Below are 144179 nucleotides of genomic sequence, written 5' to 3'. Positions count from 1 at the left end.
GGCAGGCCCAGGGAGCCATCTCACCCTATACCTGGACTCTCGCAGCATCCAGGAGTTGCATTTCAGAAGGGGTGAAAAAAGGATGAAATGCAAAAGGATAATTCTTTGGTACAGTTTTCAGCCCCCAACAAGCCCTTATATAATATTGCCAAACATTTCTAGAGATACCATTATTTGATACTGATATGTGAACAGCTAGAAAGAGGCCAGAAAGAGATGGCATCTGTCAGGGTATGATTTTTTCCCATCAGATGAGGGTTTCTCATTACTGAGATGTATTATTGTGAAAAAGGATATAATAATCTGCAGAAAATGGGAGAGGAAGGATCCGTAAGAGTGTTGATATACGGGAAACCTGTTAGCTTTTTGGATGATCACCTAAAATAAAAGGGAATAAGAAGAAATACTGTCTTAATTCTTAATTATACACTGCCTTACAAGACAGTTTTCTGCAGAATCACTGTAGCCCTTATATAATTCATCTCTACTCACAGTCACATTCATTGATAAATAATTTAAGGCCATGTTAAATGGCTTTCGTGTCAAGTATTCAACCTATACTTCCCTTGAATGAAGTAAGAACACTTCAAATTTTCAATGTAACGCTAAAAAAAGAAAAAAAGCTTAAAGTTGTGTTTTTGTTGGTTTGTGTTTTTTTGTTGTTGTTGTTGTTTTTGTGATTTTGTTTGTTTGTGGGTTTTTTTTCTTTGGAGGGGAGGTGGAAGGGGGTGGTAGATGTAATACTTGAGGAAAAAGAGTATGTGGAAAATTTTAAGAAAACAGATATTACTTTGCCTGCTCCCTCTCATTCCTCTTTCCCCAGTCCCTATCCTACTAGATTTATTTAGACCTACTGTTAATAAATAAATGTAGACATATAGAAATAATAATATAAAAACAAATTTAATTATCATCTCTTCAAAGGGTAGTTAAATAAGGCAATGCTAGTCAAACTTAGTAGCAACTAATAAAACATGAACAGTGCTTATGTAATTAGATTAAAAGATCAGTTAAAATCTTTATGAATTATTTAATGTATTGATTTATCTATAAGTAAAGATGAATATTTATGTCTTGGCAGAATGTATATTTAATTTCAATCTCTTTGGCACATAACACAGTTATGATATCCAAAGAAAAGACAATATGTTCTGAAATAGGTAAGGATTAAGGACCAGAGTTAATAAAGGCTTTGGTTACTTAAATAAATTTTGATGGGTTTTAAGCATGTGCATCCTAAATTATGAGGTAAGAGAGGTAAAAGGGGTGTCCTCCATCAGAAGGGAAGACTTGTTGAGAATATAGCCAGAGAACTACCATATGCGATATACATCTCATCTAAACCTTGTGACACTGGTCTTCTAAGTATATGAAGGTTTCTTATTAAGCAAATGGACAAGTTAATAGCAGTCAGACTTGCAAGTTGACCTGTATCTTTAGGTTATTTTTTCTGAAAGGTTAAAATAATATTTTAACAGCCATTTATAGACTCTTTTGGAAAATTTTCACCGCTGAGAATCTGCACATAAATTTAATTACTCATCAAGTACTCAGTATTTTCTTTACTTGCTTGTTCTACTTAAAAAACAGAATCTGGTACTACAATGATACTTTGATTACAGGAAATCAAGAGTGGCTAGAGTGGAACAGGCTGGCCATAGTCTTCCTATTAGAATTTTCATATCTGTTTTGCTTCATATATCCATATATGCAAATATATATGCAGGTATAAGATGATTAACATATATTCATTTTGTATATTTAAAAAATTGTGATCTAAATCTTGAAAGCTGTTTGTGCAGTAGACTTAGATTTAAAATTTGACAGGGTGTCCAAGGACATGAGGTTGGGAAGACAAATGCTGTAAAGATTCTTCTGAGGATTCATATCTGGTATGACTTATAGGGTGAGAGACTTTAAGCTGTTTCATTTCCTTTCCTAAGGTTAAAAGTGACATTGTTAGATTTAGCTTGTCTCAGAGGTGAACAAAATATATAAGAAGATCTCTTGCCATTACTAATGACTGGTGGTTGAAAGAGCAAGACCAGTTCAGTCAAGCCCTTCATGAAGTTATGACAGGGGGTTATAGACATTTGAAATTTCTTCACTAAAAGACCAATAAATAAACCTGCCTGTTTCAGATGATCCACCTTTGAGGCTATGGTTAGTTTCTCATATTAAAAGCCTGTTATTCTGAAAAGACCATATTTGGCAAGCTCTTGGATATTTTTTTCAGATTCAAATTAGAGAGTGCAAATGATTGCTGGAGTTTTCTATCAGTTCCTGCTGCCCGTGGTATAATGACCTTTCTGATACCAGGGAACCAGTGGCAAATGTCTAATTTTTTTTTTTTTTTTTTTTTTTTTTTTTTTTTGAAAAAGGAAAAAAAAATCCGAATATCTGTTTCAGAGATTTTATTCAGACAAACTATTTGTTTCTAAATTTCCCAAAAGTTACAATCATAGGAATGTTTAGTTCTCATAAGCCATCCTTCTGTAAGGCTCCGTCAAGATTTTTCTTGGCCCTTAATAAGGATTCTGTATCCTAAAGATCACAACAGAAAAAACTGTTGGCCAAGAATTTAATACATTAGTGTTGTTGCTAAACATAACATCAGGTATCTGTAGCTTTGTTGGTAATTATATCAGATGATCCTTTTAATCTATTCTATGAATTTCCAGTTAAATCCTTGATTATTATTAATTACATATGGGACTAACCTTTTTTTGTAAACACTAAATTAAATGCCTTGGAAAAATTCCACTATACTGTACCAGTTTACTATTCAGATCCATAATCCCATCAAAGAGGAAAGAATGACGCTATCTATTAATACCTTCTTTGAACCCAAGTTGATGGGCAGTGCTTACACTCATAATCTCGAATCTCTAATGATATTTACCTGTGAACAAAGATCAGCTTGACCATTCTATCATTCCTAGTTATTCTTTTAAAATATTCAAAGATTGGTTAACTCTATAGCTCTGGAATAGAGATCTTTTGCCATTTTCTTCATGATATTTGTCTGTTCCTTTCTCTGGCACCGTTGGTTAAAAAATATTTTCTTCTTTATGATAGTGGCTCATATCTGCTCTTATAGTGGTGGGCAACATTTGTATTCCTCTGAATACATGCTATTCATGCAAAGTCGTTCACTCACCATGTCTGTGGATCCATTTTTTTCAGCCTTGGAGCATTAGATGTAGTTTTGGCTTCTTACTCACATAACAGATTATATTTGTGCATGAAGGATTTTTTTCTTAAAACAATCTTTGCCGAATGCCTTATTAATCTTTTTCTCCAAAATGTCCCCAAAATGTTCTTTCTGCATTAGTCCAGGAATACTGAAAAACAGCAAGGTAGCTAGAGTACTTCACAGGATAAGAAGTGTTCTACCAAACGTCACATGCACTTCTTAACCTATCAATAAAAAATTTCATACTAGTCACAGACTTCCTCCTGATTACTGACACTTGTTATGGTCATTCAACAACAAATAGTTCAAAATACAATGTTCTGGTGTTCTACCAGTTACAGGGGGATAGTTATTAGGCTTGTTTTATTATAATGGTTGCAACAGTACAAAAATCTAAACCCATTTCACCCTGAACATCTAAGGACCATTGGCAATAAGCCAAGGAAGAAACTACAGAGGAGAACTGTTATCAGAAACTAATGGCAATTCATGTTCCATTTCTCCTGTGCACCTCAGGATAATGCGCTATGTCTCATAGGACAGGTATTTAGAAGAGGTTCTTGTGAAATCTGCCAGTGATTTTGGTGCTGGGACAGAAGATGAATTTTTTATCAATTTGTTGTTTTGATAATCTAGTTTACAGTCTTTACAAAGGTTGATCCCTGTTTCCAATTTAGGTTTAAATATGAAACATTACTCAAAGGCATCCCAGCTGCTCATTGAGTACGAAATGACTGGGAAGGGAGATAAACCATGCTTTCTGCTGAGATTTGAACAGCCATGGTCAAGAGTGCTTAGCAGGTAGCTTGTCTTCAAAGAAAAAGCACCAGGTTTTATCTCCAGCGTAGCTGTTGTCTTCACAAGGTAGCTGGGCTGCCTTCAAGGTTTGCTCTCACCTAACAGGCTAAATTGGATGTTTTAAAGTTAAACAAAAACCTTCCCTGCACTTGGGGTTTTTGGAATGCTGCTGGGCAAGATGGTAGAGTGAAAAACTCACAGAGGACAGTGAGGAAAGTACTGTAGAGTGTTTAGGGCTGATTTTGATTAATATAGATACACAGTCATAAAACAAAAAATAACAGCATCAAACTACTGACAACAGTCATTAACATGCTCATTTAAGTCTTACTGTAACTTATTTAGGGAACCAGAGTAGTAGGAGCCACAGTATCGCTTTTCAATAATGAACTACTTTAGGATTGTTTTATGCTCTTGTAAAAGTGAATGTCTGTAAATGACAATCTAGGATGACAGACAGAAGAAGTGAGCATTAGCATGCTAACTCACATCTTGTTGCTTATAAATTGGTGGTGTTAAATTAATCTCAGTCAATAATGGCAGACAAAAACGTAAGCAGGCATAATAAAATTCCTAAATGTAAAAATCAGAGGTGATGACACCCTAATGAATATGAAGCCACATATCTGTTTGGTGTGAGTCTGCACATTTCTGGTCATTCACATGTAGCAAAGATGAAGGTTCGGTTTTTGCCAAACACATTCTAAACTCTATTAAAACCACTCTGAAGAAATTTATTCTGTATGAGTGCTAATAATTCATGTTTTCTGAAGGCCCAAAGACATATATGCCAAGAACCCAAAAGTATTTTATACTATTTTCATCCAAACTGAAAACTGTGGCAGTTACATTACAGTTACATACAGACATCTGCACCCACTTACACATACATAAGTAAAGCCACTTAATTTTTTCAAATAGTCGTGTCAGATGTAGTTTGGCATTTAGTGAAATAACAGGTCAGTGTCATTTTTAGTGATGCAATATTGCTTCACTCGGTTTGTTTACAGACATTCATTTTAATTTGTCTGTCTGAGTTATGCCAAGCATAATATTTTTCACCATCTGTATATAGTCCTCTATACATACTCATGATATTATTTCTATCACCATAAATAGCAGTTGTGATCACACTTAATAACTCAAAGTATAGTTGGCTATGACCATGACTGTTTTTATAGTTACTCTCCATGTTTATGTTACAAGTATTATGTCAATTTAAAATTTATCATATGCATTTGTTCACTAAGGCAATTGACTTTTTTGTGGGTATGTAGCTTTATTACATGTCTAATGGTGCTTATATAGTGAGCCTCAAAATACCAAATATATCAGGAAAACCAGATTTGTCCTCAGATGTACAGTGGATGTGTTCACCATGAGCCTGTCTCACCTTGTTTCTATTTCATTCTGAACAACAAGTGAAAAAAAAATCAATAGCACCCTACAGATTCTGCGCATTTGAAGAAATACAGCAGCAAATAGGAGGCAGAAAAGAGAGAGCTCCACTGTGTATCAAAATTTAAGGATCAAATGCATTCTAAATAATATTTAGTACTAGTTACCCTGAAACTTTCCAAAGAATTATTAGGAGCTTTTCTGTATTTTTTCTGTGAGGATTTATTAAAGGAGCAATCCTAGTGCTGTGTGAACGTTACAAAGATACAGCTGCCTCTGCTCTCCTTTTCCTACCCCTAAAGCTGGAAGATTTAGGGAAATCTCCCAGAGTAACTGCAGCTCTTTTCAATTCTTTATTTAAGGTGTTGCATTATTCAGAGAAAGAGTGTGGATTTTCCACAGCAGTGGAGATCCAATAAGCATTTTTTTTACTTTTTAAGATGTCTTTACAGTCAGAAACACTTGCTCTTCTGTCTGCATAACTGTTCCTCTTTGCAGTCATTCTGGTGAGTTTGAGAGGATTCAGTAGGATTAAAAAAAAATATTCCTTTTATTTGTTTCTGGCCTCGAGCACTCTCCTTGCCTTCTGTTCAGAGCTGAGTTTCAAATTTGAGGATTTCAGCAGAACAGAATAAAAGAACAGGGAGGTCTGAAACATGAGGAGATGTCGTTGGAGAGGAAAATAGCTCTGAAGTCATGTGAGTACTGCCAAATTTAGTGTACTGTGCTCTGTTCTTCAGGTACATGGTTGAATCAGTAAATAATATGCTTATTCTGGTTATTTTGCTTGTAAAAAGGTGACTGGACACATAAAATAACCACAGCTGACAAATTAATTATTGATTACAGTGTAGTCTTCAACTAAATGCAAAATTAAACATTTATTCTGGTCAATAAATGATGTGACAGTTGTGGCTATTCCCTGCGTCAAGTTGATTTCCATATATCTGTAAAAAGGGCAAGAAGGAGGACCCGGGTAACTATAGACAGGTCAGCCTCACCTCCATTCATGAAAAGGTGATGGAACAACTTATTCTTGGTGCCATCTCAAGGCATATCAAGGATAAGAGGGTCATTAGGGGCAGTCAACATGGCTTCACCAAGGGGAAGCCATGCACAGCCAAACTCATAGCCTTTTACGAGGACATAACCAGGTGGATAGATGGTGGCAAACCATTGGATGTAGTCTATCTTGATTTCAGTAAAGCACTTGACACAGTCTTCCACAGCATCCTCACTGCTAAGCTGAGGAAGTGTGGTCTGGATGATCTGGTAGTGATGTGGACTGTGAACTGGCTGAAGGAAGGAAGCCAGAGAGTTGTGGTCAATGGGGCAGAGTCTAGTTGGAGGCCTGTATCTAGTGGAGTCCCTCAAGGGTCAATACGGGGACCAGTGCCATTCAATATATTAATCAATTACTTGGATGAGGGAATAGAGTGAACTGTCAGCAAGTTTGCTGATGACACCAAGCTATGAGGAGTGGCTGACACACCAGAAGGCTGTGCCGCCATCCAGCGAAGCCTGGACCAGCTGGAGAGTTGGGCAGGGAAAAATTTAATGAAATATAACAAGAGAAAGTGTAGAGTATTACATCTGGGCAAGAACAACCCCGGGTTCCAATATAAGTTGGGGAACGACTTGTTGGAGAGCAGTGTAGGGGAAAGAGACCTGGAGGTCCTGGTGGACAGCAGGATGACCATGAGCCAGCACTGTGCCCTTGTGGCCAAGAAGACCAATGGCATCCTTGTGTGTATTAGAAGGGCTGTGGTTAGTAGGTTGAGAGAGGTTCTCCTGTCCCTCTACTCTGCTTTGGTGAGACTGCATCTGGAATACTGTGTCCAGTTGTGGACCGCTCAGTTCAAGAAGGGCAGCAAACTGCTGGAGAGGGTCCAGCGCAGGGCAACAAAGATGATGGAGTGGAGCATCTCCTTTATGAGGGAAGGCTGAGGGAGCTGGGTCTCTTTAACTTGGAGAAGAGGAGACAGAGGGCTGACCTCATCAATATTGATAAATATGTAAAGGGTGAGTGTCAGGAGGATGGAGCCAGGCTCTTCTCAGTGACAATGAATGATAGGACAAGGGGCAATGAGTACAAACTGGAACACCGGAGGTTTCACTTAAATTTGAGAAAAAACTTCTTCACAGTGAGGGTGACAGAACACTGGAATAGGCTGCCCAGGGGGGTTGTGGAGTCTCCTTCTCTGGAGACATTCAAAACCCAGCTGGACACATTCCTGCGTAATCTCATCTAGGTGTTCCTGCTCCAGCGGGGGGATTAGACTAGATGATCTTTTGAGGTTCCTTCCAATTCCTAACATTCTGTGATTCTGTGATTAGGTTGCCTGACTGCAGACCTGTGGAGAGACACATTGGTGCCTTGGACAGGAGAACAATTTGCCTGACTTGCTGCCCCTCCTTGCCTTCACCAGTGTATCACCCTGAACCCCTGTGAGGGGGAGATTTGGTCTCCCCCTGGCCCCTGCATTGCCCCCGGGGCAGCCTCCTGCTGCTGGGCTACCCCCGGGTCTGGGAGGAGGACAGGGGGGCAGTCAGGGCTGGGACATCCAGCGTTACCTCTCTGTAAGGGGTGAGAGAACATCCTTCCAACAGCATGGACATGGCTTTTGGAGGCATCTCCTCATTGCCATCTCCTGCCTGCAGGGAAGCTGACTTTCTTTAGAGAGCATATGTGGTGGGCTGGAGAAAGAGCTGGTTTTGAGTTGTTATTGCTGCTGTCAGCTTCCCCATTTAATTCCCTTCCTCAGAAGAAAAGTTATCATTTTTGATTCATGTTTCTTATGGCTCTCTTTGAGTGTTTCACTCATTGTACCTTTCCATTTCATCAAGGGAGTGTTAAGAGGCATTACTCTTACCTGGAGATAATAGAAGGAGAGGAGAGGTAAGGAAATTACACTTGTTTTCCTCAAGAAACCAAATAAAATGAGGGAACCTTCTTTTCTTGCTCAGTGCCACAGTCAAGCACACAGCCTGTGAATTTGCAGTTGAAAATTGTGTTTGCACTGTCTACTTAAGGTATGAAGTCCAAAAGAAGAAAGCTTTGCAAAAATGGCTTTGACTCAGGCTTAAGTTGCAAAGCAAAAGCTGGTTTGAAAAGTGTATCTTTTGTACAGTGTGTGGCATACCTGCATTGCTTCAATGGGAAAAAAAAAAACTTTTCTGATGAACAGTCAACTGGTTTGAATTCTATTATGAAGATAATGTATAAAGTTGTAAGTGTTTTGCACTTGCCTACAGGAATGAAATACGTCTGATTTATGTGTCTGGAGAAGGATGGGGGAAGGGGGAGGGGAAAGGAAAGAGAAAGCAACTGTCTGATCTTTCTCTACCATGACAGCATATCATTCTGAGAAGAGAAGTAACTGTTTGAGGTTAATTTAGATCACATCAATCTGTATTACTTGACCTTTTCAGAATAAACGGAACCAAAAAGTGACTACACACAAAAGTCAATCTTAAAGCCAATTACACTAATAGCATCTGATGTGTAAATGGGTGTTTATTATTAAAAAAAAAAAATAAATAAAATAAAAATCACTGCAATAAAGCTGAGGGGCATTTAAAGACAGGAGATGTCTAATTGTGGCATATCCAGTAATGAAATCCCAGTCAGCTTAGTAGCTGATTAAGGTTAATTTGAATCACATCAATGTGGATTAACTTGGCCTTTGCAGAATGAACAACACCTTTGTGCCAACATGATCAATTAGTCCCCTTAACTTCATACGTCTGCTTGGAAAGGTTAGATTTATTAGTTATCAGGATAACCACTTGGAGATTAAAATCTCAGGTTTCTGTGCTTTTTTTTTCAGCTTGCCCTAAGGAAGAAAAAAATATAAGAAAATCTGAAACTTTTTGTATCTCAGTGCCATTTGGTATTTTATCTAATAAGCTTGAAAAGCCATGTTTATCCTAACATTAGATAAAAGGCTGGAGCCTGCACATGTAGTAAAATTGCATTAACTATGTCTAGAAAGAACTGTCCATGGTACACTTTTGTACCACTGCTGCAGTCATCTGATCCCAAAGGCATTGCTGCTACAAACTCTTTTTTACAAAGAGAAAGGGCACGAGAAACAAGCATACCAGGTCAAATCTGTGCTTCACTTTTACCCTTCTCTCTTTCCCACCATCCAATACATGGGGGTGTTAAAATTAGTGTGGGCTCTGTTCACAAATGAATGGTGGTAAAGACCCCAGAATGGCCTCAGTGACAACCCTGAAGGCCATCCTGTCATCAGCTGCAAGCATCGCTGTCCTGATGTGTCCTACAAGAAGTTGGAAGGCCAAATTGTTTCAGATCTCTCTCCATTGATTTGCTATCTGCAGAAAGACTGTTGCCTCTTACTGTATTTTACAAAATTCACCAGAAAAGGACAACAAATATTGTATGGGTGACTTTTACAGCTCAGAGTGTGGGACAAGGTGTTATTTTCTCTACCTTCTGTGTATATATATAGATATATACCCCTTTTTGACCTGCTAATGATAAATATTCAAAGGATCCTGAGATCACAGTTACATAAGCTCACTGATGCTCTTATACCCTATATAGTAATTAAAGACTATATATATTCAACTGACTCCAAGAAGGGTCAATAGTCACAGTGCTGATTTTGCTAAATATACTTGAGAACTGACAGCATACAGTGGATTGAAGTTCCTGAAAGAGTACTGTGTCTCAGGTTTGTAAAAGACACAGAAACTGTCACAGTTTACTCATGCAGGCCAGTAGTCTTTGTAAAGTGTGCAACTTATTTTTAAATAGAAAAAACAAGCTTATTATGACAAAAGGAACAGAGAAAATAAACATTTTGTGGGCCCTTTAAAACCATATACTTTGGAAAACTTATCTTTTTAGACACTGATGAGTAAACCTGCTGATTGGAAGTAGCTGGGGGCTGAGGGTTGAGATACAAACATGAAAAATCACACACTCCATCTTAAAGCTCAGAAAAATAGGATATCAAGTAGAACGCGATACTGTAAGCTGCCTGATGTAGCTGGGGGTCAGCTTGCATAGGGGAAGGTGCCTTTGAAAGGAAGACATATACTCTGGTCATCTATTGTGTATTCCTTGCACAGTGGAAGGAATGGGATGGTTAACTCAACAGGAGGTGGCACTTGTCTTCCTATTTATAATCACGTGAACCATTGTCTCTTCCATTCTCCCATCCGTTTTCAATCACGGAGTAATACTCTTGTGATTAAAACCATTGCTTACTTGGAAATAGAAAGGTAATGATTGGTATTATTTTTTTCTGATTTGTTGTGGATGTCATTTCTTCTATTTCAAAATTATGCTCATTATTGCAGTTGTATCTAGAAGACCAGTATGAAGTTGGAATTCTGATCTGCTGGATAGATGGGCACATTTAGTCCAAGGAGATTGTTCACTGGTCTGTGGATGTTTGCTCTTCACCCTCTCTCCCTTCCCAGCCATCTCTTATGCTTCTCTCAGCTGGAAGTCAGGCAAAGAGCCGGTGCTGCCTGTGCCACCAGCTAGCCTTCTACCAGCTGCAAGTACTTTGCTGATTACCAGTTGGTCATGGAATAGAGTGCTGGGACTGTCAGCAACTAAGCATCAGTGGTGGCAGCATTCCCCATGCATGGACAGTCAATGTGGCCTTTGCAGAATACTCTGCAATGCTCTTATCTGTCCAGAGCTGTCAGTCCATGCTGTATCTGGAGCAACTCAAACTGGAGAGGTGACTCATTAACTTAGTGGCACTTCTAGAAAAGAATGTATACTGATCTGCATCCAAGAGTGGTATATTTCTTGAAAATGGATATAATGGAAGTTAGAAAAATACACAGAGCTGCCTTAAAGCATGCATTATCAGTGACTTCACACAGACTCTGCACACAAAGGCTGGTATATTATTCACTCATACTTGACACTATTTGAAAGAGCCACACTAAGCAAATGGCTCTTTTCAAGTCCACCAAAAAGACAAAGTGAAAGAACAAAAGCCAGACAATGAGAAGAAAGCAAAAGTTGCTCAGGACTGAACTCACATAAACAAAGGCAAAACCCCCTGCATTTCAAGGAAGTTAGTTGTAAATTGATTTCAAACAGGTAATCAAAATATTTTGTCTTTTTAATAGCTTACTATTTTTATAGATTTGTTTGTATGTAATACATGTCATACATAGTCTGACGTGGTTACATAAAGTCACTCATATTTCAAGGATGTATTCCTTATGTCAATGTTATGATATTATCAAAAGAAAATTGCAAATTTTGTGATGGCTTTCACAATGGGCTTTGACCCCTCTTCCTCTTTTTTATCATTTTTTCTCTGTGAGCAATCTAAGCTGGCTTTCAACAGGGACCTCTTATGACCTAAAGCTGATCCGGAAACATTAACAAAAGAGAGATTAGTGTGGAACAACTCTGAGACCTCTGATTCTTTCTTTCTGTGCTACCCTGCTTAGGCTGTATTATCAAATGAAGCAAGCAATGGCTGATAAGTAAAATACCCTGAAGTCTTTTTAACTCTCTTGCATATCAGCTTACTATTGAGAAAAAAAACACAACAACAACAAAGCCAAACCCAAACCAAGAAAAGAAAATCCTACAATTTGTTTTCATGACACGCTCAGGTCTTACAAAGCTTTATATTTAAAACTGGGTTTTTTAATGTTACTTTGTTTTATGAATGAAAGTTTTCAGAATTTCTAGAATAGTAAAGCTAATATTCAAAATGGTAGAGTGAAAATACCATGGTTGAACACGTGCAGTCATTGTGAGTTGATAAAAGTTAGACCAGGCTGCTTCAATCTGGTACCAAAGCTTAGGCAGAGAATAGCAGCACAGTGATGGGTTCCCATGGCAACCCCCATCTCCTGCCCCATTCCACATGCGCTCTGCTCTGCTTAGCTCTGTCTGAGCACAGGGATGGATGATCAGCTCCTTCGTTCAGATGGGTGTGTACAAAATAACAGGATTTGTCACAAAGATGGGGAGAACGTACGAGAGGCATAAAATGACAAGGATAAAAATTGGAGCCGCCTGATAAGGCTGCATAGATGCTCTTGCACCCAACACCCCTCTTGAATATTGTCTTGGGAGTCATGCACCCTCCAGCTGCTGCCACTCTCCTGCCCCTGCTCCCCTACATTGTCTCCAAAGCAGCTTCTGAGCATTTTGGGCTGTATGTCATCTGTTGCTTCCTTGGGCTTTTGCCATGTCTTTCCAGTGTGGTAGGGTTGCCTTTGACTTGTATCTAGTGGATAAATGTGTTGGACCAGCAAGCAGTTTTTTGTTCAGAAATTTGCACAGTGCGTAAAGCAACGTAGCCTTAACCCACGATCGGGGATGAAGAACCCCAGTGCTGCAATGTGGCAAAGATAGGCTCCTCCTCTTCTCTATAGCAAAGCCTTCTTTGGGAACTTTGAGTTACAGTTTTCCTCCTCTGCTATTCTTGCTTATTAAAATAAGGTATTTCCAACCCTGTTGTTATCATGGTTGAAGCAGTGAATATATGTATTATATTTCATATGTTTGTATGTTTATATATTGCTGAGGTGGTGTAAGAAAAAGATATTTTATTAGTGATATGAAATATTGCCTCAGGGCAATAGATTTTTCACTCTTTATTTTAACAAAGTAAATAGCATAGGCTGCTGCTCCTCACCAAATCTTTCTCCATATGAGTTTATAATCCTCAGCTGGCATTTTCCCTTAGATTTTTCTCCACAACCAGTGGAGAAAAACCTAACAGCCAGCATTATCACACAATTTGGGCAACATTACTTATGACACTTCGTGGTAGTGTTTTTCAGTCATTCTGAACTCCCCATGACCCACATATATCTCTTTCCCCTTCATTGGTTGAATCAAGAATTATACTATGTTGATGAACTCTGGGAAAAGTGAAACACATATCTGCATTTGCTTCTAAGTCTCAGAGTTGTCTGAATACAGAAGCAGCCCGTGGCAATTTATACCCTGCTGAAATACAGTTATCTTAACTGATATATGGGGATTACCATAATATTTCCTATTAAGTCTATGTGATTTTCCTCCTATTTCCATAGATTAAAAATAGTAATACATTATCACCAGTGACATTGCAGGCACTGACTTTAGCTATAAAAATAAAAATCTAGCTGTATACATAAATAATGTAAAGATACATGATGCTGATCAACGAATTCAGTCTTAGTGGTCCAAGGTTATGCTGAACATACTAACTTTTCAGAAATTTATTTAAAGATGCTTCCAGTTGAAAATACCCCAACCAGCTCTTCCAAATTCAGAAGTTCACCAGACATTAATAGTTCTAAGACAGCGAACAACACCATGAATCAAAACACAGACAGCAAATATTATACAGTGTCCCTCTAGCTTTTTAATTCACGCAGAGTGACAAATACACTGCATTAGGCTGGTACTCAATCACTGTTCATTTTCCACTATTCCTCACCACACAGCAAAATTCATTAGGTGATAAATTTGTTACCATTCTTCTGGGCTGGTAGCTGGATACTTCTTTCTACAGTACAAAAACAGCATCAGAGACATAATTTAACTTAATTACAGTGTTTTCCTACATACAAAGCTGTGATTCTTTTTCTTTGTCAATTGTCAGCTCCTAATTGTTTGTTCCTGGAGCTACACTACATTTTCACTTCTGCTCTTGTCTTGGATTCCCTTTACTTGTGCTAGTAAAACCATCTCATCCCACCTCTTCAGTTTGCTACTTGTTTTATAGAAGGATGAATATTATTGGCAACTTATATAATGTCTGAATTTTTGTCAAATTATATAAATCCTTCCGTGCGTAAATCTGTTCTGTCACTCCACCCTCAGAATACAAAACTGTCAAAATTCAGAAAAAAAAAAAGTGTGTGTTTTTTTCTGCCTGAAGTGGTGCATTCTTTTTCATATACTTCTGCAGTCATACATTGACCCTATTTCACTAAGTGAGTGAACATTAGCACAAGGAAGGAGTTTTGCATGTTATCACAATGGTTTTCCAAAATAATTTTTTTTGTAGTATGGTGACTCTTAACTTCTAATTCTGTTATAAATAAATTATACAAAGGGACAGAGCTGTCAATATGGAGGTGACATGATAAATTATGTCTGCTCAGGTATTTAACAAAAAAGACCAGACAAAAACTCTCCAAAAAAGAAAATGGATCTGAACATCACCCACTTATTGTTGTACAAATTAAAAATAAAAAATAAAAAAAGAAAGCTCAAAATCTCTTAAAGGCTCTGATGGATTGAAACGTAGGAAAGTACCCTACACTTTCCTATTTTCCTTGAAGATTATATAGCTTTTTGTAAAGAACAAGCTGTTCCTTCATAGAATGTTTCTTGGATCCCCTGTGTATACTTTCAAAATGATCTCACCATGTCACAAGACATGTGGCATGCTATGCTGGGATATACTGTCCATGCAAGCTTTCCCAGTATATTACTTTGAAACAGCGATTCTTACTGGTAAAATAGAAACCTTCCTCTTTAGCCAAACCAGTAGATTCTATGCTAAAATGCCACTTGAACATGGTAAGCAAGAATATTCACAGAATCACAGAATGTTAGGGATTGGAAGGGACCTCAAAAGATTATCTAGATGCTCAGAAGTAAACAGCCACCTCTGGAGCTGAGATCTGGGAGGGATTGCTGAAGTTTGGTGAATAGTTTGACCTGAAACCACTGAAAATTGAATAGTGTTTTTGTATTGAGAGACTTTACCATCATATATGTATGTTGGGTAGCTTTTATTTCATTAGCTGTTACAGTATTATCTACTGCATTGTGTTACATGTTGAATGTAGTGAGTGCCAAGTACTAAACTAAAAGAAAGGAAATCCTGTTTTCTAAATGCAATTTCTGCTTCTTTAGAGCAAATTTGAGCATGAGGACTCAATCTGATAAAATAACATATTTAAAGTATAGAAGTGGACATTAAGTAACTAGAGAATCATATGACCCCAGTTTAGTGTCAGAACAGAAGAACAATAGATGGAATTCAGAATTGCTCAGACAAACATTTATTCTGCACTTATTTGCCAAAATGCTACGAATTTATCATCGTCCTACTGCATATCACTGCGTCTGCTTATGGAAAGTGTTTAAAGGTGGCAGTGAAAAGGAGCCTCATATTTGAAAAAGGTACAGGCCAATAGTACCTAAGGAATACTTTAGTGGTTGTTGAAGTTTAAACACTTCTGTCCAAATTAGTGAATAAAAAAAAATACAATGAAAGGATGTTTTCTGTAATGAAATAGACTACTAGTGTCTTGTAGCATAACCTATGTAATTGCTTTCTTTTATCTAAAATATTATACTTATTTTATCAACAGCTTAGCTACCTTGAATTTTCTAATGCTGTTGAAGGTCCCTTCCAAAGAAGATCAAGAAGTAAGGGTTCAGATTATATTACATGAAATGACACTATTTTACTCCTGATTTTCTTTTCTGATATCCACTTGCTCACTTGTTCAGTTGCCCTTTGTGTTTATTTCTAAAAAAATAGCGATGCAATCATGTACTGTTTAACGGGCACACCATACAGCTCTGTGACCCCGTTTTAAAAATGCTGCTTCAAATTATTTGAATTTCATTATTGTTTTCTTTCTTTCTGGAATAGAGCTGAGCAAAGGGTGATGGTTCCACTCCAGTTACCTTTAAACTTGCATAGAAACAAACTAGAGTCAAAGTGAAACTAAAAGAGCCGCTGAAGAGAAATTGAGGTGTGATTTGATAATGGTTTGATACTATTTACTTTGCTGCCTGTTACCAGTTTCTGGTTTGTTGCTGTTTGAGGTGTGTGGGGTTTTTTTGTATCCCTTGAAAGTGTATTTACTTCAGGTGTGGTTTTTGTTTGTTTTGTTTTGTTTTTAATTTCTTAAAACACTTACTTATACTATGAGCATATGTATACTCTCTTAACGTATGCAAGTACTATCTGATGTATGTCCACCCCTACAGTATATCTGAGTAAAACTTGAAGGTATTTAGTTAAGGAGTAGTACTAAAAGGAACAACAGATAATATGGAAACTCGTGCAGTGTCTATCAACTTTTTCTTATTAATTTCATATTGAATAAGTAGACTCCAACTCAGTTTAGCCAGCTTAATATACAGAACTCTGAATTCCAGATTCTAGCCAGCTTACTGTGGACACATAGGAGGGATGTAGTCTGGAAATAGGTTTTAACACAGTTTGGAATATACTACTTCAAAATCCTGAGGACTACTACTAGTTATCTGAAAACATGCAACATAGATTCAGTGAATGTTTTCTGTTGTAGTCTTGCCAAGTATATATAATCCTCTCTTCTCAAAATTCACAGATTCAACAGTACTGTTGCAGAAATGAATGAATAGTTTCAGTTAGGAGAAAAAAAGCTGACTCAAGGTATATTTTTTTGCCTGTACAAAGAACTGAATTATTATAAATGGAATACAAGTTGGATCTCTGTTGGGCACCCTAGCACCTGTGTTCTCCATGTTTTGGCCCAAAAATTTTGCCCTGTATCTGTACTGATGGAGAATAACCATCACAGTTTGGAAAAGTGGGCACTTCATTTTTGCCTTATGGTCAGTAATGCACAGCAGAATTTCTAGGTGCCATCATTTATCCTGAAAAATCACTCTTATTCTTCCTCATTCACTTTTTTAGAAGTGGGGTAAGTGTTCAAAGAGTAGAACACCCTACTGAGAAATCTCAGAAGTTGGCTCAACATATTTGAATAACTTTATCAGTTTAAATCTACTCCTTACACATATTTTTTTTGAGGGGGTGTGGGGGTGGTGGTGTTTGGTTGGTTGGTTTTTGTGCATGCAAAACCCAAACAGTATGTGACACTCTCGAGGCAGGTATTTTGCTGTCAACAGAACTGTATGGGTGTGTTGGATATCTGGTTGAGAGCAGGTAAAACACAAACGTGTGTGTCTAGTGCTCCATTTTACTTTTACTCAGCCTCCCTTTGGGTAAGATAATTGTCTATTGTCAGTCTTGCAACTTCTGCTCCTGTTGACAAGGATAATCATGGAGGTGTGGATGTGATTGTGTGCTTTCCCTTGAAAGCTGAGAGAAACAGCTAGCTAAGCTGGAGCCTAAGCTAAAGTCCAGCTGAGAGTGATTTGGGTTCACAACAGAGGGTGTTTGCTGGGCAACTTGTCTGAACTGTATCCTTACCCCATTACAGAAGGGATGAGATCACTGGAATGCTTTGCAGCAGAAAGAAAAGTCCAGACAATTCCTGTTATGCATTCTCTTAGCTGCTTAACTGATCACTTTTGTGGTTCAAAATCTATTTTTTTAATGTAAACCAGTTTTGTCAGGTCCACGACCAAAAAGTATGTTAGAGGTGTTTGTACTTCTTTGCATTGCATTTGTGTCTTAAACTTGAGGGGGGCTCCAACATTCACATCAAAGCTTCATCCATATTTTCAGAAAAAACTTTGTCAGAAATATGTTTATGAAAGATCTCTTTGAAGCTTTAAGCCTGCCTTTTTGGGTTTTGGCTGGAATTAGAAAAAAAATAGCAGGGACACAGTGCAAATAAATACAGGGGCGCAGAGCTCCCCGTTTTGTATTTATGTATTGCTACAAGAAGCTCATAAGAGCGCTTCACAACTAAACAAAATTTATAATTACTGTTTAAAGAAAAATACAATATCTTCCTCTACAGTTTGGCTACAATGGTCAGAGGGAAAGCTGGGATGAAATGCACATCAAGTTAATGGTATTTTTTATTTTTTATTATCAGTTAAAAACAGGAATCAGTTCATCAGCAGTATTTAGCTTGTGCTAGGGATATTTTTCTGTGTGTCCTTGGATTAAAAGAAGGGAACACTATAGCTGAAATCTTTTAATATGAATTTTTACAATAATGGTGTTAATAATGGATTCACCTCGGACTACTTCTGTAAGGTTTCTGGTCACAAGGATGTTTTAATTGCAGCCTAACTAGTTTGCTATAAAATTAGAAGCACATCTATTTCTCAAAGCAATTGAAAGATATGATTTCAAAGTGTCTCAGTAGTACTCTTTACGTATATAGTAAGTAATTTTGGTGTGCTTTGGAAATCAGGACCTTAAAATGTATGGCTTATACTACTTTAGTTTAATGGGCTGTCAACTGTCCAGGCAGATCCAACACAGAGTCAGACATGTCTTTAATCTTCAAAGAACATAATGAAAAAAGTGAATATATTTAGTTATTAGCTAGGAGGCACAAAACAACTGAAGAAAGAAACAGTAGTTTTTTCTGTCTTAAATTAGATAACTGAAATTTTAGCTGTCCATGTGTCTGAAACATCTGCATAGTTATTGAGGAATTTGCTGGAGTAAATGCTTATTTGTCTCTAATAAACAGTAATATAAATTCATCACTTGCTTAGTTAAAATTCTCTAAATTTTAAAAATGTATTGGTATTACTCTTTGATGGTTTGTAGCATATGAATAAGTCAAGTTTGAATTGAATAACAGTTTGAGTATCTGAGAGCAGAATGATTTGGGTTTCTTTTTTTTCACAGAGGAACCTGTCCATAAGAGTTCCATATGTACAGATCTCTTATATTTAATTATTGTCAGTTATTTTAAACAAATAGATGTCATGCTTGAAATAAGAAATTTCTGACCCTATCTTTCCTGTAAATTCATAAGCTGCTTAGTAGTCTCAGAGCCCAGATCTCTGAAGTTATTAAAAGTTATTACATTCGCAGGTGATAATGATAGCTTTTAATACATAGATATTCTCTGTCACTTGTATGTGAACATTGATATAATATCAGTGATATAGGAAATGGAGCAATCTTTACTCTTTGGTTTTCAGAAGGGAATATGGCTATGTATCACCAGTGTCACTCCTCAAGATGAGTGTTGTATTAAGTGAATTATCAAGTACACTGCGATTTTTTATCCTCCAGCACTAAAATCAGTAACAGTGGTGAGGAAAAAAGAAACAAATAAAAAACCAAAAAAATGTAGTAGTGGTGAGGAAAAAATCAGACTACTACAATCCTGACATCATCTAGAAGCAGAGTACCTGTTAACATTGAAATTATTCGGGTTACTTCTTGACCCAAACTGCTTCTTTTTTTAAAGATTCTTAAATGATTGACCTGAAGAACAGCTGCCCTGAGCAAGAGTGTTGTTGGTAATATGGATGATGGATGACTTCAGTTTTTTGGCCAAATTTCTTATCCAGACACGAATTAAATAAAATGCTTGTTTCATCTCTTCCTCCCTCCCCTATCTAGCCTATTTCTGCTATTCAAATTTGATTTAGCCTTTGCTTTAAATTATTCACTTGGAGCTAGTTTGTATGTTGTGTTATTTTTAAGATCTTAAAGTTTTATTTTTGCAAAGTTTTAGAGGAAGAGAAATGTCACAGTGTTCTATTTTAGCTGGAATTCTGTATGTTGTTTGTATAGTAAAAATATATAGATCACTACATTGAAAGTATTTTTAAACAATTAATCAAGTTTGAGTAAACTCAGATTAGACACTTGGGGGAAAGGGAGGAACGAATACATACCAGCTTGTGTCACAACCATCAGTTTTCATACTAAAAGCTGACATTTAACATCCAGTGCACTGTACCTTAGAAAATATTATAATGCTAGGAATTTTTTTTCTTTTTGCCTGACCCTCTTTAGACTAAGGGAGTAGCTATGCTTTTCATCTTACGGGAAGAAGTAATGATTTTTTTGGGGCAGTACAAGATAATATTTGGACGGTATTATAATCTTATTTTGATAATGTGATCTGGTTGTGTGGTGGTCCTTTGGAGTCATGAGTTGGTTCACATTTAGCATCTCTAAAGAGTCATTGGAAGGATGGATCAACAGTTCTGAAACAGTAATGCTGGGTATATATATCTGTGTGTGGTGTTAATATAAGGTTTTACAACAAGGATATTTCTGTGGTGGTGATATAAACATACCATGATTAGTGAACAAAAAAAATTTAACAAGTGGAACATAGGGAAAGAAGTGAAACTGAAGATCTTTCATGCTTGTGTGATTTATATATATATATATATATGTATATATATATATATATATATATTTTTTTTTTTTTTAAATGAGTACTGTGTGTGTTTGAGTAGCAGTCTTGGATTTGCAGTCAAGTTATATTCAGTTTCTGGAGAAATATTAGAAAAAAATTAAGCACTAAGAAGGTAATGTGGAGCTGCTGAGATTAAATTATGGCAAGTCAATCTTATTTCCTTCTCTGCTTGGTAATGAGCCCTGCAGACCAAAGAGAAGTTGTGAAGTTTAGAGTACTTGTGTGATATACTCCTAAGCAAATTGGGGGAACTACATCTAGGAGAGTTCAAAGCTACTTAAGAAAACTACACTTTGAGAGTATCTGTGAAATTGAAAGATACAAAGAGTGTGATTTTTATTGGTCTTCCCTAAATTTAGTTCTGTTAGATATTTTTTGTAAATGACTGGTAGAACAGAGAAATCACTAAGCTTATTGCATTACTAAATACTTCTATTGTAGGAAGAATGGCAGGTGCAGGCAGGAATAGCTTAAGTGCAGAAGTGTCCTAAAAGGAATAGTATGTGATTGACAACAAATTTAAGGTTGTTCCAGCTGAGTTTCTGCTGCATAAATGCAAGTATGTATAACTATTGAGGTAAAAGATCTGCAGGAAAGAACAGTGGGCCACAGGCTGAGCATGAGAGTCGTCTTGATAAATGTCTTTGTAAAATGTAAAGCTCCAATTGGAAGCAGTGAGCAGGATACCATCCATCTCTCAAGTAATCCTTCTTGTCTGTTCAGCGCTGGCAAGCCCTTTTACAGAACAGGACATTCAGTTTTGGGCAGCACACTTTAGCTTATTTCTGTCTATTTAAACCACTTACACTTTATCCTCCTTGCTCCTCCTCCTTTCTTTCCTTATACCTACTAGTTTGCAAAATCTAAGGGTTGTCTGAGTCTAGAAAAAGTGAGCCTCAGATGCCACAAAGTCACTGAAACACCCTCTTCCTCTTTTAAAGAAGTTTGTCCTTTGTACAAGCAGTAGGGACAGTGCATATAAGCTAGGATTCAGGAAGACTTTTTTAAAAATTAAATATATAGCAAAGCACTGCTTTAAAAGATCATTGAATGCAATTGTTCCAAATTTTTTATAAGAAAACACAGGCAATGGCTTAGAGATTTCTCATGGGTATTTCTCCATTTTGAGCTTCTATTCTTTTGGCTCTTTTTTCTATAATTTCATGATATAGAGTTTTGAGTTTTAATTTAGCTATTGTCTCTGGAAACAGTCAAAACCTGTCTGGATGTATTCCTGTGCGATCTGCTCTAGGTGAACCTGCAGGTGGGATGGACTAGACGGTCTCTAGATGTCCCTTCCAAGCCCAACCATTCTGTGATTGAAAGTCTCTGAGACAGCGCCACTGGAACTTGGCTACTGTTGAGATGCTTGCACACTCTATACAGTCATTGAAACATGGAAGCTTGTTGAAGTGTGCTAGGCCAAACAGTCTTCCTATGTACAGCTTCTGGATATGAAGCTTTTCAGCAAGTCTTTGCACAACTTTATCTACCAATTAACAGGGCAGATAGATAGCAAACAAATCATAACCCATGTACAACCTTCATTCAGTAGCTCTCTTGGTCACAGAAATTCTTTCAAAGCAAGTGGTCTGTATGTCTGTGGCCCATCATATCTAATGAAGTTTCTAATGTCTATATCCTATCTCATGTCAAGTTTCCAGACAGCTCTAACATGACTTGCAGTGTGACTGGACTTAAGGTGTAAATGTCTTAACAAATACTTAACATAATAAGACAAATGTGTTAACCAATACTGTAAATTGTGATGAAGAATTAATGTAGACAGTTGAGTCTTGCATTCATGTTTAGACAATATATGGAGAAGCAGGATTGCTAGAAATGGTGAAAATGAAGAAAACAAATGCGAGATGATGGAGACAGAGGCTTAAAACAGTAATTTTCTTTTTGGACTTATGTTTGATACATTTCTGCTTTCTTTGCTCTTGTTTTGGTATCTCTGGTTTCCCCACTAAATTAATGTGACATATCTGGATTAGGGCAAGACAGATTTTACAAGTGTTTTTAAATGTGAAGTTCAGGGCATAACAGACCAAATTCTCACTTGAAACTAGTACAACTCCATTAACATTAAAGAGACAACACTGATTTACATAAGCTATGTATCTGACCTTTTGTTCTTGTGAAACTTTAGAATTATTTACAATTTAATATCATACATAGTTTTCTTTCAAACTGATTTCATTTTAAATGTTTCTGTGATAAAGATAACTTTGCTTTCAACTGTCCAAACTAAAGCAAAGGATAACATAATCAAAATACATCAAAAATGCAGCTCGTTTATTAGGTAAATTCTGACTTATCAAGTGTCCTTGAGTTTCTGAATTGCCTCTGATCTTGCATCAAAAATTCTCCTTGTGCCTTTTCCAACACTCATTATCACTCATTAAGGGTTGAGGTTTAGAAATTGGAAGTAAACGTCAGATTTTTGAAAAGCAGCTGAATTTTCCTCTTAGAAATCATTTTCAGGCATCAGATTTGACTCAAGCTTTGAAAGAGGGCAGCTATGAATGGACATCATGGATACAGACAAGAGAGTTTCAATTACAAATACACACAAACCCAAAATCTGCTTGTGGTTTTAAACTCTGTTTTCTATGGGATCCTCTCATCCCTGGGGAAAGCAGTAGATGTGTTGTTTTGAGCACTGTCACTTAGGCTAAATCCTGTAAGCCTAAAAAACCAGGACGGTTGGGCATTTCTAGTATAATATATTTCATTGAAAGTAAAAATGTCTCTGAGTTGATATTATCTTCACTGTGTAAAATCTCAGGTCAGAAATAAAAAAATGAGCTTGGTATTGTTTTCCTTACAAGGAGACTGGGTAGTTTATTTCTTGCCTTGAGCACCTGTCACAAGTATTCAAAAAAGTTTATTTATATAGGGCCCTCTGAAAGAAATGGGATTTCCTAGGCATATGTCCATACAACTATGTATTGTGACAGCCCATGATTTCTACAAGATTTTTTTGTTGATTGGATTTTTCCAAGATGTGTTTCTGTTTGCAGTTCATGCCACTGTAGTATTGTTGAACACTAATACTGCTTGAGTAAGGAACAGGAAGTGGGGGTTGTACTGCTGATGAAAATTGCACTACATAGGTAATACTTCTGGAGCCTAAAGGGTGCACTTCTCTTAAATTGAAGACATCAGCATGGAATGATATCCTGTAACACATAAGTGATGTGAAAATAAAGTGATTTAGGAGGAATGAAAACTAAACGGATATCTCTTTACATTGAGAATGGAAAGAAAAGCTCAGAAATGTGAAGTAAGTGCTGCCTGGACCACCTGAAGACCAAAATCCACTTCAAAGAAGTCATCACTTTCTCAAGTGTCTCAGAGTAAGTAAGACTCCTAGTGGAAAAACTAATAAAAATTATGATGGAGATCTGTTGTGACATACTCAGGTTTAAATCAGATCTTGCTTTTACATGAAGGTGACTTGTGCCCCACCCTGCCCCCCTCCTCCCATAATTAAAAAGTGCAAGTTGCAGAGAATTATTCTGTCCCTATCTGTCTTCTGCTCCCACAAAGACAAATCACAGGACTTCACTGTAACATATACTGCTAATCTGCAGTCCGAACTGTTATGGTCCAGCTCACAGCCAAGCGTGCTTGGAGCAAAGAACCGTTTTTTTGGGGAAGCTGCTGGTTTAGAACTGTACTTCTCTCAGCTGAAAAGCTCCCAACGCAGCCCATCCTGTTTAAATGGCAGCTCCTCCATTGGTGCTTAGGCATTGTTAAGCTAAGCAACAAAATACTCTCTAAATAGAGAGCTCTTTGTTGTCACCTTCTGTAAGCAGAGATCAAATTATGGGTGAGCATTTGCATAACTGTGCTTCATTCCCCCACCTGGGCTGTCACTCCATGGTGCTGACTCCACGGTTTGTGCTCTCTGCTGGTTAGCTGGACTGGTGAAGAATAGCTTTACTTCTATTAACATCTATCAGTGTTTTATACGCTTGTGCCAAATAGTTTATCTTGCCTCTCATCCCTACGCTACCTCCTTCTATTGGAAACCTGGATAAAATTTTCTTATACCTGCTTCCCCTTCTTTTTTTGGCCCCCTTTTTCTTTCTCTGTCTGCAGCCTACTATTGAATTACAAAGTACCTAATTTTAATAATAACTTTTAAGAAAGCACAGAAAAAGACAACTCACCCCCCCCCCCCCAACTCTGCAACTTCTCTACAAAATAAAATATCTTTGTCACTTACCTACATCTCTTTGCACTTCTCCTAGAAACCATTTATATCAATAATATGGAACTGGGAAATTACTATTTCCAAGGCACACTGTAGCTGATCCCACTAATAAGTATTGTGATGTAAAAACAAACAAAACAACAACAACAAAAGACTAAACTTCTGGTAACATGTTAAGCACTGCAATACACTGTGTTCCAAATGATGGTGATCTTATTAATACTCTGATTCTGGTGAAAAGAGGGAAATGTGCTTTAATAGTTTTGTGGGTCCTGCTGAAGTCTTAAAATCATTATAATAATGAACAGTCATTCCTAATAGTACATATGGATGAGATAGGACAAGTTCTTTGGTGGATTTAGTCACTAATAGACAAAGCCTTCAATGAGTTGGCTCAGTAATTTCATTGCTAGGTTCTGATTTAATATGTCCCACAAGAATTTATCCTTCTTATTTCTCCTTTGAGTAGCTAGTTGCAAGTATCGACCTGCAGCAGATACTGTGAGCCCTTTGGGAACAATGCCCCATTTTTTTCCTGCTGTAGGTTCTATCTTCTGTTATAGGCATGAACATCCCTCACACTGAACGTATTTCATCTTTTCTTGTTGAGAGTTAACAGTCCCCTAATGGCCTCATGCTCAACTGAGAATTAATTCAATACCCAGTAACAAGCTACCAGCTTCCTCCAAAGTGAGTGTCCCTTTTAATTGCATGAGATACAAATGAGTAGCAACTCTGAGGTGTTTGTGGCAGAGGTGGACTCTTGTCTATCTGTGCCTGCTTTTGGTCCATTAGTTTCAAAAGCAAATTCAGTCTTAGGTAAATAGAAAAATAAAATTAAAGATTAAAAAAGTTTAGTTAGTCAACTTTTATAGCACAAACACTCTCAATTTTTAGCCTTTACTTTAAAGTTTTTAGATGCTGTAGAAATATCGGGTTTTCGCTTTTCCTGAGCATCATGTGCTCCTCTTTGCCCTAGTGGGCTGTTTTTGGCAAGATGATGCTTGTAATGAAGAGTGTCTTTAAACTGGTGAGGAGTTAGAAAGCAAGAAATGTCATCCTGAAATGGTGAAAAACCTCATTTATAATATATAAATATATATATGCTTAAAGTTAAAGAAGCTTTTTGCTTCACTGATAAAAACATCTCAATTGTAAAAGCAACATCTGCAATTTCATCTTGATCTATGATTTTAAGTGAGTGAGAAAAGTTCTGCATTTTCCTTGGGCGGGGGGGAAGAAAAAGAAGTCTTTTTTTTTTACAGGAAGTTCCAAGCTACTCCCAAGGGCTATATCTTGAATATAAATAAACATAACATTCATTTTCATTTTTTCTTATTCTTGATTGATAGATATTTCCTTCATGTTTTACATGTTAGACTTGTCTCAAATGTCATTCAAGATATTTTTCTCATTTATAACTGTTTTCTGCAGCTCCTTCAGTAATTCCAGTCTATTGCCTTTTAGCACTTATTGCCTAGTGGCACATACAACATATTCAGGTCATATGAGTTTATTTGGTACAGAGATTATTTTTGAGTGAGAAAGCTCAAGCGAGTAGCTTAATTTTAACTTGAACTGCTAGCAACAGTAGAAAATAAGCTTTTCAGTGAACTATGTTTTATTTTTTTTCTACTAAAATCTTAAATTCTAATTTAAAATGAACTCTTTGAATGGAATAATTCATCACTGCTACATGGCTAAACTTGGAAAATGTGTTTTTTACTTTTTAGCTTTCAAGTCACATAATCTTTCTTACGTAATTAATGCAGCCAACAGAAAGCATGGTAGCTTTTTATATGTAAGCTTCTTAATTAATTTACAGTGGTTAGAAACAGTGAGTTTCCATTGTTTTTTTAATTTCCTTCAGAGCATGGACACATGGAACAAAATAGCTAAATGTATCTAATTTATGGAAGCAATCCTATGGATGACATACGTGGGCTCCAGAAAAGATATAGTCTTTTGGTATGGTTGTTTGTTTGTTTGTTTGTTTTACTTTTTTCATCTGAGAAAGTCTCTCAGTGAATAGTTGATAATGTAGCTGCAGAGATGTGGTGCCGCTTGGTTTTCACTTTTAGAGGTGTTCAGAGAGATATGAATCTTGTTTGCTGTAAGAGGGTGGGGGTGAACTCTCAAATCCTGCAAAGCTACTGCTATGGCAAAATCCACCTTCCTTCAGTGAAATCTCCATCAAGAGATCTATAAAATAGGGTGACATGAACTTACAGTACGCTGTCTCCAAATGCAGGGTTCACTTCTTTACTCTTGCCCTCTCCTAATCCTAATTATTATTATTAATTTTTAAGTGGAGCTCATCAATCAATGTACTTAAGGACTCCTTTGTAATATTTCTTTTAGTTCCGTTATCTCCTCATTAAATGGTAACTATTGCTATCAGTCCTTGAAATAGCAAACAGAGATATAAATGGAAGTGGTAGCGTTCAGTGTTAAAATTGCCTAATGCTGTTCAGCACAAGGCTGTTTCAGTTGCTATTTTGCAACCAAGAAGCAACTGTTTCATTTCCAGCTGCTATGCCAGATAGGATTTCCCCTACCCTTCTTAGCCCTTCTTGTGAAATAACAGGCAGAACATCTTTCTAAAAACAAAGCTGGAATAAGTAAGCTTTCATCTGGCTGAAAACTCTGCAGGGCTCCAGCATTATTCTGGGAGCTGTGTTTTGTTGGGAGACTCGCTGCTGGGAGTTTGTGAGGGATCAGCTCAGGGGCTCTGCTCTTTTGTGAGCTTCTATTCCAATTGTTGTTGGGTTTTTCTTTTCTTTTTTAAATTGGGGAATTCACGTGTGCTCAGGTGCATTAGTGATGCAGTTGCTGAAAGTGTTGAGAAGCACACAGTCCTGAAATGGAGGTTTTGTGTTTGGCACTTTTTGGGTTTTATTTGTTTGTTTTTTTGGGGGGTGGTTGTGTTTGTTTTCAGGGTTTTTGTTGTTTTAGGGATATGTTTTCTTGGGATGTGTGGGGTGGGTTTTTTTTTAATATTGTTTTGGGGCTCCTCTCCCCCACTTTCAGCTGCAGTTTTGGGCAGCTTCTAGGAGTTTTTGACTAGACATCAGGAGTGAAAGTCAATTCAAGCAAGTTTTGGAAGTAGAGAGTTGCATAACAGGATAGTGATAGGCCAGGACTGAAGTGGGAGGACTGGCAAGGAAGATTGGGCAACAGAAAGTGGGGAAAAGGAAGAGGAGGGTACCAGAATGAGGAGTTGGAAAATTACAACTTAGGACTCAATTAAGATCACGGAGACTACAAGATCTAAGCAAAACTCTTTGTTATGCCACATAGCATAAGCTTAGTGTTGCTAATGTTAGTAGCCTTCCACTAAAATGTTTCTGCTGCCATGCCACCCACCACATCCTTTTGCAAGGCTGGTGAAAAGGGTTTTTAGCTGCTTTTAGAAAAATCAGGATTATTCTTTAATAAATGGAAGGAGTCCTACTATATCTAGATGTTTTGAATTTACGTATGTAAATATCAAGTATCATGGTAATGGATGTAATAAAAATCAAATTCAGAGTAGTTTATCTTATTCTGAACTCCAGACTAGGTTCACCAGCTGATTTGCTTCAGATTTGGTCCCTGGACTTGCCTCTTCTCCCTGATGCACCAATTATCATGTATTCATCTGCACAACTTGAGATGCCTAGTGAAATGCAAACGCTACCACAATAACAGTCTCTGTGTAATGCTGTATTGTACCAGATGAACTCCCTGCTGAGTCTGGGGCAGCTCCAGAGGTCTGTCAAACAGCTTTCTCTGGCCAATGAATAAAACAGTTCTTTAAAGACAAAGTAAAATGTTACCTGTAGCTTTGGCCCCCAAAAGCGTGGAGCAGAGTTAATCCACTGCCTTCTCTTATAATATCTGGAATAGCATGTGTAAATAACACTTGTGTATTTCTTTTCAAAGAAAATCTGAAGAAAGTGATAATCTTGGCTGCTGTGTTTGACTGTGGCTCCAGAGGCCGGGTGCTGCTCTTGGCTGGGTCCCCGGGATGTGGTACAGCCTTGAAGATGACTCTGAGATGCTTCAGAGATGCCTGTGTTAGAGGCACAGCCCATCTCATTGCTGTCTCCTGGAACTGAAATGTCATCTTATGCACTGTAAAAAATGATTTGTACTGTCTTAAACTTCCTAGAAAGGGGGTTTAATTTCTGTCTTTTGCAGCTGTCAGCAGCCACTGGAGTTACGCAGGTATAACAGTGCAGAGTCAAAACAAAATGGCAAAGGGAGCATATTATTACATAATAAATATACAAATAATGTGCTTCCATGAATTCTGTGCTTTCTCAAGGTCAGCATGACTTTGAGCAAAAGTGAAATCAGATTATGTTGCAGAAAGTCTCTAACACTTAAGCAGAACTCTTTATCTTCTGGGCAAACAGTGCTGATGCTTAAACAGTGTTTAAAAGTCAGGTGTTAGTTTTTGCCCCAGCTCAGCTCCTAGTGATTGCTATGAAATAAATTTGGGTAACAAATGCCTGCCCTGATTCATCAGGCAGGTCTTGTGAACTTGATAGTCAGCTTTTATTATTTCTATTATTTAAAACTATTGCCATAATAAAGGCAAATTTTACCTCCCTCAATAAATCAAAGCTGAAGGAGTGTGAAAATTTTGAATACCTCTGCAGAAATAATCTCTTCAAGAGAACCTAGAGTTTCTCCTTTCTTGCAATTCTTCCTTCTACAGTGTAATTCCTATTTTGATCTTTCAGGGGACTCAATGAATTTCAGATTGTACAATAAAAGGAGTAACAAAATTATGAGAAGTCTGTCTCTTTCTTTACCTCTCCTAAAATAAGACAACTTTAACTGCTGCTAAGATAAAGTCACAGATGCACTTCAACAGTGAAAAGTAAATACATTGGTTTTATCACTTTTAAAATTGTAGCATTTAATTTGTTTTTGTTTGTTTGTGGTTTTGTTTTTCCCCCAGCATCCCATCTCCTTTATTTTAGAGTCCTTTTTAAATAGAAACCCTGAAGAACTGCCAAGTTGGCTTCAGTTGTGAGTGATGACTACAGATAACTGGGTGATGATCTTGGCTGAGAGAAACTGGAAACAGTAGTCAAATCTTACGACTACCTACTGTTAGTGGCTTTTGTGATGCTTAAGCAAAAAAACCCCAGCTGTTTATTTTGAATGCAAGCAACAAATAAGAAGGAAATGTGACATAATCAAACACTTACTACAAGCCATTCTTAAGCAAGAAACCTAAAGCCATTAATACAAAAATAGAGCTCCTCTTTTAATTCTATTAATTGATAACTCAGGAATTAATACATAATAATTGTTTATATTTTATAATCACCAGATAGTTAAAATAAAAGGAATGAATGGATTCTTAGCAAATAAGTCTTCATGTAAGTCTAAATGTGTTGCGTTTCTTCTTACACTATTGACAATGTACTACTGAACTTACTAACATTACACTAATGATGAATTTTCAAACCCTTCTTATGTAGTATTGGATGTGCCTGAAAGGTTATAGCATCACTGGACAGCCAAAGGTCTGCAAGGGAGAGCACAGAAGCAGCTCTCTCTCTGCCCTCAGCCATCCCAGATGGATCTGGCAAGAGGAGGTGAGGTGGTTACTAAGAGAGTGTAAAACCATGCAGTACACTGTAAAGTTGCTACTGGTTTGGGTCATGTGTAATGTTCCTGTTGTAGGTCTTTAATGAGGATAAAGACACTAATGAATACATGATCTCTGTATATTTCCACAATGAGATCTGGCTAACAGTGGCTATACTTTTCTTCAAGAGAATTCCCTTTAAGTTACACCTGCAGTTTCAGGAAAAAGACAGAGGATGTTGTGCTACAGAGAGGTTTTGGATTCTAGGAAACCTTAAAGAAGCTCATAGCTTCTCCGGACAATACAGACCCATCCATCCCATTGTGAGGTGCTTCCAGTCAATGTGTGTGATCCCTCTCACTACTTTTTCCTCGGTTAACTCCACCACTCAAAATGTTGCATGCTCTTTTATTTAGGTTCTCTGTGGATTTCTCCTGAGCAGTGTGACTAAGCCCTGCTTGCTCAGCCTGCCCACTGTCTGCCAAAATCCCACCTGCTTGCACTTCCTACCATCTGGTGAGTTGCAAGATCTTTCCCTTGATCCTCACCCTCAGTTTGAAGCAGTGCACACACACACAAGGGTCTGTGAGCTGGAGAAAGCACGTGCACAGGTTTTTTTTTGAATCAAGAAAATACCCATGGTAAGTGGATAGCTAAGCAATCAAGTCTGCTTCTGACTCCAAGCAGCTACTATGACTAACAATTTCGAGCATATCCTGGAGCCTGTACCTTAGAAGATGGGTGCCTGTATACAAAGTAGTACTGCCTGTTCTTTCCTTCTTCCCTAACACCGATGCACTTTGGGATGAGCCTTGTTATCTGTCCCCGTGTAGCAGATCATATCTACTTACATAGCACACTTAATGGCATCTTTCACAGAGTAGTTGAGGTTGGAAGGCAACTCTGGAGGTTACTTGGTCCAATGCCCTGCTCAGATGAGGGTCAGCTAAAGCAGCTTGTTCAGAGCCATTTCCAGTTGCATTTTTGGATCTCTCTACAGATGGAGACTCTGCAACTTCCTGGGCAACCTGCTTCAGCATTTGACCACCCTCACAGTTACAAAAGAGCAAAGAAACCCAAACACTTTTAAAATTATTTTAATTACTATGTTTAAGTGGGACTTCCTAAAATTCAGATTTTGCCTCCTGCCCTGTTACTGGTCCCTGAGAAGAGCCTGTTATCTTTGCTTGTGCCATTAAGTGTTTGTTCACTGTGAAAAGGTCTCCCCAAAGCCTGCTCTTCTCCAGGCCAAATGGTCCCATCACTCTCAGTCTCTTCTCATGTGTGAGATGCTCCAAGCCTTTAATTGTCTTAGTGGCCAATCTCATTGGTTCCTCTCCAATATGTTCATGTCTCTTGTACTGGGATGTTCAGCACTGGTGCCAGCACTCCAGATGTGCCTCCACAATGCTGAGTACAGGGCAGTTCAGACAACTTTTAATTCCTCTCACTGTCCATTTACCTAGTCGATATTTTATCTCTGAGGATGTTTTAGAGGCATTTGAGCAAACTGACATGGATTAGGGCACCTGTCTGTGAATCTGGGTGACCAAGGTGTGGAAAAACACACAGTTCTGCTGCAGATTTGGTTGAAAGGTAGGGTGTGCAGTGAGGGTGGGGATGTTCTGTTTTGATTCTGGTAGTTGGACCTTAGGGAGAAATAAATCTGTGCATTTGGTCTATGAAAGATAGTAATGCCACTGAGTATTTTTTCCCTGATGTTCCATAGGAAACCAATAAAAATGGAGAATACAAAATTTTGTTTAAACCCTTTTAATAATCTAGAAAGTATAAACTGAATATCCTGTGGTTTATGACTGCATTAAATACCATTATATAGCATTACTTGCAACATAAAATGCAGCCACAAAATGCACTTTAAGTATCTCAAAAACAATAGAAGTATATGATGTGTAAGAAGGTGAATACTAATCAGCACATCACCTAAGGACCTTTTGTTTGGAATATGTAGAAATATTGAACTTTGTTAGTTTCTAGTCTTTTCATAAAACTCCATAATCTATGCTTAATTCCCACATTTAATTTCAACCTCCAAAGTGTAACTAAATTACTTTGTACTTAACTGAGCTAAATGACATATTTATCTAGGTGCCCATTTTCCCTCCCCACCTTCTTCTCCTTCTGTCCTCTTTTATTTCAAAAACAAATGCTTCTGTCTTGTTATTGTATAGAAAGGTAAACAAAACTGTATGCAACCATTCAGACCACAATTATGTTGAACTTGGGTTCTGTTACTACATACATAATTTATTTAAATAAGACTTTTTATACACTTAGATTACAAGTTCCATAAGCCATCTATTTAGAACCATCCTTAAATGTTGTTTATGCATTCTTCGCTTCTGTAACTGAGATAGCAAATAAACTCGCTCGCTAGTGCTACCCATTGCTAAATTACTCATTTGTTGGACTATACTGAGTAAGAAACATATAAATGTAATCTCAAGCAGATTAAGGGTTTCTGTGGTGTGCAGCTCAAAAATTGTTTCCCCTTTTGTATGTGTGTGAAGCAGGTGGAAGGCAAATTCTGTTTTATTTATTAAAGAATAGGCTAAAACTACCTTTGTGAGTAATTTTGTATTCAGCAAATATGCTATTAATAGGTGGGATGCAATCCAATTTAGCTATTAGAAATGAATGGCAGCTATTGGTTACTGAGGTATCTGTGTTTTTGCTGGTGTTCTGAAGCATTTCAGTGTTTCCCACTCTGTATAGACTTAATAATTGTCTTTTGCGGGGAATCTAATGTATGTGCAGTGTTTTCACTTAGTGGTACTAAGATAAAACTGTTAAAGTTTATTACACTTCCTAATTTATTTGATTACATTTGATTGCATCCTTATTTTGTATACATTCCATATTCAGTATTTTCACATACATGGAAGTGCTATGTTACATAGATCAAAAAATCATGTATTTTGTTTACTTGCAGTTTATGGTTACGTTTTATACATTCAAAATTCAGTCCTTCCATAAAATGAAAAATTTCCCAAGAAAAAAATTCTGCTTGGTTTCCTAGATTTGTGAATAAACCGAACTATATGTGACCTAAACTTCTGCATCAACAAGTCTCTGTGTGTCATGCTTGGTAGTATTCCAGGTCAAGTTTAGGGAGGAGAGCTTGAACTGAACACTCTACACACCGTGTCCTTTGCCCCCCCACCTCTGATAGCACCTGCACAGCCTCCCCTTGTGGCAAGCTTCTGCTGCAAGGGTTTGTTCCCAAGTGTCCCTGTGAAAGTGTAAGATGAAGGCTTCTTTTAGCCGTTGTTTGTGGAAATGTAGTGTAAAAACACCACTGCTGCTCTGAAGGAACTTCCCAGTACCAGAAAGCAATACTCAGTTCATTTTATACCGTTGTCTTTCTTTGTTCGTAGGCTAGCAATACTGAATGTTTTACTCTTTATCCATAAAATATATTTCCCTGACTAGGTTTCCAACATGTTTTTTTTTTTTTTCCTTAAGCATTGAGCAAAGCTTCTGATTATTTAGGTAAGCTTTTGTTTTTCTTGATACTTGTTTACTTGCCGAAGAATTTTAACATGAAATTTGTTGAAGGAAGAAAGTCATTATATTTATTGTCTTCTGTACTTAAGCCTTCCTGCATCCTATTGTGTGCTGCATGGCATTATCATAATGCACCCTGAACATCACTTTCCTCTTACATATAGAGTCTTACTTCAGCCAGATGGATTCATCATTGATACAGAAAGGTCAGACAGTTGCAGCAGACAATACATTATTTTTTTCAAGAGTATGCATTGAGGAAGTATTTACAGGTATACTGTAATTTGTTTCATTATTGGAGGCTTTAAAAGAAAAACAAAGTGCAACCTACTTTCTGTGGAAAGGCTGAAGCAATTTTTGTGTGAAATAACCTGTAAATTGTTTCTGTCTTTCTCAATGTCTTTACTCTGTAACCTGGTGGTGGTGGTTAAATATCAAGATGGTATGTTAGTATTTGTTTTAGAGAATTCTTTCAGTTATAGATATGGTCAAATACAAGTCATGGGATAACTGATTAGTGTTAAAAAACATACTAGAGAAAAATGAACTCAGTGGTTGGATTGGGGTTTTAGCTACGTGCCATGGTTATTTTTGGCATGCATGAAGATTGCCTGTGAGTCCTAAGAAACCATGGAAACAACTTTTATGTTAACACCAGAATCACTTCAATCTGCATTACTTTCCCTTGAAAATATGTTATGGTCATAAAAGACAAGTTTACTTGTACAGACAGTGAGGTATGATATTTGAAGTATCCCTTTTCATTACAGAACCAGGATGAATCTTCTGAATTTCCTAATATAAAAAAAACCAAAACAAACTAAAAAGTTAAAACTAAATAACGAAGATGTTGATATGGCTTGAATCTAATGTAAACCCAGCCTTCAGCATTTTTTATTCCATTTAAGACACCATCACATGTGACTGGTAGAATGGACAATAAATGTACTCCCTTAAGGAAGATAAAAACACAAGTTGTGCAGGAATTCAGGTGAGATTCTTCTTTCCTGGTGCAATCTGCCTCCTACCAGGAGATTGGTGACTCTCCCCATGGTTCACTCTCTGCTCTAACAATCTCACTGGTTGGAGGAGATGACCCAAATGTGTTTGGGGAATTTCCAGCACCATACTCCCCTCTGACTTGTTTCACAGGCTGAGCAAACTCAACATGGTTTTGAAATCGATGTAATGAAAGGGTTTTATTGCTTTTTTGACTGCTTTTTGGGTGCTTCATGAAATTAGCTTAATAATGAGCAACTGCATTGTTTAGTTCTTGTATTGTTCTTACTCCTCTGTGTCTCTAGGATCACTGCAACTTCTCAGAGAAACTGAGTGATTAGATTGATTGTATCCATGATGGTAGTTTCCAAAAATACTTTCTTCCTGATTGATTGATTTAATTGCAAGTGATTAGAGTTAGGATGTCCATTTAACACGTAAAAAGACAGTTTATAGCTCAATCACTTTCTAAACCACATCTTAATTAGGAAGTGACTATTTCTGTCAGCAGTGTTATTTTTAATTAAAAGCAACCTCATGTGTTTGTATTTTTTGTAAGTGTTATGAATTATGGTATGCAAGGCATAGCAAAGCAAAATGGAAAGAAATATCATTTATATGTTAGGTACTTTTTCTACCAGATTTGGATTCACAGTACTAATGTGGAATAATACAAGAAGATAAAGGAAGGGTGGGTTTTGGTGTGTGGGGGTTTTCTTTTTTTTTTTTTTTTTTGCTTTCTTTGTTTGTTTTGTGGTTTGTGTGTTTGTTTTAAACCTGCAAGAGTATGATCTTGCTCCTTATTCTTATCCAACTTTATACTTCAAGTAATAGAGCAAATTTTCTATAAGCATACTTATTTAATGGCAGTTTATGTAAGGATAAACACTTGCACCTGAAAGTAGTTACATTCAGGTTAAAAGGAAGGTGTTTAACAGACTGTAGAAGAAAGGCAGAGCAGGAACTGATATTTGGAGAAGTGGTGGTGATGAGGAGTGGAAATCTGGGCTCTGTTCCAGTGTCCTTCTCCTTCTGTCTCTATACCCACTGGCAAATTGCATGTGAGTAGCTGAGCCTGTTAGAAGTGCTCCATCCTTTTTAAGGTTGATGAGGGGAGGAAGGTAAAAGGGAAGTTATGCTGGAAAGGACTGCAGTAGAAAAGGGTACCTGAACTGGCCCTAAGGGTGAGTTTGTGATAGTGGGAATTGCTGCTGGAAATGTAATTTGGTTACTTTTACAAGAAGAAAGTAATTATTTATGGTCAAATTCAGGCTATAAAACAATAGCCACAGAGAGTTATACTAGTTCATGTTGTTAAGTTTTAGATGGAATAGTTAGAATTACACCTGATCCTACCAATTTTTGGGAGGGGAATCCATTCTCTGTTTTGAATTACAATAGTCAATATTTGGGAGAATTGCTGTGGTATCATCTTGTCAAGATTTAGGGTTTCCTTATTCAGTGGATGTCTTCAATATCATAATAGTCTCTGTATTTCAACAGGGTATTGCTTCACTATTAGCTTACAGTTCTTACTCCTTTAAAAAAAGAAGAGAAAGAGAAAAAATCTGCCCCATAACTTTTCCCTTAATTTTAAGATGACTAGCATATGTTATCTTTCCTAAGGCAAAGTAAGTGTACAAAGAAGATAAAAGTCTTCAGTTTTACATCTAGAAAAATCAGGAAAAAGAAATCCTTCCCAGTGGGGGAGCAAGGTATAAAGCTGACCTCATCTAATTTACCTTAAGGTAAAATTGAAGGCTTTTTTTGTGAGGTGGCTATCTTTCCTTCACAATATGCTCTTTGTACCTTTCCTTGATTTATCTTGCATCTTCATTATCCTGAGGTAAAAATGGCGAATTTATCTTCTACTGAAGACAACTCTTTAAGAGTCTGAATCACTAAGGCCAAGCCCAGAAGCAACTGGAGGCAATTAGGAACAGTTTCTTTAAAACTTGCACCCAACCTACACATGCTTAACTTGGGAGATCAGAGGGAAATATAGCTAGAGGACAGTGGTACTAATAGCTAGCAGATCTAACAAACCATAAAGGTGTGCACCAGAGAACTGTGGCAATATTGACTGTGTGTTCATTAAGGATGTGAGTGCCAGATGATGAAAGTGCTGCTCTGCTGGGAGACATGTTACTACTTAAAATGACAGATAAAGTTACTCTGCTTTCTTCCATTGGTTAAAAAAAAAAAAAAAAAAAAAGTGCAGAACTTGTTGCCCTGAAGTTATTCCTGGGATGAAGTTTTCACTGGTCTTCTACCATCCCTTGTGAAGAAGCTTAATGACCACTTACAGAACTTGAAATGCATCAAGAACATGAAGATTAATAAATAGTAATGTCAGTTCTTTCACTCTTGATCTCTTGAAAAATACACAAGGCTGTTAGTGTCAGTCAGTGCATCTGAAACAGAATTTGGTATCGTTACAGCAATGAGAAGGAAATCACCTCTTTGTGAGACTAATTTTTTGAGTTTTGCTCTTTCTTTTATTATGTTCTGCTTGTTTCTATTTCAGTGGGATTCTCTCTACAAAAGAGAAATCATGTTTCTTTACCCTTTAATCTTTTAACACTATTCAGTTGTGTTTTTTTTTTTTTTTTTATTTAAGTCTAGTAATTGTAGTTTAATGTCTGTGTTCTTCCATTCTGGCACACCGTACAACAAAGTGTATCAAATCAATCATTGACCAAATGATTTACAAGCAAATCCTGTGGCTTTGAAGTTTGAGTTAATTGATTTTAATGTTTTCAGTACTCTTTGTCTTTGATCTAAGTTCTTATATAGAGTAAGGAAGCAGAAGTGAGGGGACTTGGTATCAGCATTTATATACAAAGGTACCATGGAAAGTGAACAGTATTAGTGCTATCTGGAGATCTCTTCTGCTTTATTTGCAACATTTTTATAGCTGCCAAGTTTGGTGTGTAACAACCCCTGAGGGAAAAAACCTTCTGCCTGTTAGCTATCTCTCATTCTCTTTGGCTTCTTACAAAAGCAGAGAGTGCAATTCTATAGTTACATACATATTTTTTTGTACTTTCAGCCTTGAATGCCGCAAATTAATGTTCTGAACATCAACATTGTAATCCACATTGTTGTTAAGCAACACTGGAAATCTATCTACTGGCTAAGTGAATTTGTTAGTTCCCCAGCTATTTAGACAGAAGCTTCGTCTGAGCAGAAGAGTCTGGGCTCAGCAAAATCACTGCCCTTTTGCTTCCCTTCCACCTGTGATGAGAAGTGGAGCCTGCTGAAAGCTCTGGAAGGAAAGTTAGAAAGCACGAGGGTCATCTGCATCTGTTTGACACTGCTGTGAATTAGGACTTCACAGCTGTGCGTAGTCCTCAAAACGTAATTCTTTCAGTTTAATGAAGTGACTTGAAAGTTTCAGTTGAAGGTTAATGCCAACATTACTCATTCACACACAGTAACCATAACTATACCAATATTCACGTTTATGTGAAATCACTTAAGGTAATACATAATGGCATATGAAAAAATACTCAATGATATGTCCACTATACATGAACAAGCTGCTTAATATTGCATTCAGAAGGTGTTGTGTATTTTTAAAATGGCTGTTGGCAGGTTAAAATGTAGTTTAAATGCATAAATATCATTCTTTCTGCTACTGCAGTACTGAGAATTTTATTATTTTCAAAAAACAACTTTTTAAAAGCATCAGTAGCAATAAAGGAAGCTTCCTGTGATAGGTATGTATATTAAAATAACTCACAGATATTAAAATAAAAGAACCAATGGAGAAAATAATTTCACTATAACTAAATGCTGCAATCTGAATGTGCTGCCAGGCATTATGCTGAAGACCAGTTTACTGGATTAAAGTTGTGGATACACACTTGGCTGAGAATTTGGAAATTGTTTGCATATTAGGCAGAGTAGCATCTCTGGTTTCTTGAGATTACAAGGGAGAATTTCTGGTTCATAGGTAAAGATTTGACCTGTTTGTGAATGAGTGAGAGATAAACAGAAAGCCCAATGATTGAAGATATTAGATAACAAATTGTTTTTTTTTTTTCTGTAGGATTTGTTCTATTTTTTTTAAGAAATCTGTTACTGATTAACCCCTCTTTTCTAAAAAGAAATGGAAAAAGCAATCAGTTGTATGTCTTATTTAGCTAGGCAGTCAGTTTAGGAATACCAAAGTAATGAAAAGGTATGTGTTAAAGCACCACAACTCTGGACCAGGAGGAAACACAATGGCCTAGCTCAAGTCAAAGGTAACATGCAACTGCTTTTCTTCAGCAGCAGGGCATATGAACAGCCTGGAGAAGGAGTTGAATTATCTTAAAGAGGGTCATGCAGAAGTCAAAAGTCTTTAAGATCAAAAAAATCCCAGATCTTTTTACATCAGTAGCTGTTTCTGTTTATGGTAATGATTTTTTTTTTCCTGCCCCTGTTTTTTATCTTGCCTATCTACTTCTCCTGTATGTAAAACTATGCCTTCTATGAATGTTCAAAGTAGGGAGAAGCAAAAGCATAGAAGAATAAGAGCCACCACTAATAGTTGCTGTGCATACTGTGTGCTTCAGGGAGCCTCGGAGATGGTAAAAAGCAGAATTAAGATGAGGAAATCCCAACTTGCTTGCCAATGGCGTAATTAAGTGCTATTTATCCATTCTTGCAATATTTACATTGGCAGTGTTTCATTAGGGATTTATGGCCATCTGTCTTACAGATTCATTGTATACGTTGTGGATTTTGCAGTATAAAACTGCTTTGGAAGTAGAACAAATCCCTTTGCTGTGTATATCCCAACACGTGACTTTCCTGAGGATAAGCAAAGTCTCATGAACCTGCTTACAGCACTTCACAAAATAGCACCTGGGCTGATGTCGCATCAGTGTACAGTAAACGGAGCCAGTAACATGATAACACTCAAAGTGTCATTCTGGTGTGTCTATTTTAGCACTATGGACATGGCAGACAACCTTGAGCTCTTATGTACTCTGGCATTTTTAATGCTTATTTTTTCTCTTTGTTTAGCTTTGAAACATTTTTCTTACTGACCTTCTTTCAACTTAGTTCTCATTTTGAAACTTTTTTTTTTTTTTTGCAAATATGTATCTTTCTTACGTATCTTTCTTAAATCACATTAGATGTACTTGATCTCTTTTGTAACACGTTATCTCAAGTGCAAGGAAAGATACAGCAAGTGGGTACTTTCCTGCTGCCTTACTTACTGCTCAGTTTCATCTGCAGAATGACGGATGCAGAATGCCAGGAAAGAAGTGAAATTCTGCTCTGACTGCAAGTAACTTTCCTGAAATTGTAGCCCGGGCAAAGAGGGGGCATCCTGCCCAGTGAGGGTAAAACAACATTTGTGGTTCAAGTGGGAGTTTGCTGGTTTGCTACTTGAGCTTCTTGTGGAAGGGCACTGAACATGTCTCATATGACAGGAACTGTGCTTACACTAAACAGTTTTAATATCTATCTACAGGCCATAGGTTTGTTGCTGTTTGCCTGGGGCTAAATCCCCCAACAGAAGAAAATAATAGTAGCAATTAAAGCAACATGAAAACGTTATCATAAAATGTGAAGTCCAGCTAAAAATTTTCTCTTGCGTCCCTGAAAGAAGGAGAAAACTCCTTTGTTGCAGACATATAATCAAAAACAAGAGCTATCTGGACTTGTGGACTCTTGCTGGCTGCCTGCAGTGGGCTGCTCCCTCAGGATTAGGCAGAGGACACTAGTTTGAAGGGACAGCCTTTCCCCTCCCCTCCCCTCCATACCTTAAAGTGTTTAGCTATTCCTTTGCAAGCAATTTCAGCATTTAGATACTTTTCTGTTCCTGTGGGTTTTTTTGTGAGTACTTAACAGCAGATGAAAATTCTGGTGTGTTTTTTTTTTTTTTTTTTTTTTTTTTTTTTTTTTTTTTTTTTTTTTTTTTTTTTTTTTTTTTTTCTGACTACTTGTAATAATAACATATTTATCCAAGGTGATACTTGAAAAACAGAACAGATCAACAGTGTGGATTAACAGAAGTTAAACATGATAGGAATAACACTTGTATCAAAGATCTGCGTTGTGAAACCGAAAACCCATGCAAACTGAGAAAAGCTGTAAATTGGACCCATTTGTGTTGTGAAGTCCTGAATCATGCTGTCTCTGATGTACTAAAGTGACCTCATTGTGAGAATGTTGTCTGTGCTTACTTTAAAACTTAATTACAGTGTTAATTTATATCCACGTAAATGAATTTCTAACACTATCCCCAGTTCTACCTGGACTACTGTTTATTCAAAAGCCATGTGAGAGCTGAGTTTTAGCCTCTTTCCCCAATTCTTTGAAGTGCTGGGTCATTTCAGCTGAAGTGTCATCTTCTTCACTTAAATGACCAACAGAGTAAATCTACTCTGTAAATGTCTTGTACCTAAAACTTTGCCTCCCTCACCACTGTCGCCACAGCCCATGGCCCCCATGTTCTCATACATCCAAGGCCTGGAGGTGCTGAGCTGCTGTGCTGCTTCTGCAATGTTTTGCAGTGGTGGGATAGGCAGGAGTAAGATGGGGGAGGCTGGTGCGGTGGGGGCAAAAGCAGAAGATCCTCCTTATGCCACCACCTTGGTGTGCCCATGCTCCTGCTGCTTGCTTGGACAGCTGAAGGGGCGCTTGCTGCTTGTGGTGATGTGGCCAAGACTGAATTGAAGCAGAACTGCTGCTTTAGAAAAATGTCCTCGTTCACAAAATGAGGTCTGCTAGATGAAAACCTTTCATTTATTTTCTTCTTATATTTTTCTTCTTCTTACTCTATGAAAAATCCACAGCCAAGGACAAATTTCAGGGTATTCAGTTGTTATTACCCTGAATAAAATATTTTCCTTCCATATCTTGTCTCTGTGCTCAGTCTCTGCTTTCTGTAAGGAAATTTGTCGCTGTTCCTCTGCATCAGAGCGATTCTCAGTCTAATACTGAGGTTATCTTTACCTTGTTTTGGCTAACACACTAACCAGCTGGATTGTGCTGGCGTGGTCTGCGTGGGCAGTGCAGAACTTGTGCTCCACAATGCTGATTTTTCAGGCTTTGTATTTTCCTTTCAGCTTGTACCAAGCATATGTTGTTCCTCTGTACACAGGCTTCTCAAAGAATTTCTCAGCTGCCTTTCTATCATCCCTGAGTTCAAATTACAACTGTCAATTATACATGAAAGGTAGGTGAGATCAAAGTCTTCCCTTAGTCCTGCTACTTGTGCATCTCCTTTACCAGCAGAACTACAAAACCAAACTTCTCTTTCAAAATACTCTTCTTCAGTTTAAATCTGGTACATTTAATCAAAATTATCATCTAAGTGGCTTCATACTGTAGTACAGTGGATAATGAAGAACATTTATATGCTTGTAAATGCCAGAAGAATTTGAAGCATGTGAAAAAGGACATTTTTACAAAGGGTAATTTCGTGATTCCCTTCAATGTTTGACAAGGATTTTACCCGGAGCTGGAAATATTAATGAATCAGATCATTTCAGAGTAATATAGTAAAAAGGGGGAAAAGATCTTTTTTGTTTGTCTGTTTGTTTGTTTTCAAAGAAAGAGTTAATTGAAAAAAAAAAAAAGTGAAGTTTAAAAGTGAAATGTTGACCCAATTTTTATCAGTGCGAATATTACCGCATCCTCCCTTATATTATCAATATATGTTGTTGAATGTATTGTTACACATCCTCTCCTGAGGAAAATGAAAGAAGATGTTTTAAATGGAAGGCATCTAAATGTTTTTTCAAACTAGTGGTCACCACACCCCAAAATTTCAAGAATTTTAAAATATTCTTGTTAAAATATGGTAACTTAAATTAAATACACTCATCATGTGCATTTCAGCTCCAACTTTATTCTGATTAAAAATAAATATCTACTTAAAGACTTTAGGTGTTGAAATGCTCAGTGCTCTGCTTTATCCATATATCCTTTGTTTAAAAAGGTGATAAACAGTACAAATGTATCCTCTGGTTACCTTGTCTTTCCAGTGTCAGAGAAACTCAGTTTAAGTTCTTGCTAGGAAACGTCTAACATACCACTGTGCTGGCACATTTTTAAGGACTTTAACATTAGTAGTTTAATAAGTAATATGAGCTTCTTTGGTCTTCTTGCTAAAGCTGCTTTGTACAGGGATTTCTCCCATGTAGTGATTTTTGGTTCCCTATGGATTTTTGTCATTAAGCATGACAATTTACTTCATGTCAGTGAGCACTCTAATAAAGGGAACTTCTGGTGCTTTAGTCTTCTAGGTGGTTAAGCTGCTGGAGGTAGAGTCAAAAGAGAAGAAAGTTTATACAAAATACTTTGTCTTCTAAATTTAAAACTGCTCAGTTGGATGTTTGTTCTGAAGATTTTGGAAAGTACACGTACAAGAGTAATTCTCATTTATAGGGTACAACAAGGAAAAGGATCCACTTTGCTCACATCTGTAGTAGTGCTATACTGAGGTCAGGTTGTGTGTATCTGTATTAGTGCTGAACTCAGGGCATGTTGTGTGTCTGTCACCAAGTTGCAATTAATTCTGAATCATCATCATCAGTCGTTCTGTCTTTTCATAGACATCGAAATCTCTTAACAATTGCAAGTTATTTGAGGCCTAGCTCTTTTTATTCAGTATAATTTGAAGAGGCTAGCCTAATATCAACTTCTTATGTTATCTTTCAAATAAGCTGATTGATGTCAAAGTGCCTGAAAAAAAAAAGGCAACACCAACCAATGCCACCCGTATACACACACACATAGACACACACAGACACACACACACATGCAAAACCCAGGCTAATTATTTCACTGGGTGAGGTTTAACATGGTACTGGCTATAGAAATGACAGCTTTGTATGTATCCTGGTTCATTTCAGAAATGCTTTTAATCCTGTTGTTTGTGCTAATCTAGAGAAGAAAGAAGTTTTATGCAACATCATTTCAAAGGCAAGGCATATCTGTTCTTGTTTCACAGATCTGTAAAGTGTAATTGTACATCTGAGACATTTTCAAGAAGGATGTAATGTGTCTCAGCATATGTTTATTAAAAATGTACTTTCCAACTTGAATTCTAAACTAGTTAGACTAGTTAAGGAAATAGGACTATATTCTGATGTTGCCTGGGTCCGTTTCAATTCAGAGCATCTCTGCTTGCTATCCTGATGTTACTCTCTGTTTAAACCAATGTGGAGGTGGCCACAGCTTGTCTCTCAGTATTTTGGCCCAATAGGAGTGAGAAGAGTGAAATTGTGGTTCCAGTGTTTTGAAGTGTCTCCATGTGTTGGTCTTCTGGACTTTGCGAGAGAAAAGCAAACAAGCACCTGGGAGCAGTGAAATCAGGTTTTTTTTTTCCTAACATGGACCTTGGATTCAGCAGGGGGAACTGGTGGGATGCTCTGAGCAGCAGATACGCATGGCTGCTTACCTTGGCACTGAAGTCCCTTCCTTCCCGCCTTCTCACAAAGTGAAAATACAGTCACAGTGGTTTTGCCTTGCACAAAATCAACCTTGAAATCTGTAGCCACATCGCCAGTCTGATATGGATTGTAAACACTTTCTGCAGGGCTGGTGCCGTCACTAGTATGATTGTTCTCTTGATGGATACTCATATAGGAGACTGTGGAAGAGTGGATCTCTAGGTGCTCCTGGCTGCTGATGCTTTTTAGCACTAAGTTTGAGATTTTCTTATGGCATACTAATAACATCGGGGTGAAAAGCAAGAGACCAGTTCTTATTTGTATCAGGACAGCTGTTACCCAAGCTTGGAGGGTACGTATTTAAACTTTAAAGGACTGACTTGAACGTGATTTAGGTGGGCTGTAGACTTCATTTTTTGCATCTAAGGTGAGCACAATGATCATCAGGTGGTTGGTTTTCTTAGATGGCTCTTACTTTTTCATCTGTTATTTGTTTTAATTCTTTCCTCACCAAAATAAACCAAATCAGGCTTACTTTGCAGCTCAGTTGTTAGAACAGATTCTGGGATGAAGTTGGGTGAAATGTTCTGTGTTCCAGTTAAGTGTGCTAATTTTTACAGATTTTACTTACTTGGAGGTAAGACAAAATGGACATTTTCTCCCTCTTTCCCTGTTTGAACCAGAAATGTTCTTCTCATCTAAACTGGTTCATATATTCCTTCAGGCAATCCAATTTTTATGGGAAAAAAACTTTCATCAGAAAAATCCCTGACTTGCTGTGCTCCCTGTAGATCCATATCTACTGGATTTTAGTTTCTTCGCCTTTGACACATTGACACTAAAAAGACTCTAATAAGAAGCAAAAGTGAGAGCCTCATTAATCTTTCTCTACTACTCTCTGATTTGTAAACGAGCAAAGTTTGGTTATATACTTACATGGAGTAATTGATCAAAATACTATAGTTTTTCATGGTTCCAGCTGTGATTCTCTTCCTGTTAATTACTAAAAGATTATAAATGTTAATGTTAACTATTACTCAGTTGTGAAATTCTACATCTTTCTCCTCTGAATCAATCACTAGATTTTTATTATTTTGTTGTTGTTGTTGTTGTTGTTTTTTTTTCTGGGCAGCTTTCTGTTTTGACACTTAGCAGGAAAACATAATAGTAATGTTCAGTATTTTTATATTCCAATATTTTCATGTTCCAATATGGCTAGGATAAACACTTCAAACAAACAAACAAACCACAAAAAATCCTGTAAATTCTAGGAAACCTAATTGCAGAATCACTTATCGTTTACTTGACAGGGTTTAGTGTAAATGACTTTTTAGACTTAATTCCTTTAAAAGAAAAATTAGTACCATCTAAGGAATTTAATTATACTGTTGCTGTTGTGATTTCTTTTTATTTTTTAAAGAATGGTAAATTCTGAAAAGCAAAACTCACTAGTGAAAGGGCATCAAACTCATTTTCACTCGTCCTACATTTTTACAGCCCTAAAATTACATTCGGCCCTTTGAAGGCAACCGTGAGGCTGGTGTGGCCCGGAGTGATAATGAGTTTGATGCCCTCGCACTAGAGGATTTTTTTGTATGTGAGTGGGGAAAGGAGGAAGGGGAAGGTAGACCACCAATGATCCCTTAGTGACAGACTAGTGTTTAAGTATAATAACCACTATGAAAACTTAAAGCTGTTGTAGGTGGCTTCCACTTATCTCAGTCCCCTGAGCAGTCTTATGGTGGTTGACCATGTGTTTTGAAGGAGTTGGTTTATTCATATTTCACTGTTTATATTTTCTGTAATGCAGGTTCTATGAGCTGCAGTTCATCGGTTTTCATGAAGGCTTCTATAGTCTACAGCAGGTTTTGGAATAAACCCTGTGTCAGCGCTGATTGGTAAGTGCTATAGTACTAGTCTAATGGTGAATGGCTGGAGTTTTTCTTGAACTAAGTGGAAAATGATTGAATTCCAAATTGTAAAGCAAAAATTTTTTATCATTGTATTCAGCATTCCTCACCTGGTACTACTTCTCTGCACATGATGGCAAACTAATCTTAAATTCAAGATCATATAAGTCCTCCTTGGTTTTCAGGTCACAGTAACAAAATAACTGGGAAAGTCTGGATTTCCATGCATTTGTAAAGAAACAACACTTTCTGAGTAATGAAAATCTTGAATCTCACAGATAAACTGCAAATACTTGGAAGTGTGTGCTCAGGGTGGGAATTCTTTCAGGGTGACATTAACAACACGGGCACAAACTGCAGCACATTTTAAATTAACTTATTTTTATTTTTTCCCCATGCTTACAATGCATGCAAAATGCTGATATGGTTCAGAGAGCTGATCGTACAGTGCAGTGGAAGTCGGTTTAGCATTAGGTTTGTCCCAGCATACAGGATGGAGGGGATGAGGGAGTATTAACCTCTGCTTCCACAACTCTGGATTGAAGATAAAAAGGCATGGTTTAAATTAGAGTTACAGAGTGAGAGCAACCTCCCCCTGGTGCATGGAGAACAGGGTCTGACTCTTATCCGCTTCTGTGCCTTTCAGACTTGTGTGTCTGTTCCCACTGTGCTACCTTACTATCATATTGTTTGATTTGGGTGGGAGGAGATGAGATGACACCAGTCCTGCCTCATCTGGAGTGCTGGTTGCAGCAGGTAGTTAAGGCTGATGCTAAAAGCTGCTACTTGCCTGAGTGCTGGGACAACTGGGAATCTATGTAACTAAGTGAACCATTCTGATTAACGCCCACTGCACATACAAGGCAATAAGATTTGGGAACATTAACACAGAAAAACCTCCAAAAGCCAAGGGTTATAAATTTAGAAACAAGGGAAGTCATTTAAGCATGTGTTTTAATAATAAATCATGTTTGAAATGGTGTGCTGTGCAAATGAGAAACAACCAGGACATCAGCAAGACTGACTTTTTCTGTTGTAAGATTTGAACACTTTTTAAAAGACAAGTTTGAAATAGATTGTAGGGAAAGAAAAGAAATGAAAACATTGATAAAATAGTGTAGAACAACACTTAGAGAAATGTCTGTGTGAGGGGGTGGGGGGTGGTTAATCTGCTCTAAAACATCATTACTACATCTAGCTGGATATTCCTTTTTTCTTTCTTTCCACTTTTGATATCTTATTTGTGGTAACTGATTTAGTGATAGAGTAGGAAATTTACCAATACTGTATAAAAGAAATAAATGAGTCTTTACCTGTTCTTCTTTTTCATTACTTTCCCAAAAAGCTCTTTCTAACTCCTATACAAGTTGTGCCAATTTTTAGTAATAGTGTTTCTGTTGCCTCAAATTCTACAGTATTTCATCCCACACTCCTCCTAGTCAGAGTCCTTCTAGCATCTGATTGATACAACTGTGAACAAAACTTTACCATTCTCCCCTCTCATGCTGTTGTCTATATGGACCTGACGCTCTTTTTGTTGTTTTCTCTTCAAAAAGCACTACCATTGGGATATTGCTCAACTCTCCATTCCAACTAGATCAGTGAATTTTTTTTTTGTATTTTTTTTTTTTTATTCCTGTCCTTTGGTCTACCAGTAGAGTAGTCCAGAGAAATGTCAAGATGCATACAACTGCCTGATGTTGCCTCTATCCATTAAAGACTTCTGCCTATTGATTCTGTCATACTTCCTTTGCATGTTGCTTATGCTACTTCTGGCATCAACCTTCCAAACCTTTGCATGCCCAGCAGATAGTTTTCCCAGATTTAATGAGATGAGACAAATGTACTAGTGTACAAAATACTGCTCGGGACAGATTCACAGCAAAATTGTTCCCATATATGTATGTGTAGCTGACCATCAAACACCAATGAAATGTGCTAACAGGCACACAAACTGCTCCAGGAATTCATTTATCCTCTTTTATTATCACAGTACCATTTAACTGGCTTTCTAAACTGTTCTCTTGACTTGAAATGTGATCTGCACAAAATCTGAAAGGCTTAAAAGAATTGCAGAGAATGTAGAACAACAGTTAAACTAGTCTGATTTACCTCAGACATAACCAGCTGGCATGGATTTATCTGTTTTAAGGATGCACTCAGGAGCTGAATGGTACCCAGAACACAGTTTCCTAAGATGATTTTATTTTTAGTCAAGGAAGAGACAAAGGAAATACCTGCAAATCTTACATTTCAGATACTACTCCAACTCTTTTCATATTTGACATATTTCAAAATGAAGAAATTACATCAGAACCCACCAAAATATCCTTTAGAATTGGCATTCTTAAGTAAAATTCTTTGCCAACAACAGAAAAAAAATAGTCTATATTAATAATGGTTTGGAGAGAATATGATACTGTTTCAGTAGAGTTTCCCATGGCCTCCTCCTAGAGAAACTGGTGCATTACAGTCCAGGCAAGTGGTCTGTGAAGGTGGATGGGGAACTGACTGACAAACCATACCCAGATCTGGTGGTAAATGGCTGTCAAGGTTTAAGGCAAGGCAGCAAAAAAACATGTTGCCCCCTCACCTCCTGCCACCTCTTTCCTCTAGATTGGAAAGGTGATAGGAAAGATAAGGAGGAAGGAAGAGAGACTTCAAGTTGGAAGGTTTTAAAGCCTTTTACTAGTGCTACTAATATATAGAGAATATATATACAAAATGAATCTTGAATGCTCAATGTGGAGTTGGCATCACTCCAGCAGCAGTGGAGCTGGCGTGGCTCCAGCAGGCTCAGCTCAGGCCCCTGGAAGTCATGGGTGGGATTTCACAGCAAACTGGAAACTGGTTGCAGAGACTACAGGGCCTGAGGCCTATAGATCTCAGGCAGATAGGCAGGGTCCTCTCTAGATGCCAGCCATGGTCAAAAAAAACTTGATCCTCCTGATCACCCTCTTAAATAGGGGGTATGATGATTAAGGGATGGAATACTTAATTGGTCAATCGAAGTCACCTGTTCCATCCACTCCTCCTCAAACATGCACCTCTCACAACAGAACGTGGGAAAACTTATTAGTCTTTCTTGGCTACCATAGTAATAAATGTAAACACAAGCTTCTTCAGCATTCCATTGGTCTTCTTATCAGCACCGAGTACAGCATCTGAGGAAAAATATGCAGGCAAATAACTCAGAAAAGTACAGCCACCTAGAAGAACTTAGCTGAAAGAAAAATCACTAAAAGAGAACTGGTGTTGTTTTTAAAAAAAACAGGTCAATGGCTCCTTTTCAAACTGGCAACCTGTCACAAGTAGGCTCCCCAAGGGATTGATACTGGGCCAAACACTGTTTAATATCTTCATAAGTGATATGGATGATGTGATCAAGTGTATCTTGATGAAGTTTGCAGATGCCATAAAACTTAATGGGGAAGTGGGTGCTTCCAAAGGGAGAACTACCCTGTAGGATGACCTGGATAGGCTGGAAGAGTGGGCTAACAAGAACCCTGTGGAATTCAACAAGGACAAGTGTAAGGTCTTGCACCTGGGAAAACATAGTCTAGGAGTGCAGCACAGGTTGGGATGTACCTGGCTGGGGAGCAGCTCTGTGTAAAGGGACCAGGGGTTCCTGGTGGACAACAAGCTCAATACAAGTGACCAGTGTGCTGCTGTGGCAAAGAAAGCCAAAGGGATAATGGGCTGCATTGGTAAGGGCATAACCAGCAGAGACATTATCCCACTCTATTCAGTGCTTGTCAGGCTACATGTGGAATACTGCATTGAGTTTTGGTCCCTGCTGAACAAAAAAGATGTGCACAGGCTGGAGAGGGTCCCGAGAAGGGTCCAAAGATGATCACAGGACTGGGAAGCTATCCTGTGAGGAAAGGCTGAGAGAACTGAGTTTGTTCAGCCTTGGGAAAAAGAAGGCTTAAGGGAGACCTTATCACCGTGGTCCAGTATTTAAAGGGTGGCTACAAAGAAGATGGAGACTCCCTTTTGACAAGGAGTCACATGGAAAAAAGGAAGGGTATTGGGTACAAGTTACTCCTGGGGAGATTCCATTTGGACACAAGAGAGAAATTTTTCACAATGAGAACAATCAGCCATTGGAATAATGTCCTGAGGGATGTGGTAGATTTCCCAGCATCAGACACTTTGAAGATTTGGCTGATCGGGGTCCTATGCCATCTTTTCTAGATTGTGCTTTTGTCAAAAAAGTTTGGACCAGATGATCCTTGAGGTCATTTCCAACCTGGTATTCTATGATTCTGTAAATGGTCTTTCACAGTAGTTCAGGCTAGATAATCAGTCAATTATAATCAGTGACACTACATGGATTTGTACTATATGCAAACTCTTTGAAGGAAAGGGGTTGAAGTGTGTATGTGGGGCAACCTGATGCCTAGCAGTGTGTCATCTCACTTGATCACACCTTGTTCAGGGAATTGGCTGCTGTCACCTGGGACCTTTTGTTCCTGGGAAGCAGCTTGATGATGTTGTCAAATCAGTTCACCTAACAAGAAGAAATCCTCCCAGAGCATTTTACCTTTCAATGTTGCCTGCAATTATTTCAAATTGGATCTTCGCTGCAATTAAACAGACAGCTTTCATTAATTACACAGTAAGTTGTTTGCCCCTCGGGTTAGGGACAGTTGGCACTGCGTAATCAGGAAGAATAGGGTAAGTTAAATATCAAATGTGGGCTGAGACAATCTGCTCTTCAAAATGTGTCTCTTTGAACACCCATTTCCTCTTCCTGTGATGCCCTCTTGGTTCCCCACTGCTGGGTGGTTTTGAGTAGTAGGTGATAGCCAGTAGTAGTGGGTAGCCACTAAAATGACTTGCAAATAAATTAAACAGACCTGAGTTGATAGAGTGACTGTTCATGAAATGATGTAAAAACAATATTCTATGACCAAAAACTAAACTGGCAACTATCAAAGTAATTTACAACTACATATAGATGAATATGTGTGCAGACACAGACACACACAACCCTGTACATATGTATTGGCAGAAGTCAAGTTTTGTTTATGAAGAATTACCATTTATTGGCTAAAATATTTAATAAACATTCTGTTGCCAAGCTAAAAAAAACCCAAACTTGGCAAATCCACTACTACTGAATGTGAAATCTTTCTTTTCCATTCTACTTCTACATATATTTTCTGTTATGAGCTATAAGGTGCTTCTTTGCCATTTTTATGGCACTGGGTTAGTTTTTATCCACTTTTTATTCACATTTAAGTTAGTGTCTGTGTATAAAGGAATTAAAGAGGACTAATAATTGCATTATTTGTATCTGATCACAATTACAGCTAAGTAATATGCATAAAATTCAATCAAATGTGTTTCTGACAATTGCATAGGCTTTGGTGTGGGTTTTTTGTGGTTTTGTTTTGTTTGTTTGTTTGTTTTCAGTAATGTATCAGTGATATAGAACCTCCAAACTCAAACCTCGTCTTGATTTAGTCCAAAAAGTTCGTTGTATGTTTCATAACATTCCATCAGTGTCTTTTGCTTTTTGTTTTTCAATATGTATTCTTAAAGAATCTTCTCCCATGAGACAAAACTGTTGACATTTCTTAAACAGTTGCAGACTTTCCAAACCTGTTTCTTGATACTGTCAGGATAATCAGAATTGTTTAAATTATATGTACCTTTCAAAGAGCTCTGTAACTTGAGCACAGTGACAAAACTGTGCATGCTTGGAGCCGGGAGGGAGATTTATGGGGTAGCAGACATTGCACAGTATTTAAATTTCCTTAGTTATATATTCAGTGATTGCAAGCATATGGCACATGCTGCAATATTTTATTAACTCTGCAGAAATAAGACAACGTGGTGGTGTGGTTATTATTTTTTTTTTTCCTTTTTTAAAATTCTTTCATGTATCATAGTAGAAGAGACTATAATAAGATCCATGTACCAGGCACTGAAATTATTGAAGTGAATTATTTTCTGAAATGAACATTTACCAAGAAACCCATCTGAGGCATCCTTCACACTTGTATTACTATTGGTGCTTCCTTCTCTTTTATTTAGAAAGGACTGATATACTGCTGAATTTAGTACTTCTTACCTGTTTTCTGAGTAAAGCAATGATGGATTGATACCATTCCTAACAAAACAGAAAAATATGGAGTTCCTTAGTACTAGTGATAAAAATCACTTCAGCAACATTATTTTTGCCAGTTGCTTCCAAAGCAGTGTTAGCAAATTAGATCATGGAGGCTTTACTGCATCATGGAAAATATCTGGGAACTAGACACAAATACATCTTAAGATGCATTGGTGACAAACCAGGTTCTTCCAGCAACAGCCACACATTAGCTCTGTACAGATCAGAACAGTAAAGGATTGTGAATCTTAGAAAATTGAGGGACTGCAAAGCAGTAGAGAGTTAGAGAAAAATACAAATCTCAATCATTCAACAACAAAACAACCAGCAAACATAAAAACACCCCTCAAGGAATTTATAGGTACAGCTTTTTAGGAAGATATCACAAGCACAATGTTATGAAATAAAGCTTTCCAATTAAGTGATGAAAGATTGCAGAGAGAAACTATCCTTGGCAGAAAAGAAGACTAAAAACACAGTAAGAAAAATAAGGCAGTGTCTGTAATTCTTTGATCAGGAACAACTTAGTCCGGAAGCTCATGGAGCCCCTTCACTGGAGAGCTGCAGATCATTTGAATATGTTTACAGGCAACACCAAATGAATATTTAAATAAACTACACTGCCTCTGCCTTTCAAACCTACATTTCAATAATGTTATGGAAAAGTTGCCTAGAAATTTGAACACAGATCTCTTTGCATCATTGTAGATGCCACAGTCTTAATAAATCTTAATTAACAGTTCAGTAAAAGGCACAAATTTTGAATTAAGTAATCTAGAAAATAAAGGAGCTTCCTTCCCAAGATTCATGCCTGTCTCTTGAAAAGATGATTTTTGCCTAAGCTGGCTGTCCTCACCAACTTCCACTGGGCAACAGTGTCCACTGAAAAGTGATCCTCTGGGCTGGCCCACTAACCTACTTTTGAACTGGTGGTTTTAGCTAAGCAAGAAAAAAAAAACAGCCTCCAAACAAAGCCAGTCTTATAACTTAAGAAACTTTGGCTGTGGAATTTGAGTACAAGTGGGGGAAAATAGTGCCCTCAGGTACGTGACTGTGGAATGCTTACTCTCCTGGAAGATATTATTCTTCTGATACTTTTGTAAATATAAATGGTTAAAACTAAATAAAGCTGTCAACATCTGAGAATAGACAGAAGAACAGCAAAGTTACATAGCTGAAACATGTTCTATATATCAGCGTACACATTCATTTTGTAAAGATGTAGATGCTACTGGTCTTTCTAGTCTCTTATTGATGCTGTAAATATATAATGAGAAGCAGAAGGTGGGTGATACAATTATTTGTCGTCAGTGCCGCAATGGTGAGCAGATAAAAATAAAAATCATTTAAAGGTATATACTTCTTGTTCAAGGGAAGTTAAATCTGAGAACGCCAACAATGAAGGTTCATTAGAAGGCAAACAGAGGAAACAACTTATTTTACACTATATTGTTCTTGCAGATAGACATAACATAGTTGAACACTTATATAAATACAAATGTCTTGAATCCTGCCTTTTCCTATGCCATAGCCTTTAAGATCATGATCTTGGATGTTTTGTGATAGGCACAGAGCAAATAGCGTAGTATTAAGGGACAGCATAAGCCATTTTAAAAGACACAACCTATACTTTTAGGAACATGTAATTCCTGTGACTATTGGGTTTTCTTTAGCATAGATGAATGTTACAGATGCCAATAAGATTATATTATTATTATTTTTTCCTAAAGAGTACAGTTTGCTTTTGTGATAATACAGAAACAAACAAAAATAATGAAATGGTCACCTACGTAGTGGCTTAACTGGATTGAACTGCGCATCTTCTGTTTGTCATGTTTTGCTGGATCACTTGTGTGCTCAGTGCAGCTGTTGTACAGCAGTACAACATGATGAATGTTGTCTTGGAGAGTCCAAGGCACCAAGACTTCAGGGTAGATGCACACCACAGAGCAGCCTGTGTCATCATACATTGATCATTTTGAGCAAGGACCTTACTTATGCATTTTGTGGTTCCTTTCCATCATTCACGTATGGTTACCCTTCTAGTAAAGGAGAGCTGCTACATGTTCAGGATGTGTTCTGACAAGGAGCTGAGCAATGGCCAGCACACATGCTGGAGCTTGGGAGTGCTCTGCAGCATAGATATCTATCCCTACGGGCTAGACCACATGTTCTGAAGTTAATGAGAAAACGTAATTTGATTTTATGAAGTGATATTTCTCTTTTACCTATTGTAAGCTACGTGTGGAAGGAAACAAATGCCTATCAGTACGTATTCTAAATGTAAAGTTGGATCACAACACTATTAAACAAAAGACATTGATAGTCCTTTAGGTGTGTGTGCATGTAAAAGTTTGCAGGAAAAAAAAAAGCAGCAATAGTTGAAACTGCATACACAAACAAAAGGGCTAATAGGGGATTTGTGTGCTTCCAGATGGAAAAGAAGAGCTAGAGTGTGATATTTAAATACACTTTTTAAAGTGCACGTTTGAGCTTGCAAGTAGAATGGGAACAGATGTACCAATTAGATCAAGGCTATTTATCTATAAACTTAGTTGTTTCCAGATGATGGCAAGCATTAGTTGGATAACAGGGATGGGTAAAATGAGTGTCAATGTCTACCTTTTAGTTTATACTAGATTATTTCAAGAGCGTCTCTTGCAGGGACGCTAATATGAACGCTAGGATGGGGATGATGGGGGTGGCTGAGTGAGGAAGTTGCATGAGGAGCAGACCCTTGTGAAGGTCTGTCAGAGTAGCAGGAGCTCCCAGCACCTGTGTCAGCTGGTCAGTAAGTCCTGAGCATCACACACACCTCATGTCCTGCTTCTCCAGATACCCAGGATGGAGCCAGCTAGGAAATCCTGAGAAATTTCAGGAAGGAGAGTCAAGCTAGTGGCCTCCAACAGGGGGACACAGAGTGTCCCAGGCCTGCAGGTTTTGGCATTGAGCAGGGCTCAGCTCTGGTACCCTTATGCTCCCTGGCTTCTGAGGGATGGACATGAGTGGGCTGCTTTGGCATGAGCAACTGCGCACCTGGCTTCCAGCCAGGGTATGTGGGGACATGCCTCCTAGTGTACTCGGTACATGGCTGAGGATCAATGAGTGACATCAGTTTTATTTTAGAAAGAAATTCGCATCCCCTCCTAGAAAACCTTTCACTGAGAGTGAATGTTGTAACTTTGTCCTACAGTCTTTAACTTAGGGAAGTGAAATGCATTAAGTGAACTGTTTATTTTTCTTTTCTTTTTTCTGCGTGATATTTTAAAACTACATCCAGTGAGGAAAACCAAAATATTTAGTAGCTAAAAGTGTGTTGACTTTCATCAATGAGATATCAAAATGAGTTAGGGAAAACTAATTACTTGATTTTTACATTTGGAATAGCCATATGATTTTTGCAAATATTACTGTCTCTGCATTTCAGAAAAAAAAAATCAGCTTACATTTTATTCTGAGAAGGTAAGCACCTCTCTGTGCTTAACTTCCTTCTTTTTTTCTTGTTTTGATTCACTGTTTGAAATTCTGTCAAATTCTGGCACCAACAGAATCAATTAAAAATTACTGTTGGCTTCAAGACCTTACCTGAGATGTTTTTCTTTGTTTGTTGGCCAGTCACAGATATGTTCATCATTATCCAAGTAGGTATAAGAAAAATCCCTGCACAACTGAACTTAATGATGGATTTTCTCCCCGCCATCCCAGCTTCTCTTCTCTAAAGTTTTATTTTGACATATGGTATTACTTTCTGTATTGGCACTCATGCTCCTTATGCAAATGGAAATAAAGGCCTAAGCAGTGACCAGCATTTTTAAAAATTAGTGAAGAGTGTTTTGATTTTCAGCTCTTTAGTTACCCAGCATATGCTACAGCTTATTTATAAAGAGTGTTTGAAAAAGAAAGCAAAAGCTTCAGTTTGTTTGTTTGTTTGTTTGTTTCTCTCATATATCTTAGTGAAACTTTTCAGAAAGATTTTTGTTTTATTTTTGTTTTTTTTTTTTGTTTGTTGATTTGTTGTTGTTGTGTTTGTTTGTTTGTTTAAGTCTTAAGCAACTTTTTGTTCCTGTCTCTTCTGGACTTCATTACTCTGCATGGGATTAAATAAATAAAGAAAAATACCCCAGATATCAAGAAATGAATCTTTCACACACCAACACGTTTACAAATAGCTCTGCTTTCTTGTGGACTCTTGCAAACCTAGGTAACTGAACAAATTCAGGCATGGTTTACTTAAACATTCGGAGTTTGAGTTATTTGGGATGTTCTTTGCATGACCAAGTTTTTGGCCTTCTTAACTGCTTACAATGCATTGAAGGTAGTAGGAAATGTACTTGGTGCTGGACACAGTCTTTGGTTTGCAGTACTAAGCGTTACCAGAAAAAAAAGAAAAAAATCACTACCTAATAAACCTACTCTTATTTACACATTTAGCTACGTGGGAGTTTGTGATGAAACATTCGGTGTAATTGCAAAATACTAGTATTTTTTACCTGAACCCTTAAATCTTTTAATGTTGGCTAATCACTGGTTCAAAGAGGGTGAGGATATGTTTTTGCATCACTTCCCCATGGCAACCCATCTAACTAAACAGGAAGGTGATTAAAAGAGCTCTTCTCCAAAGACTCTGCTGCAAGAATCTGCCTAAAGACTTTTTAGTATTGTAATGTGATTAAAAGTACCTAAAATGACTTCCTCCTGTTTACTTTTTAATCAGTTGCCTAAATGTGATCTCATTAAAACCACATAAACTATACAAAAAAGTCACAGATGAGTTCTAGACACAGATTATAAACTCAGATATAGATTTTATTAAGACTCCAAGAGTTCTCAGGTAAGGAAAAGGATGTCTTTTAGACAAAATATAGACTTATGATCTATCTTTCTTTGTCTTCTGATTGATTCAAAGTTATTGTTACTCTATCTTTCAGGTTAAGAGATTGCATATTAAACTTGCTGACAACTGGCTATTATGCTTGCAAACATGCAAAACTTATTTGTTATTCTCTGAGTGCAATATGATATTTGCAGGTTGCCATTTTGAAGAACGTGCTCTAATCTAGAGTATAAAAAGGTAATCCCACATTTCTTGAGAATTCTCAGTTTCTTCAGGTTTTAAATTCTATTAATTTGATCATTTAGCTCTCACTATTTCAAATATTTCTCGAAGGAGTTCATCTTTGGGCATTGCTGCTGTTTTCTTTTGGGGTTTTTTGTGTTTTGGTGGTGGTGGTTTTTTTTTCTGTTACGTAACATATAGTAGCATAGTATATCTCCTACAAATTTCACTGTGAATAAGCTCAGTCTAAATTTCTTTTGCTTCTTTTGGGTCACTGAAAATTTATCAAATTAATATTTCAGTAAGTGGCTGTTTTCATCAAAGGTCTGCAGTCTTGCTGAAATTATGTTTAGGTATAGATCTTTCCTAATGCTCTAGTAAAGACTATCTGCCTAACAGTGATGTTGTGCAGTGAAAAGAAAAGTTGACAGAAAAGTTTATATTGAAAAGGCTACCCAGAGAAACACTAAACTCCGATTACTTCTGGTAATTATCCCTGCTGAGGAAATGATTACGTGCTTTCTGGTGTGTTTTTCTTGGCCTTTAAGTCCTGATTTGAGCGCAACTTGAAAGCTGTTGGCACGAGAGCTGTTTTGGAAGTCTTCCACCAAGCTGTCTGAAAACCTTCATTAAATGTTCACAAAGCTGAGTCCTCTTTATCATCCATCTGAAATATGCCATGCTAAATGTAGGTGTGACTTTCACCAGGTTTTTCTAATGTTCTGTGAATCTAATTAATAGACACTTTTTACAATATACAACTTTACAGTATACAAAACCTAGTAAAATTAAGGGAGACCAGCATGGATGAGATGGGATTATGGAAAGAAAATCTCCCTCTCCCAAGCACCATGGATATGTCTGAGAGTAGAGGGACAATTTTTCTTCTCTGTTATCAAGATACATGAATCTGTGAGATGGATTAAAACTCTGAGGTTTTAATTAAGGGCCGTAGTTTAAGCTTTGACTTCAGACTGTGGTGTGTGTCTTTTAGTCACAGGAAAAGTAATTGCAGAGAGAGAATATATCCAGTCTGTCTTCTGCATTGAAGTAGTTGTGTACCCTGTGCTGTTAGGCTTGGAACTGGGGGAAGATTGTTTCATTTTTATTTTTTTTTTTTTCCTAAATTATTGCTTTGTTACTTTCAAAGTCCTGAAAACAACTGAGACTTCAGCTTCAGCAAGTGCTCCCAAGTGTGCTGGAATAGTCTGAGAAACCAAACAAATATAAGTAGATTTGAATATGAGAAAAGAACGGGGGGTAATGATGAGAAAGTAAAATTTAAAAAAGAAACTCAAGAGAACCTCAAAAACAACTTGAAGCCACCCTTCGCAAAACATTCCCTAAAACCTGCCTTCAAAAAATAACCAAGATAACCCTATATGCCTAAATTAATATTTGCAAGAGTTTTCTACAGTTTTGCATATGGATTTAGGTACTTCCAGGTGGGCTTTAGAAATGAGTAGAATAACACCTAGATCACTCTCAGGGACCCAAGCTGATGATCGTGTTCAAAGTTTGGTCATCACAGAATGATAGCCCAATTTCTTTCAAAATTGTCTTCTGGAGTAACGGTAGCAACCTAACCCGCTTAGAACTGCAGAGTTAAAGGCCTTTGATCGGAAGGGGAGACCTGGCTTCAAACCGAGTGAGTATAAATGTTCATCTCCCAAGGGAGTACCAATAGCCACCAGTCCATAGGATAAAGAAGTGGTTTTTCCTCTCTTCCTCTACTATTGAGCAGAAGAGAATGAAAGGTTAATGTGGCCAGACGGAAAGAATTGCAAGAGTAAATATGATCATGGCTTCATAGCAGGACTGCTTATAAGACAAAGTCAGTAGCACTGATTCCTCTTTTGTGAATTTATTTTGCATTTTAGCACTAAGCAAATGTTGAACCAGTGGAATAAAATACTTCGTTATTTAAAAAAATTGTACTTGCCTCTGGTTAATCTCCAAGGGAAGATTTTTATTTTTTGGTCTGTATTTCATTCTGGTGAGATGTCAGTCATGTTTTTCCTGTTGCATGCAGGAGACTTGATTTTGCATATGGCTTACATATTCTCAGAGAGAACAATTTTTTGTTTTGCTTCAGGGTATTTTCAAATAGAATCTCTTGTTCTAACTTGTAAAAGTATATCGTGTATATATAATAGATACAGTATTTACCATGGAAATCGAGCAAAGATGTGGAGGCTTTTTCTTTGTTTGCTTTGTTTTTCAGAGAGACATATGTGTTGGCCCTGAGATTATTCTTATCCTTTACCTTACTATTTTTTCTTTTTTTATTTACTGTTTTTGAAATTAAATATTTAGTTACAAAAGATAGCTAAAAAAATACAAAAATAATTTTTCACTTGATCATGAGAAATTATTAACATATGCTAAATATATTAAATACAAAGGGAGAGGCAAAAAAAAAAAAAAGCATGAGAATTGGAGAGAGGAGAAAATTTCATTTAAGCTTTTGGAATCTCAACTGTTTGTTGGTTTGTTTGGTTTTGGTTTTTCTGTTTTGTTTTTTTTTCTACCCAGTTTTTCTCAGTTCCACAGGAGCATCCTTTTTGAAGATTGTGGTCTATTTTTGCTACCTGTCATAGGTCCCAGTTTTAACTTTTGAAATGTGATAGGCTTTGAAATTTTCAATAGCCAATTTAGTAAATTGAAAATATCAATTTAAGGAAAATAGATTGGAATGACTGCCTTCATCAATACAATTTCTCTGGCTGCTACAAGATTATATGTTATACAATTTGCTGGCAAAAAGAGGAAATTAAGAGAAACTGTCAACACAAATTGAGAGGACTTCTCCCTCCCACCCCGACTTGCCAGACTTTATTTATAGAGTTCTCCCACACTTATAACTTAATACCAAAAAGAGGTTGTGTAGTATGCAGAGTGACAAATGATTGTGGATTGCCTTGCTGTTGCTGTTGCATTTGTAAGCCAAATGCAGCAAAATCGTGCAATTTAGTACCTGAGAGTGTGCAAATGGCTAAGGATTTGGTCCACAAGCATGGCTTTCTGCTCAGTAGGAAAGCAAAGGAAACAGTTCCACAGGAATCATAGTCATCAAGTCAAACAACTTTTAAAAGTGTCGCATTCAGCATGCTCCAGTACTAATGGAGCTCCCACATTGCTAAAAAGGTAGTATTATAAAATGATGAATTATTTCCTACTGACAAGGGGGAGAAGCTTGTATTTTGAAAAAATAAGTTCTAAAGAATGTAAGATTGGATTGGTTAAAGTAAACAAACAAACAAACAAATCTCTAAAATTACAAATAGTACTTTTCTCAGCACTCCTGGGTGTGCATGTGAGATCTGCTCCTGCTGAACCTGCTGTAGTGTTTCCGTGGTTATTACTGTTCATGGGAACAGAGGTGTCATCTTTGTTTTAATGAAAGCATCTCCTGTTACCTGCAGGTGACTTTGAAGTAGCATACTACAGGATGAGTATTTACTCAGGAATTGCACTTATAATGTATGGTGCAGGCTGGGGAAAGAGCTGATGGTGTTTACTGTTTTTCTTTAATATTTTCATGTCACAGAGTGGAGACACATTTATGTCAACCTCTTCTTTCAAAATCACTTTTAACCAGGCCAGGTTTAAACCCACGTAAATCTATTAGTTTAAAAGAAGTATTTCCAAATAGTCATGAAGTACTTGTATGCAGAGGGAGTGACTGGTCTGAATCCAACATGAATCTTGAATTTTCTTCTCTCACCCTCTATTCAGGTGCTTTGCTGTGATCATTTTTCCTCATTGCCTTTTAGAAGATATACTTTCAAGCATTTCTTCAGAGAGAGCCTTTTTCTTAGTGAAACATGAAACTTTTTCTATGAAATCTTGTTTTTTAAATCTTCCTGAAAGTTTTTACTCCATCTTTTTGTTTTCCCCTAATTTGGATTTACGTTGATAAAGCTCAGGAACTAATTTTGCTTGAACACAGAGTCACAGAATCATTTTGGTTGGAAGAAACCCTCAAGATCATCGAGTCCAACCATAACCTAACTCAGGCACTAAACCATGTCCCTAAGAACCGCATCTACACATCTTCTAAACCCCTTCAGGGATGGTGACTCCACCACTTCCCTGGGCAGCCTGTTCCAATGCCTGACAATCCTTGCCATGAAGAAATTTTTCCTAATATCCAATTGAAACCTCCCCTGGTGCAACTTGAGGCTGTTTCCTCTCATCCTGTCACTTGCTACCTGTAAAAAGAGACTGACACCCTCCATGCTACAACCACCTTTCAGGTAGTTGTAGAGAGCAATAAGGTCTCCCCTCGGCCTCCTTTTCCAGGCTAAACAGCCCCAGTTCCCTCATCTACTCCTCCTCAGACTTGTGCTCCAAACTCTTCATCAGCCTTGTTGGCCTTCTCTGGACTCTCTAGCACCTCAATGTCTTTCTTGTAGTGAAGGGCCCAAAAGTGAACACCTTATAATGCCCAGACTCTCAGTTGTAAAGAAGCTGCAGTTCTCAGAAATGTGGTATCTAGGGGTTAAATATGCTGCTGCTAATGGAAGTTCCTAAAGAGCTGGTCAGATTCTCCTTGCAGTCTTGATAAGGAGGGATCTACACAAGTCAGCTGAGCTGGAGGATGCTAGTGATGAGATTGTTGAAGCCCTCTAGGAAAATCCCTCTAGCATAGGATATTTTTTTTCTTTTCTGGCTAAAGTAGTTGTATGTGTTTGCCATACAGAGGTGCAACCTTGAACTTAGTTTAAAACATCTGAGGACTACTAGAATACAATTTTGTATGATGCCAATTATTTTTGTGTGCTGTGAATAGTTATACTTCCTGAAATATATCCTGAGCATATATCTTTGTGCAATAGGAGACTGGTGATTATGGATTAAGAAAAAGACCCAAGTACAAATGTCATGTTTGGAATGTAGATTTATTAATTATTTTAAGAAGTATACTAACTGTAATAAAAACACAAACTCTTTTCTTTGTAATGGTAAGAAGTTTGTGAGGAAAAGTATAAGCTTTCTTTTTTGTTGTCTGTTGATGAAAACAAGTCTTTGTTGTTGATGTTGTGTTAGAAGTACATGTTCAATTCAAATATGTATGTAGTCAGAATAAGCTTGTAAAAATGACTATGAAAAAGCAAAAAGAGAGAACTTTGACAAAAAGCAGGTAACTCACGACAGCGTAATCCTGAAACTTGTTGCCCATCTGCTGCCTGAGTTTGGAGGCTCCTAAACTCCTGAGGCAGCCCTTTTCCTTTTAAAGTCTCTCTGGGTGTCATGTCTGCTCAAGTTGTAATCCCCCCCAGAAGATGCGTTTCCTTTTTAAGCCTCTTAAGGATTGCTGGGTCTGGAAGAGGCTCTCAGAGCCCACCCATTGCATACTGGGGAGATCAAACCCAATTCCAGTGTGCAGTGGCAGCTTTTGCTTTCTGCTAAAAAGGAGCTGTCTTGAGTAGTGGTTTTACCTTTTGTATAATACTTGAGTGGCGAGAGTGCTCATCCAGGCACTGGAGTGGGTACATAACACTTTCCTCTGCCTGGAGGGTCTAACCACTGGCTTAGAAGCTTTTCTGGGGATTTCCTTTTGCGCTTGCAATTGAAACTGTGCTTAACTCAACCCTTCCACTAGACAGAGCTCAGAGGTGCTTATTCAGATCTTGGAATTACTTTCCTAGGAGCCTGTTTCAGATATTGAGATGCTCTAAGAGCTGGATTGTAGGAGATCAAACCAAATTGCTCTGTAGTAACTGAATGATAAGATGTATTCAAATAGGCTGCCAGTGGAACATTTGGTAGGACTGTTTGTTTCTCATAGCGTGCTTGATATGCTCATTAAAAATAAGAGATCCTTCTGGACAGATCAGTTCTGTACTCCGATTGGCTCCAATTCTTTACACAAGTTATAAATAGAAGTCAAATATTTTGTAGCAGAATATGTTCATTTTGCTGTTAGCTGTATTAGAGGAAGGTTGGTTTTCTGTTTTCAGGAATTTATCTCATTCAAAAATAAAGCTGCTAGTAATGTGACTATAATTTTATTTTGGAGTAATAGATTCTAAACATATTACTTAAGTGATGAACATATACCCATTTCAAGCTTTTGATAGATTATACTCAAACAAGCCTGGCATGAATACAAAAGGACCGAGAGGTCTGAATTACTATACCCCTCCACCTGAACCCTCTAAAGGAACCCAAAGAAACTGGGGGAGACAGTTTTACAGCATTGCTGGCACTAGAACCTCACAAATAGAAACTGATGTGACACCAACTGCTAACTATATATAAAATATGCAAGGTGTTGTTACAGAACTAAGACTATTTTTTGTATGTGTCCAAGTAACTAATTAATGAAAGCTACTAATATTGCACTAGGAGAAGACAGACAAACCAACCTAACTAACTGAATCCAAACAATGCTGAACTACATCACTAAAAGCCATTATTTAACAACTTCTTTTCCTTACCCTCACTCTATTAAGTGTATATTGTAAACTAGCTAGTAGCAGCAATTCTGTATGCAAAGTTGTCTTTTTGTAGAAATACTTTCTGTGGATACTTACTTATATGTTTGTAAAATGCTGCAAAGAATGCAATAAAAATGCTAATACAGTTCCTATCTAGTACTAGAATAAATGTCTTTGAAAACAAAACCAGAAAGGTTAGAGATGTGAAATGTGTGTATTCCTCCTTGCTAGTTGGGAGGTTTTAGCAGAAATGTGGGCAGGAAGATAGGAAAAATTATTAGCCTTATGGCAGGTGAAAGAAATTAGGGGAAGGAGAGACACTTCCCTCCTGCCATACCTCCCCCCCCAACAAACAAACAAAACCCAATGACTGTGTCAGTGGCTATATAGTAGTAAAAGAGAGGGTGTTTTGCAAGTAATCTTTTGTGCATTTTGAAAATGAGTGAACTGGTATTTTTGTAGAAATAAAACAGAATGCTGAAATAGGTGGGAGCTGTAGACGTGGCTGAGGCTTCTTTGGCACAGAAACAGAAAATTTGGGTTGTTAAAGGATTTAGCTTGCTCTACAGGGTTTTACAGCCACACTGCTGTAATGTAAGTTGTGTTGGGGGACCAGAAATACGCCTGCAGAGGCAGAAGATAATATAATAACTTCTTCTTCCCTCTGTCCCTGCACACACACACACACATATGTATGTGGATAGACAAATAGATGCACACTGCATAGATACAGCACACAGAGAAAAAATTTAGCAGTCCATGCTTGCGATCCATGTTTAACATGTATGTGATATTTTTGTTTGTTTGTTTGTTTGTAGGGTTTTGTGGGTTTTGTTATTTGTTTGTTTGTTTTGTTTTTTTTCCTTAATCAACTAGATTTGAACGTGTCTATTGCTAGTGTCATTGACCCCAATAGGAGAGGTGGGGACTGGAAGCACACGTGTTTGCTTGCCCTCTTCTTTCTATCTTAGTTTTGGTGCTACCAGAGTTTTACATAGGTCTTGGCATCTGTGAGTGATGACAATCACACCTGCTTTCTCCGAAATCTTTCTGGTTCTGATACATTATGCCTCTATATAAACACTCATATACATACATATACGTATATGTATACATACAGCCAGTTACTTTCATACTGAATACCTGCAGAATCAGTGTGGGACTTGAGACTATCAGTTGTGTTTGATCCCAAGGCCCGTGACCTCCAATCCAAAGTCTGTCTTAGTGGATAAGATGGAGAACACACAGGTTTAGAACAGCCTATGACCAGTCACACTATTTAAAGGTTAACGTTATCCTTGGTGTGGTTCTGGCCGATGCCAGCTTCTGCTCTCCCAAATAACACCTAGGCACATTTGATGGCTGTTATGGCTCATGTGCTCTTCCCAGTGAGTAAAGTGTAGAGGGCATCTCTCCCAAGGGAAGGGGGGAGAAGAAGTTTTTAGGCTTCTGCGTGTGAGTCATGTTGAGACAGTGGAACTCAGGGTAAAGGAGAAGCTTTGTTGTGTTTACCAGTGTAGATGTAATGGGGGTGATGGGAAGAGCCAAAGGGGAGAAAAATAGAAAGATCCAGAGGGGGATTTGGCAGGTTGAGACATAGAGTATATAAGAATTAATTTAGTAGCAGGACTAGAAAAAGTAGCATGACTAGAAACCTGAATTTATATTTCCGGTAAGATGTTTTAAGGCAACCACTTTTAGAATAATAACCTGCCTTAACACATGGCTATGCAGATGGCTTGGCTTTACTTCTGAAAAAGGCAAATGTTTTACCTCTGCCATGAACCTCTGTATCTGCAAGAAAAAAGTAAAACGGCAAACACGTATACATATGTAATGTAGAACAGAAATAAGTGACTGTAGTAAATGAAGACCTTGAAGATTCGTAATTCCTCGTCTCTAACAAGGTTTTTGGGTCCAAGTTTCCTAAGTCTGGTTTAATATGAAGTAGCATCAAGTAACATTACAAAACAAATCCTGCTATCCTGGTGGGTTTTTTTGTTTGTTGGCTTGGTTTGTGTGTTTTGTTTTTGTTTTTTGTTTTTGTTTTTTTTTTTTTAGGTTAGTTTTGTTTTCCTCCAGTAATAACTCCAGAAAAATGGGAGACAATATTAAAAATAGATTTATGAATACTTCTGAGTGTCCTAGTTACGATATACACACGTATGTATATTCTATATTTTCATGGAAGAACAATTTTCATTGGATGCAGAACATCATAAAATCTCAACTGTTTTTCCACTCCATTTTGTATTCCCTGCTGTTTGGCACCCAATCATATGTTAGCTTGCCAAAAGGGTAGCTTGACAATTAGGTATGTTAGCACAATTATGCATTTTATAAACTATGAAAAATAAAACCCTCAGTGGTGTGATGAATAATCCTTTCTCTAAAAGCTTTTTTAAAATTATTTTTAAATAAGATCCCTATTGTAACTTCATCAGTACAATACTGCAGTGCACAAGCATTATAAAAGGAAATGGTATCTCATGCTTCAGACAATAAACCGTCCATTCTGTCCTAAAGAGGTTGTTATTCATCACCACAGTCATTCATCACCACAGTATCTGAGGACTTTCCGAGTGTGTCTAACATCTGTTGCTCTTTGCTGTCTTATTGTTTTCCCAGAGAGAAAGTGTGTGCACCCGAAGTATCTCATTTCAGATTTTAGAATTGGTCTGTGCCTCCTTGCTTATATTCTCTAACAAACACAAGCAAGTGAGGTTTATATATTTTTATTTCCTGAATAGGTGTGTTTTAATATTTGGTACGTGTTAGGACCTAACTGGTGCACACTTCAGTTTGTCACCTTGACTCTGTACAGGCGTGTGCTGCTGTTGCTGAGTGACTGCAGCCTGAACTATGACACAAAGTACTTTCTCCACTTCCTCTTCAGTTTTACTTCATTCACAGTATCACAGTATGTTTGGGATTGGAAAGGACCTCAGAAGATTATCTAGTCCAATCCCCCTGCCAGAGCAGGAATGCCTAGATGAGGTCACACAGGAACATGTCCAGGTGGGTTTTGAACGTCTCCAGGAAAGGAGACTCCACAACCCGCCCTGGGCAGCCTGTTCCAGTGCTCCATCACCCTCACTGAGAAGAAGTTTCTACTCAAATTTAAGTGGAACCTCTTGTGTTCCAGCTTGATCCCATTACCCTTTGTCCTATCATTGTTTGCCACCGAGAAGAGCCTGGCTCCATCCTCATGGCACTCACCTTTTATATACTTACAGACATTAATATGGTCCCCCATTAGACTCCTCTTCTCCAAACTAAAGAGACCCAGCTCCCTCAGACTTTCTTCATAAGACAGATGCTCCACTCCCTTAATCATCTTTGTTGCCCTACGCTGGACTCTCCAGCAGTTCCCTGTCCTTCTTGAACTGAGAGGCCCAGAACTGGACACAATACTCCAGATGTGGTCTCACCAGGGTGGAGTAGAGGGGAAGGAGGACCACTCTCGATCTACTAACCCACCCCCCTTGTAATACACCCCAGGATGCCATTGGCCTTCCTGGCCACAAGGGCACAGTGCTGGCTCATGGTCATCCTGTTGTCCACCAGGACACCCAGGTCCCTTTGCCCTACACTGCTTTCTAATAGGCCATTCCCCAGCCTATACTGGAACCTGGGGTTGTTCCTGCCCAAATGCAGGACTCTACACTTGCCCTTGTTAAATTTCATTAGGTTATCCCTGCCCAACTCTCCAGCCTGTCCAGATCCTGCTGGATGGCAGCACAGCCTTCTGGTGTGTCAGCCACTCCTCCCAGCTTAGTTTCATCAGCAAACTTGCTGATAGTACACTCAATTCCCTCGTCTAAATCGTTAATGAATATATTGAATAATACTGGCCCCAGTACCAACTCCTGAGGCACTCCACTAGATACTGGCCTCCAACTAGACTCTGCACCATTGACTACCACTCTCTGGCTTCTCTCCTTAAGCCAGTTTACAACCCACCTCACTACTCTATTGTCCAGACCACACCTCCTCAACTTAGCAACTAGGATGCTCTGGGAGACTGTGTCAAATGCTTTGCTGAAGTCAAGGTAGACCACATGCAGCACCCTGCCATCGTCCATCCACCTTGTTACATTCTCATAAAAGGCTATGAGGTTGGTCAAACATAACTTACCCTTAGTAAAGCCATGTTGACTCCCCCTAATGACCCTCTTATCCCTGATATGCCTTGAGATGGCACCAAGGACAAGCTGTTCCATTACTTTCCCAGGGATGGAGGTGAGGCTGACCGGTCTATAATTACCCGGGTCCCCCTTCTTGCCCTTTTGGAAGACTGGAGTGACATTTGCTTTCCTCCAATCCTTGGGCACCTCTCCTGTTGCCCAAGACTTGGCAAAGATGATGGAGAGCAGTCTAGCAATGACTTCAGCCAGCTCCCTCAGCACCTGCGGGTGCATCTCATCCGGACCCATGGATTTATAGATGTCCAGACTGCTTAATTGATCCCTAACCCAGTCCTCATCGACTAAAGCGAACTCCTCCATTGACCTGGCTTCATCCGAGGTCTCAGGGGTACAGGGCTCCCCAGGACAGCCTCCGGCAGAGTAGATAGAGACAAAGAAGGCATTCAGTAATTCTGCCTTCTCTGTATCTTCTGCCACCAGGGCACCCACCCCATTCATCAGTGGGCCTACATTGCCTCTGGTGTTAGTTTTATCTGCTATGTGTTTGAAAAAGTTCTTTTTGCTGTCCTTGACCCCTCTCACCAGCTGTAATTCTAAGGAGGCCTTGGCTATCCTAGCTGCCTTCCTACATCCTCTAACAGCAGCCTTATATTCCTCCCAAGTGGCCAGCCCCTGCTTCCATGACCTGTAAACTCACCTCTTCTGCTTGAGCATACCCAACAGCATTCCCATTTCTGACTTTTTTTTTCTCATTTTTATTATCATAGCTATAGTTACTTACATTGTCATAGCTTACAAATCCTCATCCTTTTTGTATTTCTCACCTTGTCTTTACAATATCTTGCTGATTTCATATAAAGAAGAGATCAGTAAGGCATTATGATGCAAAGTTTCTCCTGGACTACTTTATTGCTAGAGAACCTACTTTTGTGTTTTTGGGCTCTGGGAGATGCTTTCTTCCAGACCTGTTGCTTTCATGAGTTAAGAGTTCCCTGAATGGCTCATGAGCCATGATGAAGGATCACCTTATCAGCCCCAGAACAATGTGCTGAGCAGTTTAAGGCTGTTCTTGTGTCTTGATATCAAAAATCACTAAGGAAACAAAGTGCCATGTTGTTTGTCAGCCACAAAACTGTAACACAAGTAAGTTAGGCTAAATGTAAAATATTGCAAGCTTTATAGAAAAGGGTGTATGGAAGCAATCAAAACTGTGTACATCAAGCTGCATAGAGTTGTTTCCTCCTTTCTCAGAGGTGAAACCTGAGCTAACAGAAATCACCACACTGCAAATGCATAAAATAATCCCCTCCTTAGCCTTTAGAAATCATTTGGACTTTGTTTAATTTTATTTTCCTTTCCCTCCTCTTCCCATTTTTCCCCTGCACACAGGCTGCCCAGCAAAACTGCAGGCTTTCCATCCTTGGAGGCCTCCAAGACAAGAAGTGACTGGGCCTGGTCCTCAGCAACCTTCTCTATCCGGGCCTGACCTGAGCAGGGACTTAGGCAAAACACCCCAGGGGTCTATCTCAGACTGAACAATTCTGTGATTTCATGTACCTGGCTGCTATGTGAAATGAGATGCAGTTGTAAAAACATCAGTTCAGATCCATAATGGGCTGGACTTCTCCTCTCTTTGAGGGCCACCCTTGTATCATACACCTCTTCATTCCCAAGTTTGTTGTTAATGGTGATTTTTATAAAAGAAATATCATTCTGAAAAGCGAGATTTTTTTTAGCTGTTTTATTAATTGTTATTATTTTATATTTTATATATTAATGGAATGAGTAATACGTAGCAATTGAGGATATCATGTTTTATTTACTACATCAGAGTTATCTGTAATGTATTTTGCACAGCTATTTAGCATATTTTGGTACTTTAGTTTCCATTTTTATTCTGAATTCTAATAAGGAGCAAAGTTAAAGTCAAGAAACCTGGAACTGCATGGGTGGAATCTTTGCTCTTGTTTAGCCTGTCTTTACACACAGTCTAGTTTGGACGGCCACGCTGCCTTACATTTTGCATGCTTGTTAATAAATAATTCAATGTTCTTTTGCTTATCAATTTTTGCTCAAAAATATACCTTGCACGACTGATTCAAAGAAACAATAATTTTCTAATGTAAATGAAGTTGAATGGTTTTGTACTTAAAGTCTTTGTATTGAAGTAGACAGGTGAAATAATTTTCAGATTATGTTGATGAATATAAGTGAAGGAAAGACGACATGACTCTGAAATATAAGTTTATATACTTCATTGATTTTATGTGTCCGAGTGAACAACTAGGTGTTTCCCAACCAGGGATCTTCTCCTGCCTTCTATAAACATGATTCTGACTGAGACACTGACCATTATCAGCTGCAGCTAGGAAAGTCTGCAAATACATCTTCCATGCTGTGGTCCTGCACAAAATAGCGCACTGCAAACTTATCTAAAAATTGCTTCCTCCGTTTCCCTCCTCCTCTGTGAAACAGGGCTCAGGACTTCAAACCTGCTGCTGAGACATTGCTGCCTTTGCTGCCTCTCTGGTTTCTCTCCGGTATCTTTTTATGTGCAACACTTGTAAATAGGTTTCCAATGTGTTTAATGCGCTTTGCTTTGCTTTTGCTACTGTGAAGTTTTCCAGATGTTGCTGTGCTTGGTAACATGGGTATTTCTGGGATGACCCCTGCTAAGTGTTACTGTCTGCTAGGCTGACTTTGTTTCACCTTTCTTACCCCTTTGTCCTTCTTAGTCCCATCATCACTGAAATAATGAAGGGTATTTGAAATACTACAACCACTTTTCTGAGGATTGGATTTGATTGAATTTTTAAAAATTATTTTATGATTGTAAAGCTTCACCAGACACAGTGGTCTCAAAGGTAACAAGCAGTCTTGCATACAAGTGAAACAAACACAGCACATAATGTGTCCCTTTAAAACTGTGTAATGCTTGAAAAAAATACACATAATAATGACAGAGAGGTGAAGTGTTTTGGAACAAAACCTCAATGATGATTTACTCAAATGCAACAGCAGCTGGCTGAAAGCGTATTTATTTCCAGTGTTTGGGAATCCTTGCGTCTCCTTTTCCTGATTATTCATCCCCACAGTAGTTATTTCAGTTAGATCAGACAGCTGTGCATTTTCTGTCTTTGTTATTGGGAGCAAATTGCAATGTTTTGAGTGGAAGTAACACTGGGAAAGAGCAGTGAGTTTGTGAGGGTATAGAGGTAATAAATAACAATGTAAGTCATATGATATTTTCTCAAACCAATAATAACAGCATCTGAAACTTCAGAAACTTTCTTCAGTTATCTTACTTCACTTTTCTAAGGTAGATTAAGAGGAAAATTCCCTAAATTTACAGGACCACCTCTAAGCACTAAGATGTTGTGAAACCTTTTATTGTTGCACTAAGTGGCATCTTATCAATTGACAAGTACATCTCCAGATCCCGGCCTTTGACCTATGACAGTATTGATCATCCCACGTTACATTCCCACTCTAAGTGCTGTCTGGAGAAATTGTTATAAGCAATTTGCATTATAGGCAGGCATCTCTCAGGTTCTCAGGTTAAACAATTCTGTAGCCTTTTTATTCCTTTGGACTCTTTGGTGCTACCAGACACTCAAACAACCTTGACAACAACAAAAAATACACTTTTCCATCTGCAGCTGGAGATGATTGCACACTATCCAATTGCATTACAGTGACAAGACTGGACCACAGTGAAGCACAGTTTTATGATCTTATGTTCAATTATTAAAGTGTATAATACTGAGGGGGGGGAAAGAGAAATACCTGAAAGAGTGCCATCTGGTACAAAGCATGTTAGCACATAGCTCATAAAAATACTAGAAATACAGATCTGTTTTCGAATTCCTTTCACACAATTGTCTGAGTTGCAAGCAGAGAATACACTGGCTAAAAACCTGCAAAATGGTAGCCAGAAAATGCAGATGAAAAGAATCCACATATTATATTCCTAAACAGAATGGAGCTGCCTAGTATTGTGGTTTTTTTTTTTTTTTTAACTGTCTAACAATCATTTCTACAGCATGTTGTGTTGCAAAGGGAAACCCACCATTAATGTGGGTTATATGAGGTAGGGGAGTGATATTGGATATAATCAGGAGCAGCATGTCAATAGTTAGTTTCTCTTATGATTTCCTTGTGTGAGAGTTGGATTTAGGCTGAAAGATAGTGATGCCCAGAGCAACTGTCCCAAGAATGTTTCTTTGCCTGGGGTTTAGCAACTCAGACAAGAACATATTTTGGTTAGGGACAGTGAAAAGAAACCTCACCCTGCCAGCTCATCACAATCCCTCAGAATGAACAGACACACTCACTTCTGCAGGGGTGCAATGTGGAAAAAGCTGCCATAAAGACAGGGATAAAAACTGAAAGATATAAACAAAATGCCTTCAGGTCATCTTGTGTGTTTTTTTTAATTCTTTTTCTTTTTTAAATGTTAAATTAAAAGCAACAACTCTTCTTATTCTTCCTGTCTCTGTTTCTAGTCTGTCACATTGCCAGGAATTGTTAATGCAAGCAGACACTGTGTTGCATTGCTGTAGGTAAAAGTGACATCTATAATTTGACATGTATGGGGTTTATTTTTAATTAATTCTGTAGTTACAAAACAAACCAAAAAACACCTGCTATTTTCCTTGCAATTTTTCTGCGAATTTCATGTACACTCTCAAAATTATCATGTGTGCCTGTAAAGGACTGATGCAGAACTTTGCAGGATCTCATCTGGTGATAACTGGTTTTGTCTGTTATTCACAGAGCAGCTTGATAGGCCAGAGCGTGAGTTACGGATCTATTAATACATAGTCTGTAGGTACTGCCAACTGCTTTCATTTGCCCAAGTCATAGTTTAATGGCCTCATAAAACATGCCTGGGAGTGTCTTTGGAGTATTAATTCGCTCTTCCACTTGAGAATTTAATCTTTAGAATATAAAGTCTCCCAATACAGTTTTTATAGTGGAAGAATAAGACTAATTGGTTTAATAGATGGCAAAATGAATTGAAAGGATTTGTTGTGCTTTCTTATATTGAAGCTATTTCTGATGTATATGTTTAAACATAATTCACTGTAGTCAATGTCAATATCAACTAATGTTCCAGACCAATGCCTTTACCTGTATTGCTTCATCTCTTAAAACACACTCAGAACTTGCTACCTTGTTTCATCTGCTTTTTCTTACCCTTTCAGCTTAGCCGCTGAATGCAACACTTTTTTCACCAGTGTGGATGGTTCTTCTAAGTTTGTTTTGGACTACCAAAGTCATAACCCCCAAAATGCAGTGAAGGGTGGAACACAGATTTGTCTGTATTTATTGTAAATCTCTCTGTAGAAAACAAAATATGAAAGTGGCTCAGGTACCCAAAAGACTCTGTTAAAATCATTTGCAGCAATGTGGTACTTTATAAAATTCTCCTTTTCAGACACCATAGCGGTCACCATAAGTGAGTTTATCTACTTAGTAATTTTTCTTTTGAGTTGAACGTAGACAAAATTGGGAGCATTTAAATGATGTTTTACTTTGTTTCACAGAGGCCATACTTTTACAAAAGGAATTAACTTGAAATGCTCTTTGCTTAATCGAGACTGCTTAATTTGTTCTCATTTCACTATTCAGACTTCAGGAAGGTAGGGAAAGAAAGGGAGGATATATTAAAGAGAAAGGAAAAGGTTCTTTACAACTTAGTCTCTAGTCCCTAGCACTCTCAACTTGTTTGTTATAAATGCCTTTATAAATATGAATGACAGGTTTCTAAGGCTGCTCTTTCTCCCCCTCTTTTACACTGCTCTCAGCTATCCTTAATCCTTGGGTGGGAGATACATATCATATAAAACTACATTATGCTTGTAATAAGGACACTTCTTGGATCCAGTTGGAGATTAATGGTCCAGCACAAGGGTTAAAACAGGCTGTTAAGTGCAGTTGATTCTGTATTATGAGGAGCTGTAAAGGAGAATTTACATTTCTTTTTTAAAAAAGTGAAAAAAAGAACTTTTAAAAATACGGACTTAACTTAAAGTGCAACAAGGCAGATAGGTCAGGACACTTAGCACTTTGGACAACTGTGGACTGGGTGTGGTTTCATACTGTCACTGCATCATGGACGAGAGGAACAAATCTCTTTTTCAGCATGTGACTTCAGTGGTGGTCATAAATAGATGATGCAGATTGGGACAGGTACTCCACTGATACAAAACTCTGCTGAAATCAACAGAATTATGGCAATCTCTACCAAGTAAAAGTCTTCTACAGCATCTCCAGAAAGATGGGAGCACTGCTGTGCAGAGAAGCAAAAGCCACTGAAGTTCTGGAGTGGGGAAAATTTTGACAATTTGCTTCAATTGATCTAAGTAATAAAATTAGACTTAAAAGGGTACCTTAAATAGCAAATAAAACCTTTCCAGGATGAGATGTGTTAGATTATGGAAAAGTGTTCACAATGGCTTGCAACTCATGATGATCACTGATTTGAATGGGTTGAGAGCAGTGAATCACTGGAGAGATCATGAATTAGAAAGCTCTTATGTACCCTCAATTGCTATAAACTAGTTCTTGATTTCATGCTTTGTGCTCTTAGGTAAAATAACTCAAAATACTGCTCTAAAAGCCTTGAAGATCTCTCAAAACACAGGGACTCTAAGAGCTATGCTCACACTTTTTCTGGGGAGAAAGAGGGGTGGGTTGGAAGTGGGAATTACGTACTGAGAATCTGCTTTTACATAGGTGTTTCATTTGAAAAAATGATAAATGTTTATAATTGTGCTTTGAATACTTATACAAGCAAGTTAACAATTTCTGGATAGGTAGTATGTGTAAATGAACGCTGCTTAAGTCAATAATAAAAATTATCACTGGTTTGCATTATGTCGCTGAATGTATGCATTTTAGGGTTTTATCATAATCAACAGAATAGTTTTAGTTAATAGAGGACACAAATTAAATACATTTAGTGCCATGTTTAATACATTTGCTGATTTTGTATGTGAGATTGTATAAGTAAGCATATACACAAAGGAATTTATTACGCTTTTTAGTGCAATCTTGCCATCTTAAAAAAAAAGAAGTCAGGGTAGTATGATCTTACTGATCCAAGGTATCCTCCTATTATAATGAAGCCTTCACTGAATCAAACTTAATATCTTTGTCAAATAAGGTCACACTTCTATGTATCAGTGTCAAACTTACTAAAGATATTTTGCTTCCCAGACAGGAGGGGATTGGAAAAAGTTTTCTTTGCTGTGTGGTAGAGCTGCTTGTGTGAAAAGCTCTTGAACAGGAAGGGTGTTTGTAATCAGCAAAGAAATATTTTCCTATACAAATCCAGATACTATTTTAAAGAGGAAAGGAGTCCGGACAGAGTCCAGAAATGTCTTGTCTTGTAGCTCTCCTGAAGGGACAAAGTCTCTGGTAGATTTGCAGCTGAACATAGCAGTGCACATGAAGTCAAACCAAAGGCCCACCACATTGCATCTAACAGATACTAGTAAGGAAGACTTAGGAGAAAAAGTATTTGAACAATAAGCACAGAGGAATATTCTCCCATGAAACAGGGACACCTTCATGTTTGAAAAAAGACATCATGGCAGTCTTCTATAACTTCTGTAACTCTTGTAAGCTATTTTAGCTTGTTTTAATATCATGCCTAACTATTGTTAACCTGCTTTGTGACTTTACTGATCTTCTGTTTTCTGCATGATCTCTGAATGTGGTGAAGAGCACAGGACTAGCTTGGGATCCTGCTGGACTCCACTGATATGCCTATAAACTGCAGAAACCCACTCCATGGTCTTTATAATTTAATTGGACCCACAAAATGACCTCTCCTTGATAAAAGTATCAGCTTAATGCCCAGTGAAAACTGAAAAGAGTGATCTTTTTCCTCAAACAGGAATATCCACAGATAGTCTGATCATATTAAGGTCACAGACTTCTATCCAGAAGCCCTCATCTCCAAGCTTTCTCCTCTCAGAAAGGCCTGAAGTGCAAAAGCCTCCTGGCTCTGCAGAGGTTGTCTGGCATCTGAGGGCAGAAATGGAGGAAAGTGTACTCACATTTTCCATTGCTGCTCTGAACATCTTCACTTGGTACGTTTTGCTGCGATCCAAGTCACTATGTTGAAGTAAATTGTCTTCTCTTTCCCAGCATTTCTTCCCCTGTCCTGAGCAACGATTCTGGGCATGCTGTAAAAAATGCTGTGTTAGAGCTTTGATTTCTTCTTTCTTTTTAATATTATATTTGAAGTGTTTCACTCTCAGCCATCTAAGCAGATTATTTTTGGATCTTAGACATCAAAGCAGTTCTTTTTATCCAGATCCCACTTCCTCTATACAAGGGTGTCAAACTCATTTTCAGTGGGGGCCACATCAGCCTCGCTGTTGCCTTCAAAGGGCCAAATGCCATTTTAGGACTGTATAAATGTAACTACTGCTACTGCTCGGATCTGTAATGTCTGTCAGATAAATATTTGATGGTGGATAATTAGTTGGCACTTGAGTTCAGTGAGAACTTAATAGTTTGCGTTAAATAACTCTGCAGATTTTTTTATCTGTGTGATATTTTGTTTTATTTTATGTATAGGTACACTTAGGGAAAGATTTCTGAGGGGAAACTATTGAGCTTGTGCGATGCATGTGCCGAGCTGGCAGGCCCTTGCTGATGGCACTCCTGAATCTGGGAGCAACTCTAACTTGCTTTTTTCCTGTCTTGGAGTAATTGAAAACAGTGAAGATTAGTTCATAAGTTAGATGTAGTTTGTCAGCTCTAGCAGCCTTTTGGTAGTCTTTCACTCATGCTACATTAACAATACCCTCTGGCAGATTTGGGAATGTGCATGGGTGCACATGTATCTGCTACTTTATATAGAGAGTAAAAATGACATCTCAGAGAGAAACGGAGTGGAAATCCCATAACTAGTGTCACTTTGAAATCAACAATGATTTGCTGATGTGCAGCAGCAAACTTTCTTACCAGTATTCCTGAAAGCTCAGTCGCAATGGAGAACAGGAGATAAGGGTCACCAGCTGATGTGACATTGATAGTAGGTGGGTTTTTGCACTGGCCTCACTGCTATTTCCAAAACACTCAGTTTGTTACCTTAATTTCACATTTTCTACTTTTAAAAACAAATAAACGCCCCCCCCCCCAAAAAAAATAAAGACCCCACAGGACAACAACAAAACACAAAGACAAAAATAACAACCCTCTGTCAACAGTTTTTTTTTCTCTTACTGTAGATATCTGCTATACAGACTTGTTCCAAAAGTGCAAAATGATATGAACACATTCATATCAACCACACTCACTCCTACCACTTGTTACGGAAGAGTATGGAACACAGCCACACAGCACTTTATTGCAGCTTTTTCTTCAGGGATGAAGTATAGAGCTGGTTTACATGATTGTCAGCATATGCAGAAGGCAAGTTATTTTTCAAGCTACCTTTATTCATATTTTATTTTTTTTGCTCAAAGTTTAAAAAGGTAGAAAGAGAAAAATCTGATCTCGTCTGGATGAAATAATGAAATTAATTTAACAAAACCAAATTCCCTTTCTTTAAAACTCTGTTAAGTTTCATTCTTTTATTTAGGTAAGCTTTCTGATTATTTGTGCTGTGAATATCCCTTTTTCTATATAAACTCATCTTAAGACATAAATCTCATATTGCAAACAGAAGAAAAAAAAATGAGACAGAGAAGGGGAAATGCATGTTCCAGATGATGAAGAATAATACCCAGTTTTGCTCTCACTGAAGCTTTCTGGATCTCTATTAGTGTTCCCTCATTTAAAAAAAAAATCCTCTCCAACACAAGAAGTTAACCATGGAGTTCCTTGAGCACCCTTCATTGTCACAATATTAGGAGAAAGAATTAGTTCTATAGTAAACTTGTTTTGTCCTTAGCCACTTTTTGTTTTTTTGTTTGCTGAGTAGTAATAAATAGGGTAGGGTAAAACTTCTATTTTTTTTTTAATATAATGTAGTAATGCTACTTGCAGAAAGGTCTGGTGGAAGTACTAAAAGATGTCTACGTTCTATCAGAACTCCATTTCTTTGCTGCTTGCTTTAATGTCGATGTTTATTTGCCCCCTTGCTAAAGTTAGGAGACTTCCTGACAGGAGGAAAGGTTTCCTTATTTAATCTCTATTTACTTAGCTCTCCATGACTCGGATCCGTGTCAGAAATAGACATGTTTTCCCCGCCATTCCCCAAACCCCAGCTTCTCTGAGGTTAACAGCCACACATTCTGCTCTTGTAAGGACAGCACATGGTGCCCTTTTATGTCTTCCACACGTACAATGAGGAACTTCTCTTCACGAAGGAAATGGTATGTAAGGATTCAGACTATATAGTCCATGGGGCTTGGATCCTCAGTTGTCACATATTGTATAATTCCCAGAAGACCAAATTTAGTTCAATAAGTCCTTATGAAAAATGAACAGCATCAGTTTTGCACTGAAGCATTCCATAAATGAAAAGGAAGGTCTTGATATCAACCCATATTTATCTATCCAAATTTCAAATAAATTAAAACATCATACTGTATTCAGCTTTCTGGTGTCAGATCTAATTACAGAGTTACTTTCTTCACATCACAATAAAAATGATAATTGCTTCAATCTGAGAATTTGGGATACTTAAAAAACAATTTTCTTAATAGTATTACACATTTAAATAAATCAAAACTGTTAATTTCATTCAGGCAGTGACAATATTAAAAAGTTATCCTTGTGGCAGTCTTTCAGAAAAAAAATTTGCAATCAGATATGCAACTTATCTTTTTGTATCTGCTTTCATTATCTCTTCTTAACACATATGTCTCCTGCTATAAATTTACTAATCAAGCATATGCAAGATGTCTGGATATTGAGATGATTTTATAAGAATCAATAGAGATAATAAAGCTAAATGATAGGCTAGAATGCAGTTTTTCTCCTAGCAGATAATTGAGTTTTGTTAATCCATCTATACTATTTCTGTATACATTGATTATAGTCAGAATGATCACCATTGAAACTCTTGTCTTTTCTAAATAAGTACTTTTCAGTTTACATGTGTGTTTTTTTCATCTTGTAGCTCTTTTTTATTAAGAAGAATTAGGAAGCACTGCAAAATTAAACTATGTCTATCTAAACTGTAACCATAAATCATTATCTGAAATAATGACTATAATTTTAAGGTCAAAAGCTGTATCCTTGCTACAATATATCATGTCAATGATTATAGATTACAAATTAATGGACAAATTGAAGAAGAAACAGGGAGAATAGGAGGAAGTGTTAAAAATACCTCAGTAAGTGATAGTCTGTATCAGTAAAATGGAACAAAACCTGATTTAAAGACTATTATTGACATTAATACAACACTAAAAATCTGTCCCACAGTCTGTAAATAGGGGTATTATGGTAAATGAACACTTGGAATATATCTGTGTTAAAGAAGTCGTGGGGTTTGGTTTGGTTTTGGTAAATTGAGAGTTGTGCTTCTTACCTTTGTTTTTTGTTTGTTTGGTTGGTTGGTTGGTTTTTTTTGGTCACAATTTCACTTCACATTCCCACCTTTTTTCTTTCCAAGTGCCATGACATGCTGGAAGAAATGCAGACGCTGGACTCTGGGGAAGTTCTCTTTTCATTACGCAGTCCCAGCGGTGCTAAACAAGTGAAGTTTAAGTTTGTTTAGTACTTCTAATTGGCAATACTTAAGAAAGCTATGACTATTTCAGTAACACTTTTACCTGAAACTTTTTAAAAATGTAAAATGTAACTATAATTTGCATTTTGCATAAGTGTCATGAAGCATGTATATGTATCATACACAGAACTAGAATATCCAGTATATCAATTTATAGGTGAAGAAAAGGGCCAGCAGGAAACACTAGTAAGGGAACCTTCAAAACTGGTGGCTTAGGGACTTTAAGGAAGTAGCGCTGTCCCTCAATAAGTTTATCATCCATGCATTTTTTCACTCATTCTTTCAGTTCTCGTAAATGTACAGTATATTCAAGACTATGAATCCACCACTTTATAGAAAGAAATTCCATATTGCAACTGTTTGTGCAAAAAAAAAAAAAATCTTCTTTTGTTTCTTTTACTTACATGACCTACTGCATTTGTGTGATGCACTCTAACACCTGCTACTTTCTTTTTTCTCCCTGGGAGACTGTGATGCAGGAAGAAAACCTCTTTCCCAGTCTTGCCTATTGGGAGGTTGGTATACTGAAATTTAGAAACAACATGCATTTCTGCCCCTGGCTTGCAATATATGGAAACACTAGTGAAAAGCCTACCCAGCTGTACAGCTTGACAGTGTTTGCCGCTTCGTACTGCAGGCTTCTCTTTGAAACATTAGGCACAGAGAAGCTGCTGTGACAATTTTTAACAGTAGCTAACCTGTGGACTTAAGTGTCTATGATATAGTCAGTAGTCAAGGGCAGATATTTTAAAAAGACTGTGGTTTGGCTATTTTGTAGTTCTTACAGCATTTCTTTTTCATTATTTCAGCTGATGGATGAGTGTTGTGGTATTGTAGAAAGCAGGGCAACAAATGCTGAATGTTAAAAGAGACATTTTGCATAATGGAGATTGGCATCAAAAGGAAGCCTGCTGAAACAGATTCAGTGGCAGTGGTTCCAAGCTTAATGATGTCTTATGTGATGGTATGGGTTCAATCTCTTTAGCCAGTATGGCTCAAATGAATACTGATATGAAAGATTAAAAAATGTTAGAGGAGAAAAAAGTTTGTTTCATGTAACATTAGTAATTTTAAAAATACTTATTCCAGCGTTACAAATTTAATATGGCTTTCTAGGGCAACAGAGTCAGAGAACACTGAAACAAGGGCCGTGACTTTTGTACATTTCAAAAGCAGAGGTCTAGAAACAGCAGTTCTGCAAGAGATTTTATATGAGTTTGGGTTAAACACTTTCTTGCAAGGTTGAAACAGGCTAGAACCTAATAATAGTTTATGTCTTTCAAAGTATTGAAAATACATGCATTTTTTTTAAACTTATAAAAATTCACTTAAAGCTGAAATCTGGTTACTAGTGCCTATCCTGTGAAAGATTTCCTCATGACTTGTTTTTGATTTTCCATTTATTTTTGCATTAGTTCAGAATGACTAATTTGGTTTTAACTAAAACTGGATTCAGAGGAAAGGCACTCATGCAGTGGTGGAAAATAAAGAACTTTCAAATACTTTAATGTATTTTAGGACTGTTTTGCAACTAGGTACTTCCCAGGAAGTACACAGGTAGGAGCTGAGTACACTTGTGTCTGGCTGACTCTAGTGCCTGGTACCTGAGTTGAAAGGACGTGACAGGAGTTGGCCTCATTGTTGACACCCTCCATTTGAAGAGTGCACTGTGTATAATTCTCAGAAGGATTTTTGAGTTGTACTGTTTTACTGAAGGTAGTACACATGCACATGTTGGCTCAGGCTGTACAAAAATGAGAGAGTACACAATTTGAGAGACTGACTTAAAGCCTGTGAGTAAAAAGACAAGATGTTTGGATAAAGAGAGACAAAGAGGATGTATTTCTGTATAAATGTCTTCAGTGTATGTGAGATTACAGTAGGAGAAACAAGACTGTAATATGCTGTCTATGGCCAGTGCTTGAGCAAACTTGGAACATGTACTGCATGAGGGGGAAAATAGTAGTTGAAAGCTAAATGCAGAAGTGTTTGAAGGAAGAGAAGACTGTGGAAGAATTTTACCTGTTTATTTCAGTTAAAATCAGTAATTTGGGAAACTTATTATAGTTCATAACAGTTCAGTTCATTATAGTACTTTTCTAGTTCATTCCTACATTAAATTGTTCTTTTGTTTACAGAGGAACATGAGTTTTTTCTTCCTCTTTTATGTTCTTCTGATTTGAAATTCCATTGAAACTGTATTTTCTTTGCCTCTCTGTTTTTTTTCTGATGTTAACCACTTTGTTCAATTATCAATTTAATTAATGTATTTCCTAATTAGCGGTGACAGAACCTTAAATAAAACGTATTTCTAAAGTATTTAGGAACTTTCAGCATAATCCTAAGTCTTACTGTAATGTAGTAAACTTGAAACATATTTTAGTTATTTAAGTATTGTTTGAAATGCAAGCAGACTGCCTTCTGCATATCTTATATGAGAGAAACAGCATGTATGAGAAAGCCAAACTTATCACAATTCAAAAGGTTGTGGGATTTTTGGTTTTTATTTCTTAGAGGAATATAATATTTTCAGTTTTCAAAAACACTTTCTAGAATAATTACCTTTATAGAAGATAAACTGATTAATATCTGCTTTGCTTTGGAAATAGACTAATTTTGTAAGGATGTCCTCACATCTATATCATTTGTTATTTCACTAGTAGTTGAATGCTGAGTTGCTTATTGAAAAAAAATCTAGTAAGCATTATTTTGTTGTATTTGTCAACTCTAGATTAACATCTTTCAGAGTGAAAATAATTCACGTGTCTAAAAGCTCTTGTTCTTATTTAATTAACCATGATATAATATCTGCAGTTTATAAAATCCCATGCATGTTTGTGAACTGCTGAATTTCAGCAGGAAATTTTTAGAACTGATTCTGATTAAGGAAAGAAGTTGAACTTTCTAGAGTAGGCCTTGATTCTGTTTTGTCCAAGAAACTTTCAGGGATGTGATACAAAATGAAGTAACGATTGGCAATGATTGGGAGGGGAGGGGAGGGGAGCTTTTCTAACAGTTCTTTATTGAGGCTACTTTGTTAGGGTGTCCAAAGTGTTGCTTATAATCATGTACAAAAAGGACCTAATTGTTGTGGAATCGTATTTCTTCTGGGATCTTCCTTTAGCCTAACAAATTCACACCTAGTTGTTTGAACTGACCTTGCATCATCCTTACCTGGGCAAGAACAAGCTACTGTGGAAAATAAATGATAAAAAGATTGTAATGTTGAGGTTAAATGATGTGGTAGACCAAATGTGTCCCACCTACGAGTCAAAGGAACATCCCTGCCACAGGAAGTCCCCTAAGCATCAGCATATCGGGGGGTGGAAAGCAGAATAATAGTGTAAATCTGTTCTGTAGCATTCTGGAGAAACATTGGATGCCAGTATCTGGAAAGTGAAAGTGTGAGTCTGGTCACCCTATTGACGTCCATTTCACCTGCCTGTGTCAGTTTTGCTGGGTTTACCAAGATCTCCAGATCTCCCCCAATTCTGAACTCAGGACTTGTTGACCTGCTGTTTTTGACAAGTGTGGAGTAGCTGCCACTTAGGCAATGGGTATAGGAATTACTGAGATCTAGGAGCCAGAGTATGGACTTGTGTTCTTGGTCTCAAATATTGCCAAGTGAATAAGGAATAGGAGACAGACCTGTAAGTACATTTGATGCTTTGCAGATATTTTCTCTCTTTTTATTCTCAAGAAGGTGCTCAAGAGAATCACAAGACAATTCCAGTGACAGATTCCAGACACAAACAAGCTTGTATAAGGTTTTATTTGGGGATGGGTGTTGGGTTTGGGTGTTTTGGTTGTATTTTTGAATTTTTCCTCATCTCCCTGTACCATAAAATTTTTCCTAAATCTTTTTTAGAAGAATTTCAACAATGTTACTCCCCAGAAAAAAAGGAGGATCTGTCTCTGACATGTTATTCTGAATTATGCTATCCCATAGTATTTCTAAAGAATTTATAAGATGAGATGCTCAAATGATCAGTAAGTTTAAGCAAGTGTGTTAGCAGCTTTCAAGTGAGAGAGTGATGCAGAAAATATAGGAATGTTTTTGCCCATTTCTTTAGAAAGCATCCATTGAATATGACAGAGCAACCCAGGAGTGTGTTGGTTGTAATCTCACTGTGATTCTTGGATAAAGCTGATAGAGTCAAGAGCTCTTCAAACTTTTCTCTTCCCAGCAATTGAAAAGGAGGTTCCTAATGCCTTCATTTTCTTTTTTAATGATCACTATGACTGAGATGCAGTTTAATTCTCATCTGAAAATTAGTTGGAGACTAAGAGCATTTTTGTCATCAGTTGCTTAAAACAATATTTTATTAGCCTCTAAGATTTCAATTTTTAGGAATATGTGGATAAGTAAACAATTAAGAATTTTCAACTTCTGAAGTATTTTTTTTTCTTTTTTCTTCTTGGTTTTAACTTTGGACTTATGAAAGAGTGACAAAAGAGAGTGAGATACCATAATTTTAATTTTAAGCAAGCTGTTGTCATTAGTTATATCTAACCTAGATTTCAGTTGTGTTTTTATTGGTTTGGCTGAGGCCAATGTAAATTAAAACTAAAGCATCCTTTTGGGAATGTGATGCAAGTCAGCAAGGCCTTGAATGGTATTACTTTCTTAGGATTTAATTTATTGTTTTTGACCAAGACAATGCTTTCTTCAGTTCGTTTTTGTTCCTCCCCCTGCCCCTCTTCTTACATTATAACACTCCTAAGCTACAATTCCGTCTCTGTGATTCTCTGTCTTTCAGTGAAGACAAAAACCTGTGCTTCTGAATATTTATGGTAGATGTGTTACTCTTGGAGTCCTGTCTCCATTTCAATTCAAATAATTATAGTTGGTCCTTCTAGAGTCTATTTGTGATCTTAGATAGTGAATTCTTCATTTCTTGTCCTAAACATTGATGCCTCTATTTTATGTTCTGTAAACTCATTGTTTCTTGAAATGATTTCTTTGTCTCGTCTGAGCTTTGTTCCATCCTTGTGTGAATATGCATATCACTATTTCATTAATATATTTCAAATAAAAAATGTTGGAATACAAATTCCAATGAAACTAACTAGATAACTTATGAAATATCATTGAGGTGAAAACCAAGTAAATAAATAACAAGCAAAAAGCCCACTGAAAAAAGTGTGATTAGTCTATTCTTGTGATGAAAATACATTTTCATATAATGATTAGAAGAAAACCATTTTAGATTCCTTTGGAACAGTACACTAAAGATCTGTTTTAACCATGTTTATCTTTAATTAATTACGTAAGAGCTGTGATTTTTGAAGATCAAAAGTACTTAGGTCTTTGTTCTTTTCTTTTGTGCATTTATTTGGCTCAGTTTTTAACTAAATCAAATTTTGTACTCTTGAGTCACACAATTATTTCATGAACCTCCAAAACTGTGAGGTGGGATTCTTATTGTTTTATTTCTTTCCATTTTATTTATGCCCCTCAAAGCCTATTTTTTGAGTTGTGTACATTTGCACATTTTTCTGTAGCAGCTGATGTAGCATCTGTACAAAATAGGTATATCTTCCAGAGACAGTAATAATGTACATATAATCCAAGCACTGTTCAATTGCAGAGGTTAAGAAAAACACAGAACACTTACAGAAAATAAAAGTATTTTTCTTCTCCTAAATACGCTGAAAATAACGTGTTTGTTTTTTCTTTTGGTTATTTAACAAATTCATATGTATGAGAAACTTGAGAACTAAGTTTTCATTTATAATTTAAACTTGTTCATTTTAAGGTACCTATAATCATCATGCTCATGATAACTTGGAACTCATGAGAATGGAAGTGCTTGTTAAGCTGTAGATTTCAGGATGATAGACAATATGTGGGAGCTGACATGATTATGCATTGTTGTAAGTAATTTGAGGAATTTGACTGCACTGTCCCACCACATCAGTCTTTTTGTTCATATGAATATTCTGATTTGTCTCTACTATATATACCTTATTAATAAACCAACTAGTGTGTTTAAAAATACCAAAACACTAAAGAGGTTTCCATAATACATAATATCCTATTGGTGATTATGTAAATAGTAATCTACAAACATCTTAGTTTTCCATAAATCTATTACCTATGCTATTTTTGTTAAAGTTTTCAGATCTGAACAGGTGTCAGAGTATGAAGTTTGGAATAGATATTTACTTGAAATTTTTCATTTGGGGTATGTTAATGGGTAAATTCTTTGTACAATTAATTCAGCCAACTTAGATTCTCTGTTAAAACAAGAAATTTACCTTTTAAATGAGGAAATATTTGTATGAAGGAACTACTGAGCATATTTACAGCCATGGTACTGCTCTGCCCTGGTTACCCTGTGTAATGCAGCAGAACGTGCTAAGAGGAAAAGAGTGGCATATGGCAGTGTGTGCATCTTCCCGTGATTTAGTATTAAAATTGATGATTAAATATTTTTGAAGGTAAGCAAGTTGTTTTAAGGGTAATTCCAGAATCTGTCACACTGGGGTTTGGAGAGAAGGCAGTTGTATTGCATCACAGAGGCTTACAAGATCCACTGGTCAATATATTTTATGTCTATTTGGCAGCATACTAGATGCAGAAGTTAGGAGTTTTCACTTGAACTGGTCTTGGCTGAGTGTGCAGTAGTATTATGAGAGTTTCAAACACTGTACTCTCTAATATGTCTGACTTCAAGCAGTTGATGAGGTTTGCTTGTCACTGTAGGAGAGATGTCAAAACAATCTAGTAAGAAGAGACTGAAATCCTAGAATAAACTGCCTGAATCTTTAAATGTATTATTAAAGGCCATTTGTTATTGAAGTTCAATGGCAGAGATCCAAATAAAATGAGTTTAATTGGGGATTATTTGAATGAGTTTCATCTTTGTGGTGTCTTCGATTGTTGCAACTTCTCACAGTACAGCAAAACAGAATTGCCACTACCGTGGTCTATATTATTATTTGTCAATAACCTATGTATTATTCTACATATTTTATCCGTGCCTGCTCCTTGAAATGAAGTTAGCACACTGGGAAAAGTGGCTACTGCTCTCTCCTCTTTGAAATGAGCCTAAATCTGTTAGCCAGCCTCCACAGAAGATGAGTCCTTCCAAATTTGGAAGGAGACCTTGGTCTGAGCTATTGCCATCAGGACCTCCAGCAATTATATTTCTTCTTTTCTACCCAGCTGGATAGAGTGTTCATAACATGCTTAGTTCCTGCTCACATCTATTCTTTATCCTGAGGCAGCAGACAAAGGGACTGGTGTGACAGGGACTCAAGCCATTGGACTCGAGTCACCGATTAGCTCATTTCACATCAGCCTTGTGGCTTTTAGACAGAAGTCTGGAGCCAAATATCTCCCAATTACCTGAAGTAAATTGCTTCATAGCTTGTTACCAAAATTCTGAGCAAGGTTTTGGCTGCTGCCTTATATTTAATTAAACTCCATGCATCTGATAAATTCTCTGCATGATGTGGCAAATAGCAAATGCTTAGATATAACTTGATTTTGAAATATAGAGAGGAAAAAAGCTCTAAAACTTGAAAGTATGGTGTTCTATTGCAAAGGAAAATACATTTTTGCTGTACAAATCTTGAATACAATCTGAAAAAGCTTAAATACAATGTGAAACTAACTTGCATTTTTTCTGGTTAGAGAATAAAAGAACAAAAATGGTGACGTTATGATTCCAAGTATGATTTAGACTAATTTTTTAACTCCATGCAAGTATCTCTTCAGTATGACATCTGGCAGATTTGTGTCTCACCCAGCAGACTTTAAGAAATAATTTCTTATGCATGATCCTAGCATCTTATAGCTATCTACCTGCTAGAAAAAACACAGAACAAAAAGACAATTTTCTTCTTGAAGAGTTGATGGTCCTGTTATAAGACAAAAGATAATCATTAAAAGAAGGAAAAGAACGAGAATAAGCTTCTGTTGGTCAACAAAAGTAGTACTAAAGTTAATGGCAGACATCCCAGAATAAGAGAGATGGGTTAAAAAATATTTTTGAAGATGCTTATGAGGAATTTCTGTTCCATGCAAGACTAACACAGAAGTCAGCATTAATATTTATGTGAGAAAATTTATAAAGTGGAAATGAGAGGCTGGCATCGTGGGGATGAGGCAAGTTAATGAGATCTCGTCTGTGAGTGTGAGATAATTGTGTGTGTGGGAAGGGTATGGCAAGGAAAACACTGACTAGAAATAGCCTTGACTCAGAAAACGAAGTTCCTAGAGTTTGATATGACAGAAATGGGAAGCATGTGGTGCTTCCAAGGAGAGGGTTTATACTAAAATGTGTTCTTTTGCTATGACTAAATTACAGAAATTATTACCAAGTTATATTTTATACAAAGGTAAAATATTATATCACTTATAAACTGAAACATCTCACTCCTGTGTGCAATCCATAGGAGGTTTAGCAGCTGATTAAGACCGGAGGCTCTGTTACAGGCTCCTATGATTTTTCAGATCTTCTTGTGTGTTTGGATTTCCAATTACTTATTTAAAAAAAAAAAAAAAAAGTGACAACTCATGAAATTCCAGGTCTTTGTGCATGTGATTTAGAGTACTGTGAATATCACAAATTAAAACATAATTGCATCTCACAATGGCAGTCTTATTTCTTTTTGTTGTTTATCCTAAAACACAAGCTCACAAACAGTAATAAATAAAATAAATTCTACTTCCAAGTTACTTATGCAAGTTGAAATATGTTCCCTAAAGAGGGTCATAGAGGCGCAAACTGTCAGAATTGCATGTCTTGCTGAAAATCTCAACCCATTATTTAAAGTGTAAATCTATATTTGTCATTCACTGAGTGTTATGGGGCAAGACAGATATCATCAAGTACATTTTGTCTAAAAAAAGAGAAAAAAAAAAAAAACACAGACAACACAAACAAAGAGAAAAGCTGTTTGATGACATATGAGTGTTATTGAAGTGTCATAACTCTAAACTAGGACCTTGCAAAGAAGATCATGTGGATTTGTCCCACAGCTAAATCATTATACCACATATGGCCATCCACCTATGTTAATGGTGTTAGTCAGAGAGACGATAACTAATCCATGTTTTGTCAGTGGCTCTTTGCGAGTACGCGGCTGAGGAAAACATGCAGGCCGACTCAATGTGAGTGATAAAGCATGATTCAACTTTATTGCCTGAGATAGCGTGCATTTATACCAAATACCATAATTATGCATACTTGTCTCTATCTAATAGGCTAAGCACTAAAAGGTTACATTTACTTACTCCACCTACTTGGGTTTAGCTAGCTATGCACATCCCGCATTCTTCTGACTCTTATCTCTTCAAGGATATCCTGACCCTGCCTTAGTTAGTACTTTTCCGTTCCCCCCTTTCCCATGGCCTAATAGACAAGCTAACTAAGGCCTACTTATGTCAACTAAAATGGGCTCTGCTCGTGCAGTTGCTCAGTGGACTCATGTCCACGCTCCTTGAGCCAATCCCTGACAGCTCTTAAAGATTTAATTTGAGGTTGTAAGACTATTTTTTTTAAATGTGTATTCTTTCTTCCAGAGATACACACAGTGGTTAGGTTCTCAGCTATTTAAAAGTATTTTTCCTTGAATTTCAGGCACATTTGTATAGAACTCTCAGCTAATGTCTTGTTTTGAAACAAAAATATTAGCAGAGTAATACTATAATGTACTGGCAAGAGTAAGGAAGACTTTGTAATTTTCTCCAAGTCTAGTACAAATTTCGGTGATGTTTAAGAAATAATAACATAATGTTTTTTTGCTCTTCCACATCTGGAACAGAGTAGGATTAGGGAGTATTTAATTCAAAATAAACTTCCCAGGTAATCAGTTTTCTTTTCAAAAGAGAGTCTTCCATATAGTGTCAGGGCAAAGCAGAAGGGAAAAATTATGTAAGGATATTTAGAAAAAGCAGTTTTATCTTCAAAAATATTAAGCTTGTATCAGTTATTTGGGCTTAATTTTTTTTATCATTATACACATTTGTGTCTATGTATGTAGAAGAAGTAAGAGTTCATTATGGTTTTGGATTTATTTAAATCTATTTATTTACATTTTGATTCTACATACAGGAAGTAGAAATCAGTAATTTTTAAGTGTGTGAGTGAGACAGACTCAAGGAAGTTCCTTGAGTTCTGTTGTCAAAAAGGTTGAATATAAGAAAGGTAAAGTTTAAAAGTTAATTGTAAGCCACTGCCTTAAGGAAAGGAGACAAATAAGTGAGGAAACCTATCCTTGCTCTGGCTCTGCAATGTACTTCTTTTATGGTTTTGGAGAAAACTTCGTTAATCTCTTCTTTCAGGTTTGTTTTTTTTTCTTTTGCCTACGATTAAAACACTTCTTGAGTACTCACTTGGATTTTCAAGAGTTCTTGGACAACATTGTAGTAAATAGCTAGAATATTTTGAACACACTAAGTGCTTAATACAACTATTATTCCTTACTGATAAGATAAAAAACACTGGAAAAAAAATAATAATAATAAAAAAAAAAAAAAAAAAAAAAAAACCAAACAAACAAACCCCAACCTACAATGAAACTCCCCTGCCGAAACAACAACAAACCTGCAATTCTTGTTAATGATGTCACAAGACAGTGCTGCTGTCTCGGAGATTATTTTACTTTGCTTGTGGTGCCTTAGCAGATAGGAATCAAATGAGTATCTAGTTCTTATGGAAGTTCCAGAGACTTCAGGAGGTCTTACACTGTAGATTAAAATCATTATTTCTGTTCCACAGACAAACAAATCAAGGAGCATAAAAATGAATTTACTATCTAAAAGTTACCAAGGAGGTCAATAATGGATTAAAGGTTTCTGTGTCTTGTATTGAAATAATTCTCTTCTCTTCTCCCAGGCAGTTAGCAATAGGACAAGGGGGCATGGGCTTAAACTCTGCCAGGGGAAATTTACGCTGGATATTAGAAAGAAATTCTTTACAGAGAGAGTGGTCAGGCATTGGAATGGCTGCCCAGGGAGGTGGTGGACTCACCATCCCTGGAGGTTTTTAAACTGAGATTAGACATGGCACTTAGTGCCATGATCTAATAAATGGACTGGAGTTGGATCAAGGGTTGGACTTGATGATCTCTGAGGTCTTTTCCAACCCAGTCGATTCTGTGATATTATTATATTTTCTTTAATATCAGCTATTGAGCCAATCATATGCCTTTCAAAGTCAAACCTAAAGGAAGTGTAATTTTTCTAATGGATTTTTTCTATCTTCAACTCAAGATTGGTCCATCTGCACAGCTTGCCGTGTGTCAGTTTTCTTTATTTTGGATGGTTAATAATTAGTGTGTTTCTCTCTCTTTGCCCTTTCTTCCTTTTGGATCAGTACAGCAGTTATTAACTCTAATTAACCTTGCACTAGGTTGACAAGTGTAATGAGAATCATGAATAACATTTAATGATAACAGAAATACAAAAATGAACTTTCGCTTGCTTGCCAGACGGAGTTTTACCACTGTATTACTGCTCTGACTCACAAAATCAAATATGTGATTTCTACAACTCCTGGACATACATGCGAAAGCGCTGTTGGTGATAAATATCCCTGAAAAAGCAAGACTCTAGAAATAGAGGGTTTTTTCCTGAATATTTGCATGCACTTTATGCACTTTAATACAGACAAGCAAAATAAACTCCAAAAGCCTTGTCTAATAGCTTTTTTGGGAAAAAAATAAGGTACAGATAGTGGTTTTTTACCCTCTTCTTTCTTTTTTTTTTTTTTCTTTTTTCTTTTTTTTTTTTTTTTTTTTTTTTTAGAAAGGTACTAATACAAGCTATCAAGTTGGTTTTATATTAAAATTGCATGTTTCACTATATGTGAATAACTACACCTTTACAAACAGAATGAAATTCAAAGTGTCATCTCTCTGGCTAAGTTTCTAGATAATCATACTATGAAACCTGTTATCACCTATAAATATACACCCTCTCTTGTGCAGCTTCAGACTGTTTCGGTATTTGTCTATCCAACTGTCTTCATCAGTGAACATACTTCAGGATAGGCAGGGCTATTTTTTTTCTTAGACTGGATAAGTGTTGAACTACACTGAAAGAGCTCAATATTGACAATAAAGTGCTTATACATGCACTGACAAACACTGTAGCAGTAGCATCTTTCTCCGAGCTTACTTTCTGACCAGATTGCTTTTCCTGAATTATGAAGGTAACAGAGCATTTAAACAAAACTTGTGATTGTCATTGAAGGGTGTCTGATGTCTACTGATACCTACTTTTGAAATATTTCTTTATTAGGACATCTGTTCTGTGTACACTATCTGCAGAGATCAGTGCTATTAATGTCAATGGAAGTTACAGTCATGAACTGCCTTTGTCTTAATGCACTGGATTTCTGTTTGGAGAAATATCCCCCAATTAAGGAGGGCTTATTAGAAAAATAAAACACTAACAGGGTCTTCTTGTTGAAATGAACTTGAATTAAGTGTCATTGTGGCTGCAGAAGGTGGGGTGGCAGCACTTAAATGTAGGCATCTAGTGCGTTTTTAGATTCCCTGCGGTATATGTGACTTCTGGATGGTCTGATGCAACACAGGACCTTAGATCTTTGGAGCTGAGCCTGAAGACCATGTAGGGTACTTCAGGACACTTACAATTGCAACAGAAGTTTACAGTTAGGCCTCTGACTGCTCAGTGTCACACATGTATGAGTGTATGTATAGTGATTGCATGGCTGGGGTCCCTGTGTTGCAAGTAAATATTGCTACCTAGATCTTCCACTGAACTGATCTTGGAGCAGATCTCCCAGTGAGGCAATTTTATTACATTAATTCTGTAATTAATGGAAACTGAGGACATGGTCTCTATGCAGGCCCATAGCAGAGTCAGAAATAAAACACATATTTAAGACCCAGCTCAATACTTTCATTACACTCTTCGTTGTCACTTCCCTCGTGACATGGTTTGTGTCTTCAAAAGATGGGCTTGAAAATTCCAGCCCATAAGGATAATACCCCAGCATATTAGAAACCTGGTCATCTCTTTTGTATTTTATGATCCTGTCACATTATGCTAGAGAAATCTGTTTAAATTGGAAGGTGCAGTGTGGACCATGACTAGCCTGGGGCTGACAATCCATAGCAGCAGATTATTTTTCTACCCTAGACAGGAAGCGACTACTAATCACTGAAGTAACTGTTCCTGTCTCTTGCTTATATCACTCGTATAAATTATTCTCCTCTTCTCTCTTCCCATAAGAGATACATCTTCAGCAATAAACCAAATATTTTGAAGTTTATCTGAAGAACTACCAATCTATCTGATTCCACTGAACCTATATAAATTCAGATTGCATCCTCACTTGTGCACTCTTGCACTTGATTTGTTAAGAATACTGAAAATGCATGAACAGGGCAAGGTATTTAATGAAATTTGAATGTCATTTGTCTCTGGAGAAAACAATTTTTAAGAGTTGGGATTTTTGCAGAATAATATTCTAATGTATATGTTTGTTCATTTCAATTTCTTTGTGTGGGTTTTGTTTTATGGGAAGGATATGAAATTTCACATAGTGAACTGTATCTGGTGATATGTTCTAAAAGGTAGAACCTTTGTCCCTGTCTTTAAATGCTACTATGCTGTCGAGGGTTTTGATTGTGGGGTGACAATAAAACCATGGCAGATGTACTGTTAACCTCCTCTCCCTCCCACCTTCCCCCTTCAGCCCCTCCCTCTCCCCCCTTCCCACTCAGGACAGGCGATCAGGAGGGAAGAAGGAAAGAGAGAAGAGAACTGGAAAAATTAACAATGTTTTACTAATGCTACAAATAAGAATAGAGAAAATAATACAAAAGATGCAAAACCAATCTTGAAAGTCCCAGCAACTGCAGAACTGGCACCCAAAGTCCTGGATTGGACTCTGCAGCCAACTGGAGCTGGATTCAGTCTCTCACTAGGCCTCAGTTCGCAGGGGTGACTAGCAAGGTCCTCTCCTAATGTTGACCATAAAGAAAAAGGAAAAGGGAAAAGGACAAGATCCTTGTCATCTCCCACTTTTATATGAAGTAGTCACATGAATGGGATGTTATACTGAGTTGGTCAGTTTGTCGCTCACCTGTTTCTTGTTGCCCCTCTTGCGAGATGTGCATCAATTGTTATCATAACTTCGCATTCCATTGCTATGTTTACCAAAACATGTATCTGGTTTTCCAGGAAAATGCAGCTAATATGAAAGCTTTAGCTGACAGGCAAATTCACTAAAAGAGAAACTTGTTTTTTAACAAAACCAGGACATATGCTTAAAAACCTACAAAGACTTACTGTACCTATGGTGCCTTCTTTATATAAAAATGTAGAAATATACTAGTATTTAGAAATTACTGCAATTATACAAAATCTGATTTATGAGCCCTGATGTTGAACACTGTAACAGAAGATCTGTGATCTGCATTCCCTTTGCGTGAATATAATGGCTACAGATGGTGCAAGGCATTGATGAATAGGTCTCATATTTTCTAATACTACAAAATATGGCCAGATGCTGTATGTAATTGAGAAGAAAAAGCATAGTAGAAAAAAAGCCAGTAGTCCTATATAATGTGCAGTAGAATAAATATGAAGTCGGTACATAGTATATTTGTTACCTGGAATATGTATTTTTACCTTTTTAAATGAAAACTGGTATCACCAGAAGTTTTTTCTAGGTTTGTTATAAACAATGTAAAATGTCAGAAACACAAAATACAAAGGTATGGAAAAGTACTCAAAGTGCCTCTTTTTCATAAGGTTTCCTATGATTTACCTAGACACAGTAATTTTGTTTGAGCATCAGATAGCACTTAATAATTTCTACTGCTATTAAGCATCATACTGAAGCTTTTACAGATTTAGCAACACCTCAGTAGCAGTTTCTGTCTTGTTAAGTGCTTTACAGTGGAAAGAACTGGGTGAGAATAAGCCACCTCCTTGGGAATAAGAAAAAGTGAAAGACAAGTGGAAAAAAAATATCCTCAACTGAAGTGCAATAGCCAGAAAGTAGAGGGGCAAAGTTTATCCCAGAAGCCCTGTGTTGAAAAGTGACTTTAATGAGTGAGTGACTGACCAGAAGGCAGAGCCTGATGTTCTTTTCTGACTTCATGTGATGAGCATCCCAAAAATGCTTAAGAAAGAAGTCTATTCACTGTGATAGGTGGGACTTCTATTCTGGTCCATGACAGCTGGATCAGACTTTCGACAAACAATCCACAAGGCCATAGATATTCAGAAACAGCTCAGGCATACTTGAGTGAAAATTACTTGGTAATTTTCAGGAGTAAAGGGGGATGAAGAATATTGTGCTTCCTTGAGGGCTTTTGTGTAAAAACTGCCTATCAGGAAAAATAACAATTATTATGTAACAGGCTTTCTGTTTCTGGAAGGAAGTAGAAAAAATAGAAAGCAGTTACAGCTGTAAAGTTACAGATATAAGCTTTCTCCAGTCATAAGGTTAGGGAGTTGCCATGGTCTGAGGTGGAATAAAATAGCATCTCTGTGTCATTGACAATCTTACCAAAACCAGAAAAACAAAAAACAAAAACAAAAAACAAACAAAACCAAAAACAAAACAAAACAAAAAACAATCACAACAACCAAACCCCTGCTTACTAACAGGTCTATATAATTTTTTATCAGGAAGCAAATATTCTTCTTAACAGAGTTTTACTACGGAAGTGGAAATTAATTTATTTAGCTTATTTTAAAAATGTTTGAAATACCTAATACCACACAATAACTCTAACATTGCTCTAGCCATTGGCAGAATCTGGTGTGAAGTACTTGGACAATGTCTGTTTCCTAATGCAAAGCTGATATGTAGATTATAATTTAGATTTCTGATTTCCATTCCCAAAAAAAACTGAGAGAATGCAATTATTTGTTTTCAAGATACGTTGTATTTAGGATAATGCTAGAATGGGAATCATCTCCTTAGGAGCTGCATATAGACACGGATGTCATTGGCAAAAAAACGATGAGGGAAATGTTTAAGTTCCACTCCCTGCCCTGGCATGCTCTGGTCCTTACCTGCATCAAAGGAAAGTGGCAGTCTCAGGACAGCCACTGTGTCACTTGGATGATTCAGGTGACTAACACGAGTCAATGTGACTCTCCTGCCCCATTCCTCTCTTGAGGAGAGTAGTAAGGCTTTTGTTGGAGGGACTTGGACCTTTGAGCCTGAAAACATGAGAGAAACAAGAGGGACTTCAAAGATGATTTAGACATACTGTTTCACGCCTGCAGGTGAAAACTTTTCCAAAGAATGTTGGAGAAAAATAGTTGTTGCCCCTCTTTCTCTTATCTTCTTTTGTAAAAGAGAAAGACAGAAATTTTCACCCATCTAAGAATACAGTAGTTTCTATTGTACAGTAACTTTTTTCTTCCCCCCCACCCCTACAATGACAAATCTGTTACTTATCATAATCATTTCTACTTAGTCACAGACTCTTTTTACTCCTGCTTCAGGTCTAAGAAGTCAGCCTACACAGGGTTGTTTTTCTCCTTCATACATCAGGGGTAGAAATTCAGGGAGTGAATAATCTTCCATGAAGAAATCTCCTTTTGTCACCTGCATCCCCCTCATCCCTGGGTATGTCCTTGACATGTGGTAGAGAGGCCCCAAGCTCTGCACAAGATTGCTCTCAAGGTATCTGCATTTCAATATAAAGAATTACGTTAAACGCTGTAATACAAAAGCAAGAAATTAAAATATTAATAAGTGTTGGACTGGCGACCTAGATTTTTTGTTTGTTTGTTTCAGAATTAATGGTCGTAAGGTGACTACTTTTGAATTTTTGTGGTAAAAATAAACCCTGCTAGTACCTGCTTTGTTTCCTAAATCACTTCAATTAAATGATTAAGTCTACTTTAAAGCAGTCTGCCACCAACACATAACAAGACTTGAATACTTCTAGTTCTGAGGGTCAGGAAAATATTTTATTTGATCCCACAGATAAGACGTTTGTCCTCAGCAACAAATTGTTCCCAGAGAAGGCACAGAAGTCTCCTTCTGGTATTAAGTTGAAGTACCTTAATGTAAAATTGCCTTCCATAATATGGAAAGCAATGCAACATGGTTGGTTTATGAAGAATAAACTGAACTCATGAACACAGAAGCGAGAGGAAGATCTCCTATAAGACCTAATAATAAGGAACAGTTCTGTGGTGAGGGGTTATGCTTCAGGCACAATTTCTATCACATTTGCAGTATTTGCTCTAAATTGCTACCATACAAGAAGAAAACAGTTGTGAGTTATCATGTGAAAATGGTCAATAATAGTGAATTTTACTAGCTACTGTCAAAAGAGAGACTTGGATGCTCTCTGGGGGCCTGGTTTTACTCCAGGAGATCATTTGGCTCTCTTTATTTGAAATAAAAGGACATTGCTTGAAACAGTGTCTGAAGCATCAGACTTCCAAGAGTGAATGGAAACCACTGTTGGTCCATGTTCAGTGTGTGCAGTTGCTCTCTGACTATAAAGTATGAAGGCAAACAAAGACCCCTACATCCACTGTATTCAGTAAGTCTAGCAGGCATTAGGAAATATATTCCATGAATGTTATTACACTACATCTGGGATCAAATGTACTGTAGTTGTGACTTTCAGATCAGAAATCCAAACTGCAAACCGTTCTCGTCAGTCAACAGTAACAGTTAACAAAGAAAAGAACTCTAGGGTTAGGATTTTTAATAAATTGATATTGATGATATTAGGCTATTCATAAACTAGGCTGCCTCTGGAATACAGCTTTCAGCTCTGCCTATTTTATTTAAAAAATGACTATAGGAAAAATAGAAGGGATTCAGAGGCTAGCAATAAGAATGCTTAGAGAAGTGGAAAAACGACAGTATGAAGTAAGATTGAAAAGACAGGAGCAGTTTACTTTGGAACAGAGATGAACAAGATGGGACATGAAAAATAACTGAGTCAAAAAGACAACGTGTAAAAATGAGGTTATAGAGATGCTAGTGCAGGCTTTCTACTTAACTTCTGCCATAATATTGGAGGAAGGCAGTATTCAGAGAAGTTGGAAGACAGCAAATCTAAAATTGACAGAAGGAATTATTTTTTCAGCCAACAATAAGCTAACAAAAGTCATTACCACAATGTATTACTGGAGTCAAGAGCTCAGTCAGATTAGAAAAGGAAATGGATGTTTGTATAGATTGTAAAAGCAGGCAGAGATACTAGATTTTAAAAATAATCAGAGATAGAGAAATGATATAAATTCTCATGCTTCAGGGTAAAAGACAATGATAGCACCTAGGATTTTTTAATTTTTTTTTTCTTTTTTTTTTTTATGGACAGCACACCTTTTAACTGTGCACTGGGAGGGTTCTTGAATTTTCCCCTCAAGCTTCAGAGGCCAGCTGTTGGGAAGCAGGTGGTCAGAAGGACTTCTAATGTTTCTTAAGAACAGTTTTAATGTTTGGTTTCAAAAGGATATGTTGGAAAATCTTTGTTCTGCTGTCTGAACCACTTGTCTGGAATGCTCAAAAGTATTTTTATTCTTTTGTAGGGCCAGGGCCAGCACATAAGAGTTTTATTTATATATATGTATACATGTATAAATATATGTATATACACACACTTAAATGAGCTGGGAAGCTCTAGAGCCTAGCACATAACCATTATTATAATGTAGTTGAAGCAGAAAGAGTTATGGATTCAACAAGAATGTGTACCCCAAAAACTGGTTGGGAAGGGTATCAAATATATGTAAGGTCAATTGGCAAAACTTTTAAGCAACATTCTAGAATGTGTTTGGGTTTTCCTATTCTGTGTCTTGTGTTCCAAATTAGTAGGGATTGTTCCCCATTTTTCCTTATTGTCTCCTAACGTTGTGATGTTTTGATGCTTGCCACAGTGTCCTGAAAGGAAGAAGTGTGTGTGATAATGCAGGTTTTTCACTACACATCTACACAACTTCAAAGGTCCCACATTTCCATCAGAGATGGAAGCAATATGTACCAATGAAAATGTGTGCCATCCAAATTCATTATTTAAAAACATTAGCAACAAAATAACAAAAACAAATACTCCTTGCTTTAACAAGATAGATTTTATTCTCCGTTTCAGAAAAATTTTCTCTAGCTAAATCTGTGGACTCAATTATTTTTATGACTGAGATGACCTGGTCAATGAGAAAATTAAGACATTTGAATGAAAAAGTTACATGAAACAAGTTTATAAAAATGCAGTAGCATTTATACTTCAGCTTCCTGTGAACTTCATCTTACTTAAAACATATCTCTATAGCTTTATGTATGAGTGAATTTATAATGTTTGTACATCCTGGGATATACAAACTGGGATTCCTGTGTTATTCACATCTATGTAATTTATCCTGTCACAGAATATAGTCTAAGGCAGGAATTTGTAGAACAACGTATCTTCTCTCAAAAAGGGATTCCACAAAAGAATCAAAATAACAATGTAGTTGAATGGATTAAATAAATAATCAGAATATCAAAACTACTGAATGTGATAACCTCGACATTCCCTTAGTATTCTCCTGATTACTTTATTCACTTACAAGATTAGAAGCAATGCCTGATTTACCCGTTAATCTTCATGAAGATTCTTTGCCAGAGAACTAGCTTTTAAATCAAAATCTCCTTTCTCAAATTCCACACTTTATTTCAGGGGTCTTATGATAATGGTAGAAGTAAACAGTTTACTAGCTAAACAGAATCTGTCTTTGATCTTGCTTCCACCAGCAAGCAGATACGTCCCTTCTTGATCCTTATAGACAAGGCTATTATGCACCAAGTCCCTATTCCTCCATTGTAATAATCTTCACTGATCTGGGACTCATTAGTGCTTTGAATTAAGGCTCTGTGTACTTTCTTTAATAGCACTAGTTATTAAGCCACCTATTAGGAAGAATCTTAACCTAGCAGCTAAACGGTGAAAATTTCATTAATGATATAACTATCTGGCTGATTTTCATTAACAACAGGGAAAAGGCTTTCCTTACATTACCAAATACTGTATCACTGTTACTATTTTTTTTTTTTTTTGTCTTAAATAAAACACAGCTCTGTTTACTGGAATATACTTGAAGTAATTGGAGAACTCCCTGTTTCACTGAAGAGGCTGGTTTTCTTTGTGTTAGCTGAAATGTGGCAATCACTGGTGCTGACTTTCAAATAAGACAGCTGCTCTGAAATTTTCAGGTGCATAGTGGTGGCTGTATTCCAAATGAAAAGCTTTGGCTTCTTAGGGAGCCAAATTGTTGAAAATTTTGAAGATACTGCATCTAAGGAAACCTGATTTCTGATGAGTAGAACCCCTAGTTACTGCATTTCCTCATAGAATTGCAAAAAAAGATTTTATATTCTTATCCCACTTTGCTATGGATAGGACACTGGAAGTTCTTAAGGTTAGAAATACTTCAACTTAAGAGCATTAAAGTTAAATTAAAAATTACATTTCTGAGTATAACAGCTTGTGTGATACTGAAAAGAAGGACCTTGCAAGAAAAAAATCACAGGAGAGACATTTTAATTTTATTATTGAAAGTTAAAATTAATGCAAACAATACGGGTTTTATTCTGCTAGTAATCATGCAAAATTTAGCTGCCTGCAGTATGTACACATGTGGAGTTTTGATGGAACCAGAGAGACAAATCCTTGGTTCAAGCTCTGAACCACCTAGGCAAACAGAAACTGCACATGCTGGGGAGCTTCTTTGTGTGGTTCAATAATTTGAGATCTCATTAGTGGGTTTTTTTTTTTAATGCCAGTCTATTGGTTTGTTACTATTCAATTGAGTATTGCTCAGGTGTAACAAAGATGTATTTTTATTTTTAATATTTTATAGTCTATTCTTTTTTAGTCCTTCTCTTTACTAAAGTTAACTGTAATGCTACTCCTCACACCCATTTATGATAAATTATCATTTTCTGCTTGTTGTTCTGAAATTTTATTGTCAATCTACCCCTGATGAAAAATTATAAACAGTTAGAAAATGATTAGCAGTGAACTTAAGCATCATCTGCTTTCCCAGCTAATTAAATACCTTGGTTCTGACCTGCTTTTCATTTGGTGAGAACAGCAGGGTGGCTTCAGAACAAAAAATAATGAACTTCAAACTATTGCGTCTGAGCCATACAGACGGCTAAAGCCACTATTTGAGACTGAAATTTAACTATGTTAGGTCTGTGCATCTTTATTGGTAAATAAAAAATACAAAAAAATAAGTACTAGATGAAGTTTAATTTTTTAATAGTTTTTTTTGAGTGTTCTTTGTTTTGTTTGTTTTGTTGTTGCGGTTTTGTTTGTTTTGCTTTTGTTTTTTTGGTGTTTTTTTGTTTTCTGAAGAATTCTAAGTCCATGGCTTGTGATCTTGGAATGAATATGCCACTAATTGTCAACGGTTAGTGGAGAAGGCAATGGAAAGCAGCATTTTCCAGTTCAATGAGAAAAAAATGCAGCTAAACAAAGGGTTTATTGATATTGTTTATAGAGACTGCATTATTTAAGAGAATACTTCTCAAAAACAACTGTGCTAATGTATATTAAAAAACCTGAAATATTTCATAGCTAATATTTCACGTTAATATTCACCTTCCCTAGTGAACCGTTAAAAATCAGGAGTAACTCCTGGAGCAATTACTGTTGCTCACTAGTACACAGTAGATGGTAAGTACAAAATAAATCAGGCCAACAGTCTCTTTGTCAAAAGATGATTTTGCTCTACCCATTTTATTGCTGCTTTTAGATCACATAATGTATTCTCCTTTCTTACTGAGAGTGCACACTATGCGATCCAGAGGTAAATGAGTTCAGTTCATTAGATGATGGAATCATTCAGTTTTTTTGTAATTTTGTTGCTCGAATTCTGCTTGCTTAAGTGCTCTTTTGAAACATAATGGAGATGCTTTGCCATTTTTAATGACTAATGTCTAAGCATGTTATATTTGCATGCAGAGTTTCCTCCCAGTAAATACTTCTCTACATAATAAATAATATAATTTGCTAATAATCAGACCTAGAAATTGAGGAGAATTTTCTTTCCATGCAACCTAAAATCGCCTTTCCAGCTCTTAATCCACTTATGTTTCTTAACTGTGACCGTTGAACTTTGCGAAGTCGTCGGAACATTTCCATAATGTAGGACACGACAAAAGGAAAGATATTACTGTAACATTTACTCTGTATAGCAGTTGTTAATGTACGAGTGAGCCTAAGATAGCAAGATTTTAAATAAGGCCAGGGAAGACTCTGATATTTCCATGTTAGTGCCACACTAGAAGTTTTGTATACTTCTTCTTAGCTGGAATACAGGCTTAGTAAACACCTGTGTCAGCAGTAAAATCTACACACACTTCCCAGTTGTACTAGGATGGATGTAGAAATCTCCTAGGGAACCTGAGCAATTGCCCTCATTAAAACTTCATCAAACCCTCTGCTTCCATGAAAAGGATCATTTTTGTCCAACTAGTATGTGAGGGGAGCAAAATATGTTTTGTTGGAAAACTCATGTAACTAGAACTCAAAAATAAATATATTTAAGCCTCAAATAAAGTGGATAGTTTCATGTATCTCACATCTAAAGTTTACTGTAAACATCTAATTAATTCCCCAAACAGTTCCTCACCAAGGGTAAGAACTATTGTCCTTGTTTCACAGTGAAGAAACAGAAACGGGGATTATATGATTTATTCAAGGTCACACTCAGAGTCTGTTGGAGCTAGCAGTGCAAAGCCTGTTTTGTCACCCATTATCATCATCACAAGACCAGCTTCTCTTCATCACCACTCAAAGGCTTGGAAAAGTATGCTATGGAAAAATCTAATTTATGTAGCCTTTTTTTTTTTTTTTCTTCAATTTATGTAAGTAAGAAGTTAATGAATCTCTTGGATTATGTGGTTCCATAGATGAGCTTTATAGAGGATTCAGATGCTGTTTTTAGTGACTATTGTCAAACAGTGCCTTGAGAGCTGTGCCCTACCATGCCCTACTCATTTCTGATGTGTTCTCCTTGGATTAGAACCATGGCTGTTGCTAATTACTGTGATTTTGTGAAAGCAGGTTTTAAGTTTTAAAACCCTTTTACTTAGCTTGACCTTTAAAACTAGTTAAGAAATGATAACTTTACAAAACAGTGTCTCTCAAAACCAGAACATATTCATGTATTTAAGTACAACCTGGCAGATAGATGAGAAAAACACAGTAGCCACATTCCTACCTTAATCCTTTATATAAATTAAAATTTTAGGTGGAAAATAAGTTTTTATCCTGCCTGTTGTTCCATCTTGTAGGAATATCTATAAAAGCTATTCTGGTTTGGCAGAGTGAAGATGTGTACTTGACATGGCTTTTTTAATGGTGAATTTCCCTCAGAGTATTAAAAATAATAATTAAAAAAACCCACCCACACACAAGAAAACAAAACAAAACAAAAAGTCCAAACCAAAACAAACAAAAAACTCCAACCAAACCACAAAAACAAAACAAAACAAAACAAAACACAAAACAAAAACAAACAAACAAAACAAAACAAAACAAAACCACAACCAAGGTAACTATAAAATGTATTTCAGGCTTAGTTTTATTCTTTAAAATAAATTATTTATTCAATATTCTTTTAGTTCCACTGGATTCAAGGCTTACACAATTGATAACTTTGGAGCCTAATTAAGTTGTAGTCAGGGGCTATTTTAACTTGTCTTAATGTCTCTGATTACATGGAATGTATTTGTAGAATAAAGGGTATTTTGGATTTAAAGGGTGCAATGGAACAAATAGGTATTACATAGTATTCCTCCTCAAGGTAAACTGGGATGGATAATTTAATTTCCAGGCCGACAAATTATCTTATCATGAGTGAACAGGCAATTTCTTCCCTGCAATAAACTAAGTAGGTACAGACAGCTCTAACCAGATGAAATCATTATCCTTTTTAAAGCAGAAGCATTGAATAGAAGTAATTTTCTCAGCCTTAGTTTCACAGTACAAAGTAGCTCTTGTAAACACTGCATACTGAGGTTTTAGGTGAGAGCAACGAGGTTAACCCTTTCAGTGGGAAAGATAAATAGGGCTGCCTTGCTTGCAGCGACCATGAAATGGTGGAGTTCAGAATCTCCTGTGGCAGGAACAGAATAGCAAGCAGAATTGCAACCCTGGACTTCAGCAGGGCAAACTTTGGCCTTTTCAAGCAATCCCATGGGCAAGACTGCTTGAAGGTAAAGGGGCCCAAGATAGTTGGTTAGTGTGCAGGGACTGCTTCTACCAGGCACAAGATCAGAGCATCCCGACATGTAGGAAGTCAAGGAAGGGAGTCAGAAGACCTGCATGGTTAAACAGGGAGCTGCTGGGTAAGCTCAAGTGGAAGAGGAGAGTTTATAGATCCTGGAAGGAGAGGCTGGCCACTTTGGGAGAATATAAGGCTGTTGTCAGAAGGTGTAAGGAGGCAACTAGGAAAGCTAAGGCCTCCTTAGAATTAAACCTGGCAAGAGGGGTCAAGGACAACAGAAAGAGCTTTTTCAAATACGTGGCAGGTAAAACTAACATCAGAGGCAATGTAGGCCCACTGATGAATGAGGTGGGTGCCCTGGTGACAGAAGATACTGTCGCAGTTGAGACGAACAAACGACATAGACCAAGTTCTTCCAGGATGAAAGTAGTAGATGCCATTTGTTGCCACAAGTGCATTTTTATACAGTTTTACCAATTCACGTGTCTCTTCACTATTGGTTACAAGTTACAGCAGTAACATCTCATTGGCTATTTTTTCTATAATCAATGTTACTCTTTTACTCCCTTCTCTCTCATGGGTACATCCTTAACATCTCCAGATACTCCTTTACTTCCATCTTTCTCACAGGTAGACCTTAATATCTTCAAGGCTAATTTCTGTTCCCATGCCCTCCGTCAGGAATTCCAAGGACCCACCGTAGTCCCCCACAAGATACAGAGAAGGCAGAGTTACTGAATGCCTTCTTTGTCTATTCTGCCAGAGGCTGTCCTGAGGAGCCCCGTACCTCTGAGGCCCCAGAGGAAGTTGGGACAAGGGAGGAGTTTGCCTCAGTTGATGAGGACTGGGTTAGGGAGCAATTAGGCAATCTGGACATCCATAAATCCATAGGTCTGGATGGGATGTACCCATGGGTGCTGAGGGAGCTGGCTGAGGTCATTGCTGGACCACTCTCCATCATCTTTGCCAAGTCTTGGGAAATGGGAGAGATACCTGAGGACTGGAGGAAAACAAATGTCACTCCAGTCTTCAAAACGGGCAAGAAGGAGGACCCGGGCAACTATAGACCAGTCAGCCTCACCTCCGTCCCTGGGAAAGTGATGGAACAAGTTATTCTTGGTTCCATCTCAAGGCATATCAATGATAAGAGGGTCATTAGGGGCAGTCAACATGGCTTCACCAAGGGGAAATTGTGCTTGACCAGTCTCATTGACTTTTATAAGGACATAATGATGTTGATAGATAATGACAGGACAGTGTATGTGGTCTACCTTTACTTCAGTAAGGCATTTGACACAGTCTACCACAGCATCCTTACAGCTGTGGTCTAGACAACTGGGTAGTGAGGTCGACTGCAAACTGGCTGAAGGGAAGAAGCCAGAGTGTCGTGGTCAATGGGACAGAGTTCAGTTGGAGGCCTGTATCTAGTGGAGTGCCTCAGGGGTCAGTACTGGGTCCTGTATTATTCAATATATTCATCAACGATTTGGATGAGGGAATAGAGTGTACTGTCAGCAAGTTTGCTGATGACACCAAGCTGGGAGGAGAGGCTGACACGCCAGAAGGCTGTTCTGCCCTCCAGCGAGACCCGGACAGGCTGGAGAGTTGGACAGGGAAAAATTTAATTAAACATAACAAGGGAAAGTGTAGAGTCTTGCGTCTGGGTAGGAACAACCCCAGCTTCCATTATAAACTGGGGAATGACCTATTAGAGTGCGGCGCAGGGGAAAGAGACCTGGGGTCCTGGTGGACAACAGGATGACCATGAGCCAGCACTGTGCCCTTGTGGCCGGGAAGGCCAATGGCATCCTGGGGTGTATTAGAAGGGGAGTGGTTAGTAGGTCCAGAGAGGTTCTCCTTCTCCTCTACTCTGCCCTGGTGAGACCACACCTGGAATATTGTGTCCAGTTCTCTCCTGTCAGTTCAAGAAGACAAGGAACTGCTGGAGAGAGTCCAGCACAGAGCAACAAAGATGATTAAGGAAGTGGAGCATCTCCCTTATATGGAAAGGCTGAGGGAGCTGGGCCTCTTTAGCTTGGAGGAGTCTGAGGGGTGACCTCATTAATGTTTACAAATATATAAAGGGTGAGTGTCACAAAGATGGAGCCAGGCTCTTCTTGGTGACAACCAATGGTAGGACAAGGGGTAATGGGTTCAAACTGGAACACAAGAGGTTCCAGTTATATTTGAAAAGAAACTTCTTCTCAGTAAGGGTAACAGAACACTGGAACAGGCTGCCCAGGGAGGTTGTGACGTCTCCTACTCTGGAGACATTCAAAACCTGACTGGAAACATTCCTTATCTGGGTGTACCTGCTCTGGCAAGGGGATTGGACTAGATGATCTCTTGAGGTCCCTTCCAATCCCCAACATTCTGTGTTTCAGCGAATCTATTTTATATAGATAATGAAAGGAGAAAAAAAATGTAAAATAGCATATATATATATATATATATAAATTCCAGTGAAAAGAAGAAATAGTTAAGAAAACACTGGTAGTATATTCATTATGTATTTTGAATATTTATAAAGATCAGAGTAATTTGGATGAATTCTACTGAAAAAGGGCAAAATTGATTTTTTACAAAACTGCAGTATGTTATTAGGCTATGTATTTCCCTTCAAAGTGTAAAGGCGCCATGCAGTCATGTGTATGTTAATTAACCCTGCGTTGGTTCTTTGCAGTTCATTATGTGCTTATAGTAGTAGTGTGTATGTGCACACATACTTGTATATTTAGACTCACAAGCTGCCCTGCTCTACTTGTTGTTTGGAACAAAAATTGAGACTTTCAGAATAAGTCTCTTAATTTACTTGGGCTGGGATTAAACAGGACATTTTTTTTTTTTTTTCCCCTGCATATTGAGGGAATGGGAATGTTTTACATTCTTTCAGGAGCCTTTTCTGCTCTTTGGAGGTGCGTTGACCCATTTTTTGTAAAAGTGATTCCTAGTTAGAAAAATAATTCAGAAAGACAATGTCTGCCTGAGGAAAATCAAGCTTCCATTGTTATCTTTTAAGAAGGTGCTCTAAATCTGGAGGATGATGTATCTTCACTGTTGATCTCTAGCCCTACAAATGCTGCATTTTTCTCTTGCCCTGCAACAGATCTTCCTCAGGATAGATAAAGGCTGGTTTCATCCCAGCCTCGTCAGTAGGAATGGTGTCTTCCTGGATTGGGGGAAACAAGACACAAGATGTGGATGGTTTACAACAGATTTTTCATCTTCACTCATACAAAATATGGAAAATATCTCCTTCTCTTTACATAAATGGTTTTGGATTTTTGGTTGTGTTTCTTTTTGTTTATTTAGTTCTTGTTTGTTGTGGGTAGGGGTTTTGTACGTGTGTGTTTTTTTTAACATGTTCCTGACTATCTTGATACTATTATTTCTTCAGGTGTTGAAGTCAGTGACTCATGTTAAATTTCACGGTCTTACTGATAGACACAAGTATACAAGAAATTAACAGTGTTTCTACAAAGTGTTGTCAGGATTAAGTGCTGAGTCTTATTGTTTTGGACATGAAGGTTACCTAAGTGCTTTGTAGATCTGGATTTTCTCTCATCTTAACATTTTTTCCAAGAAAGCTACTTGCAGCTAGAGTGTTTTCTTCTTCCCTCTCTCTCCTAAAGTAAGTGGGAAATCAATGGCACAAGTGTCACGATTTCCTCCTTGCTTTATTACTAAGAGATGAGGTATCATCCCCATATTTGTGTAAAGTATTCATTCTAAACCCCACAGCAAATAATGCTTCTCTCATTTAATCATTCTAAATGAGGTCTTTCTGCTTAAGAATGTATTCATTATTTTTAAGGTTATCAGAATGGATTTTCAGAAAGCTTGATGTTTTCAGATGCATTTCGTTGTTTATATTATGTGAAATATTTGTCACCCGTATGAGTAAAACTGTTACAAGGAAAAAAAGAAAATAATATTGCCAGGATTATGGGGCATTTCACATAATGTGTATAAAGTAGCATAACTAGCACTACAATCATATTTCATGCATGTTAATTGCAAACAATAGATATGTGTGAAGTAGTATTGTCCTCATTTATTTTTTTTTTAAAGGACTTAGTGTATTTTTTTTTTTAGTGTTTCCAGGGTGCAAATAACGTTAAAACAAAACACACTAACAACAAACCCAGGAATCTATTATTGCGTAGCCTACGTATTGTGTTGATAAACCTTGATCACATTCTTCAGGCAATGAAACTGGAGGTGAAAGTTTGACTTTGCTGATCCCATTCTGAATCTACACTTTCTCCTTGCAAAATTTGAAAATTATCTGATGTTGATGGTTTCTTGAGAAAAACTGTTGGATTGGAAGCTTGGAGAGAAGGAGGTTTCCTAAAAACAGTCAGTTACTGCAGTGAGCGTGAGAATAGTGCAAACAAACAGTCCCCTAAGGACCTAATTTTAAGCTGATAGATAATTTTGACTTACGTATATGAGCACTCTATCTAACATGCCTAAGCAATAGAAAATGAAAATTTTTATACTGTACCCTCTCTAGGTTTTAGCAACCTATATAAACCTTTTTGCACTTTGAACTAAGCTGTGAGCAGTTGTTGGGCTCATGTTGTTATCTCTGAAAGGTTCTCTGGATTTATATGATTAATGTAGCAATGTCTTTCTAAAAACACTCTGGGATACCTTGGGTATGAAAAACTTCTATATAAAGCCTCATTCTGTAGTCTGCCTTTCCTTCTAACTTGAACCATTTCCCAGAAGAATCTGGTCTTGACACTTCCAAGCATAACTTAAAATACTCTATATTTCAGGATTAAAAATAAAGAAGCAGCTATGTTCAGTGGTCTCATGTAGAAAGGTAAACACGTTCCCTGAAAGAAGAAAAGGAAAATCGTATTATCGATGGATCAAATTTGACTTTTGTAGCATTTTTTTTTTCTTGATTCAAAAAAAAAGTAAACTAATTGTTACAAAAGAATTCTGCCATATGGTCCAAACACATTATTTTTTAAATCTAAAATTCCTTACCTTAGAGTTAGGCTTTTAATGTAACAGGTGAGAAAAATTTGCTACTACAGGATTACAAGAATATAGGGAACACTGACAAAATTACGTTGCCACCCGCCACTTCTGGCATAATCAAGAGTATCCTTGCTTAGGGCTGTATTACTTTCCCCCCTCTCAGAACTCTATTACTTTCCTCGATGTGTATTGGCTTTGAAGGGCAGATAGTTGCATAAAGCAGAGAGCTCTTTACAACATTTAGTACATTATGGTTGTTTTTTTTTTTTCCTCAACTGAAAATGCATTTCTCTTGTAGGTTCATGATAGGTTTGTTCCAGAAAGATGACAAATTGATTATGGATAGCGATTTACATAAAAATGCAAAATAGAAAAGGTACAATGTAAAGCAAAATGAGGGTGAGGGCTTTTTTTCTGTCTATGGTGCCTCTGAGCAGAAAACTGCGACATTGATTGATGCAATACTATGAACATGCTGCATCATTCTTTTTTATCCTTTTTACTTAAAAAATCAGAATCTTCAATATTTGCATGATGCAAAAACACATTGATGAATTGGCAGTGCTAATCAAAGAACTAAGATTTATTCTACACAAATGAAATGTAATATCCTGTCTTTTAACCTTAATAATGCCTTTCTTCTTTCTTATTATGGTTGACCAAGGGAAAACAAGTTACTATTTGCTTAAATTCTAGTTATTCATAGTTCTCATTTGGGCTGCAGGAGAATACTTGTACTTAACCATTAATACAGTAAAAAACATTGTGTGGAGGTTAGCTTTACAGTAGCTTGGACCAACAGCCATAAAGATGAGCAGTGATCATCATTGCTGAACGTTTTTATAGTAGATCTTGTTTATAAGTCATTTATAAGTTAGCAACTTTTTAATCGTTTTATCTGAAAATCAGCATGCTGAAAAATTGCTGAGGTCACTCAGTCACCCCAGCAACAATGAGGAAATGAAGAGATGATTTACAAAAAATGCTGTTTGTGGTCATTGAAGTACATGAGGTGGCTTTTGGAAAAAATTATTATTATAAGACAAAATGGTGTCATTTCAAACATCCAAGTTGTTGACCAGACATTTTTGAAATTCATGATCTTTCAACATTTGTTTGGAACCACTTTAAGAACTGAAAAAAAAAAAAAAAATGAGACCACTTTAAGAAATATTGTGGACTTATTTTTTATTAGTTGAGTAAGCTTGTATCTACGTTGGTTGAGAACAGGTTGAGCAGGAGGTAGGGAAAGAAAGGGCTGACCTGAAAAAGATTTTTTTTTAACCTTAACAAGTAATGGCAGTAATTTCTGTTAACAATGAGCTACATTGTTGTTATTTGTTTTGCCTTAAAGTTGAATTATTTTGTTGTTACAGTGTTGTCAAGGACAGCTGGGGAAATTAAATGCCATCCTTTCATCTGACCCAGATTCCCTGGGAAATGCTGAGCCAGACATGTTCACCAAGGTTTTTTTCCCCACCTTGCACACCTGATGCCTGTGTGTAAGGATGGCTGAGATTTCACTAGTGCAGCTGCTGTCCAGGAGATCTGCACTTCTGACCTGTCCAGGTAAAATGGTAACACGTACTGGAAGAACAGATTCTAGTTCACTTATTTTGGGCATCAATAACAAATTAGTATTTTTTACCTTAGTCTCTTTGCCCTATGACTCCTTGATTTTAAAGTGATTGTAGTGGTTAAAACTGGTGTCTGAGTTGTTATGTGGATGCCAGTTGGTTTAATGAAGACACTGTGGTCAATATCTACAGGTATTTTATAGGGAAGAATTAAGTGGGAGTTGACACTGGAAGTGAGGCGTGCCCGGTCTTCTGCCAGCCAAGATACATGTTATCCAAAGCACAATCACAGTGGTCTCCTGAGCTCTCCAATGCCGCATGCAGCGCAGAGCCCGAGGCTCAGCTTCCTGCCAAGCAGGCTGTCACCAAAATGAGCCACCGCTGGGTGCCCCCTGCCTGCACTTCAGGTTATTTAAAAACAAACAAACAAACCCATTCTGATTACCCTGGGGGAAGTAAGAAGTCTTCTGGAGCTAACAGCTTCCTCCTCAAGCTCTCCCAGAAGCTGGGTAAATGGTCCAGCTGTTAAAGTCTCTGGAGTACGTGTGAGGATAGGTTATATCATCTGGTTCCTCCAAAACTGAGGTGTTATCTAGACATGTAAAAAGGATTGCATTCTCTCTTCCTCTGTTTCATTTCTCCAGCGCTTTGCCTGTGTTGAGAATCTTGGAGCATGATCGTCTTTTAGGAAAAAAAAAAAAAAAATCCAGATGTACAAACCACTTATAGGACAGAAATTCAAGTTCCCTCATAAAAGTTGTTATGAGATGCACAAATGTTAATGTTGATGAAGCAGCCAAATACTACAGAAATCAGGCATTATTATTACTATTGCCCTATCTGTAGTAATGTGGGGTATGAAAACTGACTTTGAATAGAAAGCAAGAAAATGGAAGAGCTTCTCCATATGTGGGTATCACCCATCCTCTGTGCTGAAGGAGAAGGTACCTGTAGGAGAACTTAAGTGAAGCCTGAACCTGATAAAACCACATGCATGTTTTAGTAGAGAGTGGTTTCCTATCTCATAGCATACTGACTTTTTTGCAACAGTGAAAAGGTGGTTTAATGTATTTGTGTCTGTAATCACATTTAGAGTACACACTTGCTAAGGTGAGTGTGGCGCGGGAGGGGCTGGGGGAAGCCAGGTTGTGCCCCTGTAATAGGTATGCAGAGAATCCAACCTGGATAATTATAGGTCCACATAATTTAAGGTTAATAGTTGTCATTTACTCGGTGAGGTTTCAATGAATTTTTAACAAAGGTCATTGATGCTTAGTTTACCAAGGGGATTAGTCGTGTTCCCACCAAAAGGGTGAAGATCATAAATAGTTCTAACACTGATTACCAAGACCTTGGGGCTTCGTTTGTCTACTTTACTTGATATGTTTCCTCTGAACAGTGTAACCTGAGACTTCATTTTCAGTGAATTTTCTGGCATCATCCATTTTGGTGGTCTTTATTAATTTATATTATTCCACTAATGAAGTTTCATCAAGAGCAACAGAAATGTTCTAATTATTTTGCACTAGATTTTGATCATATTCTGTGCCTGGGTAATTACCTCGTATTTACCCCTCTGTAATTGAGATAATAATTTGACCCAATATGTTAATGACTTTAAAGTAATATAAAAAATTATGAAATTGTTTAATGAATATTTTCAAACAGGGTTACCTACTTGCTCATATATTCAGACAAAAGGGTGTCTGATTTGTTTGATAGAGGTCACCTAGGGAATGTCCATGGACAAAGGCCAACTTTAGTGTCCCTAACTGCTGTCAGAAAGGATGGTTCATACAGAGATAATGTATGAAAGAGAGGAATAAGCAGGTTCTTGTTGGCAATGATGCCATCAAAATTCAACTTGGAATAGCATTTTGGCAGCTGGAACTTATTTCAAGCAGAATAAGGCTGCCAGATCCCACCAGTTCATAGTAAATGACAGCAACGGCAAAAAGCAGGTATTATTGCTGTGGGGTATAAGAGGACATGAAACACATACTCTTGAGAAGTACAGGTAGTGACATACCTGCTATCTCTGTTCCAGGCATTAAAAATAATCCATTTCTAGTGGGTAATGGTAATTGTCAGTGACAGCAGCACTGTTTGCAAGTGTTTTCTGTAACCTGCCTGATGCAGCAAAGCCTGCCCTGGGTTTTAACTCCATAACAAAGTGCTGCTGCACTGAAAGGCCTTGGACCAGTAATATGCCACTTTCTTCCACCTCTGGAGAGGTGGAATAAGTTTCAAGGTTTAGTCTCTGCACTCTTGATTGTTTCCTTTCTTTTTCCAATGACAGTTAAATATAAAAACTTAAAAGTTTTCTGGGAAGTAAGAGGCAGAATTTAAGAACTTCCCTTTCTATCTGAATAACATAGCATTACCTGTAGTTATGCTTATTTTGGCCATTCTCCTTTTGTGCCAGGAATATTGCACTCGAGGGTAGAGAATCTCACCAAACCATCCACTTTTTTGAACTCTACTAAACTGAAAAAAATGAGATTAGAGGTCTTCTTTGGGGTGGTACAGGTGTCACATCTGCTGCCTTTCTTGTAGAACCCAATACTAAACATGTACCAGCTGGGGATCTTTGAGGGACTTTGTTTCAAGTTTCTTTGTTTCAATGTAATTACTTGCAAAGATACTGAAACTGTGGTGTACGTGTTACCTACTTTAAATTGAAGTAACTTGTCACATTCTTGGTAATTAGAACAATAGTAATGGAATTTATAGGAAAAAAAGAGATACCTACGAAGTGTAGGAATCTATATAGTGAAACATATTTAAGGAAGAGGAACGTTTTATGTTGCAAATTTGGACTTCACCTCCTGTCATCAAGTCCTGCTCTCAATGCCGAAACACTGTTTCAATTCTGTTGTGACTTGCCAACAATCACACAGGAGGGAAACCTTTTACTGAACCAGGACCTCAACCTGGGATTTTTGTAGCTCCCAATCAGTCCTTTTCCAAGTATTTCTGCTGCCCTTCTGCTCTCACTTGTGCCTCCTGATGTCCCAGAGAAAACATAATTGCTGTGTTTTCTTCCATTTCTTCATCCTCCATTGTTTGGTGTGTTCTGATGTTTTGAATTAGATTTAATGTGAGTTCACAGGCTGCTTATCCTTCCCAGTAAACACAGTCCAGTTTCTCCAGACAAGCTCTTGCTTTTTTCTTAATTTGCTACTTCATTTTACCACATAGTTATGCACTTTCTGTTATGGCTTTACAGGAATTGTTACTTTGGATAGCTCAAGAAATTAAATTAGTTGTTTTCTTTAACACAAAAATCATTTGTGGCTTATTCTATGTTTCCTGGAAGACTAAAGTACAAATCTCAGTAGCCAGGGAGGGGAAGTGTTTGGAAGGTGTCCAGTAACTTAAAAAATCCTTCAATATAATTGATTGCAAATCAGAAAACTGAATAAAATGCAGGCACATTAGCCGATCTTTGCAAAGATTGGTGCTGAATCTCTGCTGCTCCACTAGACCCATAGGGTTATTTCATAAGACATCAGTAGTTAGGGTGATCTGTTCACTGGAACAACAATGCTTTTCCCTTAACCACGTCAAGTTAATGAAGTCAAAAAAGAGTCTGAGATGGATCATAATTATACTTACTGAGCTGATGAAATTGGGCCATTTCCTTCATCTTGCTTACATTTCTTATTCCTTTTCTAATATGTGAGGCCCTGTGATCAAATCGCAGGCTTGGGAGTCAGACAATTTGTGTTGTATTCCCAGTTCTGCCACAAAGTTAACATAGCAGGATGTATGACTTACCTCACGGATGTTTTTCTTATAAATATATGAATGTTATGATGTGTGCAATTGCATACCTAATTTATGCACATAGACATAACAGTGACCATACATGTAAATGAGATATTTGCAGATGCAAATAGCTACTTATGCATATAACAGGCCAAAAGAAACACACAGTTGTTGTAATTATGCTCACAAACTATATGAATGAATGAGCAGGCACGATATGAAAGTCAGGCTGTTGGCTACACTGTTCATTTATAGCATTTTTTAAGACCAGAAGTTTATTAATATTCCAATCCATGATGAGGCATGGCTTATTAATATTTGTAATGAGCTTTAAGATTATTAAATGGGAGGTGCTAAAGATCAGCTTTTTTTTTTTTTTTTTTTTTTTTATTCCTGTGCCTGGAGGGTTAATCTATTTTATAGGTTCCTCCTTTTAGATATTTTTGAAAATGTGCCCATTCATGCTCCATTCACACTTGCAGAACTTTGTACCACAGGACTATCGAACCTGGGTGTATGCGGGTTCTTCTCCCCCAGTCCCAAGAACTATAAACAGAGTGTGGAGATAAAATGAAGTTACTCCATCAGTGCTTTTAAATCCTTCACCTAGCTGTGCTGCACTGTGGTGGGCAGAATGTGGCTGCATGTCGAGGACGTTTGTTTGTTTTGTAACTTTGCTGCCATCCCTCAGGCACTTCATGTACAGCCTGGTCTGTGTGATAAAATAGCAACAGGGGAGAAAGGGAAGGCAGAAACAGAATGTCAGAAAGAGCTCTTTAATGTAGATGTTTAGGTGGCTGAAAAATGGAACATTCTGCTTGGGCTTTGTCTTTCAGGGAAGAACCAAAACCTGAGTGCCATGCATAAGGAACCAAGAAGCAGTACCAAACATTACATGTAGCTAATTGCACGTGGGAAACCTGCGTACCTGCAGAGGGTGTTGACCCAGGTGATATGAACCATCTGTTTGCCCTCTTTTATGTTTTAAGTAAGTACAACTTGTGAGGCAGTACTTGCACAATATGATTCCTTCTCTCAGCCCATGTGCTGCTATGTCCTGTTAGAGAGTGATCTAAAATCTGTTATGGCTTGGTGGTTCACACACAGCTCATTTCTTTCAATAGTTGCAATAGAAAGCTACATATCTTTTCATCAAATGTTTATTCAGTAATGTCAAATTACAAGCAAATGTAGAGGCATATATGCAGAAATTAAGGCAGTTGAAACATAATATTTTTTTTAATACCATGATTTTTTAAAATTATGTATTTTCAATCCTTTCTGTTTAGGGCTATATTTCAAGATAGGTGACTTTCCAATGCACTTATTGTGCCTGCTAACTGTTCAAAATGGAGGACATGATACATTTTTGACCAGCTCTCTGTATGGAAATGGTGGGACAGAGGGAGGAGTGCTTGAGTCTTTTCCTGTGCAAAACTGAGGTTTGTCCAGGTTGCAACATTCAGAGCAAAATTTTCCCAAGTACAGTAAAACAGATATAGTTGCAATGATTTCCTTAATTACTAAGGTGAACAGTATGGTGTCTTCCTTTGAATGGTTTGGAAACTTGTAGATGTATCTTTGGTTTGGATTTTAAAGCTTTTTAACTGTAACTGTGCAAATGGCAATAGTTCACTTCTTTCTAATGATTTTGGTTCAAGGTGAATAGATATAGACTTGCTAAACTAAGAAACAAATATTTTAAAGCTGGAAAAGATATTTTGCCGTATTTTCTTAAGTCCTTCTTTAAAGGAAAAGTAATCTGAAAACTTAATATGTGGAGAGTTTTCAAGATTTAAGATTTAACCTTCCCCCCCCCCCCCCCAGTAATTTCTGCAAGAAGATAGCTAATATATAGTGTATTTGCTGTAATATAAAGTAGTTCAGTTGCATGGGAATCATTTAAAAGACTATGACAATGGTTTAAAGAATCTTTGAGAGTATTTGGTTTGTCTTTCCTTTGATTTCTTCCCCCCTCCTTGGTTTTCCACTATCTCTGTGAGTGAACATTTGCTGTTTACACTAACTATGTAAATGGAGTAATATTTTAATAACACAAAAAGATGTTCTTTAGGCTGATAAGTTGGAAGTATTACTGGGACCAGGGCACTTGCATGCTCATATTAATTTGAACTGGAACAATAATAAGTGTTCACTATAAATAGCATGAGAGGCAAAAATGTTAAAAAAATAAATTGGTGAAGATATAGCTGAAGCAAGTAATAGGAATGCGGTTCCTCAGTTAATCTCCAGGGAACAGCTCTTTCATTTAACTTTGAAATATTCAGATGGATTTTAAATTGTATATAACCATATCTCCACAAAATGCATCCTACTCATTGATGCTAATGGAGTAATTTAGAAGTCTAAGAACTTGAGCTTTATCTGATAACTTTATAAACTTAGTTTGACTTGAGGTTTATGACTCACATTAGAAGTTGGACAGCTACTAAAAATAAATTTGTAATCCTGTGATAGGAAATCTTCTGAAATTTAGGAGATTTAGATGAACTGCACACTGGTTCTCAACTCATCTGAACTAGTGAATCTTGTTGCTATGAAAATCTCTGTGATGAAATCTGAGAAAGTTAAGGAACTGTCACTGATATTGAAAGCACAGAAAATGGAGGGAAGTCCAGAGTCAGTCCTGCCATTGACCTCCTGGACTAGCCCAGGTAAGTGTCGAGATGCTCAGGTTAAATCTGAGCAGAAATTAATTTTCTTTCAAATGCACCCTTTTGCTCTTGCAAGCTAATGGAAAACAGTGTTTTCATTAGAGAATTTGCATGGACATACCCCAAAATGCTACCCTGGTAGTAGGACTGAGAAACTTCGTGCGTATTTTATTTTGGGGGTTAAAAATCTCGAACTGTTGTCTAGGAACAGGACACTTCCCCGTGTCCCACAAGGAAGTTGCACCAAAAGGTGTAATAGCACTTTGCTCCCAGGCTGAAGAAGCTATTAGGTTTTGTTGCTTGCATACTGAAGTTACTCACCACTATTAATGGTGAGGATAGAGCTCCCATTCAGTTTTGTACTGGATGACAAAGTTCAGGAGATGTTTTAACACTCCTACAGAGCTCCTGTCTTGCAGAATAGAATAAGATATTCTTCTGGTCACCTCTATTTAAGTTATCTCCTGTCTCCAGTCTTTATATTGTCTGGTTGCTGCAGGTAAATCTCATGTGGAAGCATCTAATGATCTTCAGGGGGAGCAAAGATGATTAACCATGTTCTGTGATTCTTTTGCAGTGGCTGGGTACCTGACAGATAGACCTTAAGACACTACTTATCATGATAATTAATAACTTCTCTGCTCTGTCTCTTGGTTGTGACTTGCCCTACTTAAAAATGATGTGAGAATCCTTACACATATATATCCGAAAGCCTTGGTTTTGTAAATAATTTTGGATTTCTTAGTTCAAAGGTGTTTTGGCAGGAAAAAAGATTCCTTGTATGTAATATTGTCGCTGTTTTCATATGATTTTTACACAGTAGGTCCTCAGTATTCAAAAGGCCTATGAGGCTTACATAATGATGGTGGGAAGATCAACAATGGCAGATTAGAATGATTAGGAGAGGCAGCTTTGTGCTATGTTTGTTTATTGACGTTTTAATTATAAATTTCATCAGAAATTGAAGAAGTGGAAAAAAATATAAGGAAAACAAAACCCAGAACACACACAAAAAATCTACAAAACCAACAAAAAAGAAAAATGTGATTTTTTTTTTTTTTTTCTTTTTAACATTTTGCTTCAGACTCAGTTTAAATTTACTTTACATTTCAGGCATATGTGTGTAGTCCTTAGGCTACAAGAACCAGTGTATGTCTCTCTTGGCTAAAAAGAAATGAAATAGAAAAGGAAAATAATGTTATTTTTTGTTAAAGTACATTTTGGTGCTATATGTTTATTGTAATATTGGTTAATGAAGAAAATAAGCAGGCAATACATACAAAATCGTTTCTTTCAGAGGACTATTTACCTTTTTTGTTTTATTAGGAATTAGGAGGAAGTCTGAGTACAGGCAAGAAAAAAAACATTAACATCTGATCCCAGAAGACATTTAATGACAGAAAGGAATATCAGATTTTGTAAATTGTGTCTATTTTCCCTCAAATAATAAATAAACAAAACCTGTGGATCCTAAACCCACTAAATCTGCCCTGTGAAATTCATAAGCAACTCCCAGTTCTACAGCTTGAGAAAATCTCTAGCACAAATACAAAAGACTTGTTTATATAATTTGCAAGCTGATGCAATTAAAGTGAAGTGTACTTAGTATAAAGACTACAAATATGCTTCTCTGTGTACATGACACTTTTAAAGGACTGTAACGAGATGGCTTAAGTAGCAGACACAGCACCTCTTTGTCTGTATCACAGCAATAATTGTCTTAAGAGGCAGAACAGCATAAGTGAGCATTTGTCTGTGCTCCTTGGAAAATGTCTTCAGTCCTGGCAAACATATTTACTCCACAATTCGTTTTGTAGGTATTATGCACACTGCCATTTGCCTACTAAGCCAAGATCTCCTTAAGCAAATTAGGGTTTATTGCTCCAAACACCAGCATCTGAAGAGGAAGAAACATTTCCATGACAGGCTTTGGTGACGTCATCCCAGCAGGTAGTGACATTTTGAATGCTTGATGACATTTCCTCTTGTAAATAGACAAGGGAAGTCAGTAGGTACAGCATTGCTTTACCTTTTGTGAAATGTCACTGTGCTGAGGAAAGCGAAAGAACTCCTGTATATTATTTTATTGTTTCTGGGAAACAGAAGGAAATTACACCAAAAGGCTCATAGTACCTTGTGTATTTCTTACATTTGTCAAGGTTGCTCTAAAGAAATACTAATGAACTCCAACTGCATGCGTTGTTAGTTTGTATAATAAATAGCTCTCTTACTTAAATTCATGCCTCTTTACACTTCTAATGCTCCTGTCTTCAGCTCGTAGAAAACACATCTTTTACAACCTTACCATCTGTCCACCAGGATTTACTTTAAAAACATTATTCTCTTAGCACCTAAAATTTTTCCTTGCCTTATCTCTTTTGTTTGCTTTCTGGCATGTGAACTGATGTATTGTTGATAATTAGAATAATGCTTTCAATTCGGTTCCCTGCTCTTTTATTATCATTTTGTCTCCTGGCTCTCACTTGCCTTCACTCATCTTGCACCCTGGTATTCACTGAGAAAGAGTAATGTCATTATGATGCTCAGCCCTGGCATTTTTTCCTTTACTGTAGACATCCTGGGACTTCTGTAATTACAGATCACAGAAAAGGAAACACAATTATTCTGGGTATAGTAATTCACAAGAGAAAACAGGTATGTCTGCAGTGTTACCTTTTTCTCTAGAAAGCTGACCCCAGATAGATCTATGAATCCCACAGAAATTTGAGTCTAAGGTAAAAAACATTTCAGGAATAGTTCAGTGCAATGTTTTTTTCCTAAATACTCCTGAATGCCATCTATCCTTCCAGTCTGAGCTACAACCAGCTGGTATCCATCCAGTCCTCTATTTCTGCCAGCTACTGAGAGTAGTTGGCACCATCTCTGTCTATCCCCTACGAAAATGCAGCACAGAAGAAGATATAATCAGTATGTTAATAATAATATTTATAGCGCAGGCTCATTAGATGATCATTCCCAGTAGTTTTCCACCAAAATTGAACTGAATCCATGGATTATTCTGACCTCAGAGGACCTTGTGTACCTTTATTCAAGAAATATTTAACAAATTTTATCTTCTAAGATGAGTCTAAAGATTAGCTAATGCAAGGATGAAATATCTGATACTTGCTATATCACCACCTATTTGGAACACGGCTACAGCCAGGCTGGTGCTCCCCACCCAGTGGGCTCTGATGGCTGGTTCTGCACCCTTTCTGTCTCGCTGCTGCTCCCTCAGGGTCTCACAAACCTCCTCTCGCCTTCCTCAGTATGTCCTGCTGACCTACTGCACAATCTTCTTTGTTTCAAGCTGTTTCATCACCATGATGCTGTTGAACACCAGCAAGACAGGGCAGCAGTGAGATGCTTCTGTGGACATCTCTGTACTTCTCACCTCTTGCAGATATGTCCTATGTAATTGCGAATAATATTTTGATTTAATGTGTTTTTTTTTTTCTATATTTAGACCTCTTCTTCTGTGCAATTAATCTAAGGGCCACCAGCACCCTCCTCCAGCATCCCTTCTTTCTCCACCTAGTTTCTGTTCCACCAAGTTTTCTGTCACCAACAGGTTGTCTGAAGGTCTATTATTTGTTCTTGACAGACCAGCAGAAAACTTTCCCAATTCTCATGTCTTTACTATCCTTCAATGTACACCAGCTGCTGTGTGATGAATTTGCTAGACAAGTTGCTGTCTTAATCTTCCCATTCTCTACTGATGCCAGCAAATACCTTCCTCTGTACCCAAAGGCTAGATTCCCCACCATTTTTTCTTGTTTTCTTGATCACTTCATAAAAGTGGCGGTGCCAGTTCATCTGCCTAAATGAAACTTCCCCCACAAGAATCAGACCTTTGGGAAATGTGTATATGTGATTGGGGAGGAGCTTTGGGCAAAAACAGAGCTAGATCTTAGGCAACAATCTAGTCTTCATGAGTATCCAAAGTCTGAGTCTTCTTCCTGGTAGTTTCCTTATGAATAGTAGAAAATTTTTTTAGATTTTTCAGCAAGAAACTGTTCAATGCCACTCAGGGAAGATACAGGAGAGAAACCTCTGGACTGTAATATTGCACAGCTTGGGAGACTCACTATGATTAGCACAATTTATCTTCATCATGTTAGAGTGACTGTGCCATCAATATTTAAAAGGGCACAAATCATCTTCCAAGGATGTGATTTTGCAAGTAAATTTTGCACCCACTCACTTTGAGTGGGTTGCAAATATATTCACATATTCTTCATCATAGCTGAGCAGCAGCAGGAGCAGCATATATTCCTTTTAAAGGAAGCTGGGATGAAAAAAAGCTGCCTTTAAAAAAGGCAGATTAATCTCTTGGAAACTCCCCACTGGAACATTGGAACATTAACTGGCAGTTTCCCCTGATCCAGGTAATTTATTCATGAAACTTATGGAGGTTAATCAAAAGTTCATATAATTGTAATAAACAGAATACATAATGGACTAATCATGCAATTCAAGGCATTTTGTAATTTATTTGAAATATCAGATAAAAATAACTAAGAGGTGTGCCAGGAAGCCTGCAAATAATTTGGAAACTGATGAGCGTGGCATACCTGCTGAACTATGAATAGATAACGTAGTGTCTTAAAGTATATAGATAAATATAATAAAGTAGCAAGCATTCCACAGGTTTATACTTTTTTGAAGGGTTTAAAGTGGATTCTAAAACTCACATTGCCACCTCTTGTACAATACAGTTTCCAGTTTAGTCCTTCAGCAAGGAGTCTTCTGGCTGAGACCGAAAAGATCTAAAAGGAGCTCCAAAGATGGAGTGAGTATTTATATTCAGATGGCATTTGCAAACAGTATATTACTAGAAGCAATTTATTGTTGCTTTAAAAATAAAATTAGAGAGAAGGAATGTTAACTTTCAAACATGAATTCATTTTTTTGAAAAAGCATTCTGGTTTTGACCCTTCTTGAGGGACAACATAATTTTGAGTGTTAATGCCTATTATGAATTTACGGTAAGTGCACATGAGGATCTAGGGCTCTACAGATCTTAATAAGGACATCCAGACTAGCCAAATATGAATGCTTATCAGCTGCATTTATATTTAAAATGCATGAACACAAAATAGGCATCCATTTGTATTTGTTTTTCTTTTCCCAGGAAGGATTTGTTTAAAATTACTAAGGACAGAACCTGGGCTATGAAAGTACACTGAGGTTCTGGGTTCAGCGTAAGGTAGTTTGTGGCAGTGATGTTTTGTTTTGTTTTAATGAGAAGGCAGAAAATATATACATATCTATAATATAGTATGTAAAAACACATTGACACACAAAGCACTTATTTTCTCATAAATACACAAAACAGATACCTACATAGATGTAAAATATCTATAAAATAGATATGTGTATATAGGTATGGATGTCTACTGAGTACTGATGGATGACTGAGCACTGGCACAGGCTGTCTGGAGAGGCTGTGCAGTCTCCATCGCTGGAGCTATTCAAAAGCTGTCTGGAGACGGTCCTGGACAGCCTGCTCTGGGTCACACTGCTTGAGCGGGAAGGTTGGACGAGATGACCTCCAGAGGTCCCTTCCAACCTCAACCCTTTTGTGATCCTGTATAATTCTCATATATGAGAAAATATATATGCTTTAATGGTGAAAATATGTTTTTTTTTTGTTTGTTTGTTTGTTTGTTTTTTTTTTTAGTCTCTTGTGTATTTCCCCTGTAATGAAAGTGTTGTTTTATACTCTGTTTCTTGATAAAAACTTTGTTTCTTGATAATATACTTTGTTTCTTGATTTTAAACAAAAGTTCATTTTCATAAAATCTTATATGGATGGGCACTGGAAATCAAGACATGCAAAAATTAAGTAGGCTAATATGCTGCAGAAGAAATGTGTTTTCTAATAAATGAAATGTCTGAAATAAAATGTCACTTTCTAAAAACAAGAACCCAAGCAAATGGTGTCAGCTAGAGAGAGGGTGAGCATATGTAATCCAATTTCCTGAAACATCATCATTTTCCCAGGATACAAAGTTGAACAGCCTAATAAGGAGATCATACAAAAAGAAATATTAAACATTTCACAGGAAGGCATTTTTCAGACCTTGGTTGGAAGACTTTCAGCTCAACAGTTGCTTTAATCAGTTTAGTCAATTATATTCAGTGGAATCACTTCAAAAGCACAAGAAAATTTCATGTTATGCCTTATAAGTGATGAATAACTTCTAGACTCTGTTCCCTTCTCAAACTCATACAAAAAAAGATGAAAAGATTAGCACTTTCCATAGCACCTTCACTTTCCAGGATTACCTTGAAAGCAACCAGGAAAGCACAGTAGATTTAAAACTAAAGAGGCTATTGTGCAGAAATTAATTGATGGCCTTGTTTTGACTATGTGATAGCAGCAGAAGTAATGAGTATAGACCTTATTTCAGCGATTTGCTTTCCAGCACCTGGCAGAAAAGTCAGCAAGCTGAATCCTAGCAGGTAAATTCTTTTTTTTGAAGCAGGCAGGCTTTTTGAAGCAAGCGAGTAAACTTCTCTCTTAGGCAATCTTTTTTTCTTTCTAATAGGCACTTTTCCTTTCAGGCAATCAAATCTTTTTCCACTCTGTACACAAGCTCCTTCCTTTCAGGCAGGTAAACTTTTCCCTCCCCCCTTGCTTCCCCCTGGTAAGCAAACATAACCTAAAAGAAAAGGACAGATTAAAGCTGTTTGCCCATAAAACTCTGCCGCCTTCCCATACTAGGAATTTGTCTTCTGACCTACTTCCTTAACACTGTTTGCTATTGAGCAAGGACAAAACCAAAATGTCATTTCACGACATAATCCACTGTCAAAATTGGCACTAGCCAGCAGGCCTGCTGGTGGTCGCTCACAGATAACAACTGTGGAGCAGGCATAGAAAATGAATTTTTTCCACGGAATATGTTAAGTCAGGGTTGAAGAGTATTGGGAAAGAAGAGTGGGAGAACTTGTGCTGCCCCTGTCATGTCTCATATATGCTTGAGACTTAAGTGTCCAGTACTTGTCAATGACTTGACAAACTGGCATTCTTCAAAAACACACCCTTAATTGGTGTCCCATAAACACACTATGTGCATTTTTTACAGCACCAGTAGTGGCTTTATTACTTACCCACTTCCTCAAAAAGAGTATTAACACATATATACTGGCTTTGTAAGCTGATGGTTGCAACTGCAATTAAGTTTCTGAGTAGTAACTAGTGCTTTGGAACCTTCATATTTAAAAACATTGTAATATTTAAGGCTTGAAGTCTGGAATTCTGAAAATTAAATGGTTTTTGTAGACTAATATCCACCCTTTTTCTGAGACTACAGTTTACATGATTATTCTTTGTAGAGTCCTAAACTCATGCATCCTCTGTTTATAAAATACATTGTCCAGTAGCAGTAAAAAAACAAAAAAAAATCCCTCTCAATATTATGCCAAGTGAGAATTCCTTGGAATACCAAAAGCTTTTCAAGCTGATTTTACCTAACTTTTTTTCTAAGTCATACCAGGGTAGTATGGAAAGATGTCTGTGTGTTTAGGACCACTGAAAGAGGGCTGGGTCAAGACATATAAGTTAATATCTCTAAAAATTAAATGCAAGTGTCTGAATCCAGTTTTGAAATTTATGTCACTTGGGGTGAAATTCTCTATTCATCAAATTTTTGTATTTTAATGGGAGAAAGAAGATAACAATTATTTAGTTAGTTGTTTTAACTCATCGATGTTATTTTTGAGGAATTTGAAGTATTCTTTAGGCTATTTATTAACATTTGCTCCTGAAAGCTCCTTTTTCTATAGGTCATGTAAATGCATCTGATTTCATAAGCACAACCAGCTGAATACAGATATCTCCTTGATAGGAGATACATGCCCTATCTCATCTGCAGATGTTGATAGATGTCACTAAGTATCGTGCCTCCATTTTCACATTTACACAAAAAGAACACAGAAATTGATTTGCTTTTTGGCTTTCTTGACTGGCATCTTTACAGCTATGTACCTCATATTTTTAATGTGGCAGCATGCCTGATATAACATGTAAGGTGCCTGCCGGATACCTCCCTGCACTGAGCAGATGGGAGAGGTGCCAGAACTGATGAACATTATTTGGTTTGTGCAGAATGTCATGATTATCATCACTGCAGTGCTACTGAGGACAGTGAGGCAGCTGTGTAAAGGCCCTGGGTAAGTTGTTGGTTGTCAGCAACACAGCAGAATATTTTCCCTGTACCTCTGAGCACATGTGAGATGTACATTTCCTGAAGAATATCATGCATATTTAATTGAGCTGCTTGCCAAGTGAGTCCAACATGTCATATCAGTTCTTATTCAGTGTGCTTACACAAGTCTTGCATGTTAGTTCTGGTTTTTCCTTCACATTTTATTCTTGTGCAGTAACTGTCTATTGCTTTTAGCAATTTGCTGTAATATTTGCTATGGATGCAACAGGTGAAAAAAAACAATGTTGTGTTTTTTGCAGATGTTAGATGTGGGCCTGGTACCTTGAGATAATTACACCTTTTATTAGATTTACACTACCCATTTTATTTCCTGTCACCTGGGGAATAATTATATGCTACCTACCTGCCTTTTCATACTGTTTTATCAACTATTTCTTTTATTTATGTATAATGGAACTGTTGGGGCCGGTAACATTCATTTCCTGCATTTATCAAAATATTTAACTAGCATACTCCAAGGTGAGTGATCATTAAAAAATGGTTCAGTGCACTGCTGAGGTTAAGCCTAAATCATTATAGTTGTTTCTCTTGCTTCTAACCCCCCAGATCTCCCTCCTGGCAGTGCAAAAACCATGACAGCTATGGGCTTAGGTCACAGCATTTGGTATCAAGGAACTGTCAGATCTTGTTTTCTTTTTGCTATTCTGCTCATTAGTCAAAGCAGATTCTTTGCTGTAGCAGGTCTGCAGACTGCATCCTAACGCAGTATATGCTCAGGAGTGTGATCCCAGGGTGATCCACCATACAGGGTGAAAATATCAGTGCTCTGTCACAGTAAACCAACTGAAACATCTTCCTGCATTCACTTTACACAGCCTGGCAGTTTTGTAAGTAGCTAAGCAGCTATCTTAAAGAAGCCTTCAGACTATCTTTTAGTCTTTGTCATTGTCTTTTTTTTTTTGGTAATACACCTTGAGGAATTAGGCAAATATGCACATAGCAATGCTCTCGATGGAAGGCCAGAACTTGATGTTGTTTGTGGATGATTTAAACGAATCAAAGTCTCATCCATAATTAAAAGGCAAATAGAATTTCAGCTATAGAAAAGTATTTTTCTGTTTCCTTTATAACCTATTTGAGAAATACATGAGGAATTGAGCTATAGTGTTTAATTGTAACTTAGGTGGTTGCCAGGTATTACAAACACTGTGTTAAGTTGCTGAAAAATGTCATTCTTCCACAGAGAAAAGTACACACCTGTTATATTTTCATTCTTGTTGTATTAAAGACTAAACAGACTTTTGGTGTGTACATAGGTGGGTACATTTTGCATACAGCAGTACTACTAAAAGTGCATTGCAACACAGTCAAACACAGACATGCTAGGAAATATCAGAACTAAAATCTGCTATTCAGATTACCTTCAAAATCAGCCCCTGATGCACATTAATTGTGGGGGTGTGCATGCAACATACCATTTTTCCATTTGACCCTTGACTTATTCAGGATCCTGGATGGACTACAGAAAACAGAATACAATATAGAAAACTGAATGTAATTATACTATATAGAAAACCAAAAGTTGTCCACTAGTTTGTGTTTCCTCATGATTCACCCCAGTCCTTCTCTACTGTGTTTGTCTAAGTGTCTGAGCAGCCCTAGAGGAACACTCTTACCTAAGGGTCACAACATTCCAGTTTTCTTTCATCTTTCAAACACTGGGCAGTTGTTCAAGATGCCATGGTGGAGCTTTGGCAGCACTTTTCTGGGCATTTCTCCTCTCACAGCTTGGGTCAGAATGCTTCAAACACATTCCTTGGTTTTGTCATCATAGTTCTTCTGTGAGGAAGGGTCACTCAATTTTATGTGTGAGCACCTTAGGCTAGCAACTTAAATGACACATCAGCTCATTTTGAGATCGCAAGTTGAATTTTGGTGTTTGTTTGTTTGTTTGTTTTCATAGTATTATTTTATTATATTCTGTTAAATTTCAGCATACTTAGAGCTGCTAATAATACCTCCTGGTGGGCATCAAGGATCAGATTAATACCCTGCTTGTGATCATTATCAAAAGATGACTCAATAAAATGAGAATTAAAGGGGAAACATAGGAGTCTACTTAGAGAGAACCATAGTCTCTCTTCTTGGACTGTGCTTACTTGTTAAACACATTAGGGTATATGCATAAACATTGGAGTTCAACTAATTGGTTAATCTTGGCTTCTTTTCTAAAACCACTGAAAATAATTCTGATAATAGCCACACAGTTACATATGGGACAGGACTAATGAAGAAAACAGAATCTGAAATGTATACTCTGAAATAAATACATTTTGCAAGGGCAAATAAATACCTCAAAATCAAAACTAGTCTAGTAAATAATAATAATACAGTATTGTTTCAAAAATATTTCTTTCCAGTAATTTGTAGTAGAAAGCTATGACAATCTCTTTTCATTCTAATAGAAATAAACTTGCATGCTTAGTTTTTGTTGCTCATTAATATAATATAGAAATAATATTCTTGTTTCAATTTGCTTTTAAGTATCTGAGGTGGGATTCATTTCCTCAGATTTGAGCTGGCTACAGAGGCCCCCTTACAGCAGATGGAAAATAAAGCAGTTCCACAACATGATACATCTCCTCCTGAGGAAGGTGCCTGAAGGAGGTCAGAGGAATCACCTCAGCAAAGTGACTACAGCTCTCCCTTAACTGAGCAGGTGGCAAGCTTAGCAAAGGTGTAGATATCTACTGTATTGCCATCTAAAGTCAGGAGGATAAATCGTGCTCTCAGTGTCTCTAAATTGGGGGGGGGGAACTTTTTTTTCTTTCCTTTCAGTTGCTGTTCTCTGCATCTAAATGACACACAACTGGGAAGAGGAGTCACAGGAAGATGTCTAAGATATCAAAGTGGCCTCAAATATCTTTTTGTATAATGCCAATGCCCCATTAAATTGCTTTTTATCTCAGCATGATACATATGAAGACAGGATAAAATCCAAGTGATTGCACATTTGGGAAAAAGGGAAATAGGAAGGCAGAAGATAAAAGCTGCATAGTCAGAGCTATTTGTAATATTTTTAGAATCTGTGCTACTCCATAGATGCAGGTGGGCTACCTGGCCCTGCGAAAATTCTCACACAAATCCACACATGTCCACAAGTGATCACAGATCAGCTTTAAATGTAGGTTGGCAAATTTGAAGCAACTGGTGATCCATTTAGCATTTGTGCAGTAACCATATCTGATGGGTAAGGTGACGCTATTACTGGTAAACCTGGTATGCTGACTTGGTTCACCTCTTCTCCCAGAGACTGATGTTTCCAAAGGAGTATTGATATCAATTAAAAAGAAACATATAGACTCAATTGAATCAAATCTTTGACATAAACGTGAAAAGAGAGTGTATTTTTTACCAATTTTTGGTCTTACATAAAGCAATGCTGGTTAAATATGTAATATTTTTCTTTCATAAATATCTGAATTTTATGTTTCAGGTGCTGATCTACTAAATTGCACAATAACAGTGAAATGAAAGTGGGATTAGAATTAGCCCCTAGTACTATGGTTGTGATTGTGGGCTGTTTCAGGCTAACCTATTTCATAAATCATCTTTGAAAGTAGAAATGCAACAACCTTTAAAATGGCTTTCTGACTCTAAAAATCCTGGCAATCAATTATCTTCAAACTAACATACTCCAGATTTTAAAACACTCTTTTCAGGATTTCAAAGAATCTTATTATAGGGGGGCAGGGGGAAAAGTAAATAAAAAAAAGGCAAAACCCATAAACAGAAGGTGGCAATTCCAGGCAGCAAGTAGTGATCATTGGCAGCAAATCTTCAAATACATTATTTTTTTAGGGTGCTGGATCCGAAATTGAGTTGCAGAGCAAATACTGTTATTACAGAGGCCAGGTAAAGCAAAAACACATATACAGAAAACAGTACAGACTAACATGACTAACATATGTTGTAATGAGATTTATCAACCTGATGTGTACTGAGTCACCCTTGGAGCTTGAAATGAAAACATGCATGTATGATTTATAAAAACAGTATTTTTTTTTCTTTCTCTAAGATTTCTTTCTAAGAAAAATGAGGATTTTTTTCTGACTATCAGCTCCCCAGAACATCATCTTGTTCAAATCATCCTCTGCTTTCAGCTACAAATTACACATACAGCTTAGAGTAACCATTCAGCAATACCTCTAGAAGAAAAAAGCACACTCACGTTTGCTTATACTTTCAAGTGTTTTTTGAAGGGTCGTTTTAGAGAGATACTAGGCTTCATCCAAGGTGGTAGAAAGGATAGTTATATCTATGAAAGTTTTTCAACTAAACAGGTCATTCCTTCTCCTTCTAAATAAATTAGCTGTACACATATCTGGTGAATGTAACCCTTCTCAGGAAGACCAAGAATCTGCCTGCAGGCTCCTTTCCAGTACTTATGGCCAGTTGAAATACACAGGGTCATTCTTTAAAAGTTTGGCAATTTATGTAGCTTTATGAAGGGACAATAATGAAATCCTTAATAACTTTTAAATATAAGGAAGGTAACTGTAAACTTGCATCCCTTATGTGGCGTTACATTCAAAATGTTGTTGATGGTAAGTAAAACTAAGAATTTGTTAGTATAATTGAAATAATCAGAATTTAAGAATTACAGGTCCAGAAAAATACAGAATAACAATGCAGTTAGGATTTTTACACACATACTTGTTGGCGTCTGCTCCTCTTCCTGATGCTGTGCTCCCTCTTCCCCAGCTTTGCTCGGCATTAAGGCTGGTGGTTTCATGCTGGTGCCAGCTGTGTGTGGCATCACAGCAAGTCAGCAGCATTTGGAGTCATTCACAGGAAGAAATACCAGGTTATTGATGGTTTCTTCTTCTTCCTCTCTCCAGAATCCACTCAAGGTTATTCTAATATTTTTGCTAATGTGCCTTTACACCTTTTTCTTTCTTCAGTGGTCTGCAGCTCCATGTAACATCTGAATTTGCTATATATGTTTCTTTGTACTTATGGGAGGTACTATGTCTTTGTTCTCCCTGTTGCCCCTAAAACCAGATAGGTCCAGCTTGCATCTGCATTTTTTAACTGTCCATGGATGAACCATTTATGAGCATAGGGTCTCTGCACCCATGCCCCATCACTATCCTCCACCACCTGCACTCCTCTGCACCGGGTCTGGTGTCCCCAAATCCCCAGGCTGCTGCAGTCCTACCAGACCTGTGTGCCTTTGCATTGACTCATGGCGTTAAAGCAGAAGTGTCCCACACTATGCAGAGTAACTGCTTGTTACTGCTGTCTGTAAAAAACTGTGGCTGTACCGCACAAAGATAAACACAAGTAGAGCAGACGAGCTGTAGACACTCGATCAATTAGAGAAATTGCTGTTGCAGCTCCACCAAGAACAGCAAAGCTGTGGTAGGTCAAGAGAAGTTCAGACAGAACAGATCTGACATGCCTCAGTCCCAAGGCCTCGCAAATGCAGTGCGAAGCTTGTGTCCTGTTTCTACCTACAGCAATACTGTACTGCAGGACTGCGTGGTTACAACAGCATGATACTTTATTTAATATTATTTTTTTTTGTCAAAGTGTATTTTTTTTATTAATTTTACAACAGAGTCATATCTGAGATGCTATAAAATATATGTAACGTAGAAAATAATTAACAAGTCTTAATGCTTTGATCATTTAATTTTGTCAAAATGGACATGATCAAAGCAACCTCTGTAGTTTGGAGGTGGTTTTACAATTTAGTAAAGAATCTGGGCATATACATCTTAGTTATTCTTATAGTTATGAAGAATGTATATTAAGGCAAAGTCAGTCATACATTTGAATTTACAGTTAAGCACCCAAACAAAACTAGCATGAACTTCAGAGTCTAAACAGAGGCTGTTCCTGCGATATTCTATCTCAGTATCTTCGGTGACGTTGGGCTTACTTTGTGTCATGACTGATAACTGTATTTCTAGACGTGGGTCATGACGATTAATGATGGCATTCGTATTCAGAGGTCATGCAAACTTCTAAGTAATTGCTTTTGTAGTTACTCTCCCAAAATTATTAATGTATTTTTGAGCTATTCTGAAATATTAATCCTGTCTTGCCAAGAAGAAAACCCCAAGTTATTTTGAGCTGGGCAGTGGATTTGGGGCTGAAGGTAGACAACTACTGAAATTAATGGCAGTGAATTTTCATGTGACATTTTTATGAGGATTTAATATTAAAAACCATGGAGAACTACATAGATATGTCAGGATGTAAAACCCCACCATTCTTACAAATGTAAGGCAGCTGGTATTCACACTTTTTCAACTATTATTGTCTAGTAAATCGGCATCCATTTTATAAAATTATTTGCATTTTCCTGCTGAGTTACCTGTGTCTGTTACCTTCCTATTCATGGAATAGGATCTCTAGATGGTGAAGCACTGTCCTATATCTTCAATAGGTTGGCTTAAAAATGGTGGCAGCCTTATCTGTGCATAAGGAGGAGATTATGACCCAGCTGTCATGTACCCATAGAAATTGTCTGTCTCGCCATTTCTGTGTCAAGAGACTTTTGGCAGGAACATAATATTCCCTTCAAAATCAGTTTGTTCCTTATATTCCATTTATCTGATTCTCCTTCTTCCAAACAGTCTTCAGCCCTGCAGACTGATTAGATCCTAATTCTTTTGGCATGCTGTCAACTTGTCCTAGTCAGAATAACTATTAGGCCTTTGCTTTTGCTACTCCTCTGCAATTTTGTTTCCCTTTCTGTGCTTCATGTCTTTTCTTTGTGATTTTCACCTATTTTGCCTGAAGCTGTCTTCTGACAATATGTTACCACCTCTCTCTGCAGATTTGTTCTTTGCCTGCCCAAGTAATTTATTTATGTGTTAGCTTCCTCTTCACCATTATCCAGGCTGTTTGACTTTCTGTGTATTGCTTTTCATAGTGCCTCAAATCTCTGCTATGTTATTAACAATTTGAAACTGGAAGACTTTCGTAGCTTTTAATGGAACAACTTAATCATTCTGACTGTGTCTTTTTAAGTGACTGCAATTCCTTGTGCACACACACTGATACAGCACCTTGTATGTGCCTATAACAACTATAGAACTGAACATAGACTTTAAGATTATTTTTTTTTCTTCCCTTGGGAGTTAAACTACACATTTAGATTACATGCCAAAATTAATAAAAATCAGTCCTTAGATTGTTGTATTCTATTCCTATCTTTTCCTTATATATATTGATGGGTGGGACACAAAACAAATCAGGAAAAAACATGAAATGTTCTGTTCAATTGAAACAACCCTCCAAAATCTGGTACTTGAATGTGACAGAAGTTTCATGCCATGGCTTGTTCATAAACTCCAGAAATAAATGGAGAATAATATACAATTCAGGTTGGGATTTCTGTTCCTTTTCATTAGTTCCTCTGTAGAAAGAAAGTATGATGAAGGCAGACAGTAGAAAATCAACAGCAGAAAGATCAAAACAACCCTATCTTTATTCTCCACTCCTGTACCTCAGAGGAGGGAATGCTAACATGCATGTTGGATGGAATTGCTCACTCTGACATATGTAGTATGTTGATGGCAGGTTAATTACACTTTCCTAGAAAGCTGGTGGACACAGAATTTCTTTGATTTCTTCTAACCACAAATTTTAGTTACTAGCTAAGTGGGGAGTCTGATTTCATGTGTGCTACCTTTCCAGTAAAAACTATCTAAGTGGTCACACATGGGACAGAAAGTTCAAACAATATTAGCAAGTTTTGTAACGGCTTTTTCCAGCTTACCCATAAAGTGATTCTTCTGGGCAAGATAGTATTTTTCCAATCTTGGTAAGGAAAATGAACAAAAAGTAATTTTATCTTTCTGTATTTCATTTTCCCTCTGTGGAATAGGTCTGGAAAGACAGGGAAGGCTTGACCCTGAGGCAGACACTGGCCCAAAATTGCAGATTCTGAGACCAAACTCGTCAGAAGACAACTGTCTGGAGCAGTCAAGAAATGTTTCCCACAGTTTTGTTAAAAGCATTTTTATGAATACTGTGTGAATGTTTTTCTACCATATTGATTTTAGCGATCAGGTTTTAAAAGATTATGTCCATAGTTGCTGTATAAGGGGATGGAGGTAATTTTTATCTTTTTCTATCTCCCTTAAGGGTGATCTATCTGAACAGCAGGAGTAGCAGCCAAGTGCCCAGCCTTTCATCTTTGAGTCTCCAGAGAGTCTTGACTATTTGTCTTGAGTATAGACTTCAGTAAAATCAGCTGTATCTTTGTCACCTCCAGGCTGGGCCCTAATGTACTTTCCACAGAGCTTTTTGCATGGTGAAGGTTAAATTAGAACTCTATAAACTTAATTTGCTTCTAGTCCTTCATTTGCTTCCAAGTGTAATTCTTGGTATTGATTTTAACTTATATTTAACTTTTATGGTGGTAGTCACGAGTACTTAAGAGACTGCTACTTCTTCACTGCTGTGAAACCTGACCTGAGTATTAGATTTTAGCCATCAGGGACAGCAATATTCCTTTTCTCTGGAAGACATGTAAAGTATTAACCTTGTAGAAACCATATTTAAAAGCTTTCAAGACAGTCTGCATAGACTGTCTTCCAATGTGAATGTAGTGGGACTGGAGGACAGTTGTAGAACAGCAGCCATTACTGGTCTGATTTAACATTTATTTATTTATTCCTTTTTCAAACTAGATTTTATTATTGAGAGGTGTCTTGTAATGTTTCCTCATGTATACATGTGTATTTTGCAACCCACTGGAGTAATCAAGCAAAATCCAACACTGTGTTCTATTCATTCTCAGTCATCACTTTTCCTGATGACAGTGTCAAGAAGACAATTGTAATGAGGTCTGCAAGCACTCTTAATAACTGTCATCTATGGGCTTTAACTTTCCTAGAAAATTTTTGGAGTTTTTTTGTATTGCAAATGCTTATGCTTCAGTTTCAGTTTTCCTCCTTTTATTTATTTATTTATTTATTTTAAATATATAATGTATATATTATACAAAAATAATTTGATTTTGATGAGATCTCTTAAAGTTAGTACTATATAGCTGACTCCACTCAATGACTTTTTGTGTAATCACCTTTCTTCAAATTAAAATTTAATTTTCTGTTTTTAGTATGCAGACCACTCTGTGATCTTTAGGTGCTGTCTGGTGTTGAGCTGAAGCAGAGGAGTACAGTGCATGAAGAGTTCAGATTCCCCTTGACTTTCTGGACCACAAGAAAAGATCCAGTAACCCTTGAATCAGGTAGAATGCATAAATGTGGCAAATATGGGGTATTCTCAGTTATAGAATAAAAGCAGTCCTTTTTTGTTCAGTCATACGTACATACTATCAGTAAAGAAATTCCAGGTTTTATTTTGAACTTTCCTAGGGTTTTCTGAGATCTATAATTTTCATGAGAACAGTCAGACCTTCAAATTCCATGGTAGCTGAATTTTTAAATGATATATATACTTCAGATGAAGTTATTACCAACTGGTAAATGTTTCAAATATTTACATTAATTTTTCTTGCCAGTAGTGTTAGACCTGTTGTCATAGAACACCGCTTGGCTTAAAATGACATAAGAAAGGCTGAACCTAGAAAGAGACTGAAATGCAGTTATGATTTAAAGATTAATAAATAAATCACTAATGAGCTATCACTAACAGACTTTTCAAGACAAGACAGGTGAAAGCTGTTTCCACTAGAGAAGATAGATATTGACTAAATGTAGGTAAATGCAGATATTATGGAAGAAACACAATTGTGAGAAGAACCAAAGCATTAGAATTACTTTATTTTTCTGTAGAATGGTGTGAAATCATTGTAGCTACAAACTATCAATGCAGTGATTTCAGGCTTCCTTTGAAAGCTGTCCTCCAACCAGACACCCTCCAGGCTGCCAGGAAAAATGGTGCAGGAAGGCCAGAAAACTTCCCTCTTACCCTGTCTAATGTTATTGATGGAAATTATGTATTGCTTGGGCATTCTTTAAATTTCTGTAAGTCAGCATTTTAAGGGAAACATCAATCTTTCATTAGAAATTTTGTAGCTAGTATGTGCTGCTGTAATGGTGGTTGATTTCTGGGAGGCAGTGAGATTTCCAGCTGAATAATGCTTTCACCTTTCCATAAACTCATAGGGACTGTAAAGGAGCATCCCCATCCATTGCACTGACCTTTCTTAATTTGCGCCAGCTGATAAGATTTTTAGCATGTGGCTGCCTGAAATGTAGTAAGTAGAAATGAAAAGCATATTCAATACTTAATAATGTTAAGACAGCCAATACTCCATCAGAAAAAGTATCTAGTTCTCACAAGAAGACTCAAGTCATTACAGAAAAAGCAGCAGAGAGAAAATCTAATTAAAACTCTATAACAGCTTATTTTCTGCCAGTGTTTTCAGTTTTCTGCAACTTCAATGTTTTCTGTCTTCTTGAAATTACTTTTTTATTATGGTAAGCATTAAATAATGATAAGGATTTGAAATTTGCTAATAAAGGGAATAAATAGAGTAATGCTAAAAGTAGTAGGAAGATACAAAAGTACATAAAATACTGTAACATTGTTTTGCAGAATGCTTCTGTGTTTTTTCTCCTGCTTGTAATACCTTTGTGTTTTGCTTAAAATGTTCTTGTGACCATTGACTGGCTCCTTTCCAAATGACTGGACAGGTTTTCACTTGCTGCTGATCAACATCATTCAGTGATGTTAATCTGTTGGGTTTTGGTTTTGTTTTTGCTTTTTGTTTGTTTTTTACTGCCACAAGAGCTATCTTTAGAAAATAAATATTATGCATAGATTAGAAGACCAAACTGCTAAATCTATCGAAGTAGCAACATCTGTGTTGCCACCTACCCAGCAGACACAGATTTTTAAATTTGGGATTTTGCTATAAAGCGGTATGCTGAGATTCTTATCCAGGCAATAAAACCAGACAAATAAATTCTGCAAAACAAGACCCCTGAAGCACATTGAAGCAATATTTTGTTTGAACGTGTTTCTCATTAGCTGATCAAGAGATAGTTGGAATACTGCAAACTATTTCATGGGGGTAAATGGTTTATAAATCAAGATAACCCTTTGGAGATTCAAGCCTTGCCTGAAAAATTATGATTCTGCTATTTCGGGGAAAGCACTTGCCAAAACATCAGTTGAAGCAGGAAGCTCCAGCTCATTGTGACTGTAGCTGCCAGATGACCAAGTGACTCCGGAATGAAAGCAAGCTGCAAGTGACAGCTTCACTCAAATAGCGGATTTCTCCTGCTGCATACGAGCCATGTAGCTAGTGAGGACTGCTGATAGGAGAGCCTCAAGCCAGGTGAAGCTTACTGTAAATACACAAATACAAGAAAAATGTAGAAAAGTAGATGGGTTTTGGTAAAACAGACAAGAATTCTCTGCACATAAGTGAAAGTATACTTTAATGATGGCTTCTAATGAAACAGCTTTAAACCAGATCTGGTGAAACTCTGTCTACCAGGAGTGAGAGTGCACCAAAAAGTATGCCAGGCTTAGGAGACTGTCATTTTGGGGTTGTATTCTGCCTTGTTTCTACCTGCCATTGTGCATCCTTTTACTTTTTTTGTCAAATTTCTTAAGCTGATAGTACACATCAAATGCCACTTAGATGTTCCCTGACTGAGGAGAGGAGTATAAATGTTTCTACTGACAAGTCTTCTATTGAGAGGTAGGTCACACTTAAAAGTTTTAGGACTTAGTTTTGCTGTTTGTGTTGCAGCATGAGAAATTAGATGGAAGGTTATGACCACTGGTTTTCTTACACAGCTCACCTTCCAAAATCAAACAACTTAGAGTTTGTTTTAAATTACTTGCCACTGGACATAAATGAGTATTTGTGAAGCACCTGAAATAAAATCAAAGATGACGTTGCTAGACCCTTCATATCTATCAACAGCTATTATCTGTTCATTTCTGTTGTTACAGCATAAGTAGACATATGGGAGACAACGTCTTTGTTATCATCAGCTACGTACACGTTAGACTTACTCACATGACTTACAGGACAAAATACCAGGCAGATACGAATGGAAATATTGAAAGCCCACACAATTCTCGCAGGCCAGTGCAACAGATAAGCATTAGCTGGAATAAAGAATTATTAATTAATACAATACAAAGGACACAATAGGATCTAATTATTGTAAAAGTTGATGTAAAGCATATTCATAAAGAGAGGAATAGAGAGGGACCTGGAAGACTAGACTCTAGTTACAGTAACTGTTCTACAGAGGAGATAATCCATTGACAACTATTGAGAAGATGGTGTTGAATCAACTTTTGAGACAAGATCTAACTTTTAAGATCAATGCAATCTTAAGATTTACAGCAGTTATGTACTAAGCATGACATGATTGAAAAGGAAGGAAAAAAGCAGTTATGCCTGCTAAAATGAATCACTTTAGTTGAAGAAATTTGTGCATTTTTAAAGCACAGAATGTAAAAAAAAAAAAAATGTTTAAGTTAGGTATTTAAAATTTCTGCTAAAGAGAATAAATCTCAACAAGGGAACTCATGCTACTGATCTCCCGAAAATGTCATTTTAGTCATTCAAAACATTTGGGTTAAAAAAAAATCCAAAATCTGTGTTCTTTAACATGGTAACTTGGATAAAAAGACAGCTCTTAATAAAATATGAATTTGCAAGGAAATTATTCCCTTCTTTTACAGAATTCAGTTTAAGTGGGTTTGCATGACTCATTTACTAATACTATTTGTTAGTGAAGGTGGTGAAAGTAAAGGCTGTATAAACAATTTGCTCTTGATCATTTTTGATTTTGAAGTGCTTTTCTAAGAGCCATTTAAAACTGCCAGCTCTGTGTGTTCCTCCATTTTCTCATTTTTCAGAAGTATGAGTGGATAATGAAACTACATAATGAAAAAAAAAAATCTACAATGTTAACAGTTAAAAATGTTTATTGCAAATGCAAACTGGAAACATGTTGTCCAATTGATTTATTGTTGTAAATATATGCAGTTGGAAAGCATAAGTGTTTCTGCTAAGTAAATTACCTCCTTCCTATGAGGTTTTCTTCTGTGGTGATCTCCCTGATATATCACTATGCATTCAATCCACCAGCTCTGTTGAAGTCCATTAGAAATTCCACTTTATATAATACATTTCACTATTATAGCAAAAGTCTTCGCTCTCAAGACTGAGCAGTGTAATACATTTTGATGGTGTAATTGTCCACAGCCTGGAGAGCACCTGTTAGCTAAATCTGATTTAGTACATTGCTGCTACCACTGCTAAAATACAACACTGTGTGGTAAAGTAGGAAACAAAGTAAGAACACAATCTGTGTATGTGTGTGTGCATGTGTACATGAGATGTAACAATAGTATATTTTCACTATATTTTTTTTTCTCCTATTGAAAATCTCATTCTTTACATAACCAGCACACAAAGAAATGTTTTTAGCTTGCATGTGGTTTATAATACACAACTTTCTATCACAAGGAAATGATAGAAAAAAGCCTCTTAGCAATGACAGCTAACAGATGCATACTAATACTACTGCTGTCAATGCATTCAACAATTTCATTATTATTATATCCAACGCCTTTTTGAAACTTAGACTCTGAAATTTTTATCAGTAAATGTTTCTAAACATTGTGATGTACAACTGGAATAATTGCATTTACTACTTCATTATATAGAGAGAATGTAATTCCTGATGTAGCTTCATAAGATAATTAATGATTTTTGAAATCACTCAAGGTCCATTTTTTTTAAGTTCCTCTAAACTGGCATGCTCAAATGGAAAACTTAAGATTATACATTCTGAGTTGTCACATTTTTAAGACATATGAGCAGATGTCATTTGAGTGCAGAGATGTCAGAATAATTAACTAGTAAGGCTGGAAGACCACTTTTTTTCATAGGAAAATGTTTCTGGTGGGGAATCCTTCAGACAGCATACTGGATAGAGCTCCTTCAGGACAGAATATGGGATTCCTGTTTATATGTTTTCACATGTAAAAAATATTTATCTCCCAGCTTGTGTTTTTGTAAAAAAGATGTTAACAAACACCAAGCAACCCCTGCTTATGCAGTCAGGAAAACAAAAAAGAAAAAAAGACAGTTGTATGTTGTAGTTTTGGTAAGCTTCTAAATAAAGATAATGAAGTTTTTATATTTGAAAACATAAATTGTCATTTTTTCTAAGCTTGTTGATCCTTACAACCTTGTTTGCGCTAAATATGGGACTATCTGCAAGGGATGGCATAATTTTATACTCTATGGGCTTAAATGTAATGCCAAAGAGCTTTAAAAGCCATTTTAGTTGCTAAAATGAAAAGATGACACACATCAAAGAATCTTCATTTTTTCCTGTTGATGCCTACATGGCTTTTTTTCTATGCATTTAAAGCTGTAAGTTAGACTTCATCCTTATTGTGCAGTCCCTGTATTGTCTTATTTTTAAAGACTGTAACATCACAGTTTTGGGGGGAAAGAGAAATCAAGCATGAAATTGCTGCGTTCTGATTTTGAATCATGGTAGTATCTAAGTATACACAATGCTTTTCCTCTCCTGTTTCCCTCCCTTTACCTCTAAGGTTGAGTATTCCTTGGACTAGGAAGCCAGCAGTGTGCTCTGCTCCAGCCCTCAGGCTCACCCAAGGTGAGATAAATATTTTTTACATGTGAAAACATATGAATAGGAATCCCATATTCTGTCCTGAAGGAGCTCTATCCAGTATGCTGTCTGAAGGATTCCCCACCAGAAACATTTTCCTATGAAAAAAGTGGTCTTCCAGCCTTACTAGTTAATTATTCTGACATCTCTGCACTCAAATGACATCTGCTCATATGTCTTAAAAATGTGACAACTCAGACTGCGTAATCTTAATATTTTTTTAAATAAATTTTTGTTCTGTGGAAACCTATGGTGGACTCTGTTTGTTAGATGAAGTGAATAAAGCTGACAAGGTATTAATCTTACAGTAGTTTGATGTCCATGTAATGCTGCCTATTTTTATCCATGGCCAATTAAGTCTGTAAGGGTTTTGATAATGTAACAAAGATAGACTATAGCAATGCTAGTTGGATAAAAAGAATCCAAAGGGAAAATCATGTTGATTTAGTTTAGAATAAATTGTGAGACATAAAAAAGAAAACCAAAGCAAACAAAACCAAAACGAACCAACCAAAAACCCACAGAAAAAAAAAAAAACAAAACAAACAAAAAACTCCACCACAGGTCTGTACTGCCTCTGGCTTCCATGGAGTCAGCTTTCTTTGTGGTAACTGTATGGTGCTATGTTTTTGGTCTGTGATGAAAACAATGTTGATGATACAATGATATTTCAGCTGTCACTGAACAGAACTTGCACAGTATCAAGGCCTGTTCTGTTTCTCACGCTGCTCCACCAGTAATTAGTCTGGGGCTACAGAAGAAGTTGAGAAGGAATGCAGCCAGGACAGCTGACCCCAGCTGACCAAAGGGATATTCCACACCATGTACTAAGCAATAAAAGCTGGGGAAAGGAGGAAGGGGGAGGGAGGGAGGGAGGGAGGAAGACTTGGTGTTATGGAGTTTGTCTTCCCAAGTTACTGTTAGGCGTGATGGAAATTGCTGAACACCTGCCTGCCAATGTGAAGTAGTGAACAAATTCTTTATTTTGCTTCGCTTGCACACAGAGCATTTGCTTTACCTGAATTTTCTCTCATTTTTACTTCCCATTATCTTCTCTGTCCCGCGGTGGGGGGTGGGCAGCGAGCAGGCTGCCTAGCAGAGTTAACCCACAAAAAGGTCTTTAAAAGTTTTCCATTTCAAAGAGGCAACCTCTCAGAAACTGGAAGACCTCTTTAGGGAAATCAACTAAACTGAATGTGTCAAAGGTTCAAAGATGGAGGAGGTTTGAATAAAATTTCAGTCAAAGGTATAAAAATCCCAAATCCAGGGCAAACACAACAAACCGTAAGTAGGTAAATGAAAATAATAGCAGAAGAAAACAGAAAACCTTTGAAAAATGACTAGCCAAAGAATCTTAGGTGGTTCAGAGAGAAATTAAGAACTGACAAAAGTCAAGCTAGCAAGGCAACACATAGCAAGTACCAAAGTTACATCATCTACTAAAAGAACCAAGAAAGAAGTGCTAAAGCCTTTCTAACAAGAAGAAAGAGGTTACAGACAATTTGTGAACTGGCCAAAGCTGAAATAAAATATTCTAAATATTGACTGTTAGCTAAAGTAGGATGCTTAATGGAAAATAGTGGGACAACTATCTAGTGCAGATCTAAAACATGTTCAAAGGTCTGGAAACTATAACATAATATCATAGATATTGTAACAGGAATCTTTAATAAAAAGAATTCATTTCTGTATTTACAGAAAGGAAAAAATATGGTCCAGCCAGCTGCAGGTATGTAAGTGTGACTCAGAAGAATGCAAACGTCTACAGCTTCTTACAGTAAAAAGAAAGTGAAATAAGTTTCTCTGTGAGTTTATGAAACGTCTGTGTGCCCCCTAAACATGACATCACTCTTTAATGGTGACTGGTTTACAAAACAACTTAAGTGATGTAGATCACACTTATTCTGGACTTAGCCAAGTTTCAGATTTGGTAACTAGATGATAAATTATCAGTTAACCTGGAGAAAAATATTGTTATGGCAAGAACTTTACTATGGGTAAAAAATTAGAGACAGCAGTAGCTTTTGTTGAAAGCTAAATTAGTGGAATGGGGAGACCATTAATATATTAATGACATTTTTTCCAGGAAGACCAGAAGACCATCAATACTTATCTTTTTTGTTTGTTTGTTTGTTTGTTTGTTTTTAAAAAAAGAAGAAAAGGTATCAATAATTTTTACCACAAAATTCAATGCCATTCTCCAGTCACATCTATTGTGATATATCTTCTTAATCTACATAAGGGACCAAGATTTGATTTGTTGTTTGTTTAGTTGATTTACTTTAGTCTTTCTCTTAAGCTTCAGGAAAATGGAAAATAAACAAGAAAACTGGGAGTGGCTTAACCATGGAGCAATCAGTCCTTCCTTAAGAGTCTTTTGGATCACTGGCGTAAGACTTCGTGGTGTAATTTACATTAAAAATATTTCTTCATACATCTTGAAATGTATAATGAGGAAATTTTGGGTGTCAGTATTAATAATTTACTGTTCTGTGTGGACTTATATCTTCTAAACCCGATGGAGATGAATTCACTTGAGATGGTATGAAGCTTTAATGTTTCAGCATTTGTACATAGTAGATTGGACAACTGATAACAGATATAAAGAAAGTGTTGGATGATCAAAATGAATGCACAATATTACTGCAGGAAAATAGTCTATTATCCTTTTCAGTTTAAGATCATTGAGAAGATGGGAAAAAAGAAATTGCTTTCCTTCTAAAAACAGTGAAGTGGGTGAGTGGTTTGATTCTTTCCCACACATTTACATTCGGCATGTGTTCAGACTTTAAAAGGGTTATCTTGCATTTTGCAAGCTTTAAGGAAGATTTTACAAACTAAATATTCCACAATTTCTCATGCCCTATATTGTGAATTCTATTCTGATATGAAAATAATTAAATATATGTAACAAAATAACAAGTAACAAAATTATTTGTTTTAATTATTTTTATTCCTGTAATTGCCTAAGTGTGACAGATACATTCACAGTCTCCACATGCAAAATAGATGAAGACAATGCATGGTAAGTATATTAATGAACTGATAAAAAAGAGGAGACATAATTAGCAATATCAAGAGAGCAGGAGGAAATATCTGCAGGTGCTGGACTAGCCAAATGCATGCTGAACTGACTAATTGAAGGCTGCCAGATTTTAGCATGTTATTGTTAATGAAGCACAAAAGTATGTTTGTGAAATGCATCTTCTCTCTCTCTGTCAAAAAAAAGGTCACTATGACTGAAAGAAGAAACTGCGAAGGAGGTTGAAGTGATGAATGTTGTGAGGATGAATGTCAAAAATAGTGAGTGTAGTTACAGTGATAATATGGAACTGTCGCTGGGAAGGCAGGTGAAAGTCAAAGGGAACAGTACCTGGCAGCATTAAAACATGTTGCTAGCAGCAATGCATATAACATCTGCATATAATGAAATTTAATTTTCTGTGCAAATTAGTCACAAAACCTCTTATTTCTGTTTCACCTCTAATTACAATTGCTAGAGATTCACTTTCAAAAACAAAGAATAATGAGTGAAGAGGATACTTCTGCCAGGTGCCTTTTTGTAATGACAAGGATTCAGATCATTAACTTTTGCATTGGATTTTGCTTTCTTATGCATAGAGTTTCTCAAACCATTCCACCAGCCTTTCAATAGCAAGAAGTTACAATCTTTGTACACATGTACACATATCTAAGGGTCCAATGTGTCAGGAAGACAATGCATGGGATATTTAACCAAGGAAAAGTCCTTACTATCTTAATTTTTCTAGCTAAGTAAATTGATGAAAATAAAAAATTAGATGTAATTAGTCTAGAGGAGGGAGAGGGCTCCTTCCTGTAGATATTAGGCTGGCATTACATATCCTTAGAATAAAACTACGGCATATGAGGGAGAGCTCTTGAAGAAGTAAACACTGAATCTGCAAAACTGTATGCCTCAAAGTTAAGCTGCCTGAACTGTGGCTTCATAGGACAGTATTGTACAGGAAAGAGCGCTGGTTCACATTGCCACCAGAAAAGCACTCTAAAAAAGCCCTGATTCCTAAGTGCCTTTCCAGTGTACCCTGAGGTGGCAGCTCCACTGTGTGCACTCCCCACCTGAATTGTGGCCTTGGCCCTTTTTCAATTAATTTGCTCCTGGGGAAAAATGCTTTGTGTCTTTGTGTTCTCTCTTCAGCTGTTTGAGCAAAGATACCCTGAAACCTTTCTGATACAGAAAGAAGGTATTTGCTTTTGCTCTTCTCTATCAAAGTTAACCAATTTACCAAAGTTATGGAGGAAAATTAATCAAAATCTTCTCAAAGGGAAGGAAGGGCTGAAATTGACTCTGAACTCTTCTTCGGTGAATCGTTTCTCTAAGATGAAAAAAACTTCTGAATAGAATTACTAAGCCCATGGGCAAATTTACAAACAACTCTTCACTTTTCTGCTGCTTCATGCCCAGGGCCCCTCCTGTTATCCCCTGGGCTGCCATCTTGTGAGGCCATCACCTGTAGCTTGGCCCCTCACCTACCCTCTTCTCTGTTGCAG

The sequence above is a fragment of the Columba livia genome, chromosome 4, assembly GCF_036013475.1.
Source record: "Columba livia isolate bColLiv1 breed racing homer chromosome 4, bColLiv1.pat.W.v2, whole genome shotgun sequence".
NCBI classification, from domain to species: domain Eukaryota; kingdom Metazoa; phylum Chordata; class Aves; order Columbiformes; family Columbidae; genus Columba; species Columba livia.
Note: the sequence above shows the minus strand (reverse complement) of the source record.